Raw genomic sequence first — 142,164 nt, 5'->3', positions numbered from 1 at the left:
CAAATGTTTGCTAGGGGCATTCAGTGATTATGTTTTAAATTACCAGAAAATGTCTCGGTTGATTAATTTAAGAATGCTGATAAATGATATCCAGTGAAAGAGTACAACATTCTACAGGTTGCGCTTATTGTGAACCGATTGTGTTTTATTTATCATTTTTTCAGTATGATCATTATTAAATTAATCAAATACTTTTAAGTAGTTTTCAAGTTTTTGCTATAAAAAGTGCAAAAAAATAATATCTAGGTGTAATTACAATTTGTCTAAGTATCCATAAATCGATGAACATTATTACTTTTGTAGTTAGCTATAACCTATGACAATCCTGTGTAGATTAACAGTCTTGCTCTCTTATACATAAATCAACAAAAATGATTGACTTCGTAGTTACCTACATCCGATGATAGCCATGTGTACATGAACTGTCTTTTTTATTGCTTAAATATGCATGAACGTGCCGGGACTTAAACGAAAACAGCCATTTGATTTAAATCAAGAAAAATCTAGAAAAAGACACACTCGGACTGCTTTCCATGCTTTGGTACATCAAAAGCTACTTGAACTTTATTCGGAGTTCACCTGAACCGAACCGGACTTACACTTCACATATGCGCCGTCGTCGGATCAAGTGTTTCGCAAAAGAAGCTTTGCGAGAGGCCTACTGAAAAGTGAAAGCAACGTTGCCCTCTCGAGTTCGAGCCCAGGCCTAAAAGGCGATTGGCATCTTTTCCCTCCTTTGTTGCTGCTCGCACCGTTCGGTGCTGGTTCTTCAATCGCGCCATAAAATATTCACCAGCCTACAAAAGAAGACGAATATGCTAATTATCGCTCGAGAGCCCACTTCACCCCCGGGGAACTACTCTGCGCATCTGGGTGAATGTTGGCTGACCTACATTAAACATACTCGGCAACATATTCATCTTCATCGCACACCAACAAGCATTCGCCGTGCACTGGCTGCATTTGTTGAGGAAAAACAACATTTGATTTACTACAACCTGGCGCTCAATCACTCAACCCTGGCCCCGACAAAGAAGGTTATAAATTTAATTAGAAAATTCACATCAGCCGCTCGAGCAGTTGTCAAAAATGACGGATTTCATTGAGCGCCGACCATTAAAACGAAACCTTTCGCGGACCTCCGTCATCGTTAATGTTTTGCAATTGCTGACATTAATGAAATCAGGGAAGTCAGTCAGTTAACCAAATTACTACCTTCAGCCCGGAAAATGGTAGATTAAATTCCTCGGCATGCGGATGACCCCCGGGGAAGTTAGGGTAGAGACAACGACATCGACGAAATTAGTGTGAGCGTGTTAAGGGAACTGTTTTATGAAGCGGGGAACGTAAAGTCTCGACATTAACTTCCGGATATCATTACTTGCTACAGCTTTCCATGATGATTGAAATGGGTTGTTCATTAAACAAACATTACGGTGCTGGGAAATTAAATTAAATTCCTCGTAAATCTGTCCAAAAAAAATAGTTCAAATAAAAATCATTGTATAGTCTAAAGCAGAAAATTTCTAAAAAGTTGTTGGATCTAGCACAATATCTTTTCATGTATCCTTATCACCAAACAATTTAAATAAAATTATCGTTGAGATGTTGCATGTTTTTCTAAACCATTTTGTTCAAACACAGCAAAAGATAAGTTTTCCTTACGCATCGTGTAAAATAAATCTTTTTTCAACACATACGTATCCAGCACAAAACCATTAGCATACCCTACCGAGATCCTCCGACAGAGAAAACCCGATTATTTAACATTCGTAATCGTCCTAACAGTTTAGTTCCCGGGAAGGAAAACAAAACATCTCAACCGTAAATGGTTCCTGTTTTCCTGGGAAAACACTTACCATCGGCCCTTACTCAACAATGTTTCAGCCGAACCCATCGACCTGAAGCTACTTCAAGTGATTTTGTTATCCTCCCTTTTTTGCTGATCGATTGGAGGCACAAGTTTGTAGCCCCGGTTTTCTTATACCTTCCGTACAGTTGTGTTTCTAAGGCTCCTCTTAAGGAACAGCCGATGACGACGCGCCGTTCTTGCCACCAATCAGTCACAGCTAGCGACTGAAAAGTGAGGAAGTGGCAAAGAACGAACAAATAACAAATAAATAAATAACACAAAAACCCCCACTTTGACATTTTTGAACACCACCGTTTTCTTTTTCCCACGTGATCTGGAATAAATTCCGCCGGAGGCACGTTCATCTCGTCCATCACCGTTTGCCTCTCCTTCCGGGCGCTCCCAAGAAGGCGCAGCACGCGGGGCCCCGAGCCGGGGAAGTAAATTCAAAACTCGATGCCACCTGACCGGATGTGGATATTTTGCTTTTCACTTCCCAAACAAACCACCAGCCAGCATCGAAAACGGTAGGAAAATGGGAGGAAGAACGATGGGAAGAAAGCATAAAATATCCAACTGTGGAGACTTTCTCGCACAATCAACCGATCATGCCTTTGTGCCGGTTTCGCTCAGCTCGGGTGACACGTTTGAAGGAGCACTCAGAAACGCGAAAAGCATAACATTTGTAGCACACAGCACGAGTTGAAGTTGACCGTTTTTTTTTTATTAGAAATCCGCTACGAATGGCATATTTTGGAGCTGACTGGCAGGAGGGGGCCCTCGTGAGGTATTTCTCACGATCGATAGGGAATAGTTACACACGAGATTGTCACCGTAATAACTTATAAACTCATGGACAATTATCCAGTTTTTTTTTCATAAATTGTCGTTCATTGTATTTAGTGTTACATAAATTGGCTTCCATTTTACACAGATCTTTACATACAACAATCAAGGACGTTTATGTCAACCATAGCATTTTTTTCTCAATGATGTGGATTGAACTAAACTGAAAATGTTTGAGAAAAAGAAACAAGCTATGTACAAACTAAGTAAAACTTAAACAAAAATCCCCACTTGCATTAAAGGGAAATAATTAGTTAGCCGAAGTTGTTAAACGATTTAAACAAAAGGCAGTGCTAATGAATGTGTCCTATAATGGAACTGCTTCTGTGCTGACTCTTCCTCTCTCCCCCCCCCCCCCCTCCCCACCCCCTCCACATTTTTCTGTGTGATTTGCAAATTGTTTCAAAATTCATTTTCGGCCTTCCATCCATGCTGTTAATTTTTCCTTTTTTGCCCTTTTCCATCCAGCTGGACCACCCCGGCGTCCATGGGGGAGTGAGCGGGGAGGGGGTAATGATGGCGGTTTGCCATCAAATTCACAAATTCTAAAGTCTATTTACCCTCATCCATATTCATGCCTCCGACGTACGGGGTTGAATGGATGGAAGTTCACGCACACAAGAATTGCGCCATTCGCCGCGGAGTGAATGAAAAATCCCACCGAAAACTCCGACGCTCGAGCCCGGAGCAAGCATCGTTGGCATTAAATCGTACCATGCAGCATGTAAAAATATCACTCGTTCCCGTTCCCTACCACTCACGAATGTATCAAACTCTCATCTAGAAGAGATGAAAAATAAATTCCACTCCTTCAAGAGTATTTCAAACGGAAATACACTCGAGTGAGCTCAACAGTGCTTTTAGCAAACCTATGCACACAATTTTCGATGCGGTCTAGATGAATGTCTATTCGGTTTTTTTTTTGCCTGTGTAACTTTCCCACTTCACAGCAACTGGTTGTTGCTGTTGAATCCAATCAATCTACCCAGCAAAAAAAAGCCATCACCCGGAGAGTGCAAAGTTGAGAAATGTTCTGCTTATTTGGGCCTTGTTTTACGGTACGCTGAAAAATGTTGTCCCACTCGCTCGTTACCCATCACCGAGTTGTTGATTACACCTAACACTTGAGAAGAAGTTCTCAGATTCCGCCCCTTGGATGTGGGCTCGCGCAATGGCTCCTCACTTTCATCCCACCTCCCCGAACTTTCCACGCGATGGATTACACCAAAATCGAAAAGGATTTTTCCATCGCATCCACCCTCATTGTTGTTGGAAAAAAAACTCCGGGCTCATGTTGCAAGGACGGGAATTGTTTTAATGAACTCCATCAAAATATGCTCATTATACGGTTCAGGACTGAGCTCGGGGATTGAAAACATGAAGGCAGCAGTGGAATCAATCCAATGTGAGCATTTGTTGAAGCACATGAAATATGCACCAAAGTAAAAGTATTATTTGATACATTCATTTAATTGCAGTCACAAACAGTACTCTAGCTTAATGCAATTCGATAAGTCCTTTCCTACAGTTCTCGTATGTTTAATTTGCTACATACAGCCTGTTTCTACAGCTCTTTCTGTTTTCAAATAAATGCAGTCGGGTTTTAAGTCCTTTAGCGATTGCTTCAACATTTGATACCATCGATTCAACTTTCACCGGATTTATTGGTCCGTTGAACCTCGTAAATAAATTTGCCATGAGTCATGGGAAGCAGTCATCAAAGAGAAGGATGAAGTCAACGATGACCTCAACACTGGCAGATTCCAACGGTCGAGTCGTAAAATTAATCAATCAGGCGAGGCTATTTTTCAATCCGCAGGTCGGTTAACGAAAAATATATATATTTACACAGCATCCATGTTCTGTTGTGTCCTTTGAAAAGTCATGAATGGAATGTACCTGTAACGACAAAGGAACGATAGATTCATATTCGTGTTTATGCTTCAACATTCGCTGTTGTTTGTTGTTTCATCAAAACTAACATTTACTTTAATGCTCGCAGTGCACGTACAAACAATGCGCGAGTGTAATTAGGCTGCTAGTTAATTTCCACCTCATTGGCCATTTCCATGATAATAATAGAACGGAAAACAAAAGTAGCAACCAGTCCTGGCAGTAAAAGCCTGCACTTTTCAATTGCACCGCCAGCGAATGCTCGCTGAACAATGGAAGCATCGAAATAATCCGTCGGCGAAGGAGGGTTTTTAATTTTCCCAAAGCTTTCATTCCATCTGCAGATGGATTTTTCCCTGCCTACTCCGTGTTTGATCATGACTACATTGTTATTTGAAAAAACCTTTGCTTAGACTAGTGGTTCGGATGCGACGTACTATATGTAAGTGTACGAGGGAACTAATTAAAGTCCCATTGCGAATTCAGCTGACGACTGTTAGTGCCCTCGCTCTTGCTAGCCGGTGTTTACAATTCTACGGTAAAATGTTCGGAGGGCAATTTGAAATGTATGTGGCACAACCGACAGACAAACCCAGCCACATCCAGCCTGCACCCGAAATTGCATCCGCTCGGAAAGCACCAGCATCCTGGAGCGGCGTGCCATTGCTCGTGAAGGATGCTCGGGAAGCTGGGGAATCACAAGCCAATGCTGTTCACCGACCGTAGAGTTGCCCGGTACTTTTGTCGAAACTAGCACCAACACCACCTCGGTACCTCGGCATCGAAAACCGGTTTCACAAACTAGAGCCGATCCGGAGTCGTTGGCAGTGTAAGTAAATATTTTGTATTCCCAACAGTTTATGCATCATTTCATACGACAAACAGTAATTACTACAACGCCAACCGCAACCGGGGTGGAAAAGCCGGGTGGATGGCCGGGTTGTCGTCGAGGAAAACGGAATCGAGAAAACTCATTCCAACTTTTGCACTAGCAGCAGGGGATACTGGATTCAAAAGATGGGAAGAAATAAACCAAGATGAAACTTAGTGACAGCAGTCAGCAGGTGCCGATGGCAACATTTAATGTCGGTTCGATAAAATCCGTGTCGTGCCTGAGTGACGACTAAGGCTTGCTTAACGTTTCAGGTAAGAAGAGAAGAGGTCTTATGGGGAAACAGTTTGTGAGAGACATTGTGAAAAACCGAAGCACAATCCAACTCTTTGTGTGAAAAAGTTCATAAATTTGATTATTGCTTATTCCCTCGAGAAAATCCGAATTTCAATATACCCCAAAATATCAACAACGTCTCAATCGTTCGACTTGGGTTTTTCATTTTCAACATTCATCTATTGGAATATCAGGACTGCTATCACAAAAGAAGTTTAATTAAACCAAATCGACAATAGAAGAATAAGACTCGAAAAAGAGCGTACGCCTTATGTCTAAGAAATGACGAGTATAACGACAGTCTAGTTCCGAACGCTTTTCCACTCTTGATCTGAGAGTCGATTGGAAAAGTTTTTAATAGATTCTAGTATTTACCGAAGCTTTATGAGCTTTTGCAGACCAATTTCGGGTTGCCATGGCAGCGGGTGGAAGTGAAACTCGGGTTGCTGGGGCTATGGAAAATAATTCCGGAAAGAAAAAAACGAAGAAAAACTTGACGAATTGAGTGAGTTAATATTTATCGATCTTCAAAACATCACACGACGAGGCTTCTTAATATGTTCGTAAGTGCACAATATAAATTTATACTTAAATTAGTATGAGAATGCCACCGAATACATTTTTATGCATAAAAATAAAAATAGTTCAACTTTTCATTTAATAGAAAACTTCATATTTATCAAATTTTCCTATGTATACGTATTAAATACAATAGAAGACGGCGATTTCCAACTATAGCCAAATATGTCTTCTAACATTGATAAAAAACAAACTTCGTACTTAATATTTGTATGCAATATGTTGATTTCAAAACCATAATTTAATTTAAAAAAATTATACAAGCTTCTCGTTTATTCAAAAACCAAAAACATTCTTGTAACTTCTCAATCCGTAGGCTGGATGGTAAAACCACAACCACGCGAGTTATTTCACCAACAAGCAACAATGCATCGGACGGGGTTACTTTTTTTTCATCGGATTGGTACCATTCGCTTGTGAAGATCGAATTCCTGCTACTTCCTTTCTTCGGCTTTGTGGTTTCGATCCAACTCCGTCCACGTTCTCCGCCGCCACAACTCCAGGGTCTCGACATTGAATTCGGAGCCAGTTCGGAAAAAGGCACGCATCATCCCATCCCGCGTGCATTCACCGGCTTCAGGGATAATTACACGCGTCGATTAAACCAGCAATGCATTAAAAATGAGAATTTAAGATGTGCCCCATGCGTTCGTCGGTGGTCGTACCGCGTTCGTGTGTAAGGACGCGAGGGTAAAGAAATGCGCAAGAATAACATAGCAGCCCGGCTGCAACCTTGGAGAATGATACTCTGGCGTAGTGTGGGAAAGGGAGGAAGGTTAATTTTCTGCTATTTTTTACCAATCTAGGAAGCAGTGGGCTTCCATCCTCTACTTGTATAAAACCAACTTAAAATAAACACTAATATAAAAAGGACGATAAAAACGAAATAAAGTATTTTTCTCAAACAATTTTAAACCAAACCAGGAGCAATTGAAAAATTCCAAAAAATAATTACACAACGAAAGGACCGCGTAAAACAAACCGTGAAAAAGGAGGGCAGTTTGCAGCAAAGTCGGCAAAGTAAAAAGATATCAATTTTCCGGGATAATCACGAACCAGCCCGGGTGACAGTTCTTATCGCGAGCCCTATACTTTGCGCGCATTAATAAGATCATCATCTGTCCGGCTATGATTAATGGTCACACCAAAGCCCCAAAGGGCCGAAAAGCCGAAAACGCTGCGCGAGAAATCGTCACACAACTCGAGGCTAAATTGCGGCTCATTTACCCAAACACTTGGAAAGTCACAGCAAAAGCTAACATAGAAAAACAAAAAAAAAAACGCACGAAAGAATGGATGAGATATCAGGGCTAGTGGTTGATAAAAAAAATGCGACCTCAAGTAACACCGCCAAACCTTGGCCGAGAAGTGTATGAAATGTATTTTTTGTAAGTCCAAAGATTCACAGTTTTTCTGCGACTTCTTCGAACGGAAATGCACCTGCCGGTGGCGGTGAAACTTTTTCTCCTTCGCTACCGTTGGGCCTTCGGGCGTGTGAAGGGAAGTCGCTGAGTGAAGAACAAAACAAAAAGCGAATTAACGAAAAATCCCAGCAAGAAGCGAGCCCTGCGGCAACGATTTTCCCTCCCGGGTGAAAGGGTCTACTGAACGTTGCGGCAGGAAGATGCTCTCGTGCTCCGGTTCGAGAGATCGATCAGGGCTCTGCGACTAAGCATAAGAAAAGAAAACTATGCCGCTCCTGTTATGACGTGGCCTGCCGATATTTTCTGATAGCTGCTTCTGTCGCCGGTAGTACGCCGGCGGGTTGGCGGTGGTCTTTGGGCCGTAAAATTGATTTTCCATCCTTTCGAATCCCATCAGCGTGTTTGCGCCATGCTCAAAAGCAGCCGGTAGCGAGCGAGAAGCGTTGGCTTTCAGTTTTGACGCTGAGAACTCTTCACGCTTTTCTTCACCGTCTGCACGCGGCGAAACAGCGCTTTATCGGTGTTCAAAGTGAAGATGAAACACCATTCTGTAATGAAATAGGGTTTGCTTTCTAATTTAAGGATATGAGTTACATTAAGCGATTTTTGAAAATAGTAAACTATTTTATTAATATGAAGTTCAATCATTTTTCAAAATATTGAGTAATTTTTCTCTACATATTATTTATTCATATTTATGAAAAAAGTGGTTGCAAAAGCCGCTATTAATATAATTTTTAAAATTATCGATTTGTGGCTACGATGAACATTTTGTTTTATATGAGTTTGACTGCGAAAACTAATCGTAATCCTCACAGGAACGATAATCCTTTACGATCATGCTTCACTTCGACGCTCAACTCAATCTAAAACTAGAAGCAATTGCGGGCATCAATACCCTTCACGATCGACATGACTGCAAGCGATCGAGCCCGAGATCGATAGGTCGATAGTAGCGTGCAAAACAACCCGCGACTAGAACCAGAAGCAACGTCGTGTCGAATCGTTCCGTTCGCCGGGCGAGGGTTCGGAACCTTCTTGGGGTCGACCACGAGGGGTTTGTGATGATTTAAGCCGGGCCTCACTCGCCGACCGGTAAAGCTGACGCGCCGGATGATGAAGAAAAATGAAGCAAATCGCTTAATGGCCACTTCACCACCGGGGAAACATTAAAGACGCGTACCGCCGCGATTGAATCGATCCGTTGTCCGAATCGATCGACGAAACCTGCAGCGGCAGCCGCGGGTCGCGACCGATGCAGGGGCTTTGCCTTCTGGAGCTTAGCGATTTATGCGATGACTTGAAGGGGAACGAGACAGAGGAAGGGAGGGAGCGAGAACAGGCTTTCAGATGAATGTAGCGAAGGGCAGAAAGGCAATAAATGATGGAAGATGGTACGATTCGAAAGGTTCCTTTTTTCTCCCCGAACGATTTCGTTTGCTAATTGATAAGGGAATGAGAATCGAGGGTCGCGTGAAATGTTTACCAATATAACCGCCACCCTCAGGCAATTTAAAATTTCCTTTACAGATGAGAATCCTCGGGGTAGAATTCTTTGTGAGCCTGTTCTTGAATTTAAAACACGCAAACTGAATCATGAGTCTTCACAGTGTTGAGTCCAAAACTTGGAACGAAAGAGTAAGAGTTTTAGGAAAAGACTAAATCTATCTTTTGGAGTTCAAATATCTGTTAGGATTATAATTTTCCTTTGCTTTTTAAGCTTTTATATGCATTTTATTATGTCTCACAAATGGCTTTCCAAAACTATCTCAAATTATCTGAATTTTTCAAATCTTAAGTGAGATCCTATTCATTCATTCATTTTTTTCGTGCTTAGGACGAATTTCTGTACTTGTTATTAAAAATTACTTTGATTACTTTGGATGGATAGATATATACATTTATGTTCGATTAAAAATATTATAAATGTACTAACTCGTAATATCAATCATTTGCGAGCTTAAAATTACAAGAGATTAACAATAAACACACATGATTATTTCAGTCGCACTAATGTTTACTCAATACGTATTATATGTATTATTTTTACTCAATACGTGAATTATACAAGCTTGTAAAACTGACTTTAATTTTATTGAATACATTCATATTTATTTACTTCATGTTGAAATGATGTTATTTATTTCGAGCTAAATTGGAAAATTTTGAATTCCTTTTCACACCCATCGAGTAATTCCAAACACTGTTCAATGCGAGCAAAAACCTAATTCGTGTAAGCATTGAAAAGAAATCGACATATCTTCTCCGACAAGAGAAGAAAAAATATAAGGACATCCTAAGACATGAACGAAAAAGAATCTCACCCAGCGGACAGGAATGGAAGAATTAAAAATAGCTAATAGCATTTAGCGAGCACATTTTTCTTCATCAGCTCGGTGCATTCCAGGCGCACCGAGACGGACGGATTGTCGGAAAGCGTGCTCGCTGGAGGAACCCCAGAGGCCGCGCCGCGGCATACCTTCCCCTCCCAGGTCATCACCGAAGCCGTTCCGCGAGGCGAGAGTGCATCTGCTAATGCACCGTGTGGTTTATGCACCCATGCTGCGTCGCGAACCGCTGGGTGTGCATGGCTTGTTCATCGCTCTCTTTTCGTCATCCCGAAAACAAAAAACAAGCTGGGGGTGGTTAAGCTTTCGGCCCGACAGTCGTGAATGTCATATTTACGGGGCAGAAGCGGGGAAACAAAACTCAGGATTACTGTCCCACCGATTTGCCTACCCATTGCAGGCGCGATGCGCGCGAATGGTTGTGTAATTAGTTTGCCTCACACAAGCGCGGGTCGGCTCATGGAGCGATCGAAAACCACAACAAAAACCGGGGGGGGGGAAAGGGCGACGTACGGACGCGACGGGAAAAAAGCGGCAATAAATAAATCCAAGACGATCCAAAGGGAGGAAAAACTGAGACATGGCAATACAACCAAAAACCTAACTACCCTCCATTCCCGAACGCAGACTCTCGAAGGTAATTTAAAGTGCAACGCGAGCAAAACAGTGGATGCATACAAAAAATAAAACCAAAATCACAATATCCTCCGCATTACGGGGAGCTCGTGTGGCAAATCAAACAGGAAAAACCTTCCCCGGGGGGTAATGGGGCCCAAAAGCTCGTGGTGAACTCCCGCCCGCCCAAGATAGATGGTGGGTTGTAAATTCAATTTTCCCAAACGGTAATTACTACCCGTTCGAAGTCGCCCGGTTTGCCGGCTGGCAAGCTCCGGCGACCTCCCCATTTAGGGAATATATTTAACGTGACATAATCGATTTTGTAAAACGGCGCACGAAGCGGTCGTGATGCGGCGGTCATACTTGTAGGCCATAATTACGGACGATACAAGCAGCATTGGGAGGAGCGAAAAAAGAAAACTGAAACCTAGCGAAGGTTGCTCAACTATTTGCGCTGAAAAAGTTGAGATGAAAATGGCTGAGTGGATGATTTACGTTAGGGAAAGGTAGGTATAATTTTCTTAACTGCAAAGGAAAACCTTTTTACACACGTAATGTATTTAATACAAAAAATGCTAGGCGATAGATGTTTCATAAATACTGTAATAAAAACATATGCAATCGCTTGAGTACATGAGGAAGATACTCACCAGGCAGCGATGTTTTCCTTAAAGCGATTTTTGTTTCACGTCCTCAGCTGATGATCGAGTGAAGGGTTGTCGTTTTCCCGTTGAATTCGCTTCTGTTGACCCTTAGAATATTAGCGTTAAACTTGTTCCCCTGTTTTCGCGCACTCGCGCACAATCCATTACGTCACTAAACGATGCACCACCCAGCCGGGTTACACACACACACACTTACAGACATCGACACTAGACCCACGGTAGGCCAACGACCGACAGTCGAACCCGGGGCGAACGAATCCTCCGCTGCAACACTTGCCTGCGCATCAAACGATCAACACACACACACTCACAGTGCTCACTAATAAGAGGAAAAACCTGGAGGAAACCAGCAACACGCCAAGCAACCGGGCCGCAGCCAATTAAGCCCGCGCCGGGGTGGGATCACTCTTCTTGCACTCTTGCACTCTCTTCCTGTGTAAAGCAAAAGAAACACCTCCAGCAGAAGGAACGAGAACATTATTCGCGTGCCACGGCGCATCTGGGCCTACCGAAAGGGTGGAGTGGGGAGGCCAATCGACGGAACACGGCGCGGGACCAACCATTCCGGCCATCGGCCACTTCGACGGCCACGGATAAGAGAAAGAAAACCACGCACAACGAAACAAATGGAAAACAAAACCCCCACGGGGGGGAAGAAGCTGGAAACCTTCAACAATTCAGTGAGAATTTCGTCGGTTCCGACCGAAAAGGCAGGCAGGGGTTGAGCGGAGAGTGGGGGCGGACCCACAACGAATGCCGTTTTGCGGAATATTTGTCGCACGCAATGGCAGAATGGCAAGCACAAGTCAACTCCGGCCCTCGGTCCCAATCTTTGGCGGCACCGCAAAATCCCACCGTGGCAACCCGACATGGCGGAACGGCGTCGATCTGCGAGGGGAACCATGGAATGAAGGTTATTTATGTACTTCGACCGCTTCCGATACCGGTTCTCGGCCTGCGAGGCGCAGTCGATTCTCTCATTTCGGAGGGAGCGCAGTTTTATTTTATTTTATTTTATTTCACGTTTTGTTTTTCTATTCGATCTCCTGCTGGATTCCTATTTGTTTGTTTGCTTACCACCCCGAAACGGAGTAATGTCCAGTTTCAAACCATATTTAAAACAATCTGCATGATATTTCCAACGGTTCCGGAAGGTTTTCATCGTCCATGAATGGTGGTCGTCGAAGGAAAAATAATTTAGTACAATTTAATGAACAGACGATTCACTTCGCTTCAGCAAACCGCCGTTCATTATCATGAAATATTCTGCCCCCATTTACTATCCTCTAATCAAGTGGAGTGTAATCATTTTAGATTTAGCAAACATTTATAAGCAAACATTCTAAATCACCTCCTCGGAGTTGCGACATAAATCCGTTTTCGCTAATGATTGGAATTTTATTGCAAACGTTCCGCGATATGGGGAATGCGTGGGCACATGTTGTGGTGGTCGGTTAAAAATTCATCTTTCTCTTCAGGGACATCCACTCTGGCAGCTTTCGCTCCGGCGTGGAGGTTTATTTCTGCTTTTTTTATCCCTTCTTCTCACACCCACCGGAGCCTTGGAGACTGGAGGTGCTGCCCGGGACACAAGTGAGATATTGAAATCGATATACCCCTGGCAGGCGAAGCACGGGAGGAAAAAAACGTCCTAAAGAAACTGTCGCAAACAGGTTTGCCGAACGACATGCGGAGTTGGTCGCGAAAAAGAGGTGCTTTCAACAACTGTGACCTGCCGTGCACAGTGACTTGGAAGGTTGGATTTGAAAGGTTTTTTGAACGAAATATGCACACTCAAAGAATTTTATGATATGAAAAATAAGGTAATTTAGTTTTTAGAAAAAGTGTCTTAACAAGTTGACTTATTTCCTTTCCTGGCTAGTTACTTCCTTTTTTTCATTTTTTCAACTCTCCCTCATCAAAATTATGAGCAATAGCCGTATTTTTGAGTTATCCCTTTTCCCGCCATCTTGTCTAGACGAACCTGAAACACTTCGAACGTTTGAAGCCATATCTATCGACCGCGAAATCCTGACCTTTGCCGCTGGTAAGGGGTTGGAAAAGTGCATTAACATTCGGACGACCACGTTGTTTTGTTTGCTGCCCAATGTTCTTTCCAATTCTCTCTTGTGCGTCGACTTTCAGACGGGAAGTCTAGAAGCATGTGGTAGTTTGGAAGCCAGCTGTAAAAGTGTGCTTTGTGTACGGTGATCCTTAATTGGATTAATCGCACTTTCTCCACCCGGGTCTAGGTAAGATCTTCGGAATCTATGTTTACAGACCCTTAACATAGGAAAAATGACGACGAACAACTTCCCACAATCAAACCGGAATGCACGAACCCTCGATTAACCCTCGCACCTTTGCCTTCCCACCGTCGTCCGATGCAGCTCCAGGTATTCCAATGGCTTTCATTTTGACGACTCATTCATCCAGCCGTTCTTCAGCGCCATTTTTTCCTCTCGCTCTCTCTCTCTCTCGCCTTCTCATACGATATCGATCAGCTCGACCGAAATACACCTGATCGTCGGGATGGTTCGATTGTTAATAATAGCCAGCCGGGGCAAGATCATGCCCGGAATGATGCTGCACTATCATTCAACACTTGTTCCAATGTGTCTCCATTGAGGAAAAACTCCGGTGCCTGTGACTTGCCAGTGGCTGTTACATGGTTTGCAACTTACACGAAACGATCGACTGATCGAATGGACATTTTTTTTTTCTCAAACACAGCACCCACTTAGATCCGGGTGTTGACAAAATGGACGTCAACAATGGAACACCGGTTCGTTGTTGTTTTCCCCTCTTTGTGTGGCCTCGATTTGGCTTTCGCATGGAGCGATTGATTCGTATTTCCAACGGCGAGCAGGAAAACCACTCGGTAGCACAAAACAACATCCATCCAGCCAGCGGCTCACGAAACACAAACACGTTGGCCACTAACACGAAGGTAGACGCGCGCGCACAGCATCCCCAGCAAAACCGACTCGCGGCCGAATTGTGAACCGTTCTGCGCCGATTCTCGAATGCGACTGATCTCACTCTCTCTTGGCCCGGCCCGGTTCTGGTTCGCTGCTCTCGCGGCCAAACGATCGCTGCGAACCCGCGGACTCCAAATGCACACACACACACCTGAGCACGCACTTGAAGCTTAACGGGCTAAAACAGCCTACCGAACTGGACACCCGATACAGCGCGCGTGCAGCGAAGCTCGCCGGGAACCGCAGTTGGCCACGACGACGGCGACGACGACGACGATGATGAGCTTTTTCCCTTTGAAGAACACAACCCATCCAAGCAACCCGCACACAACCGCACGCAATGTTGTTATGCCGCGCGATTGCACCCTACCGACAGCAAAACTGACAGCATCGCGCACTCGGCCCTTTTTCTCGATGAGTCCCCGCGCGCGCACACACACCGTAAATCATCGACCGCTCGAAGACAAATGAACCCGGTTCTGGGCCAGCCGAGCCGTCGCTGCCCCATGTTCCCAAAGGCGAGAATCTTCTTCGTTGCCGTTTTTCGCCGTCGTGGCCACCGCGTCGTTGCAGCGAATGAACTTCCCTCGTCGGCCGGGCCCTCGGTGCACATGTATGGGTGTATGTTTTCGGATGTCTTTAGCTGTCCCTTCACTCACCCTCCAACCGAACGAAACCGCTTTTCCTCATCCCGGCCAATTTTTCCCCGACTCCCGACGACCAGACGCAGCACTCCCCCTCGTTCCCTCCTGCCGTTCGTTTGAAATTCTTCTGTCATTCTTCTTGCCGCTCCGAACTCCGGCGCACGGCCCCCCATTGCAAGCCCCCCTTCCCTGTCCCTGTTCCGCTCGCACACGCGCCCTGTGAAGCTTAGTTTTGCATCGTTGGTTTTTCACTTCCCTGCCGAAACTAACCTACCGCGCTTCAGCATGCCGTCAGGCATATGCTGGCCGCTGGTTTTAACCTTTTTCCCTTTTTTCTTCTTTCTTTACTTAGTTACAGGGACATCCCGTTTCCTTTCCACTATCCGCGATGTGTTGGGGATGATGTTTCGGGAGCGTCTTATGATTCTTGCTTTTCGAAGGAAAAGTCGTACGTTCGCTAATCCATACTATTTGTTGAAAAATAATACCAATAGCGTTGTAAAATTTCGAAAGAAAACTATAAAAATAACAAATTTACAAATGGATATGAAACATAAAAATTATGAAAACATATTTATGGCACAAGTATATCACACATATGAAAAAGCTATCAAAAATATAATTCTTGATTAAATCATTTTTAAATTCTTATGTAAACTTGCCCCTTTACCTCTAGAGTGCTAGCTCTTTTTTTCAGTTTCCCCCAAAATCGACTGCTCCCGTTGGTTTTATGTTAAAAAACCCATAACACGATAGGTTTTATGTTTCGAATTCCATCCCTCCATCGCTCCGGAGCTGCTACGAAGCGTATCTTCGCTTCTCTTCCGTCCTTCGGATTCTGTTTTTGGGTTTTTATTCGCTTCCCTCCACGTGCGCGCCCCGACCATCGCGGGCCTCTTAAACTCTTCGCCCTTATTTTTCCCACTTCTCCCTTCCCCCTCCTCCACCCTCCCCCGAGTCCTAGTGCGGCACATAGTTTAATCGGTGATCTTTCATTCATTCCTTCATTCGCCGGTAACCGTCACTTCCTCTCTAGCCGTGAGGTTGATGATTTCATGATACCTTCACTAATTCCCCATTTCTTACAATGTACAGTGTGTGCCCATTTTTATCGCGGCTTGCGGAATTTGAAAAACTTCGATAAATTTTAGTATTTTTAATATTTAATTTGATAATTTATTTAAGGAAATTGAGAAGATGGTCAAATGTCCATCATTTTACAACATTAAACAATTTTTTACGCCTACTTTTAAACGCGAAACCCGTGTCCACATTCGAAGATAAATCATGCCACCTTTACTGCATGCCAATTCCATGAAACTTCTCACAGACACGAGTCACGCACGGGCCCAGCGCGGTCCCTATCAGTCGCAGCTGATGGACATTAGTCAGTTTTAGGTCACCGGAGTTATCGAGGAATGTGGCAGGCGATGGCCGGCCTTCGTCAAATATTTTAAAAGGCAGAGTTTTTTTCTTTTGATCGTTGGTTTTGCTTTCTACCGCCTAATAAAACGGAGCCTAATGTGCGGGTTTCAGTTTGGACCGAAAGTGATTTGCATCATAAATGAGCATACGCAGACATTCTCCGGCTTGAAGGCGGATTGTCTATGCGTCAACAGCTCGCACGGTTTACATTAGTCGAAAGGCAAGCGATTATGAAGATTAAAAAGTTCGTTGCAAATGACAGCAATAAAAAGGCGTTATGCAGTCTTGGATGAAGTGCAAGGAAGATATAGTATCAGAAAAACTCTTCTTTTGATGGCAAGAAAGTTTTGATTTTGTATACTTACCTTTTGTGAACTCTTAATTCTGTCAATAAATACACTCTTGCAGAAAACTGTTTCCGTTACACACTTTTTACTTATTTTCTCAGAAATCTTCGTTTTATTTGTCGTAAATAACATAACACTTTCACTTATCGCCTTCACCAGGTCGCGCCATGGATCCCTTTCCCGGCACTGGCCGTCCATTAATATCAGTACTACCATCTAGAATGAATTCGATTTGGGTCTTTCCCACACGCACTGTCTTTCTTTCAATAGGGGTTTTCTCATAAACATATATCGAGTATATTTCAGTTTTTACCACCGTAAATTCCCATCCTCCTAACTCTTCGATATCGGCTTCCTTAGCTTCCTCTCTAACGGTTCGCCCCAATTTCTGCTACTCTTCAGTTTTAAGCCCTTAATAGCGAGTTCTTACACAACTCGGAGAGAAATGTGCTTTCGACGATAATCACTACGCAAGTAAGGGGTCGCAAATCTCTAGAACGCCAAACAAACTCTCACTACAGCCAACCAATGTTGGAGTAACGAAGTGCTGATTTTTTCTGAAACGTCGGTTATATCTTCCGTGTAGTTATTTTGCTTGTCATGGCGTTGATTTGGTTGAGAGTTCTGAATGGAGCAATTCATTGTCAGTTTTATCATTTCCAGCAATTTTATAAATGCTGCATATATAGATCACCTTTTAGAGATACTTCGAGTACAGGTTTGCAATTTAATAACACATTCAAACAACTTGAATTCGCATCAATACTAATGCATCGGTATTTATTTTGTTTCTTTGTGTATAAAGTGTACGCCTTATTATCGTTTTTTTTTCATCTTTTCGAACCACAATGGCATTCCAGTTCATAACACGTGTAGAGTTAAGGAAAACAAATCCCGCACAGTGTATGGTAGGAGAACGTTTTCCATCAACTGTCCTCGAGACCATTGGCTCCGCAATGTGGTTTCCGGTCTAATCTATGCTTTGTATATGAGTATCTGGTTATATGGATTAATGGGACTTAACTATGCACTGATACGTCGATCGTTTGATTCACGAAAGTTGTTCACCGCTCAACCTCGGTTTTCGCTATTCGAGAAATCATTTAAAATTTAAAGCGAGCATTATTAAAATAGAATAACTAATCAAACTACCAGACCAAACAAGGAAGCACATATGATACGATAAGTGCACCGGCAACTCATCTATCGGCAACGGTATGTTATCGGATAGGAAAACCATAGGCAAAGGATTATGCGCGTAGTGCATGATGGATAAAAATTGATGATTGAAGTCGTTCGGTTACGGTGCGTGGATATGTGCTGAAATGGGCTGTTGATAAGTGCTTTTGGAAGACTAGTAACTTTTGATTTGTTCTAATAACTTCACTACTGCATCATTTATTTGCAGCAGATAACTGTGAAGGTAGTTTTAAAACACTAACAAAATGCTTTTTATTCCATCGGACAAAGCAAACAGTAGGTTTTTTCCTATCGGCATTATAATAAATGTGTGTATGCTATTTCTGCGTCACACCTTTTTCATCGTCAAAACAAACCGTGTCGAACGTGACCGTTTGGGAATTAACCGTAGCGTGGAAATGATGGGAACATCGTGCCAGAGCTAATTCCTTCGGAGAAAAGGATCAGACGGTGCAAGCCCCGTGCACGGCTTAGTGGAAAATGGAACAGGTAATCCTGGTTTTAGTTCGAATGCTTTCTGGTACTGCCTACTGAATGGTGGAGTTCACTTGCCATAAGAAATATTTTTCTCGCTGACCATTGTGGGGTGCAAATAAAATGAGAATTTAACGTGACGTAAAACTACAATCAAATAAGCTAAAGAGCGACACAATTTTTCACCATCATAATGAGAAATGAAAAGCTTCCTTGTGAATGCAATTATCTCTCGTCAAGAAGTAAACTCTACAATTAAATGTATGAGCTACCGTTGAGCTTTGTCGACAATCTTGAAACTAGTTTTCAAGATACAGAAACATCGTCGAAGAAAAGAAGTTTCCCCAACGATCGCTTCAACAGTGCCTCCTGCGTATGTGGTTCGAGCACAAAGAAGCATTGAAACGGATGAAAATGCTCCATAACATCACACAACTACACTGATCGGTCCATCTTTACCTATTACTTTACTAGGCTAGGTTTCTAAACTACGGTTGTCTATTGTTTGTATGCTTCCCCTATGATATAGTCGACCGTCATTATCTCTCTTGTTCAAGAACATTTGGTATAGATTCCTTCCCGCGATTTTTGCGTTTGATTTTTCACCTTTTTATTGTTTCACTCGCTTACTTCCATTACGCTAAATAGTTTGTTCCGCTATGTATCTTTTCCCCTGTTTATATGTTCTAGTAGTATTAGTAGTAGAAGTTGCTGTTGTTGTTGTTGCCGTTGCATTAACTGTTGTTGATGATGCGTTATTGATGCTTCACTTACGGAATTAAGCACGTTTTCTAACGGATTTCAGGTTCCCGTACGCTCGGTCGTCAGAGAGGCAAACTTTGACATCAGGTGTAACCTGTAGAAATGTAAATAAAAATGAAGATGAAACGAAGTCACAAACTAAAAATATAGCTGCAACTATCAACTAAAACATTGGAATACTATGGGTAAATAAGCAGCAAATCGATTTGGGATTACAATTCGTACTGCATTTGACGCTTTTTGAGCTGTGCTTCAACAATGAAAATCATGTTTCTTGGAAATTGCTAAACTAACAAAAAGTTAGATAATGATCCTCGTGAAACTTTTTACAATCGGAACCCATGGCCGTGCATTATACTCTTGGATAATTTTCGACTCTCCGTCATTTTGCACGCCGACGCAAGCCGAACGCCATAATTATGCTCCGCTAAAAGTCCGTGACGCGAAAGTTCGCTGGGTGGAAACTTTTTAACAACCAAATGAAGTTTTCCGTCGGGCTGAACACGACTGATTATTATGTGTAAATATTGTATTGAGTTTCCTTGTCGGTTTCATTTTTGAATTTGTACAATGGTACAAATTTGTGAAGCGTATCTTTAGTATTTAATAAGTCTACAATGATTACTTCTAATAAGCTTTATCTGCTAAATTCACTAAACACCGAAGTACCTTAAAGTTGATTCAACTGTCAACCATAACGGTTACAGACGTACTCGTTTGATAAAACATCACCCGTATCATTTCAAAGATTCTTCTTCATGTACCAAATTTGCAAACGTGTGTTGGATTAAAGCTGGATGCTTGTCTTATCCGCTCTCAATCCCCCGAAGGCATTGTCGTGTTTCAAGAAATAATTCCTTCGTCATGGATCCCATTCTGCTTTCCAATGTAGACAACATTATCGACACAACTTCCGCTAATCCTTTCTGTCTTGTGCCTATCGGAATGTATTTAGTCTGAACATTTCGCCCATCCCAGTGACGATGCCACACCAAGGTTACGTTACCCAAAGCATGCGGGTACCCAAGACAGCGGATATTGGCAGCGTTCTAACATGGTGGTGATGCACGGTGGCAAAGTGGTGAAGAAGATTGTTGTTTCGGTTTCATTAACGTTCACCGTTTGAAAGGAACAGCCACCCTTCGGCATCATCCCATGGTAGCGCTAATGATCATGGGGTTTTGCCATCATTAGTCTTATCTTTGCACCGGAGTTCAGTCAATTTCTCCATTTAAGAGATAAGAAAACGTCTTTCTAACTTGCCCTATAGCTAGCTAAATCCATATCCACGGATAACTATGGTGATATGTAGAAGACACATATTTTATTTACCTTCATTGTTTTTAAAGGTGCTGTAAAAACCAGTTATGAGTAAAGTACTGACATATATTTAAACTAAATGTACTCTCAATTGGGTAAATTCACCTCCATCGTATGTTCGGCTCTACTGTCAGAAGGGTGGCTTTATTTGATTTCAATGCAATTTAACGAACCCAATCAGGGATGATTGAAGGCTGCAGAAAAATCACACACCCCTGGGTAAATTACCTTTTAATTATCGAACAATCAGGCACTTAAGCTATTGGAATGCATCCAATGCTTTTGCCAGAAGCCACCTATATTGCATCAGGATGGGGGGAAAAAACAGAGAATACCACGTACAGAGGGCAAGGGTGAGCTTTTAATTCATTTGCCAAGCATCCACTCGCCGGGCAATAATGGGCCCCGACACATTGACGTAAGCGAGAACTTTTCATACACGGCCGGTTTTCCCCCCTTTCGCTTCTCCTGCTTCCGCTCAAACCACACCAGGAAGGATTTACTGTTGTTCACCTTTGACGCTTACGGTCTCGACCTTACAATTACTCTTTATCAATATTCTAGTGCTCTAATTGCTAGCATAAAACATATAAAAGATTGAAAAAATCACACGCCAAAGGTAGGAAACGCGTTAGAGTAAAACTAAAATCAAACAGAGCTTTTCCCCCCCAGTTGGGTCAGAGCGGCTTTCCTTTGCGCTTTTCATTTGCAGTTACTTCTCCCCTTTTCCAGCAGTGCGGTGTACTGATTTATCTCGCACCCCACACAGCAGGAAATACTAGTTCCACATGATGCGAAGGGCCTGAGTTCTGGGCGCGGTTTGCTCGACTGCGGTTTGCTAATGAACTTATTTATTGTACAAAGTATAATTTAATTTACACCCATCTACGCTGCAATGGGGGGCTGAACTGACCACAAAATGGAGGCCCGGGCTTCCTGTCCGGGTACTCGCAAAAGGGGCCGGTCAGAAGCCAGCAACTATCAATCAGGGTGCTTTACGATTTTATAAAGCACCAAACCCAACCTCTGCGCAGGACCTTGGCTCGAGTTGAGGTTGAGACCGGCTTGCCGGGGCGGTCGGTTTGAGGTGAAATGGAAAATTAATAACTCTCCCCGAGAACAAAACCCCCCTGGGCGTGACCTCGGACCGGAGAACCGGTCATTATCCCATCGATGGGGTTGGGTGGTTGGGTCGCTCTTCGGAAACGATTTAAAATCGGGCGTCAAGCGTTTTGGGGGGTGGTGAACCCGAGCATACAGGAAACCACCATTCATTACTCTAATGGGTTAGCGCAAAATCTCCAATCGGGTTTTAATTAACGCATTTCAAAGACCGTGATAAATCCACACAGTGGAAAATTGGACGTCACAAGGAAAATACAGATTTTGTTAAGTTTGATTCAAGTGCAATTGAATTTCGAAATAAATTCATCCATAAAACTGACTGAACTTGAAAAAACTTTCTCCAGTTACATCGCTGGCTAGTATTAATTCCAACGTTCGTCCCGTTGGAAAAGTGGGTAGGTTTTTTAATTAACATTAAATTTGCCAGCAAACTTCCCCTACCCTTCGGTTGCCTTACTGTGCATAAACGGGCGGGCTCAACGAACCGACCGCGGCGGATTATCCAACGTGATTTAATGAAATTACCGAACAAAATTTCGCCTCCAACCAACGCATTCCGGGACACGTTTGAGCGTCGCGTGCCCTCGATGTGCCCGGAGCTTTTCTCTGGCCGTGTTCCGGCACGGGTTTTGCGGATCGGATTTGCATGTTGATCCGTCGATCCCGGGAACAGGAAGGATGTCAAACCGTCCTTTAGCAGGGACATGTGCCTAAACCGCTCGCTGTCCACCGGTACGTGCTATTAATCACGTTGATCGAATTAAGTGATGCCCACGGTTGCCATAATGCGTCCGCCTGACTCGTGGAGCTTGCGATGGGGTTGTTCTTGCGTGTCAGGTTTTAAACGCTTTGAAATTATTTCGTGGGTGTTGTACAACCATTTTTCAAAAGCAAACAAATATTTTACGAAAGCAAGAAATACTCCTTTCCATGCAATACCAATTCCATTATTTCCGCACACTTTAATGCATCGAAATCTTTTCTCAAATGACCACTTTGTCCACTTCGCCGGTTCCATTTACTGTCGCGAATCACTTTACCTAATTCATTAATTATGCCCCCATCCTTGTCCGTCCCGTTCAGGCCCACCACGTACCCGCTGACGTAAAAGATTGCTTTTCCCATGCGCCTCGTTGGACAGCACAATTAGGACGGACACGACAGGCGCCAGCTAAATGAGTTTCTGCATCAATTATCCAATTGCCATCCCTTTTCTCCGGGCGGCATCGGAGGCCGCTGTCGGCGTCGGTTCGGTGGGGGGACATTTCGAGCGACATGAAGCACAAAACGTGACATCCGTTCGCAGGATAATTTCATCAGTCAATTGTTGCTTCCGTGATGTTGCATTTGAATTGACGCCTTCCGCCCTGTTCGCGCCGATTTTCCCATTGCTATGCTTGCTTCGAGGGAATTTTCTACTTAGGTCCTATTCAACAATGGACAGTTGAGCAAACATTTCCTTTTAGAAATCCTGCTGACCGTTTCACAACGGAACGTAGATCCGATCGCAAGATACATTCGACAGATCTATCACAAAATGTGTGTATCTCGCCATCAGACAATTAATAGCAGCATTTTGCCATGAATCCTTGCATCTTCAGATGAGAGAGACATGAACTTCAACGCACATCGATCGTGTTTACAATTGAAAACAAAACTTTAAAGGCCCAATTATGAACGATTTGGTTTAGGAATTAAAATCAACTTTAGTGACTTTTGGTGACCATCATGGAGTCTTTTCAGGGAACATGGAACCGCATGTTGAATCTGTTTGTGACATAACGGTATGCTAATATGCCCGGGCTCCCTGTTTGCATTAGGCATGCAACATTACCATTCGCCGTAAACATTGTACTCTGCCGTTTTAGCAAACACTAAGCCAATGCTAATAGCTGCCCGGGAACGGATTTGTTTAAGTCAAAGCATGAAGTTCAGAGAAGTTAAATTTTGGTTGAAACATCAATCGAGTAAAGCTGAACATACTGAAAAAGTATATAGAACCGGACATGGTTATGGTTTATCGAAATTATGTTCAACGTTTTGTTTATCCGGAAATGAGACGTTCTATTTATAACTTTTTTTTCAAGTTAAAACGTTAAAATGCTAACAATACCAAGATAAAAGGTTTAAATGAAATGAGATGACGAACTTGCTGGGGGGTATAATTAAATATCGATTTTCGTGAATCCTATCATCGTAAAAGGAAAAACATGACAAATTTAAATATTTGTTTTGAGTTCCGGGAAAAATTCCTTTCAAATAAATTTCGAAAGAAAATATTTCAACGAAGTTTATTGAGTTCCGATCTACTTGAACCACACCGCAGATGCAAGTTACGAAGAAATAAAAGACGGGCGTCCACCAAACAAGGACCGGAAAGGAGGCGTCCACTCGACAGGTGGCAGATAAAGCGTTTTTCAAGCGATAATCCGGCCTGAAATTGACATCTGCTCCAGCGCGTACGTTTATGCCCAGTGTTGCTCCCCAAGCCGCCCGCCGCGTTTTTCCGAACCCCCCCCCCCCCCCCTTCCCCCCTCGACTACGAGTAGCAGGAAATTGAAATTTTATTGATTTAGTTGTCACAAGCAAATGCCACACGATGCTGATTCGTGGTATTTTCGATCGGCCGGGACCATCCCGCCGAGGAATCAGCAACGGAGCGAGGGTTCTAAGGATATGCCGTTTGTTGATTTGATGGCTGGAAAAGAGCATGCCGCATCTCGACCGTGGAACTTCCACAAATGGGGGACACAAAATTGTCATGCAAACCACACTTCATAATTGCTGTTCGTGTGCGAAATTGCTATCAATTTCGGGCGAGCACGGTAGCACGGGAACGCCTTCACGCGGGGGAAACTGCCAAAATGATGCAAATTTGTACTTGATTATTTGACATTACCACGGTTTTACGTGGCGTTCTTCCCTCCTTTGCTCGCTCGAGCGTGCCGGAAAATGCTACCATCTCTGGCTACGGGGAAAACAAACGTTAAGACACCTGTCAGGCGGAAATTTATCGTAAAATAAATGCGAACGATGTTGATGCTGCCAATTTGGTCCTTGTCTTCTTTTCTATTTTTTTTTTCAAAAGCGGATCGCTCTCATCATCTCCGGCATTATTCCTTTCAATTATTGCAATTATGTTTTAACCTGCTTCCTAGACGGTTGCCGAAGGATGATTTTGCATCATCGTTCCGATAGGTCGGCGCTTTCCAGTTCTAATACATTTATATCCATCGGGTAATCATTTTCGGTTGTGCGTCTTTTTGGGGCGGTTTCGTGGAAATAAATCCAAGATCAGTTATTTCCATTTTCTCACAGAAGAACGATTTGGGATCTAATGGAACCACGGGGCTTCTTGGAAAATTGTTATCAAAGCAAAATTTTGAAAATGTAGGGAAGGTAAAACAAGAATTTCATCCTAAGTTAAATGGGTATCCTTTACAATTGTTAAGACAAGGGACCTTTCAATCAGCGTCTTTGGATAAACCATGCTCAAACTTAACGAATCTAGATTAAAATAATAATTTGACGTCACAAACAACCACCATAAGTACCTTCTTTGACGTTCTACCGTGGACCAATCCTGCCCGACAACTTCTAATATCCGGCCTCGTCCAGCATGTCGGGCAGTATCAAGGGTGGACAGTTGAGGCGCGTGCAGGACACCCGCGGTGAACTGTCATAGTCCGGGCCGGCTTCACAGACGCAGTACATACAGAGGCCCACCTTCTTGACTTCGGCTCCGACCGGATACGTGACGCCTGAAAGTAGAATTTAAACATCGATAGAAGGCATATTAGAAATCGTTGTAAGTAGTTATAAAAGAGTCAAGTATATTCCATCCAGCTGCCAGCTTCTTACTCACCTAAAACAACGCAGTGTGGTTCTTCTTGCGTCACATTCTCTGCAGTGCTCTCCGTCGGTGATCTTGTCGTACTACTACTGCTGCTTATACTACCGCTACTACTTCCGGCGGTTTCTTGGGTATTTTCCGACGGAACCTCGGGGTAGATCAATTCCGAATGATTCGTTCCCTCGCCGTAATCTGTCTCCAGTGTCGTCGTGTTCAGGATGTCGATCACGGAAGACGGCGGTGCTGGCGGAATCGTCGTGCTCGACCGGACGCTGTACTTTCCCTGGGTTACGTTCGTGGTTAGCATGATCGCCGGTGCAACCGGTCCTCCGTCGTCATTCGCTTTACTCTCATCGGTCTCATCACTGTCCGTTCCACTGGAGTCCTCGCTCGCGGACTCACTGGCGGATCCGTGGTCTTGCAAAACTGGCGACGAGACGCGACCGTCGAAGCTGAGCACATCCTGGTGATCCGAGCCGATCTCAGGGCCGCCGATTGTGCCACTATCGTCAAACATCTCCACGTGTCCCGACGAGGTGATGATGTAGTGCTGCGGTACGTCCCGATCCCGGCCACGCTGTTGTGAACTGTGATCCGACTCCGGCTCGTGAATCATTCCGAACCCATAGCCACCGAACTGTTCCGGTTCCGAAACCGATGCTTCCTCACTTGTCGGCTGCTGATGCACCGGTTCTGTGGTTTCCTTCTCACGCACACTACGATCCGACTCGGTCACTCCAATGTCCTTCCGTGGAAGTGCATCACTGGCAATGGAGACGGTTGGTTTTCGCTTCACATCGAACGCATATCCCTTCGATGGCTGAGCCTTGGCTGACTTTTTGTGCTCCTTCGCTTTCTTATGACCAACGCCCTTTCCTTTGCCCTCCTTTTTCCGTCCTCCCACTTGGTCCTTGTCATCTCGGGTTGGATTGCTAGCGGTCACCGGTCCGCTCGAGATCGGCCGGTACATCATGATCGGCGGGGACTGTGGAAAGCTAAGAATGTTCTGTGGTATGCCCTCGAGGGCGTCTTGCAGATGACCGGCGGATCCGTGGCGGACACTCGGTTCCAGAATCGTAGCATCGCCATCGCGTCCATGTGAGGATGGTGTTGAAAGTGCCACCGTGCTGCTGAACGCCGTCGTGCCGCTATCGCTGAGCGTATCGGCAAGGGACAGTCGTGTCGAACCGTTGGCGGATTCATTTGTGGCGTTTGCCGCGTTTATGATGGTGGAAAGTTCTGCAGCCGTTCCGAGCGAGGGATGGTCCAGTATCGGCGAGGACTCGGCTAAGTGATCCTCTTCGTACTCATGACTCGTTTTCAGCAGTGGATCTGTGGAGAAGCAAATAAATTATTGGTAATTTGATAACATAAAATGTAAACTAAAGCGGTTAAAGTTCCATTACAGATTTATGTGTTGTGCCTTATGAATATTTAGGAGAGATTCATTCATATGAATCAGTCACCAAAGATTGATTCAGATTAATTCACGAATCTTGTGGAATTCAAATCTTAAAACATTGATGGATCTTCCAAAACTTTAACGAATTTTCATGAATCTTTCACGAATTTTTCACGCATCGTCATGATTATTTCGTTGGCGCGGACCAAAAAAAGGGAGACTCTTTTTGGGTTTTTTTCTGTTCTGTCACATAAATGAATCTATCATTAAAAGGCTCATGAAGCTCGAAAACGCAGCAAAGAGTAATTCAGACTCGTGAATCTGAATCGGAATTACACAACTCTAGATTTGTATCGTTAAAGTTTAAATTAAATTATGGAGACTAGATAGCCGGAATCTTTTGCCAATAGAGGACAACGCCATAATGTAGGTCAAAATAGGGATAGTAAACTTTTGACGCTCTTGGGAAATATTATGAACTGTTCATCTTTGATAACATACTACCATCTGCGAAACAAAAGCACTCACACTAACACATCTTCTCCTTTTTGGCGTAACGACCTTGTTGGTCATGCCTGCCCCCCGTTAAGGGCTTACAAGACTTTTACCCTATGTGTACGTGGATAGTCAGTCCTCTCGTGCAGGGGAGGGTCCGGTCTCGGCTGGGATTCGAACCCACGCCGTCGAGGAGGTGTGGCTCGGCGCTCATAGGCCGATTTTATAACCGGTGCTACTGCTCGGCTGTCGCGGACCCCCAACACATATTGGCTTCATTTCATTTTGCACTAACACATATTGGCTTCATTTTACATCTTCCTAGTTGCCATCCTAGCATTCGAACGGTCAAATCATTCGCAACAGAACTCCGCTCCCCAGAACAACAGTTTTCTCTACGATGGATTTGGAAACTTGCCAGCCAAAAGGGGCACCCAAATCGGAGCTGAAAAATTGCATTACCCCTAAGTGACACTCCACGCCGGGTGGCGGGCTCTTTCGAACATCGACTCCATCCTGTGGACACACAACAGCCCATAAATTACATTATGAATTTAGGGGCGGGTGGGCCAAAGATACCCAAAAGATATATGACGATGGTACAAAACTGAATGGCGTTCCGGTCGATTGTGCTGCGTTGGCACAAGCCGAACACTCGCGCTGGCCGGGTTGGGAATGAAAAATGGTAATCCGATTAGCGGCTGACCTAAATGCAATCGAAGGACCTTTTTGTAGATTTCATTGTGCTCCAAACTAGCCGTTTTATTGCAACGCTCGTTGATACTGGTTGAATGTCGATAAGGTGACAAGGTTTGGCAAACGTTACAGGGGTTATCGTGTGCACGTTACAATTAATTTGATTGCTCAGCAGCGCTAGGTCATTTCGAGGAGCTAAGGATAGCGTTACTAACTACTACTTACTGGCTTGGTAAGAGCTACTTACCACATTGCTTCCACCAGCAGAATATTTCACCATCAATGCAGAGGCATATCTCGCACGGATCAAGCCTTTGTAGCTGCAATGGAAGAGGCATCAAAGGACACCATGAGAACTGCGGGAAAACCCACTCCATACCTCTACCCCTCCCTCCTTCCTACCTTTTGGCCGTGGTCATATTTGAAGTTATCCACCATGCACGATTCCGCCTTCTGCAGCTCGCCACGATCGTTATCGTTAATGATGTCGGACAGCATGCCCTGATCGTACCGGGCTTCGGTCTGTTCCGCGTCCAGGTCCACGCTGTACCTGTAACGCTCCGTTTCCATGAAGTGTGTTGGCACTGTATGTGTAGGTAACAAGAAATTGGTGAAAAAAGCATCATCAGTAAGTGGTCGGCAATAAAAACAATACACATCAACGTAAATCTAGAGAGACTAAGTCGAACAGACGATTTAGATGTACAAATTTCCTGAAAACAAAATCAAATAATTTATCATTTTTCATCTGCAATTGAATGGTTCATATTGATGCCTCCAACACTCGCATCATAAGAAAAAGGATCATTGAGCAAACAATCGAGTACATTTAACTTCCCCTCAGTGGAAAAATCCCAACATGGTCAAAACCAAACGAAAACCCTCGTAAAGTATTCACGCCTTCTAAGAAATCATCCATATTGCGAGAGGGAACTCAGAATGACTATTTATTTCCATCAAAAATCTTTCTCAACTGAACGCCTACATTTTTCGAGAAAAAAACAATTGGTTTTTCCGAACTTTGAGCGCTTCTCGCTAATGGTCTCTATTTCATTGCATGAAAAACGTTACAAAGCCAGCAGCACAAATTCGTAACGACCCCGAGGAGGTTCGAACATTACACAAAAGAAAAACAAAAAACAAGTCGAAAAGCCAAACAGATATTAAATTCGGAGCTCTGGCGCAAGAAAATGGATGGTGGAAAAAGGAAGCGTATCGACTGCAAACGGGTGGTAAGCATTATTTCCGTCGGCACATTACGATGTTGTCTGTGCAGTGAGGCAGTGACCCCCGTCTTGGCGGTCGCTTCCGCTAGTATAATATTCTTTCCACTTGAAACAAAAGAAAACCCTCCTCCTAAACGCATTCGAGTCGAGTTTCGTACAATTTTAGCCAGAGATAGATGAATGTGGTGCAACCCATCCACTCGAGTTCACCGTACTGAACAATCTGCATCCATTGCAACCGTTCACTATCCGGGATGGGGAATGGACACAAAACAGCCTCCCACTTTTCCTTACCACGGACATCCTTGCTTGTCAGTTTGCTTTCCCGGCTCCTTTCTGTTTCGTTGTTTTTGTGTCAATTGTTCTCCGCTGCCGGTGGTTTTGACTCTTTTTCTCGGCTTGTCCCTTGCGCTTGTCGAAGCATCTTGACTCTAGAAAGAAAAACGACCAGCCATACCCAGCAACAACGACGACACCGACACCGACGATGACAGCCAAGACAACGAGCAAGCGATAAAGCGTAAAAGCATTCACGGCTTGCACTTTTGTGCTTGCGAACACAATCATGTCCCTTGCAGTACTCGAGTCCTTTTTGCAAGTTTCCAACTTTTTGCTCCCCATGTGCAAGTGTTGTCCTGCAGGAAAAACCCAAGAGAGACTGCCCTGCTTCGGTTCTCCATTCGTTAGTTTTCAAGTGTTTGTGTGTGAACGCCGGCGTACGAGTTCCCCTTGCGTAAACAACCGGCTGTATGATTAAGAACGAGTATTTAGATGCACGAAGACTCGAGTACAAGACACACGTGTGTGCCCGTTAACGACAGCATAAAACATCTTCGTTCCCGGACACTCGAACTCGTGTGTAACACAAAAAGGAAGCAGCCCGAAACATGAGTTTGCAGACAACCGAGGCGAGGTTATGGTCGATTCTTTAGGCTACAGTTATGGTTGTCTTCCTTCTTGTGCAAATATCATAAACATACACTCTCTCGAAGGTTTCTTTTCCTCCCACTCGGCCAAACTTTGGACCAATCAATAGGAGAAAAGAGCTGGCCTCTTAGCACGGGAAGAAAAACGACACACCGTCTTCACACGAACGAGACGATAAAAACTTCCCACCGGGCAGACAAATCCTGGAACTGGAAGTTTTCTTCGCAGGACCAGCTGAATGGAAAACCTCCCAGCCCTGTTGGTGAAATGAAGATATCAAGCTCGGTAGAAGGCTACTGCAAATTTGACGCTGGCCAATTCGGATTTGACCACTCTCGAGCAGGCACGGGGGGAAATTGTTTGCAAAGTTTAAGCAACAACTTTTTCTTCCTCTTGTCTGTGCGCTTCTTTCGTTTGTCTTTCGATCTATTTGGTGGAGGAAAGTTTTATTTTTCTATTGTGGAGCGTAAAGATAACAGAAGCAGATAGCTTCAAACGGTTCCGATTTATGGTGCCGGAGAAAAACTCGATCAGGCCAGATTGGCTTTTAAAGTGTACGATATTCATAAAACCACCCCTCCTTTCCATGTGTTTTTTTTTCATGGCGAGTAAATTGAGTACTTAAATCGATTTATGCGTTCCTTCGGTTATGTATATTTTTTTCATATCTGTTCTAATTTTAAATCAATTTCCCTCTGCAAATAACTTACATCCGCTGGATAAAATCATTCGGTGCCACAGTGGCACATTGAGTCGTACAATATTAATCCAAAATCATAAAATTATGATCTTTCCGTTCTTCCGCGGAGAACTTTTCCAACCAAGCAAAACTCTTCCATTCGCTCGCAGCTGCTTCGCTGCGCTTATTGGAGCACTTGAGAACAGTTTCAAGAACTGCATCAGCTATTGAATTTTTCAGCTCAGCTCAAGTTGCACCGGTCGAAACTTTGTACCTTCGGTACCTTTTTGCTTCGGCGCGGATCTTTTCTTGGCTTGTTCCTTGCAGATTCTGCCTGCCTGCTGAGAGTGCCTTTCGCGTCATTCACGGTAGATTTTCATTTCTATTCATTCGAGTAAGATGTTTCCGGCGAAAAACCCCGCCCTGCAGCAGCATTTCCGCTCCGCTTTCGGCCCTTCGGAACGCGACGGGAGACTGAAAAGTTATGAAAGTTTCACACCAACAGTGCCACTACCGGTTGTGTGTGACGTGGTGGTAACGTTCGTTTTGTGCGAAACTTTTCCCCGGTGATAGTCTGCACTCTAAGCCGATCATCCATCCGACGTAGGTTGGAATGTTTTTACCGAAAATACTACGAATACACTGAATGAGAAAGGAGGATGGATCTCAAAACTGAATGAAGGGACAAAGGGTTACCTTTCCACAAATGGTTGAGTTTGCAAACACTTACTGCTATACACGTGGTAGCAAATCAGCCTTCTTGTGCTACTCTTGAGAAAATGTGTAACGATGCCTTTCGGAATGGGACGTTGGAAGGCGTCAAACAGTAACCAGCTGTTCGTCGGCAAGTCGAAAACTGTCAAGAACTTGTTGAAGAAGCTCTTTAGGATCCTTACTTATAAGAGTGTATGTGTGTGTAAGTAGCTGTCATCGTGTTCGTGTACAAACAACAGACTAAAGTGTTTTTTTGTAGTGCGAGTGCTTTACATCTTGTTAATTAAAGTTATCGTTCCCCAAACAACAATTCTTGATGTTCGTTCTTCGAATGCGAATGTGGAAGACTTTATCCGATTCCCATTACAAGGCAAATCCATACGATTTTAGCAAAACTTTTTCAATCATTTGCCCGAGGCAACGTCTCATACTGAGTAAAACATAAATAAATGGATAAAAACTAGCACTTCTGGTTACACTTAAAAATGTATTAACCATCTAATATATCAAAAAGTCTGTTTGCACTACAGTAACATTTATGAAACTACAACTTGTTTGATGATCAGCAATAATGATTAAACATTTGAAGTCTCCACGATTTTACTCATACTTCCGAACGAGAAAAAGTATCATAACAAAAAAAAAATCAGAGAAAATCTACGCTTAGAATGAATCTAAGCCCAAAGAGGCTAATCAGCTGCACTGATAAGATGCAATTAAACTTTTACCAGCGATCCTCCCTTGGCCTTTGACCTTTAATCCTGTTTCGCGTTCGCTTGCCGCGGGACATGATCATCCCGACGCGAAAGCCGGCCCAATGAGAGGAAGTTTTAATATTTATGGAAACTTTTCACTGCCACACAAATCTTTCTTTTCCCGCGCCCGAAGTCTACCAATTGCAACGAACATTGTACACTCTTGATATCCTTCACCGTCACCCCGACCTGAGCCCAGTTTTCCACGACTTATCTCGACACAATTTTCCCCAAGCCCAGCACTTTCACGCGGGGATTGAAAATCATCGCTTTTCGGCTGATTGAATTAAGAGCGCTTCCGGGGACGGGAAGGTGGAAGGTCAGATTGTCGAGGTGCGATAGGGCGGATATGTCTTGAGGATCCCACGTACCGTGGAAAAGTCCTGCGAAGCTACCGTTTTGCCACCCCGATGTTGAATTTCACGCCTCCACTTCGAAAAGAATGATCAGAGTATTCGAGCTTTCCGGCCCGGCCAGGGGGCGACCCCTCTGGTGGAGGGAAAACATTTTCCTTTCGCGAACTTCTTTCGACTTTCGTCTGGTTGCCTTCCGCCCTGCGGGAGGACTTGTGACCGAAGTTTTCTGGGTTGGGAAGATATCAGCACAAAGCGGCTCGGCGGGAATTTGGACCCCACGAATTTTCCGCCGTACAGCCAGTTACACTGCTTTTCAGTGCGTCTCGGTATGCCGATTTATTTTGCGCAAAAGTTTAGCATCAGCATTAGATGCCCACCGGAAGGAAAGCATGTCGGGAAGTCAATGTTAAGAAAAAAAAAACCGGCCGCTTCCTTCCCTGCAGCTGTACCGTCCCTACCAAGCACACAATGGACAACCGACGGTGGTCTCAGCTGTGCAGGCGTCATTAAAATAATAAACCAAACTAGCGGAAAAGTTTGCGGCGGCTTCTGTGCGTAAAGTTTATCTGCTTTCTGCGAATCTTACCCAGCTCGGGGGAAAAGAGTATGCCTGCTAACAACGAAAATCGTCAAGATAATCAATTCTAAAAAAAAGAAATGTCCATTTCTTAATTGGTATAGAAGGCAGTACAATCTCCAAAGGATAAAATTGAACAGTTTTATTCCACAAATGCACCTGATTTCTAATAAAAGTTGGCTTAAAATGTTTTTTTTTATATGTATGCGCTATATAACAAAAGCCAAACAAAAACAAGGGGTGTGTTTCAATTCATATTTTAGAATTTATCTTTTGCAAACGAAACGTTAATTGACCAAATAGCAGTCAGTAAAAAGAAATTGTTTTTCTCTATGCTTTTTAAACCTTACAACTTTTGCTCTGTTATATTTAGTTCATTTTCATCGCGATTTATCAAAAACCCTACTAAGTAAAATATAATATTATAAAATATAAGAGAATCCTGTATTGATGAATATCCAAAAACTGGTTCAAAATAAATGCTTATATTGTTGAATCAATAGTTGGAGATGAAGAAGATAATTTTATATACATGTAAATAATGTGACCAAAAGAAATTCAACAAACACTAATTCAGAAGTACGTTCAAACCATGTCCAGAGTAGTAAGTACGCCATCTAGGTTGATACAGTTAAAAATTGAATGGTTCACTGTGTCGTTCGTGCAAAAAAGGTTAGAACATTCGAAGTGCTGCAACAATGTTATACAAATTCGTTCTATTGAATTTGTGCACACCTAACCCGACTGTTTGTACCAATCAAATAAATTTCTTCCGAGCGAAAGCTGAAGCAAACCAAGAGCGCAAGCAATCGGAAGAAATAAATCAACCTCATCGACGTGTGGCGAAAAGTGTCCCATCCATGTGCTACAAAATCCCGGACTGATACCAGAAGCGTACCGTGCGTTTGTCCCTTCGTTCACCGGTACGGTAACCTGACAATGCACGAGGAGTCTGGTGAGCACCGGAACCAAGAACGGATAGAATACTCGCTCTTTCCAAAAGCATTCCAGCAGCCGTGACCGTTTCGTTTTTGTTGTCGACCGTCCATAAAACTCAATACCAAACCTGTCCAGAACGGTAACGTCGGTGGAAGGTTTCCCTAAAGGCCGAAGGTTCATCGATCGCCTTCAACTTCCGCTAAAGCTTCCCATAAACACCTCGCATGGACGGGGTGTGATCGTGTGGCGCTCAGAAAAACTGTTCTTCTTCTTTGCCAGCCACTCAACCTCGGTAAAGCTTGGTCCAGAATACTCCTTCTAGCATCCTCCTTTTGGATGTCTTTTTTTTCATATACGCTTTTTGATTTTCCGTTTTACCTCCCCCATATCACCGATTGTCAAGTTTACCTTCGTGACCGTGATTTTCCACCTAATGCCACTCACATCGCCAGCACATAATCGAGCGGGATTTCGGTCGATATTCGATTTCCGGCATTGGACGGATCAACGGTTTCACGTCGTTGGGCTGACGGTTCCCGTATGGGTTGGAATTGGATAATTTTTTCCCCATATTGAGGGCACGTTTGAATGCGATTTGAAGCTCAGCATTCGCAGTGGAAACATTCGTAATATTGCATACCCTCTCGAGCATTTTCCTCCACAGCATAACCACAAGAAATCCGAGCACACCATTTCCCAGGTCCTCTTTCCCGGTGCCGAATTTTGCATCCCCTGGTCCGGTGTGGTCTGGTTACCATGCGCAACCCGTTCCACCTCGATATGGCGATGTGCCTGACGCTGCTTTGGCCCAGATGCGAGGGATTACGAGTTGTCTGGGAAACGAGCGTCCTCGCAGAAACATGTCCCTGCATCTGTTTGTCTTTGGCTGGAGGTCTATGTGTGCCATATCTCGACGACCTCGGAACCCCATGGCAGTCGGATGTAAGCTTCAAACGAAGTTTAGAGAAACAGGAAATGGCAGGACGGTCCATGGACGGGTCGTTGGTAACAGCCGGATTACTCAACGACGCGGTGTCACGAGTGATAACAGCCGGTTACGGCATGCAATCATTGTATGCATTTTGAAAGACACATTTCCCACAGGCGTCCCTTTCTCACTCTAGCTCTCTCATCCCTCGTATGACCCCATCGGCAAACAGCCGAGATGCAATTTGGGGGAGTGTTATAACATACTTCCTAATGTAGCCCAACAACCAACAACTGTATCATCACGACTGGCACGTTCCAATTTCGTCCGCCCAGTCACCTAACCCTACTTTACATGCTTGTGAGCCGAGATCGGTGAAGCAAAACAATCGATTTTTCCTCGTTCCTCGACCACCAAAACGCTCACCTCATCTTGTATTCATACTTTCTAAGCGTTATTACGAATAAAGCACAAGATTTGATGGTATTTCTTCAGGGATTGCATCCTCCAACAGGCTGAATTCTGGGGAAAGCATGCGGTTGCATTTTGTGATATTGGTTCATGTAATCTATCACGAGCTTCTGTGGGTGTTTCCAGTTCGTCCATACCAATTTGGGGTGCTTATGATAAACCAAATTCAAAGAATGATTTCTGAAACCCATTTGAAATGTTTGTATCCAATTCTCCAACAATAAATCGATGCACGTTTTGAAACTTTTTTGAAATATAAATTTTCTGTCGGTGAATAAGTAAATCTTCTCCCTAAAACAACTCCACTGATGCCTTGGCATATTTTGCATGGTGCTGCACGAACGAGACCTGACAAATGCACGCGATATTTATATGAAAACTTTCCCATGGCCCATACATGCGACAACCACAAACAATGGGCAATGGGTAAGCGTTGCTATCATCCAGCGTTGACCGAGTTTTCCATCGGCACACAAAGTGTAAACCGTCCCTCGTGCAGCATGCAAACGGATAAAGCGTAGCTAAACGGTCCACACAAAGCAATAAAAGTGTCGTTAATCAAAACTACCCGCCTTTCTGCACCTTTTGCGGAGCGTTTATCCAAATAGATTAGCTGCAAAAGTTTTGCCATTTCATGACGTTTTACTTTCCTTTCCTCACGAACGATCACTGCACCTCAAACGTTGTAGAGGTTTTGAGAATTTAAAATCTTCTACGAAATGTCTGAAGATGAAAAAAAGGAAACCGTTGGTTTAAAGAAAATGTTTAGATAGGATTGTTTAGCAAGTCAACATTTGAAGAAGATGTGGCGAATGGAAATATAGAACATTTGGAAACGTGATTCCATGATTTTCCATGAATCAAAGCAATCGATGTCTTCAGATGAAATTCTACATTAAGCTGTATTTCAATCTAAAGGAAATATTATAAAACGTGTTTCCTAGTGTATGAATAATGAGTTTAAGTTTTTAACTAATTAAATTAAAGTTGCATGACTTAAATGAACTTTTACTCGCTTCCGTTATTTATCTCATATATGACTCATTAGTCCTGACAGAGCATAAAATAAAATGACCGTAACACAAAATTCAAATGACCAAATGAACTCAAACTTCAACGTCATTAGCAACGAGCCCCCGTGCAATTCTCGAGACACAGGCAAGTAATTATGCTGCAGTGTACAAATGAAAAGATTATGCATAGACCATTGCTTGCCATCTCAAATTAAAATTGTTGAAGCGTACAATATTCGGCAGTAGTTTGCTTCCAAGAACGTTATCCTATTAAAACCGAATAGTTCCACACGAAACGTACCAGAGTCGACGAACTGGAACGAATGGAATAGAAATGTACTCCAGGAATAATTACGAACATTCCACCTGATTCATCTCACGGCAGTCCGTTCGTCATCCACGTTGCCTCATTATCAGCATCCAAGCCGGTCCTACATTCTTTACATACCGCTACATCTGCTCTCGGAAGTAAATTCCAGCAACTATCTTCCACTCGAAAAGATAGAAGATAGTTGCTTCCGACGCTTTGATCATCGACGTGCCAACCTCACGCAAGGCATCAATTCCCCTACGACAGTTTGACATGGTCGAAGATACCACCGCACGGGAACATGGCTGGCATTACACGAAAGTCCAAATGTTACCCATCCATCGCTGCGAAAGTTCAATGCAGCTCGACTTACCGATGCAGTTCTTCACTCTAACCGGAATTGGATCAATATGGTTGCTGGTTAATCCGAACGGCGGCTTTTCCTGGCCGAAGAGGAATTGTAGGAAGAAGAAATGAACCGCATGTTTCCTACTTGTGCTATTCGATGGTTGGTTGAAGGGAAAGATCAAGACAACCATGTAACATCTGCACGCGGAAACTACGGACACTGCGTAAGGCACACAAGCTTTTCGTGGACGTGTTTAACCGAAATACTTTTCCCAACTCGCTGGTTTCTAAAATATGTTTCCGTGTTCTCTCGATTCCAAGAAGTAGGTTCAAATTCATGAAAATTTACAAACGAAGTGGATCATCATACCGATGCATGCCGAGCTACAATGATTAAGAGGGCTGGTTTCGTGCCCGGAACATAAAATAGATCTCCTAAATCAAATTAATCCCCATTTTGTCTGCTAACTCTTCTTTTAATGTGTGGGTAAATTAACTTTTAAACCAATTTAGAGTGATAAAATACAAAAATTCTTAAATTATGGGAGACCTTTCAAACAGTAAACATAAACTACAGTGAAATGGTAATACATCATAACGAAACTTACCGCATAACGTTGTCCTGACTGCCAGTAAACATATAAACACAGCACACGGCGCGTAAGCCAACAGCGCGATTGGCGGCTTTCTTTCACACATTTTGGCTTTTGGACAGTGGATCAGCTCCCGCTTATCTAAAATCACCTTTTCCTGCGCACTATCGAACAACCACAAATGACCGACGGTGTTCAATCTGCTTCAATAAGTAACAACTCGCTTACAAGCTTAACTTGTCTGTTCGAAGGGAAAGAGAAACACTCTTCCAAGTTCGTACCAGTGCAATTTCTCCAACCGATTGCTGTTACGAAATACGTCAATGCTCGTTCAACCCTAAGCTGCCATTTTCTCGCACTCTGGTGCCCGCTCGAGCGTCGCACTCACTTTTCCACCACTCGTCATTCGATTTTCCACCCGCTGCAAAACCAACGACACGACCGGATGCCTTCTTTCACTTGGATGCACTTTCTGTATGTCAACTGCTCGTTTCATCATCACTACGGCTGCTGCTGAAGCACTTCATTACTTGCCAGGACGATCTCGTCGTCGTCGTCGTCGTTCCGACTTTCCTTATTTCTTTTCCACTATCTCCGCCACGCTCACATCCACACTTTCCCACGTTTTAGAAGACTCCCTTCCGATTCGTTCGGTGACTCCAGGAAAAAAACCTCGATTGTCGAGGAAAGCACCGCGCCACAGTCACGGGGTTCGATCTGTGGAATAAAAAGAGACGAATACAAAATGGACGGAATTTTTACGGCACTGTAATAGCAGGTCGGCGCTGCAATCGAATTAAGTCGGGTGGTTTTTTGCTCGTCCCCGGATTTTCCATCCCGGTCTTTGCGGGGAAGAGGATGAGCCTTTTTTCGATTTGCATTTTAATGTTTGTGCTGGTGAATTTCGCTGCAAATAATGATGATTCATTAGGAGCAGAAAATGCTCGGAGCGGAAAAGATCACATTTGAGTTTCCATTTGGGTTTACAATCAAACGAATTCTTCGTTCGTCACTCTCATTACTTTTTTTTGTTTCAGCGGAAAAAACGTTCATTGGTAAATTAAAATGTCACCGGAGCGAATCGTGTTTATTGTGGAAAAATGCCCAAATGTCAATGGTTGAATGAAATGAAAATATTTGTCCACTCTTCAAACGTGAGTCGAAAATGAAGTACAAACATTCGGCCTACTTTGTTCGTAATTGTTTCCCATGCAATTTTCAATGGGTCAGCTTTTCACTTTCGAAGAAATTAAATTCACCCCAAACACTGTTCTTTATGTGAAGTGTACAATGTATTGATTATGTCCGCGTTTAAAAAACAGTTTTACTGGTTGCAATATAAAAATAAATTTGAATCCTAATCATTTGAATAAAATGATTAACCATGCATAGTCAGCAAAACGTTCCCGTAAATGACGAAAAAATATCCCATTTGAAGCATAAAAAGAAACGAAACATCTCACTCTGATGTTAGAGTAGATGATAAAGTCTGCATCGATCAACAACAACACGAAACAACTTATCTCCACCGTTTAGTTCGACTTCCTTCCCTAACGGTCAATTGACGTTCTTACTCAATCAAACCAAATCCTCTTACAACAAGTCCACCAGAACTTCGCGATACATAAGATTCCTCCACGGCAGGATTTTTTCCCACTCCCTTTTCTTCTCGCTAAGAACCACCGTTGGACGGAAAATCACAAAAACGGCGCAAATCCTTGAACGCAGGTGATACCTTCTTGAATCGGTTCCGCCTAGTACGCTTTCAACCTTTGAGCAAAGACGTGCCGAGAAAAAGAAGAGCCGATCATTTATGTAAATTAAGCCCGAGTCCATTCTGAGCCTCTTCCTTCTTGGCCCAGCGGACCTCGTGGAATGTTACTGCTCGCTTTAGCAAATCCCATAATCCCTAGCTTTATTATGCTAAAAGCTAGTAAAAAATGTCCCCATGCTCATCGAAAAGATGGTCGTTGGTCAACAGATAAAAAAGTGAGTTATTTTGTGGCCAGCAAAAAAAGCGATGAAAAGAATCCCAATCATATCTTCGATTTCAACAAGGATACGTTTGGCTTATGCGACGCGGTTCGCTACCGGCGAAACAGATTCACAGATTACTAATCCGCATCGATCCGACCATACAATCGAAATCGGACGAGATAAACTCAGAACGCAGCGTGGCAGAAATAATCTCTCGAATTTCATGGAGGAAAATTGCACTACAAAACAGTTTTCACCCACCGAACGATGCTTCATCGGGGGTGGCACATTTTTCCATCAACATCTAGGACTTTCCCACCGCAGTGTCGGAGAATGTGAGAATGATGGAAAATTGAATGGTTTTCTTTTCTTTTGCTGCGGTGTGTTATTTTCACTTCAAATACCATGGGTATGTCCAGAGAGATCGGAAAAAATTCTTATGGTTTTCCAAAGACCACAATCCATCTCATTGGAAAGTTGGATATACTTTCCTCCTGTGGTGATTTTTACCATGGAATTCCAGGGAATTGCAATTTTCTGCACAACACAATCTCAGCCTCGGGATAAAGTGTCAGCTCAAGGGCTTACAATACTTTGTGTTTCTTATTTCGAGCTGTTATGATTTTGTTCTACAATTTTGACTTGCTTGCCACACTTCATACAACAGTTCAATCTCTTCCGAAGAATTCTAAATAGTGAATAAGTAGCGGATAGATGATTAGGTTTTGAACTGTCATATAAAAATAATAACATACGATTAATAATGTAATCCATCATGTAAGATACAATTCGTAAATTAATATTAAAAGATTTGGATCAATCAATTGGGCTTTGGACTTTTCTGAATAAGAATTACCGTTAACTTTTGACATGATAAAAATCTTCTACAAAGTAGCAGTATGAAGTAAAAATGAACATCCTTCAATTTCAAAGGAAAACTTGGAGCTTCTCTCCCGAGTGAAGTAATTCATGTCAGTATAAATTTACACACAAATTGATTCACTCAATTACTCAAAAATAAAGCATCATTCCGGCTGCGTTACAGCTTTCTTTGTGTGTGTGTGTTTCGCTTCCGATGTCTACGCTGATGAATATTTCATAAGCATAAAATAGTCCTTAGCCCTCGGCAGCGATTTATGCGCACCTTCACCGTTATTCTCCCTTTTCGGGTGGCCATAGTTGCCCGCGGTGTCGGAACGGAAAACGCATCACCCGACCTCCCATCCGGAGGGTAACACACTGTGACCCTTTTTCGTCCTGCACCACAATGATGTTAAGTGGATTAAACTCTACGCGCAAAAGAAAGAGAACAGCACCATTTCTGCTCGGAGTCAAACAAAGCGAATGCGAAGTGCGAAGACTAAAGTAAAACAATACACCAGCGATGGGAAAAAAACCAGAAAAACTGAACCGAACCATCACCTTCAGCACAACGAAAGGAAAATCAACGAACACCAAAAACAACAACCCTAAAATCAATAGTGGAACCAACTGAGCTCGAGCTTCGTAAACGATTTACACTTTTCATGCATTTATAAAGCAATTCCTACGGCACAACAAATGGTACCTCGTTCTGGCTCATTCTCCGGTGTCCTTCTGTGACCTTTGGGGGCACGGGCCGCGGAAAGAAAGTCTCCGAAGTGGTGTTACCCCCCGGCTCCCAGCGGGGTCGATGGGAATGAATTTTCCAATTGCCTAGTTTATTTTTCATGATAGAATAGAACTACGCAAACCGAAAGCAATCGTTCGTAGCAAAGTGAGAAAGGTCCTATTGTCCTTCAGCGAAGATCTGCATTCCTTAGAGGATCGGGATTGGTGCAAGCCGCCTTATGAAATACAGTTCCCTTTGGTGTGGTTCCTACACTTTCCGACGAAAATTTCCAATACGTCACGAAGTCAAGACACAAGAACATTAATATTCATTCAAAAGTGAGCCTTGTGTATTGGCGATGTCACATCCTTACCGAGGGCGGGTTGTAAAGGCTTGTTTACCTTCGTCAAATGTGGGTGAAAATCAAATTTTCTCTATGTTGACAACCGGAACCAAATAGGACGACCCATTCTTACAGCTCTCTAGAGAACGTTCATTGAATAAGGTTGGCGAATACGATCAAAGAACAATATGGTCAATGTGAATAGGCTCAAATTGCTTTCTTTTCCTGTTAAATTTTAGAATGTTTTACAACAGTTTAAATGTCGTTATAGAAATAACAAAAAAAAGTTTAAATTAAAGTGCATTTTTCTTAAGATAATAAATATATAAATAATTATATTAAAAAAGCTTGTATGAATAAGATAATTTGTGATTAACTTGATACTTGATTTTTTGTATCATTTAATTCAGAAATGATATCAACAGTTGCTTCAAAATATTACAAAAATTGTTGAAAACACTATAACTAAAAACATCACTTTATCTGTTATCAGTTCAATGTAACTTGAAATGTAAGCAGAAAATTAAAAAAATAGCAAAAATGTAAACCGTTTCTGACAACATATTTGAACAAAAGATTCCAAATTTCAACAGCGATAAACTCCGGTCATAATAAAGAAAAAAAATAAGTAAGGGCCTAAAATGGACAACCAAACTCTGGAAAAACATGCGCTGAACTCGTGCCAGCTAGCGATAAGCTTTCGGTGCAGCGATTTATAATCTAGTTGGTTCGTTGTTAAGTCTTTTGCCATATATTTCATAAAACTGCTGAGAATACACTTGTGATGTATGTGTGTTTGCATAAAAATTTTAATTCCAGTCCTGTCAGTAGATTCTAGATTTAACACAACAAAACAAAAAATGAACAACCATTATCTCCACCAAAGGATTGGTCAAGCTAGGTATTTTGCAAGGTTAACAAAACCAATAAACGAGCAACGAATCTGCCTTTTTCATTCCACTGAACTGTTAAATAAACCACTTCAACCATCTCAACTGACCTCCGTTTTGTTTTTGTTAAATGGCAAACAATTGTTTTAACTTATTTGGCTCAGTTTTGGTCAACGAATATGAAGCTGTGTTTCAGTTTCATCCTGCATATGGGATTTCCACTGTTCGGTTTTTCCTATTATTCTAGTTCATTTTTCGCTTCATTCATCGGAATTTTTATCCCGTTTTTCCCTGGAGGATGATTGGACGTTAGAGAGTACCGAACAAACTCCAACAAATTTCGTTCGCAACCGGTGCCATGCATAAGCTCTTTGCTATCGACCATCCCATGTTACCTTGTGCGGCCAAACAGCGTCACGTACGCGCATGTTCCAGGGGAAAAAGGCATGAAATTATGAACAGATTGATATAGAGTTGACCGGATGTGAAGGACATCAAATGCATTCGTGCCGAGGGTAGAGTTCCAATCACCGATCACAATCAGACGTCTTCTCGTTCCGGCTTGATGGAGACGCCTGGTTGTTCATAAAAAAACCAACGGGAAAATGTTGTGTCCGTGCCTTTTGCGCTCAGCGACTGAGACGCATCGTTGACAATCGGCAACATTTAACCGTAATGTAAATTGATTTATTACGTAATTGGATGACTTTTTTTCTGCGAATCATAGTCCAATCTCCATTATGCAGAAATGTTAAGAAGAGGTCCCTGAACCGCTTATCCAAATCCACAATCTTTCACCGAAAGTTTATGATCTTGACATCATTCTGTATCGTCGCAAATACCACGCGTTGCACAGCCTTAGGACCGTTTCTTCATAATTTATGACCACGCTGTTTCGGTAGTTTATTTACAATCGTTTGCCGTTTTTTATTATGCCACCACATGAAGCCTATGAACCACGACAACAAAAAAAAACGCTGGTTGTTTATCAAAAACAGCTTAAAGCCGCGCTCTCACTCGCGATTTCTCGACCAGCCTAAAGTGAATTGTTGCTGGCCAACCAAAAACAATTCCGTTTGCCAAAAAGCCATGCCTATGGTGGCCACGCAGTTGGCAAAAGTTCTCTAAAAAAAACGCACCCATGGCAGCTCGGTGCTAAGAGTACAATGGAACCGGCTGAAACCCAACCGAGCCGAGACTCACGAAGGGCAATAATTTTCGGCACTGCCAGGATCAACAACCGGCCATAACCGCCAGCACCAGCAGCAGCCAGCGGCCTACCACGAACGAGCCATTCGGAGTGCCACCATATTTACGTACCACCACGTTTTTGCTGGCAAAACCATCGGTTTCGGACTGTTGTACTGTTCGTAGGCCGCTTTTTTCCGATGATTTTTGGCGATTTCGCCCACGGCACGTTAAAGGCACGCCACAGTTAAAGGCCGTGGGTTTACGATCAAAAGCGGGCAAGTCCTCGATAGTTGGAACTAGGTTGCTCGGAAGCGATAAAATTAGGGGAAAAAATGATCTGCTGGTCGTTTTTTGTCCGCCCTCCCCCCCTAGCGCAAACGAGAGACATATGTTTCGTAATCATGTTTATTGGTGTAACAGGGTTGTAACGTTTTATTTATAGAACACCCCTTTTTATTGCACCGGTTTTATCACTCGGCAGAGGGTTAAACTGTTAACATGAAACGGAGGATGCTTTCGAGTTTTCCACTCGAAAAAATTGATGTTTCTATGATGTCCTCCCTAGTATCATGAAACCTTCTGTTTATGACTGATTTATGTACAAAATGTGTATCATATTCCACCGACTATTTCCACGTTCATTTTCTCCGGGAAGGATCGTTAAACTCATTATGAAAGCATTTTACTTTTTACTCTCGACGCGCTTGAGTGAGTTTTAGACTTTGGCAGCAGCAGCTCTGCCGAACCGAAAAATGTTGATGAGACTCCGGCGGTGTTGCCTTCCGGATGGTAGCAGTCATTTTTCCAACTAACGTTAAAGTTGCCTAATTATTATTTCCAGTTCAATCGTGGTGCACAGATTACGTCTCACTCGTCAAAGCAAGGGAAAGCTCGTAGATAGGAACAAAAGAAAACAAACACCCGATGCAACATCGCTAGGACGTTGTATCCCTTTCCCTCCTAAGGCGTGGAACCGAACCGTTCGCAGTGCTTTTAATGACCGGAATGGTGACGGAAATTATCCCGAACCTCATCCGAGCGGGTTGGAAACTTCGAACCCGGGGGCGGAGTTGGCTGAAGTGATTAGAAAACTTTCGCACCACCGCCATTCGTCTTCACGACGCCTTTTTCGAGGCGAGTTTCGAGGCAAATATTCCAACCGGCAACCGGCGTACGCTCCATTTCACCCGACAAAGTTGACCGAACCTTCGCACCACGCTTCACCGCTTCCCCCACCCCAACGCCATCCAATTGATCCCGGCTAGAGATCTAGGTTCGCATAATCCATTCGCTGGCAACGCGGTGCGCGGGGTGCACGTTGCAAATTGTCGAAAAGAAGGAAAGTCTTCGAGCATGGGGGAGTGCAAACAAAATAACTTAGTTCTCTGCACTCCTTCCCTCCCCCACCTTCTCCACGGGTTAGGTTTTGCCTGGACCCAAGTGCACACGGCGCAACCGATACTTTCCACCCCCGATGCCAGCGCAAAAACGGGCGAGAAGCTCGGCAGATTTATTACCCACTGCAGGGCAAATGAATTTCCGAACGACAGCTTAAGGATTTCATAACGCTGCCACCGGCCCCGACGGGTGGGACTCCAAAGTCCGTGCGAACGATGTGGCCATAAATAAACGAACCAAATCAAAACACACACACCGAAGGCTCCTTCCAAACGGTATCGTTCTTTGTGTCTGATTGTTTTTTTCTTTACAGTGAACAAAAACTACGTACACTTGGCACGTTCCTTTCTCAGTGTGGATTGAAATGCGAACCATTCGAAAATGGACCTTCGACAATTCGTTTGCGATCTCGTTGAATGCAAACAGGGAGCGAAGTAATGAAAGGCACAGCCAGGCGTTTCATTATGGTCGCCAAGTGGATGGAAGATTAATTTCTTCTCCGAAACAATACACAAAACAAATTCCGCTTCGTTTTGCAAGGATGTGGTGCACCATCGATCGAAGGAGGGCATATTTTCTTCACATCGAAAAACAGTGAACCGTCGAAAGGCAAACTAGAGGAGGCTATGATTTTCCACCACTCACCCCATAATGCCAGTCAAGCGTTCCAGTGGGATGCTTTTTTAATTATTCGTCACCCTTGGTTGCCCGATTCTTTGAACCCACTCCGAGACGGAGTATCTCATATCGCCCGGCACATTCAAACGGGGAAGGCGGAAAAACGATTAAAAATGTGTTCGTTTGGCTTAATTTAATTAAAAACTTTGCCAAACTTCCACCCCCTCCACCCTGTTTTTCCATCCGACTGTAAAATGGATAAATTTTTCACGCGCTCCCTCTAAAGCGAATGCCCTCCAAGTGCTCGCTTGACAGGTTCATCCACGGCACAAGTTGCTACAACTCTTCAAAGTGACCCCCAGCTCGTGTCAAAACTGGTGGCGTAATTGCCGATGAGCAGCAGCATTTAATTTGCTGCCGAAGGTCCGCTCGCGATGGGCGCTGGCGTGTTCAGAAAAGTGACAAACCCATCGATGGAATACTAATTCAATTCCGCTCGGCTTGCAGACGCGCTGCCAAAACCGACGGCTGCGTCAGGTAACTTTCACATGAATCGATTACCGCTAAACCTAAACAATCAAAGAGGGTCGCTTCTTTGCGTTGGAAAGCGGACTCCTTGCCAGAACCGGTGGACGAGTTTCGCTCACACAATTTTCTTTATTTTCCTCCCTTTTCGTAGCTTGGCACGAGAACGAAAACGCGTTCCAGGTGAGTTCGCTTAGGGTTGCCTTTTTCCACGACGTACTTGAGCCGATGTTCTCGGAAAGCCGCGAGACGATACGAAGGTGGCGCTGCTGGCGGAAAACACCGGTTATTGAAATTTCCACCCATAGCCAGTCTTTGCGGTAGCCGGGTTTCCATGGAAACTCTCACTCGCTCCACCCTTTGTGTGTTTGGGTCCGCGGGTCCTGCTGTCGCGGAAACATTAAACCACGAAAAGCCTTCGACGTCACACAGACGGCCTTGTGCGATTCCACCCGCCACCCAAAAGGGCGTACCTACGGGGCGCATCGATCGGGCCCGGTTTCGGTTGGTCAAGCAATAAACCTTCCGGTGGTCGTAACGCAGAACTTTATGATCTGCACAGGATCCGAAATGTGTTGCTGGCGTGTGCGGAATGCCGTCGGCGTGAGAAATAAAGTGAACACGGCCACAACAGCAAAAAAATAAAAAAAATGACCGCTGTGAGACTCACTTCATTGCAGCTAAAACCGCCCTAAAGCTCATAAGTATTCGAACAAGCATTAATTAGATACTTACTACGGACTAAATTATTAAGTTATGACTAGTCCAAACCACTCGTCATTAGGCTTTCATTTAAACCATTTATTGAGCAACCTGTTAGTTTAAATAATTTACGTTCACCCCATGAACCACTGCAACACAATATCAATCGAGTTTTCCACGAGAAAAAGTTGTTTCTAAAGTTTAAGTGCCAGTAACTTACTTTTGCTACCCCATTTTATAATCCTAGAACTTTGAACGTTGCATTCCGAGCGCTTTTTAATTCTACTTTTCCGCAAACTCAAGTACTTGATTACATCGTCTACGCTCTTCTATACCGCATCAACAAGAGTTGGTTGGAAACGCAAACACACTTGAAAGTCAATATAATGCAGGAATATTATTAAAAGCAGCTACTTACTGATTAAAAAAATACATCGGACGAGAAATTTCATGGAAAAGTCATTTCATTCATTTGCCTGACGTCCCATTCCATGCGGTACCAACTTTAAAAGACTACTAGTGAAACGACGGTTGTATGTAAAAATAAACGGGAAAACATAGAGAGCCATCGTTTCTATTTAGTTCTGCACGAAATTTAATATTGTTTAAAAAAAAAGAATCAATAAAATCTAAATAACAATAGCTCTATAATCAGGCAAGAATGAAAGAAGGCAAACTAACTTGTTTATATATTAGTACTATTTTTAGAATCCCAAAAGATAAAACGCTACAGCTAAGTTTACTTCAACCTTTTCTATCATTGATATAGAGTTCAATGTACAGTATTCATAAAATACTACCTCTACTATGGTGATGAACACAGCCGGGACAATATGTACATTCTTCTCTATTCAGAAAGACACCAATAGTTGTCCTGTACATTGTTACGTTCATGGTAATTTATTTCCTTGCAGTTCTTTTGAAAACCACTTCAAAGGACTCCAGGACTCCAGGAAACTCGGCAAAGAGTCGCTTTCATTCGATCTTTGCGTAACTTCTTCAAAGCAACTTCGCCCACCGAACTGTGAATCATCTCAGCTCGATGGATAGCTTCATTCGGTCGTTCCCATTTGATTAACTGTACGGTCCTTTGCGTCGGGTTTTCCAAGAACTAACCCCCATCCTCCGCTCAGCTGCTGCGCTTCCGTGGCGATACAATGCACATCCGATATTTGGCAACAATGTCCTGGTTGGTGTCTGTGTCTGCGATGTGGTCTGAGTGCGCACCACTCGTATCGTTTTGTGCAGGAAACTCTTAGCGGACACGCGGGACCAGGCCAATCAGTGAAGATCAGTCGCCCGGTACGGGGATCCACTCATCTTTATATCCGTTTTCCACCATCAAAAGCGCATCGTGGTACAGAAAACTGCCCGTGCCAATGGAGCAATGCCAATTTCCGAGCGATGCTGCACTCGGTACATCTCCAAAAATGCACAACCGTGGCGTGGCAGGTGCATTTGTCAGCCATCCCGGCTTGACTCCGAAATCAAGCACATCAATCTTACTCGGTTCGCGAGCATGTAAGCTAGCTGCAAAATTATATCCACCGAAGCACCGAGGTGGAGGCATAATCACCGCAACCGATCGGTATGGGTTGTACAAGCGCACTGTCCATAGCAGATGATGCCGTCGCTGATATCAAACGCAGCGTCAGGGAAATCGAACATGGTAAAGCTAGGAAAAATCACAGACACAATTCGACCACTCCAGCCCAACGCCGGATGGAAACAATTATCGCACATAACACCCCATTTCCGGCTGTCGGACGTGTGTCACTTCTCGTTCGAACTCCGATTGGGGAGTGCTTTTCCACCCGAGTGGCGCTCCATCCGGTGGAAAATGGATTGATCGATCGAATGGCGGCCGGATAAACTGTTGTGATGGTTGAAAAATTGCCAACCAAGCCAAACGGTTCGATGGCAGGAAGGAAGTTTTGTACTTTGGAAGAACCGCTCCCCACCCCACTGAATGTCGCTGCAAAATGTGGGCTCGATGTGGAAACGCACACCGCTTTTGGATTGAAAATTTCAAGCCGAACCTGAAAGCTGCCCATCATGTGCATCTGCTGCCGAAAGTGGATTCCATTTGGTCAGCTCACACAGCAACAATAAGCCACGTTATTCTTCGGTACCGTTTTCATCGATCCGGTGCGAGTGGAAAAGGGGCAGGGAAACTCCCCCAGTGGAATCGATCAAAATAGTCTCCAGCGTACTTTTCCATTCGACCAGCCGACATATTCCGCCGGGTCGGGATTTGGAGATTGAAAACAAAAAACAATTCAAATCCGTCCCTCCAATATGATTTCGGGGTTATAATTTTCCACGAACGGGCCAGGTTTGTGCTAGCGATGGACTAAACTTTCCACCCTTTCAGCCTTTCCGTAATCCGTAATGGAATGGCATTATTTTTGGTTGGTTGAACAAAGTACTCCAAGATCGGCACGAAAAATGATTGCAAAAGTGATTTTTCCGTTGCAAGAACAGTGTTTTTGTGTATTATTCTCCATTCGTCCTGTTGGGTAGCGATAACAGTAATTCCTTTATTTCCTCCAATCACAAACAACTTGTGATGAAAATCACGTTCACTGCACGTTGGCTTAACACCATCTAGCAGCATTGTTTTATTACTAACTTCAATTTTGTTTCAATGTTTATTTTCTTAGTTTAGATTTAAATATGGAATAAAACACTTTTGTGCTTCTTTTGGTGACTTTTTACTACTTAGTATCATATGGTCAAAAAGTCAATAAAAGAAGCTTTCTTCCAACCAAAATATAAATAAAGTTTTCCAATAAATAAAGTACAAACACAACCGAAGTGTTTTGTTTGTTCCAAACAACTCAACAGCGCTTTTTTATGCAATGCAGCTCTCAGAATTTCAAGCTGAAACCATCGCTCTTGCTAACGTTTGCAGCATAAAATAGTGCCATTGTATTATGCATTATTTTCCGCGTGCCAACGCTTTGCTGATGTTGTTGCACAGTTTATGCAGTTCTAAAATGTAAAGAATCAATTTCCACGCCTGACTGCACGCTTATCGCTTACAGTAATTAATATTTATGCTGCGCTCGCAACCATAGTTTGCTGATGGAGCGTGGATGAAAAAGAATGCAAGAAACAATCACAGTGAACCGCCTGCGAAAGTGTGGCGAGGGAAAGAACCATGCGGGATTGGTAAGGAGGAAAAGGAAGTGAACAATGCACATTTTAATTTAAAATTCCACTTGCCCCACCAAGTGGAGTTAGAGGGAAACATTATTGTAATTTAAACACATTATCGCTCGGTAGACCCGACGCTCGGAACGTAGGGAAGAAAGCCAAGCAAAAGGAAACTAAACGAACTACTTACAATAAACGTAGATTTCAACGGGGGCCATTTTGTTCAGTAGACCATCGAAAATCGCACATCCCAAGCAACGTGGAAGAAATAATATCAATGCAATGTCCATACCGCTTCCTTACAGACGACCTAGGCACAACTCCATCCCATCGTCTATCGGCCGAGAATGTCGCAAAAGCCGTCCTTCAAACACAGTTTACCATCGCGTTCGACGATTGCAGTTGCGCAGCCGGTTTTGCACAAATCCCGACCGGAAATCATCCATTCGGTAATTATGGTCACGCCCTTCCCTCGCGGCCACGAAAGTGACCCATTCACCGCGAACGCTCTATGGAAAATCGCGTGACGTTAAGCTTTTCCGTTTTCACATTTTCCCCCGTTAGCGCCCGAAATTGACCCGGCAATATTATTTCCGAGCTCTCCGTACTCCGATTGTTGGAGCGCTTGGAAACTGGCACAAAACAACCCGACCGATCCCGGTGACTGTTGTGTGCAGTCCGATAATGCACTCCGCATGGATGGGAAAGTTTTGGCCTCGAGTGCCGGAGGGCGATCGGAAATGACTTCTGACGGTGCACCCAGAAAAACCCCACATCCACCAGGACAAAGGGGGTGTGTTAAGCATCTAGGAGTGCAGATAATAGTCACGAAAATTTACGACCCCGAAAGGGCCGCATCATTGTCGCGAGCGCGGGGCAAAACGAGTACAGTACAGCACTTAAACTTTCAACGCCGTTAGTCAGTCGACGAAGCCAAAAAGGAACGAACCGGGAACGTTGGCTTCGATGGCTAATATTTTCTATATCGGCCCGACTAGTGGCGTCATTATTTTCCAGAACCATCATTATGGTCCGCTTCCGAGTCGACTGCTGACCGGTGGAAAGATGGATCGGGACGATGGACGATGTTTTCGCTTCGGGGTTACCCAGGGCAACCGATGCAATGGTTGCCTGATGTTGATGGTAGCGTGCAGTCCGATAGCTTGCAGTACTATGCATGTGATCGGTATGAGCTCATGATTCGGAACAGTGAGGTCGATTTTTCAACGAAATGAAATCACTGATAAGCTACGGTTCAACAGACTCCATAATGAAAGCGAGAAGTTATCTGCGCCGCGATATACACGGGACGAGTTGTGGTGCCAAACTATTCTCCCTGATTCACGAGCATTCCTAATGTTCTATGCAGCCAATCGTCAGCTAATTGGATCAATACAAAATATATTTATAGAGTAAACTCCACATCGTTCAACGTAAATCCGTGAGTTTCGGGGTTCTACCTCAATCACTTTCATACACAATTTTCGTTCAATCAGTTTCGACATATTTCAAACGATGCCTATCGAAAAGGATATCAAATCACACCAGATCAAATCTTTGCCCATCAAACGCACCAGCACACATTACTCACCGGGCTCCGGCAAGTGGAAAATTAACCTCCGACTTGGGCCTTTAACATAACGTTCGTCTAGCTGACGCACCCACCCACGCAAAGATACCCTAGGCTCGATTGCTGACCGTCCGACGGATTGGCTTGATTGAAATACTTTCGATTAACTGCAGACTTCTGTTCTTCCCCTCCGCTTCTTCGTGGCCTTCGTGTGGGAAAAATCAAATCCGCCCCCCCTTTTCTAGGGCATTATGTTGCCACTCAAAACTATTTCTGAGGGCGAAGGAAAAAACACGCAACGAGCCGGACGAGAGCTGATTGTTTGAGAAAGGAAAACAAAATACGAACAACCCACGATACCCTCATCGTATCGGCGGCTCCACGCTTATCCTGTGGCGAGGATTTTTCCCGCGTGTCTGTTGGCTTATTTTCCTTTTTTTTTTGTTATTTATTTGCCGTCTTCACTCCGCTATCTCACGGGCGGAGGTATCGATGGATTACGGTCAATTTATTATTCAGTATCGGTTGTTTACACTTGTACGCTTATCTGTTGAATAATAAAAAAACAACACAGGATTGGTGTGGGAAAAGGGCTGCAGAATATCGCACTCGGTGGTAGGATAAGAGAAAAATGCGACGGCGATGAAAAATGACAAAAAAGTGCACGAAACAAGGTTTCAAACGGGGAAATAAATGTATAGTATATTGGATACAATTCGAGAATGAGAAAAGTTTGGTTGAAATCGTTTGATGATATCATTCTGATAACGCACATTTTTTTAAATCAGGTATTAAAACAAGCCTCTACGAGTTTAAAACTACCATGAATAAAAAGAAACATTTCAATTCATGAAAAGAAGTAATGCAACTTGTTCTGATTGCAAGAACGTTGTAAAGAGCAACAAAACCGTTGGAATATTAACTTCCCTACGAACGAACGCACACACTAGATAGTGAAAGTCGGTGCAAGACCGCAGCAAAAAGTATTGACAAAAAAAAAACTCAAGTAGAAACCTCGCAACGAATAGAAGCAAAAATATGATAACATAAAATCCAGCCCACAGTTACCACTTCATACTTTATGGACCTGTGTCGATGATCCGTCCTGCTTTATGGACGCTCGCAGATGACGAGAGGACGAAAGAATCGGTGCCGCTGGGAGACGGAGACTGAAATTACTTTTTTATTACAAAACTTTCCCTCGCTGATCCCTCGCCTAAGCCGGTCGGCAGGAAGCTTTCCATCCTGCGCTCGGCACTCACGGGAGCCCCTTTCGCCGCTGTGCCGGAAGAAACTTGAAGTGATATGAAAATTTGAAAAGGATTTAATGCGCTTCAGCGCTTGTCAACACCGGTGCACCCCGAGGTGGGAATACACCCGGCGGAGACGAGTCAAAGCCGGTTCCCGGGAGGTTGGAAAGCTCGGCTGCATCTCGACTGTACAGCACTTTGGTTGCTGTTTACTATTTTCGTGCGACCGAGGATGCTTAACAAACTTGTCATATGCATACCTTTTACATCGTGTGTGTGTGTTTTTTTTTTACTATCCTACAAGCGGGGATTCCTTTTGAAACTAGCCTTACGCCCAGCGATGGTTTTATTATTGAGCCTTCGGGAGGGTTGCAGGCGAAGTTAAGGAGCTGGATGATTGATGGAAATTGTATTGCAAGCACCAACACTCACATACACACACGCGCACACACAGAACGTAAAAAGGCCAACTTTCGCTCCCTTCTAGTGAACCTTTCGAAAGGTCGGTCCTGATACAAAGAAACCTTCTTTGTCATAAGGGCTTCCAAGCTTCCAAGAAAAGGTCATCCGAGCCCGACTCGGATCGGAGTCGATATCTATTCGCCAATGCTGAATTAGGCCATTGAATATTTGCTACCCAAGCATCCCCCAGCCCTTTTAGTGGGGGGGGGGAGGGGGGGTTTAGGGCTAATAATGTAGCCAATAACTTCCTCAATCCCCCGGCGGTCGATCGAGAAACCGCAACAAAGTAGATCCCGCATAAATGTTCGGGATTCCTGTCTATCCCAGCGTTTGCGGTTTCGTAGGTAGCTACAAAATATTATCTATAGGTCTTTATCCTATCCGTCGGGGGGTTTATCGGTGCTACGGGAACTTTTCAACAACAACAACAACAACAACACGGCCATCTGGGGGGAGCCGGGGTTGCGGAAACCATCAAACCACAACACACGTTCATCCATCTTTTGGTAAGATTAAACGGTCTAGGAGTTTGTAAACTTTCTAGCTAATGAATACTGCTTCGTTCAATCCTCGGATTCGAAAATGGAAAGCTTTAGCAGAAGGGAACACCCACACAACACGAAGTCGTATTAAGTTGAAGAAATTGAATCACATATTAGTATTTTTCGAATCGGAATCGCAGTAAGCATAGACAATGTACGAGCAATGTATATTCTTTGTTCCATATGATGCCGATTAAGAATGTAATACGATTTTCTTTATGCATACGTATAGATGAACGAGCAATGTACGGCTGATGTATATCGTAAGTCGTATATGATGCCGACTTAGAAAATATACGACTAATCATATACATTTTTAAAAATGTACGGTTAGCGCCTCCACTTTTGTACGTATAGGCATTATTTTAGCATCATTTACGATTCAATCATATTGCATAGAAGTACGATTATTTCAAGTTGATATTCGATTTACATGCATATGTGTTGTGTGGGCATTTTGTTTAATCCGTGTTCGTGTCTAGTATCTAGTATCTCAAATATTCGATTGACTAAATCAATTTTAAATATTTTAAATAGGTCCTTTTACATTAACCTTTCTGCTTATTGATTTCATGCAAATGATATAACAATCTTAACCTAACCAAATGGCACCAGAAACTACTACTCCAAACCGTTGATTGAATGTAATGGGCTGCCGAGGGCACCTTTTATCACCCCATTTGCTCCATCATCAATCGTGCGGGGACGCACCCGTCGGCCCGGGCCCGAACTTTGTCGGGCTTACAAGGATATTGCTGTCACCATGCCATTCATCTCAGTTTCGCACATCATTTGGCCCCCAACCTCGAAACTCACGGCCCAAACTTTCACCAATAAACACCACCCCACCCGGATCCATTATGGGTGCTATCGCTTGCTACTTCTTCGTCTCAGACCAATTTTTAACAGAACCGACCCGTGCCGAAAAATGACCGAAAATAGATGCGCTTCCTTCCTTCGTCAACTCCGCGCCCGGGGCTAACCGTTGAAATAAAAGGAATGTCAAATCTATTCTGACAAAACAAATCGGTTCAGGATAACCCCACAAAATGTGGCTTGACACTTTTTTGCTGCAAATTTTCCCCACCAAAAAACCCATCCTGCTGACGTTGGGCTCATCAGTGTTAAAAATGTTTCACTTAAAGCCGTTGAAACGTGAGAAAAGGACCGCCGGAGGGGTGGGGCGTGGTGGGTGGGTGGGTCGGTCGGTCTCGGATGACCGTCAACCCGTGATGGCAACTTTATAACGGCCATATTTCAGCTTCCATCCATTTTGGGTTTTCGCCTCGCCGCGCGAAACCGATTCCTTCGCAGAAGGAAAGTGAGCCGACCCTTCTGGACCGAAAGGACTTTTATAGACTTGGCACGGTAAAAGATAGACACTCGGTGTGATAGCGTGTGCATGTATGTGCGCGAAGAAAAGGGAGACAAACAAAAAAGGCCCCACGCTGCCATCCAATATCTAACATTCCCCAGAGAAAGTAACAAAGTGTTATAAGAGAAGGAAAAAACATCAAACGAACACACAGACACACACACGCCACCTATAAGATGGTTAGTGTAACCCATGGAAAAGGATAATCGAGCCATTGGTGGCTGACCAATCACCACCACCCCTTCTGCTTGCTCGGGAGGCAAGATGTGCCAAGCGGGTATGCGATGCGAACATCGATAAACGGTTTTCCCAAATGCACTTTACGTGTTTCCATGTACCCGGGATGGTTTTTTTGCCCCCTCACAAAAAAAACCCCTCCAGAACTCACTTAATCATCCGTTTTTCGATGGTCTCAGGAATTTTACGGTTCATTACACGTTAAATAAGGGAACGGATGGTGGGAAAAGTATTGTTTTTCGCACTTGTTGGCACATTTTTCCACCGAATGCCGTTTCGTGCCGTACAAAAATTTCGTGGAAATGTTGCCGTTGTATGGGGAAAATGTTTCAACAAACAATAATACCACAATTTTATTTACATTCAAAGAATTTCTTTTGAACTATTTTGGCAACATAAATACAGTTTTCAGAGAATGTTTCATCACGCCGACAAAGGGAAACGTTTTCTCGCGGGACACAAAGGCCTGCGAAGGGGTTGCTTTTTTGCACCCCTTGATGTGAATTTTATTATCCCCGCAATATTTCAGAGGTGCGTCGAAGCGGGGCCGTTTTTTTTCTCGCCATTTTATGTGTCGACTTATGATGATCCCTCTGCACCCGCAAACATAATGGATGATAATGGAGTGGCCGGAACACGTCAGCCGTTTTATCCGATCCCGAGCGATCAGTATTGATGACTTTTCGGGCTGGAGGACCGTTTTTAGGGGTCCAACGATGGAACACGGATCACCGGTTTAGTTGCAAAGAAAACCACAACTTATGGGAAAGGTGAATCAAACACACACATACATACGCACTCCATTCCCCGACCGGTACTTTACAACTTCACAAGGATGGAGTGCAAAAGGTGAATCCAATAAACCTTTTTTTTTTTTGTTTTGCCGACACCGGAAATCCCACAACCGCAATGCACAACACATCACCCGCTTGGGTAGGGTTGTAAGCTCTATTTATAGTGCATCCGATTAGTCCACATTCGGGGGGCCCAAAAGGTAGGGAGCTAAATGAAACCACCACCAACGGAATGGGTTGACTTGGAGTGTTTGGAGAGCAAAACAGGCAAATCCCTCGAAAAGCTCATAACTCCCGTTGCAGGCGTCGTAAACGACAGTTCAGCCTAAATGGACGTATAAAATGGGAATTTGAAAAATAAACCGACCATCAGGAGCATCCATTTATTTCGCGATGGACCAAAGCTGCGGAAAACAATGGCCAGCAAAACTATGGGACTGAGAAGGTGCCCGAGCAAAAGCATAATCGACTCACACGACTTTACGAACTCAAAAAGATTACGCTTGACCTTATGGCTTATTGCTTGATGATCCTTTTTGTTTTTATGCAGCTTTGTTTTTGAAATGTGTAGTTCTGAAAATTCCATTTGCTTTGTCTTCCCCTTCTAACTGGAAAAGATTTACGATTACTTTCAAATTAAAGAGATTTGCTCCTATACATATAAAGTACCGATTGTTTGCCCCATTCTGCCTTACACTTGGCCATTTTCCGATAGCAGAAAGAGCTAATGAACAAGTTTGCCTCTAACCGTATCGTTATCAGCCATTGAATAAAACACTTTCATCTTTCGAAGGTTTACAGAGCTTATCAATGTTGCGGAATGGCATTGGTTAAGAGTTACCTATCTAGAAAACGCCAACGATTAGTAGAACGTTCGTCGTTACTTTTTTCGCTGTAGGATCGCCATTTTTCATTGGGTGTTTTACTTTCTCGAGCTTTGCGAAAAAAAATTCGATACCAATGCTTGATACAGTTACTCGAAATGCAGGTCGTACTATGTTGATTTTTATATTTATTTTAGGCTAATGACTCAAAACATCATCATATACTCATTTAACAAGTGTTGCATTCCGCTTCATCGTGTTCTAACAAATCCAAAGTCTTAACTTAAATTGATAAAGATACTCAGTGTCAAAAATAGCAATTGAAACTGTGCAAACACTTTTCGGTGTAGCTGTACGTCCATAACATCAAGCATTCCACGTTCGAGCCAACATCACAACCATCGAAAGCTGCCCTTTTATGCTGGACTCATGGGAATTGTTATTGATTTATAAATGAGTTCAGTAGGTAGGTTCGTGCTTTCTCCACTCTTTTTCTCTTCTATTGTGCCTCCTTTTTAGTTGATAACTTTTTATTGCGATTTTCAGTTGGATAGAACAGAAAAAAAACCTTATTTCGTCTATATTCTTTGCCCAGAACAATCGACAGGCCTAAACACCCACTACGCTCGTCTGTCGTCAATTAATAATGAATCGACCCACGATTCGCTATCTGGCAGAAAAGATAGCTGTAATCACGGAGTGGGCACAGCTGAAGTTGAAGTAAAAGTTTGTCTGGTAGATATTTCATTTCAGATTCATTGCGTTTGTAGGCGACCATCAAGAAATGATGATTGAGGCAATTGTATCACTAAGTAGGTGCAATGATGATTCATAAAATATCGTTAAGCCAAATTTAGCATCTTTTATGGTTCAAATATTATTGCATTCAAGATACGGATGCAGATAACATTAGTACTGGTAGAAGTGATATGTTTAACCAAAATATGTAAATAATTCCACTGGTGAGCTTAATTATGTAACGTTATTTAATAAACCGTTACGGATCGAACTGGACCCAACGCGGCACCACCATTTTATCCGAAGCGATTTGCTTAAGGATTCATTTGCATTTTTAATAGCCACTCGCATAATAACTTCACTAATGGTCACGCTTCCATGCCCTCAGGACATTCGGTGTGTCCCACAGGAGGAGCCGAAGCAGGTGCCGTGATTGGTGCGGTAGGAAAACAAAAGCAAAAATAATGCCACGGCTAGCAGGGCTAAAATGAAAACATAAATCCACTAAAGCTGCTCATAAACAACGTGTAACAAAAGAGAGAGGGGGAAAAGCAACAAAGTTTGTATTCCCCGTAGTAATCAATCAAAAGAAAATCGGTCAACTTTGAACCCGTGCGACTGTTCTGAGGGGAAAGCGAACGGAAAAGTAGTGAGAAGTACAAAAAACAAAATGGTTACACACTTTGGCACTTTTTCGGAGAGATTCACAAATGTTTATGATGTACAACTCAAGCTTTTTTGCGAAAATTGTATTGATCGTTAACACTCTTTTCGTAATAAAGTTTAAAGAGTACAACGTACAAAACTATCGATTTTACACCAATTCATCTGAAGCAAGCAAGCAAGCAAAACAAATAACAGGAAAAGAACGTGTAAAACCTGAGTTGTGCACATCAATTGAATATTCATACAGGAAAGCGAACGGGAATGTAAGCACACATTTTAATTGTTAATGAATCGAATGAAAAATCATTTACGAATGAATAATTCCCAATTTCCTTTCACCGCTTTGCCGGAAAACCTTGTTCGCATGCGAGAATCATGTGTAAACGGTAACGGATGAAAAATGGTATTTCGAACGGTCCCATCGATTACGCGATTTCAAGCGAATCCACCAATTTCGTCGGTTATGTGGGAAAATTTAGCCGAATCGACAAACAAAGTGAACAATTAAACGCATGTTTCTTTGCGGGTGCTTTATTCGTATCGTTGAAAAATGCGGAATTCATGCGGGGTCTATAAAACATGCATTCCATGAGCATTTGGTGATGATGAATCATACCACATCATAGGTGATTTTCAACTATATTTCCTTCATTTTACAACAAATGTTAATACTTAATCACACACTATGGACACAATAAATATAATTTATTATAACTGATAGAAGCATTACTTCATCAAAAGCGAATCTGAACGGAACTTTTTTAAACTTCGGATAGGTTGAAGACAATTTAAATTTCAGCAAAAAAATCGTCTAAATGTTTAAACCGACTAAGGTGAAAGCAAAACAGTTTCTGATGAATCAACAAAAACCTAGTACCGACGGTGAATAATACAGAACGAAAATTGAAGCCAACCCCAAAACAAACATCGTACAACGAGTTGAGATTCCACAAGGCACACGTTGGGAACAGACAAAAATAAACTTAATAATTCTCACTGTCGGCTGAAGAAAAAAAAACCATTCAAAAACTATTATGGAAGAGAGTCAGAAACGTTCACTGCAAACGGAACTTTAAGGAATAAAAAGAATCGTTAAAGGGTAGAAACGCTTATTACTTTAACCTTTGTTCCGCATTGTTACACGACTAGCCGTGGCAAGTGTTTCGTAGAGCCACAATAATGTATTTTTAACTCCCCAATTATCCTTTCCACTCTCCCCCTTCTGACCTCTTGTGCTTGTTTAATTTTTGCAACATACTCTCTCTTTGTATCGGGATATTTGGGGTCTGTTTTTCTCGGAGTCCAGTAGCTTCAACCAGAACTATCTTCCCTCCCCAATTGTAACATTACGTGCACGAATCGGTACAATCAACAACACAAAGCTAAAATTTGTTCAACACCCCGACCCCAACCTCTCTGTAGTACAAAATGTTACATAAACTTCCATTCCGGATTTTTCCGTTTCCTCCGCTCGAAATAGCAACGAAACTTTTCCGTAGCGCTGTGACCTAAGCAGCAAAAAAAAAAGGAGGTCATGATAATGGGATAAAAGCATGCAAAAGTAGAAAATCGAGACGAGGAATTTAATTCACATTCTGATTAAACTCCAATCTAATCATGATTAGAGGAGGGGAGGGTGAGATAAAACTTTTCTTTTCCCTTGCAAACGTAGAAAAACGGTGGATTTTAATAATGTTACATGCACGGTTGGCAGTCCGTTGGGAAGGATAAAAAGTAATTGAGTAAAAAAGAGCAAGTGCGGGTTGTGTGAAGCATGTCCGGAGGGAAGGAGGGTAAAAGTCGTCCTACTTTTAATTAACAACAAAACCTCTTTCGGCGAACGAGATTACCCATTTACTTTATTATTGTTAACACATACTTTATACAATTTAAAACTAGATCGAGACGCTCCCACACTGAGGTTTTTAAAATTATTTTTAATGTTAATCATTGACAAAAGGCTATTAAAAAGTGTAATTGTGTCTAATCTGACTTTTTCCATGTTTTCCCCCAAATGCTCCAAATTCCGAATTTCCCGACGACGGACGCATACCAGCAATTAGCGCAGCAATCAATCAAGCTCAGGCGAAACATTATGATTGATAATAAATCGCTCGAGCAACGAAGCGTTGGACGAAACGTAAACCATTTTACCCCGCCATCCTTCGCCGCTTGCCACTCACTCGCCAACACGGCGCCCCGAACGGTTCCAAATTGTGAAAATCTCATTATCAAAGCGGCGCATCCGCTACGTCGCACACATATGCATCCACCAACGGCACCGTCGCCACCGCCGCCGCCGGAAGCTGGCAGCATCCGGACGTACACGACCCAACCGTACCGTCCGCGGAGTGGTGGGGATTTCAAACCGGATTCGCAAGTGTTGCGCGAAGGGCGGAAGGAATCATCATTTTCTCGTCGCTTCATGACGCCCCATGGACAATTCCCCTTCGGGCCCGGTACCGATAGGGGAAGGGGACGGGTAAGGTGAACGAAGGGATCCCAACCCCAGCCCGAACCCTAAGCGGCCTAAATCGAGCCCACGAAGTAAGCCAACCATCTGACGCCATCGGAAGGGACCCTTTTTAACATGGCCGACTGGCGCACATTTTTCCACCCGTTCGCAGGACCGACCGAACGAACGATCGTAATCAAGCGAAAGGAGCGACGCAAAGGCACACGGACGCACTCCCGGTGTGAAATGCGATTGTAAATCATTACCGCAAATGCGATCTCGGAGCCTGGTAATGTCTTTTCCGGTGGCATGTGTATGTTTGTGTGGCAATGGCGAGCGCAGAAGGTGTGGCTTTGTGCGTTGGGCTTTGCCAAAAGGAAGTTTCCCGATGAACTTCTTCCGTCGAGGGTGTAACGTATCAACGAGAGGAATGAGGAATGGAAACCCATTCATGTTCCGTACTGCAAGGCGTTCCGACCGGCATCTGGGTTCCTTTAAGCGGCTTTTTCCACCGGCACGGCGTGTGATAAATTAAATTTTCAAATTGAAATCCTTGCGCGCAATGGCAGCCAGAGCAATTTTCCCTTCACACCAGCTTTCACTTTCCTCTCAGAGCGGTGGATTCGCACGTTTGTCGCCGCTTGGCATCGCACGAAGCCCGGCGAGGAGCAGGTGGCTTGCAACGCTGTGCAAGAAGAATTAAAAGTTTATTTCAACCTTAATAGACCAAAGCCATTCCAAGGGTGTAGAAAATACTCAAAGGCGGTATAAATCATAGTAATCATATAAGCTTGGGTAAGATTTACGTTAGCACTTGGCTTCAACTGCTTTAAAGTGGGACACTTTTAAGGCTGGAACATTTTCTTTAACTACCATTCTCAAGCTTACTTTAAGATCTTAACTATTTAAAACCAGTAAACAACAAAACATAAATGATTAATCCAGAATAATTTAGGCTGATGATGACTACATCATTTAATTGATAACTTCTTTTCGTGGTCGGTTTCACAATTTTCCACCAAAGCCGGAAGCCGGCTGGCCAATGCATCCATTTGCAACTGGCATACGTCACGAAGCTGGAAGCCTCTTCGCGTCCATAACACGATCCTTCCTGCACCTGAAATAAATAATTCATTACCAACGAGCCCAAAGTCAGAGGCCGCTCCCTACGACTAGCCTTCCGACTGATCCCGATGGATCACAATTAAAACAGCATCCGCTTTCCCGTGCAACGAATGGGATTTTCCGCGAACGGGATTTTCCCCCAGTGCATCGTGTGCATCGGAGAAGGGAGAAAGGAAAAACAAAATCCCTGATGCAGGGGAAACGGTGGTGTTGTTGGAAATCACTCTTCATTTATCTGTCGGTAGCAGCCGGCTTTAACCATCGGTTCAAATGTTGCGAACAAACTGTCGATGGTCGTCAAATGGCGGGGAGGGGGGAAACCCCACGGGAAAAGCTCGCAAAAGCGATGCACGGAAACTGTTTGGACCGGCAATCAAGGGGTTGATAGGTTTTTTCTTCTTTTTCCCACCCCCTCCGATCGAAGAAGGAGAACCTTTTCCGGTAGCAAGCGGGAAAAGGGGTGGTGGGAAAATCATGAAGTTGATCATCGAAACGAGTGTTACGAAGGTACCGGCGACGAGCCGAAGCCGCCCGACCCGGGACCAGGGATGGGAAATAATCCCGATGTTGTTTTCATTTAAATGTAAATTTTCCAATCATCCCACAACTTTCCTGCCTCCACACGCCCGGGATGTCGGATGTGAAAGAGAAACATTTCCCGGGTTTATTTCCACCCTTTTCTCACTCCCATTCACCACACTGCACATTGCAACCATCGGAGAGTGGAACGAGATGGAGTCAAATAAATGTCGTCTCGTCTTTGTGGCATTAAATCGTCTCGCCGGAAAAACCCCTGAACGAACGTGTTTCGACACGGCGAACGAATCATTCACACTGCCGTGTATCGGGTTTCGAGTGCCAGGATGGTGCCACAAAACATAGCAGATGACGATCGTCAAACGATCAAATCGATCGTCCAGGGAAAACCGGGTCCCTGAGTGGAAAGACTGTTCAGACGATTCAGACGACAAATTGTGAACCTGAAACACTGCTTCGTTCTGGCAACAAGAGAAACTGCCGTGCTTAAACCGGCTTAAAGAATTGTCAACCTTGTAGTGAGGCTGTCACACACAACTAACTGTATGCCATCACTCTTTTCGTGTGCTTCATTCTATATAACAATTCTTGATTGATTCCATTAATTTAAACTGATTGTTCAAGAAATCCTTTGCATAAAATAATGCCCCTTACCGAAATACATTTAATTGTTATCAAAAATTCCTCAAAATGAAAACAGTGGACTTGTTGCAAAAGTAAATTGCCTCGCGTTGTGAAAAAAAAACAGAAAATTTATACAAGAAAGGGCATTTGCTTTTCAAATATTCTCCCAGCTCCACGTGCATTGCATCGACGCTTATTTTGTTGTGCCTCTTCCTTCATTCACCACCCGCCATCTGATCACAATATTCATGCGCCTTGGTTGTTATTCATAGCTTTTCCTTCCAGCAATTTTATCAGCCGCTCATCAGCTGGCCGTTTGAAGTTTGGTTACACACTTCTTTGCCCTCTTTTCGCTGCCGTTTACCGTTTGATCCTCCCAAGAAACAGCTACCTTTGGGCCGGGGCCGTGTTTTTTGGCTAAAGGTTCCCATCAAAGACACCCGTTTTTACCCCCCCCCTCGAGAAACCCGACACTCCGACGAGGGTAGCCTAGCGACGAGCGTTTGTTTAGTCTCGCCACGGTTGATTTCTCACCATCGCCGATAAGATGCGCTCGTTGTTCGCGCTCGCTGCAAACTAAATGGCAACAAATATTTATTTTCCCACGGTTGAAGCACACGAATCGGTGTACCGGATGGTTGGCGAATGGCAAGGACCAAGGATCGGCATCCGAAAGCCAAGCGGGGTGTGGGGCAGCTTTTTGTCTAATTAATGAAGCATCGTAACAGCGCTCAGTATCATCATCATCAGCGTGTGATGCTTCTGGATAGCACTTTTATTACCCGACATTAAGCGCACTGTTTTTTTTTTTTTAGAAGAGCACACTTTTGCTGACCGTTAGGACCGTTCAAATCGAGCTTCATCAAGTGATGCCTCCTCCTTCTATCCGCCTGGCGATTTCATCTACCTCGGTACGAAACTTAACGACCGTAACGCAAAATGGAATGGACCTGGTCCGGTGATCCTGGCGTCCGATAGATTCTGTTTGCTCACAACGTGGACCCGGGTCAGCATCTTTAGTGCGGGGGGGGAAAAACAGTACGTAGTCTTCAGCGACGAAACTCGTGGATCCGCGTGGGAGATTGGATGAATTAATTTACCATCGTTAAAGCTCACGCCGAACGCTCCACTCCATCACCAAGTGGAGACGCATTTCGGCGTAAGATTTTAGGGCCCCGTTCTTAAGTGGATTGAATACCATTTCCCAAATCCCTTGTGCTTTCACCCCAAAACATGAGCATAAGGCTGATGGTTTAATGTATGCCTAACTAAGTAGCTTTAGTGAGCGGGAATAAAAGGTGAGTCCTCGGCCCTTCCACGCCAACGCGCCAAAGCATGCTCGCCCGAAGGAATCCACCACTTTATGGTTGTCTCTGAAACTTCCGGGGATTACAAGCACCCCATTATAAGCACCGTGTTACGGTTCATCGCAAGACCAGCCGCTAGTTTCCGGGCGTACCGATGAAGAAGACACTTCATCCGAATGGGCAAAGCTTATTTGTGCACCCTCCCCCCGGTGTGCTTTCCGCACGCTTTCCACTCCGGATTTGAGCGGACGAGTACCACTTGTGGCAGCAGACGAAACACATCTTATCGTAATCGTTAAGCTCACCCCTCTTTGACCGGCCCGAGACCGAGCGTACGCCGAGTTGCTGCGCAAACACCCTATCGCACATATTTGACGACCTGTGGAATGGACAGTGAGCTTCCACTTGATCGCAGGCGTACGAGCGCACCCCGGGAATGACTTTCGTAATTAAACAGATCCCAGCAACCGGTCGGTGCGGGTTGTACCTAACTCAGTCATAATCGTTCGCATACAACGTTGATTGCTTCATGTTGAACATATTCTGGCAGCTGGTGCGTCATGCTAATTTGCCATTTAGGAAGGGGGTTAGTATAAGTACACAGAAAGAGAGAGAGGGCGAGCCGGAGAGTATCGAAGAATAATCCTATAGGGTGAGTGCAGCATTTTGCTATTCCCAAATTAGCTTCACATTGACATTTTATAGTGGCACAGTTGGTGACCGGGCGGCTGTTAAAACTTTCACAGTTAAGATCCGCTCACCATGGGACTCATTGTAGCAACAGTGGGGGATCAATTTCTGGGCACATTTCCCCACTGGCGATAACGCTGCCCTACTCCAATTTTCTTATCCATGTTTCTTTTCACAAAGCACCAGGCGTCTCCATCGGCGCACGTGCTTGCTACCGGGCACCGGGCGCCTCCATTTGTATTGGACACAGACAATCCGAAACTCGTTCGAGGCGAGTCCCCTGCAGCTTAAGGAGGGATTGTTGAAGATTTTTTCTGTATCTTTCCACTGCATCGGCACGCATACCGAAAAAAACGAAGGAATCTTCCGCAACATGGTGTAACATAATGCCGCTAATAATGTCGCCTGTTTCACGGTGTATGCCTTCCACGAAACCGGAAAGGTAAAGCAACGAGCATCCATTGTCATCAAATCGGTGCCATTCGGGTTTTGTGGAGACTTCCATGCAAAAGGCACCAACAAGAAGAAATATGCTGGAAAAGAATACATCCTACCAACGATACGTGAATTGCAAACAACGGTTCATGCCAATGCTCCCAACCCTCGGAGCTCGGGAACGGTTCAAACCGATGAGACACGGGCAAAGTGAAAATCGCGCTCACAAAAACCAAACCAACCAACCAACGAACCAACCGACCCGGCAACATGGTAAACAATTGCGTAAGTGGAGACGCCTTTTTATCCCGCTTCTGTGTTTCTTCCCACCGCCATTGTTGTGGGTCTGTCTGACGAGGAGTGGGTGGAGGGGGGAGGGGGAACGGAGTTGTTAGGTGGGCTTATTTACGCTACCACCTGAAACGGTACGAGTCTCCTGTGCACGTTTCATCTTCTACCATCTTCGACCGCGATTGTCTGCCGAAATTACCAAAACCCCGCTCAACCCCAAAACGCGGTTCGAGGACAACCGCTTTCATGCGTATCCTGTTAAGCCCTCCCTAAACAAAGCCAAAGGACACAAAAAAGAGGAACGAACCATTCCATCTATCGCTATCCCTCACTTTCCTACCTACTACAGGTGTCACGTTGATTACGTGTACAAGCAAACCTAAAAGCATACACTGGAAACAAACAAAAAAATCTCACCATCGTTACTTCTCACTTTTGCTCCATCCTTTCAGCCCCCGTTTGCCGACGACTTCGCCCGTTTTTCACCCTTCCAGCAGGTGCTGGAACTAGCCATTTCTTTTCGTGTCGGTTAGAATTCCTGCCAGGGTGCTTCTGAGGTTAATCCTTCGGTCGGTCCGTCGGTCGGTCGGTCGATAATGGTTTGGTAGTGACCTTCCTTTTTTTCGTTCTCCATTGCTTGCTGACACGGAACCATTTCGTTTTGCCAATGAAAAGCAGAGTTAAAACTGTGGACTGCTTATGCTAACGGTGAAATAAATGTTACATGGTTACTATGATTCACATCTATATAGCATGTGGTTACTTTGACCAGGTCTTGTCGCTCATTAGGTTTGGAACAGAAAGTCCTGCCACTTCAAACGAACGATTTGATGAAGCATGTGTCAGTGGACATGTCAGCCATACCTGCTACGCTGTCAAAGACAAAACAAACAAATGCCACATGCCGAGCTACAACACTCCCATCCGCGGTCCAAGTGCATCACGGCAAAGGCTTCGAGCCCGGCTTACGAGTGTCCCGGGCAGGATTTGCTCGGTTAAACATGGCCGACGTGCAGCGTCCTCGCTTGGGAGTGGGCTGTTTCAAAGATGCTTTGTGCACCTCACGTGGCCCCATACGAAACCCTTAACCGGCAGTGATTTTACCGATTCCTTTTATTATTATTTTTGCCTGCAAGTCATAAGGGCGCGAACGTGCTCGAGTGGCGACAGCACGACTTTTTCCCTCCGAGTCCCTCCCGAGCGCTTGGCCGGAGGGGGGTTTCGTGAGCAGATAAAGCGTACAGAGGATGCTCGTTTGGAGGGTCGGTTAGATGATGAGCACGGGGAGATGGACACAACCCTCTCAACTAAATCCCCGTCTGAGCATGCCGTTCCGTTATGGTGTGAGGGGATCATTGCGAGCAAGAAGCATTATAATCAAGGCAGACGGCGAAAGAAAGCCCCCCCAAACGGTGTGGGTTCCCCCGGGTGGGGGACGCACTCTCAACCCGCACCAAACGCGACCGCTTTTCCAACGAACGTACAATGTCCATTATTATGATTACAGAAAACCCCGTTTTCGGCTGAGGAAGAGGGAGTAGGGGGATGCGAGAAACAAAGCAGGTGATAAAAACGGAGGGCAGAGGAAATTTGAAGCTGGCGCAAAGAATGACGGAACGCATGCACGCTGACTTGGACCTGTCTTCTCTCGGAAAAGCGCCGAGGTTACACGTATATGAAATGCGCCATCCCGTAATCAAGGATTCATCGGGATGCAGCTGTGTGTTTGTGCAGGACCGTATGCTGGATTGTAGGCTGGTGTGGCTTCTTTTATATATACTCTTCATGTCTCACACTTCGCATCAAATCTTAAGGGGGCTCTAGATAGAACCATTCCTACAGAGAGTGTTTGTTCACGTGTGTAACATCATAGGCTTGCAGGAAGGCGTATGGGAGGAAGGATGGAAGGGCGGACTAAGGGCTAAATGTTGGTGTCTTTATTGTTCCCATTTGCGCAAGGAACCGAAGTGAGCCCCACCATAGGGAGACTAGTCCATTTCCCTTTTGTAGCTTGGGGTAGAAAATATTTCTCGGTCACCTTTAGGGTTGCATTTGCATCAGGGGTTTTTCCCCATACATTTTCTTTTTGTACATTTCCCCCCCCCCCCCCTAGGTTTGGAACGCTGACTGCAAGGGGATAAGAAGCGAATGGCTCGAGTGCTCGGGAAGACGTTCGCTAGTGTCAGCACAAATGTCGAGTACCTCCTCCAAACCCAACGAAAGCCGCCATGATGGTTTTTTCTTCGACTTCGTGCACCGTACGTAGGTCCTATGTTTCCCCACCAAGTGGGAGGAAAAGCAGCGGATCCTCAACTCCCCCCTCCCCATCCCAAAATGCACCGGCATTACTAACCCAATCCGCCGCCCCTCACATATCCTCCCTCCGATGTGTGTTTGCTATTCATTCTCTATCTCTGGAAAATTCACTTACCGTCCGCTTTCCAAGCACTGGCTCGGCACCCGAGCTATCCTTCCGACGTGTTTCCGGGCCAAGCTTGCGATGGAGCACACTTTCTGACAGCACACAGCTGTGTGTTGTGGAAATGTCAGCACAAAACCCGAACCACCCGTCCAAGGAGGCTGCGACGGTGGTGCACGCTGTGTTGATGCTGTGTCTGCTTATTTAACTCTTATGCACGATTTCGTTCACTCACAAACACACATACACACACGCACCGAAGGAAACGGGCACACTATCACACTGTTCGAGGTGCATGTGCACCGAGGTACACACCGTACCTTGACCCCCCAGTCTGATGAAAGCAAAGGGATTTCCTTCGTGGCTGTGTGCTCACTCACAAATTGAGCTCGTCAAAGTGCAATGAAAGTGACTGCCGGATGGGATGGAGAGAAAAGGAAAACTAGATCATAAAAGAATCGGGACACCGAAAGATCACACTGACTATGTCTTGCGTGGAATAATGAACGGGGAAAAGAGGTTTTACTTTCCACCGTGATGGAGACGAGGAAAGTATTACATTCAAAAAATGTGTGATTACATGGATGGGCCTCACCGTACAAGCCCAAGAGTACGGTACAAAAAGAATCAGTTGGGCCGTCACACAATGGGAAAGGAAAAACAGCCCACCCTGGAAGCGGGCGCCCCAAACTGAACAAAAACGAGCTGGATAATGCATCCCCTCCTTTAGAAATATAAAATGAAAATATTGCCACAAGGATGGCAAACGTAAATGAACTCGCGTATTTTCCTCCTCCGCTTGGCATTGTCATTTCCGTTCGTACTCCCATTTCTTCTCCCTTTGACGGAAAGAAAACTCCATAATCGAGGTCATGAAAATGGAAATTTCCCGAGCGTCCCGCTGGGGGAGTTGCAGTCGAACAAAATAAACAAAAATGGGCACATCCATACACGAGAGGTCCCGCTATCGAGGGACGGTAGAGCTACCGTTTTCATTTGTCTTTCGGTTTAGTGCAGTGCAACATGTTTGCAGTTTTAATGAAGTGATGGAATGAACAACACATTTGATCGTCTCCCCTTTACACAACTCTAAAGGAAAGGAAACGTTCCCTGGGGGAGCAATGTCTTCAACGAACGATTGCACAAATAACATCGGTTATTGTAAGCTTTTAATTACACACTCGAAAACTTGTACAGCTTACAACAGTATCAAAATATATTTCCACACAATTGTAACCAAAATGTCTATTTCTCGAAATACCACAAAAAGGTCTCTTTAAACGAAAAAGCTTATTTTTACCATCAACCAGAACCGTACCAAAACACAGGCCTCCTTCTTGTTCGGTAACTCGTATTGACACTTTTCTTCTTCAAACTTCACCCCAAAACACTTGAACCAATTCACAGTATCAATGCAGGAATTCCACCAGCTTCAGCTTCCACCCAACTGAACGGTCACGACGGAACTGAACCACAGACGAGCTGAGCAAGGATCGCGTAAGGATGTTCCGGAATGTCGGGCTCGGGCGGTCCGTGAGCGACTCGACCCGAACACCGAACGCTGAGTGGCAGACGAACCATACCGACGTTTGTCTATAGGAGTTTAACCCTAAAAAAAGGGAAAAAAAGCGATTCATGTGAGAAAATGTAGGACTTTCGTTGCATTACTGAAATAGAAAGTGTGTTGATTCCTTATTGTTTGATGTTTGCAACTAATTTTAATCATGTGCCTAACTATTTGATTCGATACAAAATAATTGAATATCCCATTAAATACTGAAAAGATTCAAACATCAGACCAAGCATTTCAAAATGATTAGTTAATGAAGCAAAATATAATTTAACATTTCACTTAAGGGATTTTATCCGGTTTCGACAATCGCTATTATGGTACCGGGTTTTGCCGTGTTTGCGGGACGCATTACTTATTCACAGTCCACATTCCAACGGTTGAACGTTCACCAGATTTCACCGTACCACCATCGAGACGGATGTAATCAAAGGGAGCAAACTGTGTCCCATTAATGATTAAACAAACAAGCACGCATGACCGCCTAAACTAAAGCCCACGAACGCCTGGCGCACTGAGTTCCCCTCCGACGTTTTGGAACCAGTATCTCACATGGGGAAAACCCCAACACTAAACGTGAGAAAATAAACAGAGAGCTCCCACCGAACGATCGGAACGAAAGCTCCCTGAAAAAAGGATACGTGCAAAGTATCGTACAGGGAGTTCGTATGGCGAGAGAAATAATGTAAAAAACTACACGTAAAGGTGAGAGAAGTTGTATGAAATGGAAAGGAAAATAATAAAAAAAATCCCAAGTATGGTTTAGGAGAGCAAAGAGAAACACCATGTCACAGGCAGGATTGTTTCGTTGTTCGATTTGCCGGCCGGTGTCTCCATTAAAGCCCGCACACGAATACCACTACACAGGTGCTTTCCCAACAGTACCTGTAGCTATTTGGCCGCTGCTTTATGGCCGGGAATGCGCCAGGCTCCGTCAGCAAAGAACCAGCAGTTGAAGGAAAAAGTGGAGTGGAAAAACAAATATCCCGATTTTGCGGATCGTGATTTGGAGACCGAATTTATGGCATCAGCACCGGCATACCTGCCAGCCGTCCGTGATACGAGTGTCCGCTTTTCATTTTCCATGCAAAATAGTTAGCAACACGACATACCGCAAATCATAATCTTTATAGCCCATTAAACCGTATCATTTTAAACCTAATTCATACAGGTATCACAGCTGGTTCACCGCAATAATAAAAAATAAGCAAGAGCAAACCATACAATAAAGAAATTGCAAATACATATATAATGGAAATACAGTGAAACTTATTGAAAGTAATGTAAATTTAAGCAAAGAAAAAATTAAACAAAAAACAAAGATCATTCCTCTATGTTACATTAATGATGAACTACAAAGAAACAAGAACTGACAAATGTAACCCAGCATTAGTTATCGAAATTGCCATAATTTTTTCTGAAATATGTCAAAAGGCTTATTATTACAACACGGTTATAAAAACATAAAACCAAATGCCAAGTGCATTAGTATCGAATTGAGAAATACAAATAAATGTTTGATTTGATAACAGAAGATAGAAAATATAGCTTCATAACTGTTCTACGATATAAAATTGTAGCTGAAGGTATCTGCTTGAAATAGGAAACACTTTTTAATGGGAGAAAGTAATCAAACATTCTTTGTAAGTGTTGGCTTAGGGACTCAATATGTTGTAATGCAATAAAAAGAAATGCAAAAAAACCTTATACAAGATTAACTTCCATCAACCAACGTTTCACTAAACGTGATTAAACAAGTACCTTCACACGCGCAAAGGGTAATTAGGTAAGTTCCGCGTTTGCCATGATTGCACACCTTCCCTTACGCAACCCATCACACACTTACGAGTTGGATGCGATACACGATGGAGTTAAACCAACGCACGGTGTACAAGAGATGCCACTTTCCCGCCCGAATAAACGCCACCGCTTACGCGACTGCCTGCCATACAACTCTTGCAAGATTGTCAGTGAAACATACATTTTGCCTTATTTTTTGCTGAGGAGTAGCAAAATAACCATGTCGTGATGGTTTGTATGATCTCGTTTTGTGTCGGTGGTGGAATCTTCCGAGTCGTTTTTTTAATTAAATAACAACGTACAATTTACTTCTTTTCGACCAAGTGCAGCCTTGGCATATGGTTGTATTTATCCTTTTCAATTTTATTTCGATTTTTTTTAATTTTTATTTAAGTTAAAGAAAATATTTAAAATAGAAAACATAAACAAACCCGCAATTGTTGTAAGATGTAAAAGATTTCTAAGAACAGAAAAAAAATGCTAAATTAATTACTGACCAAAGACATAATGGAAACCGAGAGCGACGTCAAGCACACGTTCCTACCGCTTCTTCAATGTGTTTCCTTCAATTGTTTTCCACCGCCCGTAAATTGAGCACCAACTGCAGTAAATCAAGGAATGGTAAAAGCAATTAACGGCATCCACCGGGCAAACTATTTTCCTTCCCTTTCCCTCCTCCCCCCGCGTTCAAATGCCTGCGATATGGAATGCAATGGCCATCCCGTGCCCCGGCCGTGACGTAAGGGATGGAATGCCGAGTGTGAACAAAAAAAAAAGAATCGGCAGGAAAAATAGAAAAGCGGCACAAAATCAGTTCACAGCATCCATCAGCAAACCCACCCCAGTGTAGGCTACGATTCGCGAGCGGTAGTCCGTCAAATGGAATCCGCTGGAGAAACCTACTACGGGCACTACAAAAGATTCCAATTAAAAAATACCTCTCAACCGATGGCGCAACACAACCAGGGTGCGCTTCCCTTTCTTTTCGAAAAGATGGAATGTGTAGGTGTGGGTGTGTGGGTGTGAGTCTGTGTGGTATTTAAAAATGACGGTCGTCTTCGGAAGGAAAAGATCTACAAATGTGAGACTACGAGAGAAAGAGAGTGAAAAGAAAGTACTAACTTTCACGAAAGTGACAGGTGTTGAATGCGGAAGGAACGAGAAAAAACCATCCCAGTGCTGGATGCAGGCAGGTGATAATTTTTTTTTTTTTTGCTTTATCCTACGATTCTCACCTACATTTTCTGTCCGCTCGGTTGTCATATCAACGCCATTTTCACCAATCCTTGGCATTCGTCCGGCGAGGTAGGCGAGTAAAACGTCCTCCTAGTCGTCCGTTCGTGCTCCGTTTATTATCCTGACAGTTAGCAGTGAGGAAAACGAGCCGCTCGGTGCATCAAATCCCTGCCGTCACCAACCTGACGATGCTGACTATTGCGCCCTCTAGTGAGCTAGCAACGGCTCCTCCACTGCACCTTCCTTAGTTTGAAGTTTGTTTTATTCATCCCATTCTTCGACTCGATTGCTCGAAACGATGACCACTGCACTTTGGGGTGGCCATTTCCACCCCCCCCCCCCCGCCCCTCTCCCCCTTCCGTCATCCAAAGCGGCTTCCACTGGAATGAAATATTCCCGTTCAAAATTTCATTCGTCTTCAGCATATTTCCCACGACATAGATTGACCGACCGTGTGCGAATGTGAGCTAGAACAGTTAAATTCCCACCCGGTGGTACTGCCGCTTCCCAAACAATCCCGTCGTTCGTTTGCGGGAAGGTGTTCCGCACGCAGGAATGTGAGTGAGAAAATGCTCCCAACGAAAGGACCAACCTGCTCCACAAAATTGTCCACAAAACGGATGTCAACGGGAACCCCCCACTCGCCGCACTTTTCAGGCCGCACCGGAGCACCGGATCCTTTAAATCCGCTGACGGGACTTTTCACACCAGCCACCAGGGCCCCTCCTCACACCACACCTCTTTCGGTGTGACGATTTCGGACCCGCTCGGAGGCAACATATTCCCTAACGTTATCCCCGGAACGCAAGCAAACGCCACGGTGACGGGCGGGTTTTACTGTTTTCTGGCCAGTGAGAGCTTTGCCGCACGCTTCTTCGAGCTAACATTACGGCTGACAGGGAAATGATAACGAACGCCGGTTCGTTGGGTTTCAACCACCTCACTCTCGTGGCCTCACCCCGAAAGCATTGGAAAGGACACTTTTCCGACGACGTCAACGCTGGCAGAAGATTTGCTTATTTGCTGTTAGTCGAAATAATCCACGTTTGTTTCATCCAGCGTCCCCGTGTTTGCGTGGCCCGGTGTGTATGTGCGAGGTGTGGGAATAAATTGTTTTTCTTTTCTTGTTATCCATTACCCGTGTCGTTAATATTACGAAAGGATATATCTTCACGCCACACCGATGCCAGTTCACGGTGCACTTGTTTCTGTTTAGCTGATGATAATGATAAATGTTTTAAGGGCAAAACACAACCGGGGAAAACCACTCACGCTGCATGTTTGGGCCATAAACTTATTCCTGTCTATTGTTTTTTTTTTATCCCATTTTCAATAATCCATCTTAGTGTAAAAAGGTTAGTTTGATTTTTTACAGTCTTTTTGGTTCTCAAAATAGAAACAAGTCCTCCGATGTAAAGAAAACACTTAAAGCCTAATGTATAGTTGCTTAAAATAAAGCTTAGCTTAAAGTATTTGTGTTAGTTGCTTCTTTTTCAATATTATTATCCTTTTTGTTGAACGTTTTCTAAATTGTTGAACGAGTAGCTTAACTAACAAAAAAGGAAACCAACAAAAGGAAAGACTATTTAGTTTAGGAGAGAAGTAAGCGATTGCGTCAAAAAGATTGTTCTTTTAGTTGAACATCGTTGCATTTAGTAATCGCAAGGGTTTTTTCTGATACCTGACACAAAGACCTTTTCAGTGCTGCCAAATTTATCTGAAGTAGAGAAATAATTTGTTCAAGTTAACTGCATTACTTCGCCACGCACCTTTTGGTTGTGTAAAAAGTATTATCGTGTTGTAGGATCTCAGAGCTCAAATATTAGCTAACACTAACTTGCCCTGCCCATGGCGCAGCGGTTGCGCGAGGAAACACCACACCACAGGTGTGGGATCGAATCTCGAGTCTGGCACCCTCCGGTATTACGAACGGCTGACCACCGATCTATAATATACCGTCTTTCGGTCACACAAACTCTCTTCGGAGAGAGGCCTTGTCCCACTAGGGGATGTCGTGCCACATAAAAAAAAAAAACTTGCGCTTAAACGTTAACGCCCGGTTATAGCTTAAAAAAGGAAATGTATATCAAATGTTAATGTATCTAATAGTATAGTTCAAAACCTGGATCAACGAGGGTCGATGTATTTGTCTTTACCTTAAATTTTATTATTTGGATTACGAAAATTAAGCACAATGTTGAAAGAATACTTTGCTACATTGCTTCATGCTCGCTGGAAAAGAAGACATCAATGTGGAAGGGATCGGCAACACTGTACCACAATCACATCGATTTCGGACCGCACTTTTACGAAGCGTTTGAAGAGGAAGAGATCTGTTTGTAGAATTTAGGGCATTGAGGAACTAGACAGAGCGCGCAAAAAATAAAGCAACAAATTCTGCTTCTTCTTCTTTCGGTAATAGGACTTAACACCCTGAGAACCACCACCACCTCTGCCGCCGCCTGCCGGAAGTCTACGGACCATCCGTCCACAAAGCTAGGAAGCTGCGAAACCCCGTTTCCCCGAAGCTCGGAACACTCCCCCCACCGAATCCTCTCGCCGCGGCGGCCACAAGGGGATGCCGCAAATTTCCGACATTGCTCGTTACGGAAATAGTTGAAAGTTTTACTTTGGACCAAACGCCGAAGGGAACTGGCGCTGAGAGCGCGAGAATGTACCAGCACCAGGGCACTGGTTGCCAGCTACGTGTCGCCGTAACCGGTACATGCCGTACCATTCCAGTCCCGTTTTGGAACAAGGCGCCATCGACCAGTCGCTCAAATTTCCAGCGAAGTCGACTTTAGAATTTTCCCCAAATTTCCGTGGGGCCAACGGCACGACAACGCGCAACAGAACCGCCAACGCGGCGTAGTATGAATCCGTTCTTCCCTACGGCATGGGAAAGAGTTGCTCTTGTCTCTTCATCATATCCGCCTTCCTGTTTCCCTCGCTCGCTTCCACATTGTCCTGGTAGTGCAGCAAAGACACAGGTACACAGAACACAATTTTAAATTATTTCTTCTTCACGTGAGACACAGTAGCCAATAGGGGCTTCTGTTTCGAGGAAGAAAAGAAAACATACCATCAGTTTATTTGTGTTTTATTTTATTTTTGGCCATAAGTAGGAAAAGAAACATTTTGCAATGTCAAAAAATGTTGTTCAAACAGTCATCAGTGAGAATTTGTGTTGCCAAATATTTATTCCACATTTATATCTGCCCCGTGGCGGAAGGTGCTGCAGACATAAGACACACACACTGGCCACCTAGCTGTGCAACGAAACGGAAATAAAACATCACACGCTTTGCATAAATATTGCATGGTGCATAACTTTACCCGGTAAACAGATACTCCCACCCCTTTAAAGAGGGCAAATTCCAGACGAAAAATAGTTCCGGAAAAAACTCGATCCGGTTGGTAATACAGAAACCGGGAATAGTCTGGTGAGGTTTTATTTCTCCTTTCAATGCATCGCCCTTCCATGGTGCAACGGTTTCTATATTATTTAAGGAAAAATATATGGCACTGCTGAAAAGACGACGAAAGGCCACGGAGGGTACAGAAACATACGGTTTGCCCTTAAGAGAATCAAAAACGGAAAGGAAACAGATATCAAATAGTTAGTACGGCGAACGAAATGGAAAGAGGCTTGCGAAAAAATATCAACACAAGTGATGGAGAAAATGAAAACGGTCGCTACATTGCCGTTTGTTGCTTCGCGGCCAAGATTATTCTTGTTGCCAATTTGGTACAGAAATAGCATGCCGGATTTTCATCACCAGCCGGCGGCGTTTTCGGTGCCACACCAGTTGCGACTGGTTCGACGACACCGGAAAACGGAAACCAAACCAAAGGGGTTTTCCACCCCTATCCCCAGAATAGCACGTTTGATGGAGAATAGAGTGATGGGACTGGAAGAAAGAAAATGAAATGAAAATATACTGTATGATAGCAAAGGAAATGGGGGGCTCGCATTTAAAGGGAATGAATGGACAAAGTCTGCCATGCCGTGCATCCGTAGTTGGCTGTGCAAAATCACACCCTGCATTCGCGATGGAGGCGCCCAGTAGTTTTGCGTCGAAATGGCGGTGCAAACGCTAACACGTTTCCTGACGACAGGAAGCTGGTACCACACAATTTATGTGCCTACCTAGCAGTTATCCCTTGGTGGGAAGCCTGTCAGTGATGAAACCTGTGGGGGCTCGTGCGCGAAACTGTATGGCGCACTTCAACTTATTAATAATGGCTGTATTTTAATATCACGCGCGGAAAATGCAACCATCGCCTTGGCGATGCTAAACGGAAAGCTCTGTCTAATTGGCCAATGCATTAAAATAATTGAAACATACATTATGCAAAGTCTAGCGTTTGTTGTTAATGCTGTGCATTGTTTTAAATATAATTTCAATTGCTAAGTTCCAAGGAGGCTTGTAAAAGAGACATTCATTTATAATTTTATTTAAACTATTTTTAATATTTAAACCATTTAAAAATGTTGCAGAGATTCGAGGCAAAAAAATGGAAATAAGTTGCCGTCAACACAAACGAAAAGCTGAACATCCCGCGGAAAGAGCTCGTTATGCAAGTTTTACTGCCAACACACTTCCGCTTTCGCTTCACAGGAGATGAATATTGTGACGATGCTGAATATAAATGAGAAAAAACTGGCAAGACCTGGATCAAAATTAGAAAAAAAAACATTTCCTGCCACTCAGTACGAGTTGAAATGAATGAACATTTCACTGTCGAACGAAAACGAAACTTCCGACAAGCTTACTGGAAGGACGTACAAACTATCACAACAGCGACGAGACAGACCAGAACGTAATCATATTCTAGGTTCTGGGCCGTGTTGAAATGCACCAGAAACAAGTGTATCGACGTTCGTCCTGTCAGGAGAAAGCTATGTATTTTAACAACGTCATATAACTCATTCGAAAAATCATTAGCATGAGAGACATGTTGTGTTGCAAGGATTTCACTATGCTACAAAAGTTATACATTGTTGTAATAATGGTCCATAAATATAATTTTGTACTTGAGCAGCATATGCTTTAACAATTACATAAATATTTTCAAATCATCTTTCGCCGTTTCGGTTGATTGAAACATTACATATTGAAATATTTCGATGTGAAAGTAACCAGCGCCAAGGTGTATAAAACAAAGCTCTACCGTTCAAGATGGTTAAATATGACTACCGTTTAACTTTTGAACTTCTCACAAAATAACGAAATTATCGGGAGTAATTATATTTTATATTTTTTTAAAGAAACAATGACACATGGAATTAGAATCGAATTTGTTCCATGGGTTCCCGTTTCTGCTAGGAGTCCGTTTGTAAATCTAACGGTTACGAATGAGCCACTTCAACCCTTCATCCAGACCATCGCCGGTGGTGGCACAGCAAGGTTGTATGTAATAATTACGGTCGCTTAGAATCGTTAATCCCAGTTTCTCGTGGATCTCATGAGGCTTTATTGCTAAAAGGAAAAAATGTAATGAAAAAAAAAACTAAAACAATAATAATAAACAACTCTCAAACTTCGCATTATCAAAAGCAGTTCGAATGCGTTATTTTTTTTAACCAACTAATTTCTTACCATTTGGTAGATCCTGCTTATTCGCAAATATCAGTATAATCGCTTTTTGCATTTCACTGTCATTTATGATTCGGTGGAATTCTTGTCGTGCTTCGTGTATCCGATTGGCATCCGCGCAATCTACCACGAAAATTAGTCCATGCATATCTGCTGCGAAAAGTGGAAAATACTTTCCTCAACGAACCTGTTCTTCACTTCTTTCAGCATTGCTTACCAGAACAGTAGTGTTTCCACAATGGTCTAGTATCAGCATCCCCTCCAACGTCCCATATGTTGAGTTTAACGTTTTTATACGTCACGGTATCGACGTTAAACCCTACTGTAGGAGCGGCGATAATCGTTTGAGCCAATTTTAGCTTGTACAGTATAGCTGCATGGCACACAAAAACATAAAACGTTCAAGTTAGGGTTGGGTTGGAGTTCTCGATGCACAATATAAAACCTGCAATTATACACTGCTTACTAGTTTTTCCTGCCGCATCCAATCCGAGCATTAGTATTCCCAGTTCTTTTCGGAAGAAAATTTTTGACACACATTTCCCCATGATGTGCACTTGCTTTCTAACAGTTTCGTACTATTTCACTTTCAATCGTTCACAAAACTGCCAAGTCGCACCAAAGAGATTGTTTTTAAACCAGCACCACAACACAAGTCATAAACAGTTGTTGATAACTTCAGCTTATTGATAAACTCATTAGTACTTGCACAAGAACCGCGCCAAGAGTTTGGGCGACTCAATTAAATGGCATTAGAAATTATTTAAATTAAGCGTTTTGACCGGCCTCTTAGCAGGCAGATTTCACAAAACAAAACAAAAACACAACAACTATAAACGATAAGCATTGTATGGTTTGCTTTCGTGGAGAAAGTTTTACTCACTTCTTTAAAATAATATTGTGATTGAGAGTCCAAAATTAACGCGAAATGTAATACATGTTTTCAACTGGCATGTGCCGTTCGAATTGCCAAACCAAATAACATAAAATCCTTCCATCAGCTGTTTTCCCATTCGTTTATTTCATTATTCTTACATAGTATCAATTAGTTGCTTTGTTTTTTTCTTTTTAATTTCTCTTTTACCATACAATAATATGTACAACGTTCTCATTTCGCAGGCAGACAGAAAAAAAACCTACTCCTGCCAATCACGCCGAATCTATATGTATATGTAATGCGAAAATCTTGCTACAGTGTTATTTGTTTTAATTTCTTTACCATTCTCCACCATACTTCGGTTGCGCTAAGCTTTGTTGTTCCAATTGATTTTAGAGGTTTCCTTTTTTGTAGCTTTCCACAGATTATGAAATTTGCTCGAAACTTACAATCGATATCGGAGATGCTACAGCAGAAACCCGGATGATGATTGCAGTGCTTCCTTTCGCATACAGCCGTGGAACGTTCTAAAATCTGGCGATTTTACTTAATTTTCTGTTCGTGGTGGTATTGCAAGGCGCACCCTTTGTTTTTCTTTTTGTTTATTGAAACATGGCGCAAGGTTTTGATAAGCTGTTTTTCTTTTGCTCCAAGAATAAGAGTGGCTGGAGAGTTTCTATAACGGTTCACTAACGCATACCATTTACTTTCAGTATGTATGTACAGCGTGAACGATCGTTGAACAGAAAAAGGGACTATCGAGGCTTCCCTCCACCTGACACATCTCGTTTCCACATCGTCATTCTTCATTGCGTTCCCGTTGTCCCATTCTCTTACGGTTCTCTAAGATGTTATTAATTCATGTTTGATTTCGAAAGTGCAATATTTAACTTCAAAGGTGCATTCCTGGCCGCTTATCTTCTCGATATCACCTATTGTCACCATAGACCTTCCGACAAATGTCACATAACATTAATTCGTTTGTATTTTGTGTTGTGATTTCCGCGATAAAGATATTATTTAAGGTTCGTCTTCATAGCCCCATCTCAAAGCAATCACGTTATTAGAATTTTCAGCAGCGATTCGGGAGAAAGCTAATCCAGTTGTGTGTTAACTACTGTTCTGAGGGCTACTAAGGGCTGTTTCACTAGCAGATTTTGCATCAGTCTACGTCTATTTCGTACGGCCACCGGAATGGTTTGTTCTCTGAAACGCTTTGAAGAACGATTCCCCAGGGAAGAGAGGCTACAGAGAGGAGGATCAATCGAGGGAGTTTCCATTGAGCTTGCTTTTTCCTATTGTCCCTGTGGGAATGGGGGTGGGTAGAGTATGTAAGCCCTCATCATTTTAACATTCCTAAGTCCAGAAGATAAACAGCATTGCACTTTACAAAACGAAACAATACATTCCATGTTGCGAGATGACCAATTGAAGAATCTACTACGGATAGGCAGCAACGGGCAGAAAAGACGGTTCAATATGTATTTGTTTATCGAAAGAGCAAATAGTAATCACTACGTAAGGGCAACGGTTTTGTTGTGTTGTTTTTCTTAACTTTGTCAACGTTCTTCAACCCCGCATCGGTGTTCCGGGGTTATTTCCTGCCGTACACCCTTACCGTCTGCGCTTCACGCACATCTATTTCCAAGCCTTAACAAGATGGAAATGTCCCAACAAGAATTATATACTACCTTTATTCATAAATACATACATTCGTTTATGTATATATCTATAAATATGTATATATTTATAGACATAGCAATATTTCGGTATGCGATTGGTCGCTGTCAGGACGCTGTTTAATTTGACGTCCCCTATTTCTTTTCTTTTTTTCATTCGCGACTGCACTTCGATCGCATTCGCCCGCCACATCCGGCTGCCCATTCTTATTTGCCAATTTGACAGATTATAGAATGAGATAATTTCTAAACTCTCTATACTTCCATATGATCCTCTGCACTCGATCATACACACGCATTAGGCATAACGTTACACTATGCACACAGAAAAGTGAGACCCTCACCCACCGGAGAACGGAAAGCTTCGCTTTCAGACTCTTTCCATTCATCCGCCACTGCTTTCCGAGCACGTTTGATGAGCGCATTTTGTACTCTCCACACTTTCTTCCTACTCTTATGCATTTTCTTCCCGCTAGCACTATTTTGATCTACTTATTATGATTGGATATTGTTGAACACGCTCGGCCGGTGTTTATCAACGGAGGAGCCTGCAAAGGGAGGCGCGAAAGGATATGCAACCTACCTTTCGTATATATTTAAATATGCGGATGCTCTTTTACGGGTGTGCCCGCCAGCGTGTGTATCTACGTGTTTAATGTGTATCGTGTGTTTTCCCCTTCGACTGCGGTTGGGCTAATGGTGGTGTTTACAATTACTCTCATAACTTGTGGTTGGAGGTGAGCCACGTCAGACCTTCGTACAGACCGTCGCCGGTGGTGGCACAGGAGGGTTGCACGTACCAGTTCCGGTCGCGTATCCTCGTCAGCCCTAGTTTTTCCTGGATTTCGTGAGGTTTCATTGCTAAAAAGAAAAGAAAAAACAGGTTAGGTTAAATCGGAAAAAAATTCATGACGAAAATATAAAGAGGTATATTTATTACTTTGATATACTTCTCTAATTTTTTACAGTATTATATTACGCAACTAACTGATGTCTTAAGTATTCCAATTATTGATCGGGATGATCAAAAGCTAGAGAAAAAAGTTAAACCTCATCACAACCAAATGTATTTGAATCACCGTACATGGGTCGTCGTACACATAAGCGCCAGTCATCGTAAATTTGCCAAATCACAAAACCCCATGACTTATCTCGTCATCCAATATTTCGGGGGCTAATAAAGGGATTCCAATAAGAAAAACGAAGCAGGGCTAGATAAAAGGTGCATGATAACGCAATCTAATCTCCCTGTGGTACGTGTCTATTATATGGAGGAGCATTATTGTTCCCGGGTACAACTTCCTGTTGCTTCACGTTTGCCTATCTATATGGCATATGTAACAGGTTTTTGGTTTCGCTCGGGTTGGTATGTTTACGCCAGACAATGCTTCCACCTCCTGCTCACCTTCTGGTAGGTCCTGCTTGTTCGCAAATATCAATATGATTGCGTCCCGCATCTCACGATCGTTTATTATCCGGTGCAGTTCCTGCCGCGCTTCGTCTATCCGATCGCGATCCGCGCAATCTATTACGAAAATTAATCCTTGCGTACCTGTAAGATGGGAAAGATGGAAGAAGAAGTTAAAAATAGGAAAACTGAAGCAAACATCTTCGCGTGTGCGCTTACCAGTATAGTAGTGCCTCCATAGGGGTCTAATTTTGTCCTGCCCTCCAACGTCCCACACGTTGAATTTGACGTTCTTATACGTTACGGTTTCGACGTTGAACCCGACCGTTGGAATTGTGGTTACCGATTGACCTAATTTTAGCTTGTAGAGTATAGCTGCGGGGAAACAATGGAGAAGCGAGAAAATATACGTTGAACAATTTGATCGATACACAATAGAGCACCACCACACAGTCACGCCATGATGGTAGTGTGGCACACTACTCACTTGTTTTTCCCGCCGCGTCCAGTCCGAGCATCAGGATTCGCATCTCCTTGTTGCCGAAAATTTTCGATAGCAGCTTCCCCATGGTGGCGGCGGCCGGCGGTTGCTGCTGACGTGAGGGTTGATTTTCGTGCTTTGTTGAGGTGTTTGTAGCGGCTGCTGCAACGATGATGATGATGATGGTGATGATGACGGGGGGCGCCTCTGGGGTTACGGGTAGATTTTCCTCTCCTGTGGGACCACCTCCTGTTCCACGGTTTCAATCGTTCTCGCAGCTGCTACTACTGTACCGATGTTTCCGTTTGCAATCCCGCATTTAACAGACCTAAGGAATCCAAGTACTGTGTTGAAAGAAAATAACAATAAAAACAAGAGTCAGTAATTGAGAGAGAAAAAAACACAGATTTAACTAATTGATAAGCGTAGTAGCAGCAGCAACAACAACAACAACCGATCCTTCAATCAATAAAACTTATAAACATTGCAGAACAATTTGGTGGTTTAGTTTCAATTTGCTCGATAATGTTGAACAAACACTTTGAATAATTTTTCAAAGCATTATATACTAATTGTACACACCTCATAAAGGTATGTTGAGCAAACTCTCCTCACAAAGAAAAGGCATACGGTTTCTTCACACCCGCCCCTTTAAGGTGTAAGCTAGTTTATGGTATTTACTTCCGTTAACAACTTCTACCGGCAACGCGATTTTCGCGAACACCATCCCCTGGGGAGGGCCCGAATTCCCCACCCCGCAGTGGGGCGGGCTGGCTGGGTGTTACACAACATACTTGTCAGAATATTTTATACCAGGGCCCATGGTCATGAGAGGCGACTATGCGAATCGCTCTCCGTCATCCACAACACGCAGCGAAACAAAGGTAAAAGAAAAATACATAAACTCTTCCTAAGGCGGCGGCAGAAAGGAAGGAAAGGAGTTAATCAAAGCCAAAGGAATGTGTGTAGATAGGGTGAGCGAAAATCACAAACATTTTTCCTTCTTTTTATTCCAGCATAGTATGTGCGGAAATACATAGTTTATCAACCTGATTCATGGCCTCATATGACCAGCAATTATGTGGTACGCTGCCATGAGGCTATTGATAACGGGAAGTTGGCAAAGCTTAGCGAAAGCGAAACACAAGCAGCGCCTTTACGCGATTTTCCTTTCCACATCCAGAGGTTTTTTTGAGCTATTAGCAAGCATTTTCCAAGCATAAAAAAAATTTCGTTCGACAAATCGGTGCAATAGTTTCAAGGGGAAAAATACTAAAATTCATTCATAAGCTCGTAATGGTCCGCCGCGAACGATGTGAACCGGGAGAAGAGATTTACTATTGTTCCCAAGCCCACATTTTTTGCATCGCTCCCAATCAGCTTCCGGCTGAAGAGAGGCAAGGCAAAAATAGCGGAAGCAAAAGCATGCGACGCTCGTCAATAAACGTCAATAACTTATGCTTTCCACGTAGCCTTCACTGAAGTAGTAGTAGCGCGGTAGTCGGGGAGCGGGTTCATCATTCCGTCCGGATAGTTTTGGCTCACGTACATGATGTAATGATGGCTGAATTATGGCGATCATGTCGCGTCCGAGCCGCACACATATACCGGCGATTGCGGAATAACCGCGATGATGTTGATGATGATGTAAGTGATGGACTCTCGTTGAGGGAAAAAACGCCCCGTCAAACTAGTCCGTGGCACAAATAGTTTTATCGTGCAGATATATAGTAGTGTCGAAGTGATGTGGTGTAAGTAAGCATCAGAATGTCGCTGGATGACGGAGAAGATTAGGCATTTGCTACCAGCAAGCGCCACCCGCTTCCTGGCTTATTAATTAAGCCGACGCGATAAGCGGGGGGGAAAAATACATCAAATGCCCTTGGTGAGGATGATGCGTGCGTTTACGCGAGGGAAGCAGTGTTATTAACCTGACACTTCAATTCCAATGACACGCATGATGCAAGAGGAGAGAGATTACGGCACGCACATGACAGCAAACCGCGAGGATGAAGTCTCGGGAAACACTTAAGGTAGCAGATCACACTCACGACTGAAATGTACCGAGAATCTTAGCAAAAATGACTGTACTTCCCACCGGTACATAATACTGTGTGTTATGGCAGTCGTAATCGGAAACTTCCGAGAAAAGAATTGTTGGAAATCCCATATGATTGATCCGATGAAATAACATGTAGATACTTGTAAACAATACAGGAAGCTTATACAATAACCATGAATGAATTTCTCAAATCAATTTAAAATCAACCCTCATACACTTAGGAGATGCTTTGAGGGATGAACAAATTCAGAAGTTACACCCAACAGTACCGAACTAAAACCAGTCGTCTTCATACCCGCACAAAAATTGTAAACTTTTTCAGCTAACTAATTATGTTTAACCACAGTCGCTTTTCGACCACCTTAATGATGACAGTATTGGTCCCATTCCCGGAGAATTTTCCATCAAAATAAACCAACCATACCGATTAGATAGACAGAAAAAAAGAAGAGACCAATTCGAAGACGAACTTAATGACCGATTAGAAAATAACACCAGCATCGTGACGATCGAGACACAGAAACTAATTGAGTGTTTCTGTTCAGCGCTGAAACAAATCGTTTGATGATGGCAGACAATCGTTCAAACAAAAGATCCCAACAATTACTAATTGGAGTGGGTCGCATTTTTGTCGCAAGAGTTTCCTGTTTAAGCCCGAACAAGTTTCGTTGGTGTCTAGAATTTGGTGTCGATTATGAAACAACGATTTGGAAACTGGTCAACTGTTGGAAAGCCCCATCGTTGTGAAACCCTGACAAACCCGTAACACACATTTCGCTAAATAAGGGAAACTACAAACACTTTATTCCATCATTTAAAACGTAAACAATTCGTGAATGTGCCAGAAATAACATGTAAAATATTCACCATCGGCACAAACGTCCTGTTTGTGTCTGTCGGATGAGAGGAAAATTGGCATAAAACAACCGAACAGGATAACCTCACATAAATATTCTCCCACGATGGCATGCGCTCGAAACTGTCACACCACTGTCAGACAGTGGCACACCATCGTTTCGTTCGTTCCCATTTTCGACCACACCCCCTCCCTCCCTCCTCTCTGCTCCTCCCACCCTTCGTTGACCAGATCCAACCATTTTTAGCGGCCTTCGCAAACCCAAGGCGCCCACGAATAAGATCCAAAAACGAGCAAGCGTGCAATATTTGAGGGTGTATATATTTCTCAGGAACGACTCGCGTTCGCGAACTTGAATTTATGGAGGACTCTGTCCGGGATGAGAACAAAACGTGCCGATTGCAAGCCGGTCACTTTGAAGTTGCAAGGCATGCATCGGGAATGTATGCCGATATTTTATGCATCTTTATCAAATTAGTTTGTCCTTCTTTTCATGGTCCTTAGCTTATTTCCATAAAATTTGAAAGTAGGGCACAAACTTTCTGCACTCCTTGTAAAGCAGCATAACGCTTGAAGCATAATATTCTCTACACATTCTACACTTCTGCTGATGGTGTGTGCTTGTTCTGTTTTGGTTGCCCGTGGTTGTTGGTCGTCTCTGAGGCGGGCCTTTTGTGCTGCCAATCAATTCGAATAATCTAATTTCCGGCACCCATTCTCTGGCTTTTGCTATTATTCACGCGATCGTCTCAGATCGAGCCGTCATGGGGAATCGTGTCTGACATGCTGGAACACCCCGGGGCCCTCCCCCTCGGTCGGGGGATGCTTACACACCCCTTACACCCCTTAGAGGAATCCTATGAACGTGAACACGTGATAAAGCATAATAATATGGATGCTACGGCTCGTCTCATCTTGCCATATTCGCTTGACGGGAGTGTGATTCGTGACAATTCAATCCATCCCTTACTGAGCACATTATGTCATATCCAATTCCGACGTACAATAATGAGCAAAAAAAAGGAGAATACTTTACGAACATACAGAGAGAAGTTCAACTGGATACTAGGGCACGAGACAGCATGCATTTTCTAGAAATGTTTTCCGCTGTTAACACGAACAATGGTAGGCTTGTTGCTGGCTGGATTGAGCAGCATTACGCCATGTTTGCGTCCAAGCTAATCTAGCTCAGGTTTAATTGGACGATTACGATACGGTAAACGGATAGAATAAAGTACCGAGATGAAATATGTTATCGATTCTAACTAGGTCAGACATTGTGCGAATTTATAAGATTTGTTAGATCACTACATGATTTTCACAGAAATGGAGAAATATTTAATTCAAGAAAAGCTCGTAGCGCGCGAAAGCTTTGATCAAATTCAAAAACCATACAATTTCTCCTGCTTGCAGGATTTCAGCATAATAATTCTGGAAAGGGTTTATCGTTATTTCTGGCCTCGATATTTCGAAAGCACCTACCTAATCCACATCTGTTACCTTTTGAGCCTAGTCGAACTAGAGAACGGCAGCTATGACTTTTCCGAGAACATCGCAAATAGCTAGCCTAGCTATTTCTTACCTCTTATCATAAACCTTCCCGAAACACGAACAAGACTCTTCTAGAAACTAGAAGCAAAACTGAAACGACGTTCTCCTCCCGGGTGAAAGCCCGTAATCATACTCCGAAAAGGGTTGGGGATGGAGCAAAAATCGTTAGAAAACGAGTGCTATCTCAGAAAAGAGGCTTCTCTTGCCCACATTTGACAAGAGCCTCTTCGGTTTGCCGTGAACCGGGCAAACGTTTACCATATTTTCACGATTGATGCTCGAAACGCTTGAAAGGAACGAAACCGTTTTTGGTGCTAGAAAGAATATCCGGTGAATAAGGAAATCATCCGTAACTGGTTGGGTGTGGCTAGAATGTAAAATATCCACAAACAGAATTTTTCAACATGGTTTGTGTGAAGATTCTTTGTTTATCTTGCAACATTTGTTAAATTGTTCGATTTCGAAATACGCACTTTATTTGATTCACCATAATTTGACCTTAGTGTATGTGTGTGTTTTACATACGCTTCGTATACATATAGCATGCGAAACAATTTCATTTTCAATTATGTTACGGAAGTCTCCCAAAACCAGAAACAGACCACGACAAACGAGTCGGTGGTTTTTCCTACCAATATTCTAAAAGGTTCCTCTGTGTGGTTTGCGGTTTGGTTTGATTCCATACTCCAGAGAATCCGTTTTCCCGTCCCATGCTACAAAAATTAAACAACGGACCCTGGATATCAATATAAAAAAAGGAAATTTAATTGATTAACAAGGCAGAAGAATGAAATTAATTTCAAACAATGTTATATTGCTATTGATTTTTGATCAAGCCCCTTTTCTCTTAAACATGATTGGTTCACTGTTCCTTTTTGATCAAAGATATGTTATACACATTTTGTCAGAAATGATTACAGACAAAAAATTGTACAGCAAAGATTTAATATACATAACTAATAATAAGACACAAAATTAAACTGAAAATTACTGAATTCAAAAGAATAGAACAAAGCTAAACGAGAGCTAGCGAGTCTTCAAAAATGCATGTCCATTATGTTTACCAATTTGCTTTACAGGAAACCTGTACCACTTTGCACAACGAATTGTTCTTCCGCCGGCGTTTACCGAAGTTTACAACATTCATAATTTCTTTAATTTCGCATTCATTTTTGCGCGGCGTTACGATAAGCTACTTTTCGGCACTTGATGATTAACTGATAGGCACCACGTTTATTACCTTGCGGTATCATCTTGTCGGGGCGCACCCGGAGTTTATTACTTTACCATTAGCTGAAACGAGTCTCGGGCTGGGGCGTCGTCGTGGCCCTTCCGCCGTACCTCGCACACGTTTGCCCGCAAAGGGTGCTAATTTATTCATAATGAAATCTACAGAAATAAACGAATACCGGCCGCAGTTAGAGCTATGGCGCCCTTCGGGGGGACACCCAAAAACCGTTCCCAAACAAGCGGCCAGTGTGCGGGGTCCGGATGAAACCGAGCTTCGCGGAAAATGGTACAAATTTCATCCAATTTAAAGGCAAATAAAGTAAAGCTGGTGGATTTTTGACACAAGAGATGATTTAATTTTTTATTTGCATATATGCTTCAAGTAAACGAATAATAAATTCTCTAATCGAAAGTAGGATATTATTTCATCCAAATTTTTTTAGACCCGTTTAAATGCGAGACTTACTAAATAGATCTAACTTGATTGCTAAGCCGATGATGGCTTAAACTCAGGTTAAACGATAATGTGAAACCATTTTTCCGAGTTAGCATCCTCATATCAACAGCTAATTAACAACAGGCGAAAACCAGGAGAGAGAAAGAGAGGGACTTGGTGCGAAATCCATGCAATGTTTCATTGCGTTTTCCCCTCACACTTGGCGTAAGCCAACATCAAACATGACACGAGCATCCGTCCGCGAGAAGCATGTTGTGGGAGAAGCGCTGGTATTTGATGGAAATAAGTGGTAGATGAATGGACCTGAACTGAGCCTGCTGATAAAGTGGTAACGGTCCAGTAACGCCCACACGGCAGCAAACCGATTCCGGATGTGTAACGGAATGATAAGTGCCGGATGTGTGCCGAAGAAGAAATGTAAGCAAAAATGATCCTCGTAGTCCTTGGAAAAACATTTAAATAACCCCTTCTCTCTTCTTTCCAGTAAATTAAATCGTTCTAAATATATGTCCATCGTAGAAGTTTCATTTAATATAACAAATGCAGAAAGCTTTAAACAGTAACATTACAAGGAACTTATCAACCGAATAAAGACTATTTTTATCCAACATAATGGAACTTTCCCGTCTTCTCTATGCGTGTGCGCGCTCCAAACACGCCAACACGTTTGTCGTTCACTGTAGCAAAAAAAAAAAAAGCAACAAACTCCAACAGCACTTAGCGATCTCGCTCGAGCAACGATCGGAGCAGCACATTATCGCCAACGATTCGCGCCACGGTTGATTAATCAGCTCAACGCAAACGACATTTGGCAGCACAGCAGAAAGCATCGGATCCACGCATGGAAGCCCCCCTCCCTCTATCTCTCACCCTCAAAGGAACAAAAAAGGCAAACATAGCGCAACATACAAACACGCTAGATAAACTGGGGGAGGAAAAAAAACGCAAGCATATTGCCGAAACATAAGTGCTGGCGATAAAGCCGATTCCGTTGCCAAACAATTTCATATTCACTTAGTTCACCACTGGTGCGGAACAAAAAATGATCGGAGGCCAGGGGCCACAGGAGAAACCGGGAGGAGATAGCAATACCAACAACACCCACACCACCACACGATTCGTTTCCGGTTACAGAGAGGGAAAGGCCAGCGAAGTTCAGCATCTGGTAATTCGATGCGTCCGAAAAGCTCGATTACCAAAGTAAGTTCTAGCGAAGAATGGGAGATCGCGTCTGCAACAAGTTGTACTTTGATCGGTTTGAGCATCGGTTTCTTTATTAAATTCATCACATTTTCGACAGTTATACATACCCATCATTTCGATTAGTGGATATGAAATCGATCATATTTTGTTCAAAATATTTTTAAGTTAACAAAAATATAATACTATTGATCGGAGGCTACAAAATATTCTAACCCATACCTTGACCAAAAACCGCAACCGAATGAACAACATGAGATGCAGAAAGATAGCGATCGATGGAAGAGATCAAAAATAATCCTTCGAAGGTTAATAGCACTATCCATCATTACTGGCATAAATACATATATTTTCTCTACCCTTCTTGTGTTCCGGTACGCAGGAATCGAAAAACAAAACGAACGACAGTTGAAGAACCAAACGAAACGTTCTCGGGGTTTAGAGTTGAATTTTGGAAACGGAAGGAAGGGGTTGAAAATAGAAAAATGCGCCAGTTCAATGCCGGTACGGGGTTGGAATGTGTAAAACAGCCTGCACCACTTTTTTGGCCGATGAACCAAGATTGAGATTGAATAAATTGCCAGCAATTCTACCAGCACCTAGGAAATATACACGGAAAAGCGTTTAAAAGAAGGAGTTTAAAAGGAGGGAAAAAGCTCACCTAAAGAAAAAAGGAACTGAAAGTGATTCTCTGGTCCAGGGGATTTTAGAAAAAGGAACTGATGTCAAAAGAACAAAACTAAATCACACACGCTTGTTTGTTCTCCAATATGATCCTCTTGTGACGCCAGTTGTAAGTCGTCTAGTTTCCCGAACGAAACAAAATACCATTCATGTTATAGGGAAAAACGGTAGCTACGTAACACCATAGCATACACATGTACATCCCCGATATGGCTCCCTCATGAGCATGCCAGAAAGCTTCGCACCATTCATGTCGCAGGTGATCGTACATACACACACAGCCGCCTTCCGTTGTTTACACCCTTCTCTCCTACGAAGTGAACCGGTTTGAGCCCGTGACATACACATCTTCCGGGGGGCTGGAAAAAGGGTCACCACAAGCAAATGGGAAGGGTGGTCGCGTCAAAGAAAGCCACATTCCACCGGGGGGACCTCCTCTTTGGGGGAGAAAAATTGAGCGCAGCACATGAGCGAAAAAGATACAACTCGAGGGAACGCTGGTGGAAGGAAGACTGTAGTGTCCTCTACCAGGGTTGAGGCCCGAAGTGTCTGCAATCTCCAGACACAATAAACTACTTCTTCGGAATGGTTCTCCTCGGCCCCCAAAGACACAGTAGTGGGGGGAGAAGAGCATAGAAGGCAAAAACCTGTTCCTTTTCGCGAGCCATGTGCCGCTTCTCGACCGGTAAAAACCTATTCCTACCTTCTCTGGATACCATATCCCGAGATTACCTTCGAACCACTCAGCCGATCGACCGGGGTTCCGAAAGTTACCTCTCCACCGTCGTCCGGTTTCAACAAGACGAAAATCTTTTACCAAACAACAACTCCCAAAAGCGATCGGTAAGATAAAACACTTAAAGCGGAAGAGAGGTAAACATAAACGAAACAAACAGAGAGCGATAACGGTTTTATTTGCATTTAAAAAAGGAACACAAAAATACCATTGATCGTCTTCTCAAATGAGCCGATGAGAAGTACGGCCCAAGCGAAGTTGAAATTGCACGAACGCGACAGATTTGATCGGCAAAGATTGACGGGTTTCTTCTACTACCTCTCGAACGAATTGAAATTTCCAAAAAACACGGATCCAACTGCAGCATCAGTGGCCATCGCCATTTCACTCCACTCTTTGTTTACTTTCCTCCTGGAATGCTTGGTTGGTCACTCTTGACCCAAAAATGAACCCTTCGGCGGCATTCGAGCAGGAGAACGGGAGAGATTGGATGAAATAATTCAAACGACTTCAAGGTGGAGACGGTCATTGGGAGCCCTTCCCGCCAAAATAAAAAAAACAACCCCTCACAGAAAACCCCCGGAGCAATGACAAAATGGGACAAACTAGAAAGAAATGTTTTCTTCCCCGCAAAGTTCTCCCCGATTCCCTTCGAAACCAGGCGAGGAAAGTGGTCAAGCGAAGTGAAAAGGTCGACTCTCTTTCGGAGCTACGGACGGCAAAATCTAGTCCGACTAGATTTTTTGGATTACATTTTTCTTTGCTCGTAGCCCTAAGAAAGGAACCGGTTTTCTTGGTTGGGCTGGGTTTGTTTTTGGTTCGGATCATGCCACACACAGACGTTAGTCTCGAAAGCCAAAAATGCGATGTTTCGTTCCGCAGCCCGCGAGTAAAGAGTGAAAAATCCCCTAATATTTGTGTTATCTCAAATCAAAAGCAGTGAGAGCATCATAATTATTAATAAGCTGTATATTTAGTTGATATTTTTCTACTTATATTACCTTCGTAACATTTGAATGAACTCCATTTAATCGAGAAAGCAATTTCAAATTGGCGACACATGTTTGTCTCATGGAAAACTGGGTCACAAGCGATGGGAGCGCCATCAATTATGCAAATGGATAACAAATGTCAATTAAACTGAATATTTCATTCACTGAGAACAATCATGCAAACGTAATTTCACGTTAATGATAAATTGCATCCAACAAGGGTAGAGTGGTATTGATGAATTAAAAACGTCCGCTGGGTGTTAATAAAATCATGTTCTTATCACCCACAAAACGGATGGGGTTGGTGAAGGTTTTGCCAATTCTATCTAGAGAGGATTAAAGAGGGATTTCTAAAGTTTCTCTTTAACTGGATTTGGAGCTAAATCTAGCTGAGACGGACACATACATTTCGTTCACTCCATGATGTTTGGCCCTCGCGTGTCCTTTGCGCGGTGATTGAGTGATTTCTCTGGACACCGAACTCACTTACCCAGTTAAGCCAATTGAACGCAAGTGGTTACACAAATCTTGCCGCACTCGAGAAATCGTTGGTGGCGAAGAGTTGGGATAAAAATAAACCTTGCAGATGACCGTTGGGCGGTGATAAACAAGGTTAAAAATACCCTCGCAATTGTCAAACGGTTCAAATGCACACGATGGAAGCTGAGGCGCAAAAATTTCCCACCCGGTCATAATTCGACCAAAAGGCAACTTATAACGGGGAATCTAAAAACAAAAGGGAAGAAAGCAATGAACGCAACAGATTGGCGGCGCGGATGCGGTCATGATATGCATATTTTCCTATAGCGGATCCTCTCATCGGTCCAAGTGAGATATACTCGAGGAGATTACGGGAGAATCCGAAACAAACAGATGTTTCTCGGGTATCCCCTTGAAACATTCAATGGCTCGTATTTATTCTTGCAAGCGTTATGTATTACCGCTTCCGTAAGTAACCTCAACATCTCGAATAAAAATAACAATATTTAATTTTCCAAATAGTGAACATTTAAAACATATGTTCAGCTAATGAGGTATAAACAGTTTGTTCTGAAACAATTTGTTATGTTATCCCTCCTACGAAGTAAATTCCATCCACAGTCACAACGTTTTTCTTAAACGTTTCGTAACACTTCAGGCACGTGAGTTTAAACACGCGGTTTTACCAGTCATCGGTCGATGACATCAAATACGCATACTTCGAAGATTTTACCCAGCAGCTCTCTTGATGAATCATCATCATCTACAAGGCCTTCAGCATGATGAATCGGGGGGAATTCACGCGACTCCAAGCACAAAAACAAACCCAAATGAAGAATGTTTGCTCGGCAGCTTGCAAGAAAACATCCCGCACAGTTAATGAACCTACTAATGGCTTAGCTTGGCTTACATATTTTGCGTTCGTCCGTTTAGGGCTCCGTTAGGTTAAAATATTTAGAAAGAAAGCCGGGTATCTTGTTGGAGGTAAAACCCGGCGGTCTCGAAGACGTCGGGACACAAACAAATCGCCCGATCGTCGTTAGTTAGTTAGTTTAATATATGCACGTTGGTCGCTATCGAGTTCACGATCAAGTTCGAATCGCCGGTCGCTCGCACGCACGCAATGTCATCATATGGACGTCGCTCGTGGCTTTAGGCGACAACAACGCTACCTCCTAACGCGCGGTGTGTAGTGTTCATTGACCGTGAAGAAACGGACGGCTTCGTGCCGACTAGTTTGGAGGTGCACGTGTGCAACGAGGGGGTTGGCCATTCGGTCGTTGACATCTATAAGAGACTGCCACACCCCACCCAACGAATCGAGACGGAAGGAAAAATCAATAATGCTACCACCGACACTGGATACGTCATCCTTCTGTTTAAAATAAAATTATTTGAATAATTTACTCTTTTTAACACTAGAACCACCGGACCAGTCAAAATGCCTTCTTTGGTACTTTTTCAATCACACTTATTTCTTAACGCTATAGATATCAGAGCAATATATCTTACCCAAATGCTTTTTAGGGTTCATTTTTACTCCTATTTTAAAACGATATAACTTCACTGTTTTTGAAGATTTTTAATGCGTTTTGGAAACAGGAGTCAAAATCACCCAAAAGCATTCTAAGGATAGTCAAGCTGGTTCTAGGAACTGGTAGAACAGAAAAATCTGAAATTTTTTTTGTTTTAGATGTAGCTATAGATTTTTTTTTATAATTTTTTTAAAAGCCTTTTTTTTGTAAAAATATTCAGCCGTTTTCGAGATATTAAAATAGAAAATTGCGTTGTGGTCAAAATGGATTTTGGATTCTAGTGTTAAGGTTAAACAATTCAACCAAAATCTAATGGAATATTTATTTTTATGTATTTAAAAATAAAATTTTCTTTTTATTTTTGAAGATAAATCGCGGTTAAGTTTAAGTGTCAAATTCGGGGTAGTTCTAGTGTTCAATTAAATTGAAATTTTTTTCTTATAACATCCCATTCGATCATCCTAGCAGGGAAACTATATTGTAACGAATATAAACAGGATATGAGTCGTAGCTAATTTTCAAACACATTCCACCGTCCAAACGGTGCGTAAACATGCGTTCCGCAGAAATTCCACGCAGTGACGCAGGTTAGTCAACAAGTTTCCACCCATTCTGTGGCACGCATCAAAATTCGACTGTGAAAATGCGCATTGTGAACAGTCATAAACGACAAACGACCATAAATTTAGTGCTTCGGCGTGCTGATGTGAGCTTACTTCCCGTCAGGATCGTTTTCTTCCCGCAATCAATTGAAACCTTTTATACACATTCCCAGCATAGCACCGCAATTAGAACCGAATCGTTACCAATAACAAACGATTTCCAAGGCAACGGTCGAACCAACACCGTGTGCCGGTGGCCCCTCACCGAGAAAATATCGCTAAATATCAACAACAACAAAAAAGGTGTACAGATTTTCCGACCACAGCTCGATGTTTAGACAACAAAACATAAATAAAGGAAAAGGGAAACCCTCGGCCCTTCGACGCTCCTCCGGTGGTCCAGAAGGGCAGAAGGGAATAAATTAACATTATGCGCTGCTCGTTTACACGTTTGCGTTACTTTTTCCTAATCTCTTCCTCCAGATCGCGTGGTGCTACGCTACAAACGGGCCTGAAGTAAACGGAAGATTTTGCATTGACCCTGACCCTGAGTTGGGTGTGTAAAATTACATATTGCCCTTGATCTGGAAAGGCTGTGTTCCAGGGGAAGACCCATGTGTTCTGAACAATTTATATTGATTTACCAAAAAAGAAATGAGGTTGATATACAGGCAAACTTAGTCAAATTAGTGTCAAATATTTTCCCAAGTCGGCTCAAAGCGTCTTCTAACCTGCATCGTATCATTCATGCTCTCAGTGGCACACCGCACACAATTTGCGACGTTTAACACCCTTTCCTCCCCTCAACTCACCACCCCCCGTTGGCATGGGAACGGGTGCAGAGATATTATGAGGCGATTATATTGCTAGAAAGGGTTTTTATCACTGTTGTACCCACTATGGTTAATCAAATTCACTTGATTGGTTTCTTTATTTATCTTTACTTCTTTACTACTCGTCTGTTCGTTCCGCACGTGGTTCAGTCCGTACCGGTACTGCATCTGTCGCTCTTCGATCTGTCAAGCCCTATTGTCTGTGGAGCCTTTGTTTCATCCAGCATCCGTTATCGCTATCGTAGGATTATCGCACCTTCATTTGCACCGGGTGCCACATCTCCCTTTTTCTCGAGACGTGCTGTCTCTCCTTCTGCCCCGCTGTTAGACGTAATCGTCTAGTTTGGAAGGACGGCGAGTTGATCGTTTCGGTCTAGCCGAATCGGTACTGCCATTCATCCCGGGCCTCTCGGTAGATGAATCCTCTGATGTGTGTCTCTGTGTGGGTAATGAGACTTGGGGTTCGATAACTGGTCCATTAACCGGCGGGTGATCACCCGGGTGGTCGATACGCTTAAGATGCGCTGAATTTCGCTGAAAAACACTTCCAGTTTCGTCGTTCTGGACTGTCACTCGTGTCCCCTCCTTGCTTAAGACTGTGAATTGCTTGGGGATGTATGTTGTGCATAATTTGTTTTCAGGTTGTAGGTTTTGCATCAGAACTTTATCTCCGGTTTCAATCAGCGATTCCTTGGCGTGTCGCCTGGAGTTCTCCCGATCGATGGATTGATATTTTTGAACCCAATCACGATCACGAAACTCTTCGTTCGGTGGGGCCGATTGGATGTCTTTCAGTGAGGGTATCTTGGTTCGTATGGTGCGACCTAATAGGAGTTCCGTTGGAGTCTTACCGGTGGCTGAATGTGGTGTAGAATAGTACATTGTAAGATAGTCGTCCAGGTCCTGCCGCCAATTCCGTTTCAACGCACAGCTGATTTGAAGGCGCTTCAATAACGAACGGTTTTGTCGCTCGACTTCTCCATTCTGTTGAGGCCAGTATGGGGTGCTGTGGTTCAAGAAGATCCCTTTTTGTTTACAGTAGTCTCCAAACTCCCGACTAACAAATTGTTTCCCGTTGTCGAGGGTAATCGTTCTTGGAAATCCTAACCGCCTAAAAATTTTATGTAGACGGTCGACTGTCTCACTTGCTGTAATTCTTGTCATGATTTCGATCTCCTTATACTTGCTGAAGTAGTCAATGATGACAAGGATATATTCTCCGGAGGGTAACGGACCAAGAAAATCAATCGCCACATCTGTCCATGCTTCTTCCGGTAAAGGTCGTCTGCGCAGAGGTTCGGGTTTTTGGGGTAGACCTACTAATCGGCATCCTTCGCACCCTGCTACCCACTTGATAGTCTCTTTGTCCATTCCTGGCCACCATACTCTTTCGCGAAGTCTCCGTTTCATCGCCGATTCCCCTGGGTGTCCTTCATGTGCCAGCTGAAGGAAGCGCTTCCGCAGGCTTTTTGGAATTACCATTTTATTCCCACGTACTACTAAGTCTTCGACGACACCGAGTTCTCCCTGAAATGGTTCATACAGTTTAGTTTCGATGTTCGTCCACGTTCCGCTGCGTAAACTATCTCTGACTAATGTGAGCTCGATGTCCTTCCTTGACTCTTCTTCGATTTCGCTGATGTCGATAGCAGCTGATTCCAAAATTGCCAATACCAAAAACTTCTCGTGGTGATTCTTGTTATCGGGTTCGGCTGGTAGATGATCAGTTAACCGAGACAGCGGGTCGGCAATATTGCTTGAACCCTTCCGATATTTTACCTCATAGTTGAAGGATTGTAAGCGCAGAACCCAGCGTTCTATCCTCGGACATGGTCTTGATGTCGAGGAGAAAATCTTCTCTAATGGTTTGTGGTCTGTTTCCAATTCAAACTTGCGACCGATCAAATATGTAGCAAATCTTTCTACGGCCCACACGAGAGCCAAAGCTTCCTTTTCTGTTTGGCAGTAGCGCTGTTCCGTGGCAGAAAGACTCTTGCTAGCATATGAAATTACCCGTGGATCTTCGTCACTGTTTTGATTCTTGAATTGGATCAGCACTGCTCCCATCGCAATCGGAGAAGCATCGGCGATGACTCTTGTTCGTAATGTGTTATCAAAAAATTTCAGATGCTTCGCGGCGGTGATCATGCTTTTAAGTCTCTCGAAGCATTCATTGTGGACCTTATTCCATTGAAATGGTGTTCCCTGTCGGGTTAGTTCACGGAGTGGTGCCGATACTGTTCCCAAATTTGGCAGAAATCTTCCTACGTACGTAACCATGCCCAGAAAACTCCTTAGCTCTTCGGCATCTTTGGGTGGTCTAAAAGCTTTCAGGGCCGAGATCTTATCGTCCGCTGGACAAATTCCTTGATCCGAAATTTGGTGTCCTAAAAACTTCACCTCAGTGACTCTAAAAAGACATTTATCCGTATTAAGAAGAACGTTCCGGTTTTTCAAAACGGCTAGCACTTTCTGCAGGCAACGGTTGTGCTCTTCTTCGTTCTCCCCAAAAACGAAAATGTCGTCGATAAAATTTATCACGTTCTCACAAGTCGCCAATAACTGCTCCATGATCTTCTGAAACATTTCCGGCGCACAGCTAATTCCGAACATTAGCCTTTTATAGCGATACATTCCTCGGTGCGTAATAAAGGTGGTAATATGTCGGCTCGACTCGTCCAATTCTATCTGATGAAACGCATCCTTGATATCTAGTCTCGAAAAAATTTTGGCAGACTTGAGCCTTGGTAAGAAATCGTCAATCGTTGGCATTAAGTGGTGTTCCCGTTTGACGGCCTTGTTCGCCATCCGCATATCCACACATAGTCTCAGGTCTCCGTTGTCTTTAATTATAACCACTAGTGGGGATACCCAGTCACTATAACTCTCGACCTTCTCTATGATTCCTGTTTTCTCCAGGTGGTCGAGTTTCTCGGCTATGCGGTTCAGCAATGCTAGAGGAGGCCTCCTAGCGTGTTGGGCGATTGGGGTTATCGACTTGTCGATGGGGATACACAGTTTGATTCCTTTAATTTTGGGAAATGTTCTTCTAGCCGCAATTTGGAGCGTTCGTTCCTCAGCTTCCTTCGGAGGTCCCAATCGGAGCACGTTTAGTAGCCTAGCGGTTTCCTTCCCAAGGAGTGCCTGGCTACCATTTTTAACCACGTAGAATCGTGCTCCCTCACTAGTACGGTGGTTGTCGTTCTCGATTTCGATTGTTGAGTCGAACATACCGAGGACTTCCAATGGTAGGGCTTGGTTCCCATATGCACGGAACTGGTGATCTACTTCCGTTGTGGGATTCCTAATGCTGGCTCCTTGGGCTTTCAAGCGCTCCCACGTCTTGTCGTCTATGATGTTTTTGTTACAACCCGAGTCTATTAATACTTGGGTCATTACTCCTCCGATTTTCACCCAAATAAACTCATCTCCATCTCCGATTGCAAATATAAAACTTTGCTGAGGTTCTTGTTCTTGTTTGCCTCCTGTCTCTTCTTCTTCGATCCTCCGGACTTTGTATGGACGTTGAGGAGGTTTCTTTGTTCTATCGGAAAGCAAACTCCGAGTGAAAGGAGACCCCTTTGCACCAGCCGTTTTGCATTTCGTTGCGAAATGACCTTTCCGCTTACATAATTTACATTCTTTGTCTCTGGCCGGGCATTTTGGATCGTATGAAACATGGCCATGGTATCCACAACGACTGCATTCGACTCGCGGTCGAGACGAGTTTTGAAGCTGGTTTACTTCGGTCCCCTGTCTATTTAGCCCACTTGGTCCTGGGGCTGCTGCGTATTCCGTTGCCGTCATGTGGCTGGCCTGAAATTTAACAGCCTGATGAGCCGCAACCATCTTAAATACCTCGTCCAGTTCTAAGGATCCCTTTTGGAGCAGTCTCTCTTTCAGATCTGTCGGGGCCAACAATATAATCTTGTCGATTACGCTGATGTCCCGACTCTCCTGTAATGACCTTCCGAAGTTGCATTTATATGCTTGTTCTCGCGCCCTAAGCATGAACTTTTCCAAATTCTCGTTTGATTCCGGTCTCAAGGTCCAAAAAATATGTCGCTCCATTGACTCATGATGCTTCGGTGCAAAATATTGGTCCAGTTTATCCAACGCCACCTGGAATGGATCTACTGTGCCATCCTCATTCTCTTGCACGTCCGCCTCTGGAATCGACTGGAAAACATCCTGCACATCTGGTCCAGCCCTCGCCAATAACACGTACTTCAGCCGTGTTTTATTGGTCTCTCCGCTCGCAGCAACCACGTACTCGAGATTCCTCTTCCATTTCGTCCATTGTCCGCGGACCTCGTTCTGCGGCAACGATTTGAACGCGAATGGTGGGATCTCGAACTTCTCCATCTTCCTGAAATGATTTATCATATTTTTCATCCCCCATACATCTATACTCGGCTTCCCTACGCCTTTTTCCCGGCTTGCATACACCTTTGGCTCTGCATACGCCTTTTTTTCCGGCTTGCATACACCTTTGGTTTTGCATACGCCTTTCTTCGGCTTGCAAACGCCTTTGGCTTTGCATACGCCTTTCTTCGGCTTGCATACGCCTTTGGCTTTGCATACGCCTTTCTTCGGCTTGCATACGCCTTTGGCTTTGCATACGCCTTTCTTCGGCTTGCAAACGCCTTTGGCTTTGCATACGCCTTTCTTCGGCTTGCATACGCCTTTGGCTTTGCATACGCCTTTCCTCGGCTTGCATACCTTTCGGCTTTGCATACGCCTTTCTTTACTTACTTCCTTACTCGGTTTCTTAACTAAACTTAGCTTTCCCGTGTCTGATTTTGGGTTTTTCACGTCGCCCTTCTCGTCGCCACTGTTGTACCCACTATGGTTAATCAAATTCACTTGATTGGTTTCTTTATTTATCTTTACTTCTTTACTACTCGTCTGTTCGTTCCGCACGTGGTTCAGTCCGTACCGGTACTGCATCTGTCGCTCTTCGATCTGTCAAGCCCTATTGTCTGTGGAGCCTTTGTTTCATCCAGCATCCGTTATCGCTATCGTAGGATTATCGCACCTTCATTTGCACCGGGTGCCACAATCACGAAATTCCCGCCACCAACGGGCCGGCGTCGGAAAACGCGGCGACTCACACAGAACACGTTGTTGTTGCAGCGTGCGATGATGGTGGGTGGGAATGAGAGCACAACATGCCAAGGAAAAACAAAATATATCATATACCCTCTCCAGCACACAATATTGCACTCGCAAACAAACAGTGCGCCCTGTTTATTTGACCCAGTTCGGTGGAAAATTTCGTTTGATGTTGCCTTCTAGTTTGCAAAACCCGTGCCCCTTCGCGGGGAACCGGACAGCTGAGAACACATCATCAATCCAAAGCCACCCACCAAACCACCACCACCACCCATGCACACGAAAGCTTTTCCGCTGCATGGGGCGGAAGCCTTGCGCCTCTAGCCATTACGCCCTTCACAAACGATGTTGTGGTGGGGGGAAAACGCGGCGATCACTATCAGCCACGAACCGACCAGAGCATTATTTATGTCCTCCTCGGGGTTGTTGTCGTTGTTTCCCACCCAACACAGCCGTCGCTGCGTTTTCCCAGGTGATTTTCTGTTCGCCTACCTCCCGCAAGCTTGGTGGAAAATCGATTTTCCACGGGCACGTTTCTTAACGGCACATGCAAACCACTCCCCGCAGCAAATGCAATGTCAAACCAGTTAGTCAATTGAGTTTACTACAACCAACCTCGAAGGATCCACGAAAGGGAAATAGTGGGATGGATTTTACAACGCATAACTAACAAGAATACTACCGGATGGCAAATTGCAGGTTCGAATGACCTTACAACGATTCTGGCGGACATTGAACATGAAATCGATCGCATCCCAGCATTTATGTGCATGCATGGAGTTGACTTTTATTGATGCTTCTGGTTCAGCACAGCCGAGTAGTTTAGCCAGCAACAAAATAGAGTTCGAAACCCAACTAAGAACAGAACCAAAGGGACAATGTCTTGTAAGCTTCTAAAAAAGACTAGGCATGTTCCGAAGACAGTACAAGAAAAGATCAAAACCACGTCGGAAGAAAAAGTAACAAACTTTCATTCAATAATGGCCGCCGCCAAGTTTAATCTGCTGTTTGCCACGTTTTTTTTCGACAAACCAAAATAGAACCAGGGTGTTGTGATTAATGCCATCCTATTCGGTGCCTTCTTTTCCCGCCAGCAAGCAAAGATGCCCCCTTGTTATGACAGCAGTAAAGAAGGTGCAATAAAGCATCCATCACTCATCGAACACATATCGCGAGAAATTGATGCGTTCCAATCTGCGGGAAGGGAAAAACAAGCCACTCGTCGATCGTCGAGGGTGCGCTCCAATTGAAAGCGGCGATAATCGACCCAGACGAAGGTTTTTCAAATAAAGATCGAATAGCGAAAACATAGTGTCAGTAGCGTGGAACTCATAAAAATAAATCGAAACAAAACAATTTACTGAATAAACGAACATAGATCGTTCTAGGGATGCGGAGGAAAACTAGTTCGCTAAACATTCTCTTCTGACCTACACGATCATTCATTTCTTTAGTTTTTCTTCCATTTCTTATCATTCCATTCAAAGCCAAGGGTCCTCCTCTTGCCGACATTCAATTAAATGTAGAAAAATGTTAGACGAATGAACTTGTTATCAGGAGGCGGAGGTTCGGACGGAGGGAATCTACAAAAAATAACAAACATTTCCTCCATCGTGGTGATCAACGCCTTCTTCACGTATGCCGCCGAAGGTAAGAAAGGTGGAGTCGGTGGACGTGCTAGTTTGGGGTTGCGGCGGGGTTGAATCATGCTGATAATGACCACCACACGAAGTCACAGGAGGATGAGGGGAAGGTTGGCGAGGACGGTCCAAAATGGAACGAGGTATTACGAAAGCCCAGTAGTGGGACAATATTCGAGAGAGGGACGGAAGGTTTTGATAGTCGACCTTTGGAATGATAGCTGGCGCCGGAAGAAACCATCTTTAACAAGGCGAAGATTCGATCGTCTTACAAGCTCACTACCGATGTCACGTACGAGATTGCGGTCCATTTGAAACAAGCGTCGCAAGAGAGAAATGATTTGGCTAGTGTCCATCATACAATGTTTCTGGCAAAACAACAAAATTAGTTTCCACATTGAAATAATTACTTTGCTTCTGCGAGAATCCTTTTGAGGTGTTCAAATAAAAAAAAAATACCGCAAAGTAAAGTGGAAAATAGATAAAATGATAAGCGAGTTCAATATGAATGAATTCGTAAAAATCGATGCCATTCATTTTGATTTTCATAAACGATAACAGCTTCAACATCTGTGCTTGCGAGAGTTTCAACATCTTCGCGGCGGCGGAAAAAGTAAAAGTTCCGTCATAAAAATCAACAAACTACTCTACCTTACCTTTTTCGGAGTGCGGCATAAAAATCTCAGATGAAAGTATCGAGGGGCCCATCCCACGATTCCCCTTCCTCACACCACCCAACCACCACCCTCACCGAGGGTGACGACGAGGAGAGTGACCGAGGAGACGACGGCCAGAATAATGACGTCAAAAGGCAACCACCATAAGCAAAAGCACAGCCTTGAGAAGAGATAAGAAGCCCAATGGTCGCCAGGGAAGATAAAACCGACAAACAATCGGTCGGGTTCGTTCGACAGTGTGTGTGTGTGTTTTACACTGCGTCTACGGCAATCGGCACGTCCGGTCCGGGAAAAAATGGAGCAGGAGGACGTGATACGATTACATGATGATAGCGGGGAGTTATGTTTATTCAGTTTGTATCGGTTGCTGATTGTGCGCTAGTTTTCATCGCCGAGCATGAGAGCTTGAAGCGATATATTTGAACATATCATTATTGATAATCATAACAAAATGTGTTGAACTTTCACCTTGTATAGCAAATTTATAAAATTAAATTTAAAATCTATTGGGTTAGATTAAAGTCCCATGTCGGATGTAGGAAGCAAAGTTTTTTGCCAATATCTCGGCAAAAGAAAACCCCCAATCGCAGCGAGAAAGTATCCATAAGATATAACAAAATATGTATGACTAAATGCCCTTGATTGCAGACGATAACAGTGAAGAAGAAATAAGCTTCGTAAGGGTACAAAACACACCATCTGGTGAGCGGCTTTTTCCCAATTTTCCGTTCTTTACCATCCCACCACCCTCTTCTTGAACGGTTTCGTTCCCCTCACAGACGAAGCCGACTTTCCAAATTAAAATGAAGAAAATTTCCCATCCAGCAAAAGATGAGAGAGAGAGGGCCGACGATCAAGATGAAGGGGAGAAGAGTGTTTGATTTTTCCACCGCGATTGCGACCCTGACCCTCAACCTTTTTTTTACATCCATGTTTTCAGCCAAGGTAAAACAAACCGACAACCCGCTTTTCGCTCTTTTTTCGCTTCCTGTAGTACACAACCAATTTCGTCCGCAAATAATGATATTCAATTTATTTTCCTTTCCGCAAAGAAGTGAAGCCCAAAATGCCCCCACAAGTAAAGTTTTCTTTTTCACGCGCCGTACCATTATCTTTAGCCTTTGGCTTTTCTCTCTTTACCGGCAGTGCACCAGCTTCCTTTCGTCCCCCCCTAAGGGGTTGGAAAATAAAACCCGCCGTCAACTTTCGCTCTTAATTTTGTACCAACAATTTATTTCGCCGATTTTACAAACAAAACTCGCACACGCTTCATTTTGCAGGCCGACTGGGGTGGATGAAAAGTGAAAATTACAGCGAGTATAATTATGACCCACGCTTGCATACGCAACACTGTAGTAAAGCGGCCGAGAAATGGATTCAAAAGTTGTACAATAAAGGCATTTCTCAACAGTGACCACAGGAAAAGGGTTCTCAGTTTGTTTCTACGTGTTCGGTTCCGAAACAATCCCCGAGGTAAGCGAGTGCAAGTTCATCATCACAATTATCAGCACCATCTTGATCAATATGATCACCCCATAAAAGCCTCCTTTCCTTCGACGGTTCCTTTCTCTTCTTCATATGATCGTGCTTTAAAATGCACCGAGACTTTTCTCCAGCACCGACCTCAAATCATCGACAACCGTACGCATTAAAACAACGTTTTCCACGCGTTCCACCTCCTTCTCGTCGAGCGAGCGAGAGTGTTGTGTGCTTTCCCTTGTTCGTTCGTTGTGTTGTATCCTTGCTGTTGGTACAAGAAGCAGCCAAGAAGCATTGCGGTCATGCTCACACACACACTCATTAACTGCTCGATCATTTCGCTCTGCCTCACATCATTCACCTTCTTCTCCGCAAGGCGCTAATTATTCCACCAAAAGAAGAGAAAACAATTCCTCCCTCCGTCCCTCCCTCTCACTCTCTTTGGTAGCACATCTGCCGGCGTAGGTCACGTCCACGGAAGCTGGTAATCAACCGAACGAAGGGGAGAGGTGGCGAGAGCAGCGTCGATCATCAGCGACGATCAGTTATTTACGACAAACTTTTCCTTTCGATCCCCGGGAGGAAGGCAAGCACGGGAGGGGGAAGGGAGTAGCTGTGGATGCGTCCTAGAGCATATCCTGTGCGTAAGAAAACGGAGGGCGTCCATTCGTTTGGGTTGGGGATGCTGCGATATCACTCATAGCCTCGAACAAACCAATTATGCATCCATTTAACGGAAGTGACAGTGCGACCTGATTAGGTGTAATTTTATGAATATAGCACAGGTGATGATCTGGACCGGTTTATACTAACTCTAATGAAATGGATAGTGCAACATGTTTGCGATGCGAAGATTTTTCATAACATTTCTGTGACATTAAGCATGCTAAACAATGGCAAACTTTTCAAACAACAAGTCAAATTTTCGGGGACCCAAACAAAATCATACAAAAAAAGGTTAAAAAGTACCAGATTTTCCCTCCCCCTCCTTCTGGCGCCGTGTGCACACATTCCAAGCTTTCACCACAAGTGACCTTTAACACCGACCTTCCTTCCCTCCCTGTCGACGCAGGAGAAGTGGGTGAAAGTTTCCCGCTTGTCGTAAAGTCGGATAAGTAAGTAGTAGTCATACACTGCAGCGCAGTCGAGGCGGCAAACAAAAGTGACCACAAACTCACGGGTTGTTGCTTCGTAGGTGGTATTTTCCGTCGGAAGTGGCAAAGGGGGCAAGAATGGCACATTTTTTATCGGGAAAACGGAAACAATGGTAGTAGTGTGGTGTGGTGTGGTGAAAGGAACCCTTTTTTGTTGCCGCCGGAACGAAACATTTACGAACAACGGTAGCAAAACAATGCTTCAACGACATTATTGTTGCGGTGGGATTCCCGCTGTTACGTTTTATCTTAAAAATGAAACGAAAATCACATTTAACTTACTTTCCTGTTGGGATGGATGGGTTTGTTTACGTCTCGTTATCATAATTTAAATGTTATATTGTTCAAATGTTAAAAATCTGCACCTTTCAATGGAAACTGGTCCACCATGTTACCCTATTTTCAACGACAAGTTCCACAGTGCAGTTTTTTACCCCACACTGAACATCCAAATAATGCAGTGCCGTGGCGCAGAATCAAGGAAACTGTCACCGTAGTAAAAAACAATCGCACAATCACACGGTGGTCTCGAGGTTGGCGTCAAGATGTGTGCCGCCACCCGGAGGGGAAGCATAAAACAAAAAGCCGGCGCCGTCAGTTGCTTTCAGGAGGGGGGTTTGCGAAAATCGGTTTCGTCTATCTCCCCCTTGCGGCACTTCCGGCGTTCTACCCCCCGTCCTTTTCGATGTTTGCACTCTTGAAATCCTGCCCTCATCCTCTTAGAAAGGCATTGCACCAGAACGGAAATCAACCGCGCTTCCCTCTCCTCCGCCGGTGACCTTTTCCGGGGCGCCTAAAAGAAAGAAGGACAGCAATTAAAGCAGTTCTACAACAAAACCTTACTCATTTTCAGTTTCGAGAGTTGCGTCGTTCGTTCCGTGACGCGCTACATACGTCATCCAGTCATTAATGTGCATATACACACATACGAAAGGAGGGGGCTCAAGGAGCATAAATCCTTCCTGCTACAGGATCTGTTCCAGGATTTCGCCATGGCCTCATTTTTTGACCCAACGGAGCAGAAGCCAACTGCAAACCACGGAAGGCTTTACTTGATAATGAGATTAAAATAATAAGGAATAATCGAAGCGATGAAAAGTACGTCGTGCATCATATGAAAATCTTTCAAATTCTTACTCATACGTGCTGTTCTTCAAAACTTCATTTAAAAAGACGTCCTTTCTTTAAAACAAGATAACTCCGGTATTAACTATGCTTGAGTGTTTTGTGACTTTTTCGTAGCTTTTTATATTTTCTTCTTCCTCAACAGTTGAAGCCGAAGCTAAAAGAAAAAAGGCAACATAAAGTTTCGTTATCATAGAACCAACACTGAACCACAGAAGCAACATCCGCAACATCCGCAACGAGACAGCGGAAGCAGAAAGAACCTTGGATAAGGCAAACGTAAGTATGTGCATTGGCTTCCTCTGCCTTTTATCTGTTCAAGCTTAAACAACTACAAGAACTCCCATGCGTTCGGCAAGTAGCATAAAACAATTAATCAACTGTATAAACTGTCATTTACACCCTCCTCCTTTTTTTAATCGCAATCGCAATACCATTTGGCTTTCAATTACCGTTGACGAAGCATTGTTATGACATTCTATGTAGCCGTAATGTTTTGACAATTGAATGGTCAATTGATAAAGCGACGCTTAGAGCTATCGATTGCTAAATTATCCACCTCGAACTTCGTTCCCAGCCGTCTGCAGATCTCGTCCCACTTCTAATGCTCTGAACGAAAATACACACCTCTGTGTGCGCCAAAACGATACGGTTTCGTGTTCCAATAACGTCTGCTCGCGGTCGTCGTCGCCAATTTCGACCTCCTGCTTCGTCCTCCTTTGGTGGCCTCATATCTTCCCCCCCCTGGACTAGGGGGGAGGACTGACATTGCATGAGACGATGAGAAACTCAATTAGGTTCCAGCCATGTTTAACCCTCGCAAGAACTGGGGTGCCCATCGTCCGTCGGACGCATTTGCCGGGCAATAGACTAGATACTAGATTGGGATAAATTTTCCCAACCCTAACCCCCGGCGTCGGGGGGCCACAATAAAGTCGATTCTTAAAAAGCGATAGTTGGGGTACATGCATTTGGCAGAGGAGTGTGTGTATTTCTCGATGCTAAATCGATTCGATGCCAATCCATTTGGCCATTTAAACTGGATCGTGCACTCGAAATGGCCCGTATATTGAAGAACGCTTTTACTCGTTTCTGGTCGTTTTTCGATCACGTGATCGAAAAGAAATCCCTCCTTTTGCCATCAGCTATACCTGTCGAGCTTTTCCACCGAACCGAGACCCTTTGTAGATCCTTGCGAAGAAATATGATGTCCTATTAATCTTATTCCATTCCTTTTTTTTCATTTTTAAATACATATTACCCATCATCTTGAGTGAGGGACGTGATTGTTTTAACAAAGGTCTTCGTTCTTTTTTTTCTTAGCCCACAGCAAAACAACGTAAAAAAGGGTCCCGGGTTCATGAATTTCCTCTCACCTCTAGACAGAAGTAGAAATAAAGTGGTAGAATGATCCTTTCTTGAGTAACCCCCCCTAAGGCGCGGATCGCTAAAAACCAGATTTACCGCTCCGGCAGGCATAGGATTGTCCAATGAAACTATTAACATTGATAAACATGCGTTCACTTCAGCAGCGACACACACCTTGAGTAACATGATATGCAAGTTCTCAGATATCACCACAGCACAATGCCACAGCTCTAACGCTTTCTGGGGGGTGAGAAGATTGAGACGTTCGTGCGTTTGAAAGGGGATTGGAGGAATAAAAATAAGAAAATAATATACAGATAGTACTCAATGTTTATAATTACACGGGGTAATGGTGTACACGGCCCTGTTTCCAGTCAAAACCAAAACAACGAAAACCAGCAGCATAGCAACATCAAAGCAATCAAAGTTCCCGTTGTCGCGCACCGCGATGGATTGTGAAAGAAATCGATACAAAGGAAATAACCGACAATTCGCTAAATTCAGCGTAAAGAAAAATCACACCAAACGAAGGATGCACACAAAACGGAACCAACAAATTCTGGGAAGTGATGCAATGCTCCCAGTCGAGCGCTTGCCGGACGCCATCGAAAAAAGGTTGGTTGTTTGCGATGGCCTCATTCTCTGGCCGTGAGAGCAGCAAAAGGGTTAACTTACCACTGGAAAGATGATCGTGTGTCCTATGGTGCAGTTACGGTGTCGAGATTTCCTGCTGCAGAACGGTGTAAGTTTTCTTCTTCAAACACTTTCCACACTACCGCCACCCGAAGGGACGCACATACGTTTAGCTACACGATTCAAACACACAAAGTACTCCTGGAACAACACTGGCTCGCTGCAGATAGAAACAAGATTAGTAAAAAAGAACTTACGGATGTGCCACTAGAAAGTGAAACATCGGAACGCACTGCACACTGTGGGCCCACTGCAGAGCTGCACCAGCATTTCGTGGCACTTCACACACAATGATGCTGATGCCAGTCTGCTGCATCGAAACGAAACCCGTGTTGTTTTGGGGGCAAAGCCATCAAGCACAAGCTCGCCGAGAGCTGTTTCACGAAGCAACTGAAATACTTATGCACGCACGGGAAGCATAATTTCTTCACTCTAAACCGGAAAACAACACACAACAATGCCCATTTGCGAGCGACTCGATGCCATCATGACCCGTCAACGACGTTGCTGATCGAAACTAAAATTTTTCAAGTCGTCACCAACACCCTGCCCAAAAGCAGACACGGACAAACGCACACACCCTCTCGTACATCATTCACTATCTCGCTCGTGCTCCTCGAACGTTTCACTCACTCTCTTGCATACGCGCATGTCTAGCTCAAATGGAAAAGAAATCACGAATCATAAATGTTGAAGAGGATGAAATTGACTAATTGATTCGGTCGCTTTTCACCGGAAATCACATCGCCCGGGACCCCTTAGAATGCGCAGGGATCCTTGCGGAAAAAGCGTAAATCCGCAGTCTCACTCGTTAATGCTGGAAGCGATATTAGCTCAATCACATATCAACACGGCGTTCCTGTCATGCTAGACAAACCATTGCTCCTTTTCGCCACTTTCACGCAAACGCAACACCGCACAATTATGCTTTACGTTTGACTGATGCTAGGATGCTCCACGGTTTAAAGAAAACCACCCGATCTAAGCAGCGGCCGACATGGACGTGCGCTACGATTGAAATCAAACCGACAACTGAATCATTTCCCTTCCCCTGCTGTCACCTGGGCAGCTCAACACAAGCTATTTGACAGATAGTCATAGCGCCATCTTGGAATCCAATTATATTCGACAATTATTGAATGGCTTGTGTTTAATATGATTCTAAAACTATGCAATAATTGCACAGTGATTTAAAACACATCAAGTTTGACTCACGAGTGAAGCAGCAGGTTACAGTAGCTAAAGTATTTCTGCTTTATTCTAGTAACCATGTCACTGACAGATCACAACAACTGACAGTCTGCCTCCTTTCCTCCTTCCCTCCTTCTTCCATGCCATTAGGCAAAACAGTCTAGTACCGCCATCTCTGACGATAGCCGAAGGATAAGCATTCTTTGCAAAACAGTTCAGCTAGAAAAGTGTACAATAATATAGGATAGTGTAAATCCCGACAGTAGCCAAGTAGTGTCTGTAATGTATTCCGATGGTAGTGAAGACAGCAGTGAACTAGACGACACTGGCCGCGATAAAAAGGCCCAAAAACGGTCGGGTGGCGGCAAGTCCGTGGAGAAGAAAAAGAAACACGAAAAGCACAAGAAACACAAGAAATCCAAGAAGCACAAGAAACATCGGCACCAGTCAGAGGAAGTGGAGAGTGAGGAGAAAAGTGACGACGAGTCGGAACATTCATCCCGAAGGAATCGAAAACAACCGCAGCAGTCGGAGGAGCGAGCCACCGGAAAGGAAGCAAAAGATGACCGTGGTTTTCCGAGGGGACGACAGCTGTCGCCGGAAGTACCGCCGCGGCATGATAGGGAAGAGAGGCTGTTGAAACAACATGGTCCCTCATCACGATGGGACAGTCCGGGTGTAGGCGATGGACGTCATGTTCACGGTAGTCATAACTACGATCATTCCAAGAGGTAGGATCGATAAGCAAGGACATCGGGAAAATTTCGTGCTAACGATTGTGGTTCCATTTTCAGCCAGCGAACCGGTAGAATGGAAAGCCGGGATGATAACAGCCAGCAGCGAGACGAGAGATATCAACGAGAAAACAATCGTCGCAGGTCTTCTCCTGGGGCGCGTTCTAGATCACCATCACCGTCTGGCCGTGGACGAGCCGAGTATCGGGACCGACGTCGTCACTCAGATGAAAATAGTAAACGTGGGGGTGAAAGTGTGGGCCACCACCATCCTGTTTCAGCTCGCAATGACGAGCAGTACAACAGAGGTAACAACAATGGTCGGGAGCATCGAGCTGCCTCCCCAACGCATCAGCACCATGAGGGACGGTTTGATGACAGGAGATTCAACCAGCGAAATGATAATTATGATAAGTACAACACGGGTAGAGGAGTAGCGCAGAGAACAAACGATGACGGACATCAAAGACGCAACCAATCTCCGAATCACGCTTACCGTGGACAGCAACAACGTGGCCGCGATCGACCGTACCAATCCGACGAGCGGGAAGAACGTCCATATAACAGAAGCGACAATCGTGGCGAATTTCGGGATCAACAGCGTGGTAATCGGGACTGGAGGGGTCCACCGGATGAGCGAGATCGTAACCGTCGCGATCGGAATGAGGACCGAGAACGAGATGCACCTAGAGGCAGACCAGTTGAGGTTAAAGTTGAAAGAACTTCTTCGAGTCCACGTGGTCACAACCGAAGCCACCAACCAGGGAACCAGTCCGAGTCCGCTGTAGGGCAACGTCGCGGCAGGGATCGTTCACCGATGGGAAGGGGACCAAGAAGAGCACCTTTCCGACCGGGGCAAGATAATGAAGAAGATCAGTTCGAATGGGGTGGCGGTCGACGAAACGCGGATTCCCAACAATCCTCCGGGAAACCACACGTTCCCCGGATTATCAAAGGGGAAGATCGGGCAGTCGTCAAGAAGGAAGAACCCGGCTCGGACTCGGAGTCGGCGCCACCTCCAAAGCAAAAGCCCAACTTTGAACTGTCCGGAAAGCTGACGGAAGAAACGAACAAAGTCAACGGTACAGTTATAGCGTACGCCGAGCCACCGGGAGCTCGAAAACCGAAGCGTCGCTGGCGCCTTTATCCATTCAAAGGCGAGCAGGCCCTGCCGACGCTTTACATCCACCGGCAAAGTGCGTATCTGATCGGGCGGGATCGGAAAGTGTGTGACCTGCCGGTCGATCATCCCTCCTGCTCGAAGCAGCACGCGGTGTTTCAGTACCGCCTGGTACCGTACCAGAAGGAGGATGGAAGCACTAGCCAGCGTGTCCGACCGTACATCATCGATCTCGAGTCGGCCAACGGGACGTTTGTTAACAATAAGAAAATCGAACCGAAGCGATATCTCGAGCTGTTCGAGAAGGATGTGCTCAAGTTTGGTTTCAGCACCCGCGAGTATGTTTTGCTGCACGAAAACAGCAAGGATGATAACGAGGACGAGGGTTACGAGGTGTCCCCAACGTCGAAGCCTTTCGCCGGTGCCAACAGCAATGTTGGACCGAACTGAAGCTCCTTCGTTTCAGATATTAGATGAAAGGTGAGGAGCGGGTGATCGAAAGGAAAACCGAATAAAGAATACTTCAGTAGAACGCCGTAGATGGTGTTCTGCTTAAAACACTTAGTTTAACACCATTGCTTTAGGTATTTATTTTATTCCGCCAATATTGTGATCTTATGTTTAACTACATTCTTACAATTCTATACTGTAAATACGAACCAACCCATCATCACCGCAGCTCGCCAGTTGATGATCGTCAACATGTGGCCGAAATGATAAACGTTGAACGGTCTGATGGTGAGCGTATCTGAAATGAAACGAGAATAGGATGAATATCGTTCCGAACGAACCACACGCCATGAACAATGAAGGTATGCTTACGACTGATCAATGTTGAGCAGCAGATTCCACTGGCCCAACGCGTACAGCTTGATGAAACCCTTCTCCAACCCAACCGCCACCAGGTAACGCTCATCAGATAGCTTCTTGCGGCCGAAAGCAACCGCCGTTATTGATTCATTCTTGAGTTCAAGCACCCGGTTCGACGTGAAACACCCTCGACCATCGGTTCCTTCTGCATGCTGGCGGCTCCAGGCCACAGCTTTGCCATCACGAGAGCCAGTAACGAACGTTTCCGAATCGTGCGACCAGTCGCAACACCAGATGATACGCGTATGAACTCCATTCGTTTTATCCGAACGCATCACCTGCTTAAAATCGACCGCGTCTTGTTGCCGTTCGTACACGGAAAACGTACGGTCACGCGAGACGGCCAACAGGAGCCGATTGTTGGGTGCAAAGGAAAGCTGCGTGACCGTTAGCTGATGGGCTGCCAGCTGTTGCACGATGCGCCACGTTTGTGTGTCCCTTTATCGAGAAGAACACGAAAACAATTAGGCAAAGCCTCGTTTTGGTGAATTTACGGTTTCTCTTACCAGAGTAAAATTTGCGCATGGTCTGAGGAAGTCGCTCGACACGCAGACGCTATAAGACTACCGTCGGATGAGGCAGCAATCGAGTACAGTTCGTTGCCATGTCCGTAGAGCTTCTGAATTTCTGGCCAGAGTGTGTTTTGCATCAACGTTTCTTCCGCTGGCGGTGCATCCATTGAAACGGGGTTGAAGTAATGTTCCGGATACATATCCTTGATGTGTCTGCTGTCCGCTTCCGGTTGCTCTACTTCGAACACCGCCTTGTTGGACAGCCCGAGTGAGGGCACCGACGCTCCCATTGGATGACCTGCAAAATTAGGGGAAAGAATGCTTTGTATTAATTCCTTACGGAACAAATTGTTGTTCATTGAACGTACCTTCCACAATCGAGTCACCTTCCGGATCTTCCGTTACACGGCACAAAGCTCGAAAGTTCTGTACAAAATTGGACGGTGCCTGAAAGACTCGAATTATTTTTTCTTCCGCCGCACTCGCGAGACGATAGCGGGACAAAAGGGTCAAACATTGCATATCGTAACCATGCACTTGCGGGCGTCCTATTTCGTGCCACGTTTCAATCTGGTCCTGTGCCGCCCTTCGCCAGGGAGCGTGAATTCGTGTGGTTTGATCCATCGAAACGGTCATAAGGAACATGCCCCCGGTGGGATCCCACGACAGATCGCGTACACCACCAAAGTGTCCCCCGATGATGATTCCCGGTTTCCACAAGCCCGGCTGCTCCGTATCTTCGTGCCACAGATGAAAACTACCTTGGAAACCGTGCCCGATAATGGATCGTCCGTCGGGAGAAAACTTTCCACCATAAAACCCGAGCGAAGACCCACCGACCTCACCGACGCGGACACTCTCCATCCAAACGCCACTCTCCGACGGTGTCCAGACGATGAGGCTTTTGTCGATGGAACTAGACAGCAGCTGCAGCTGGTTGTCTCGCGTGCAAAAGTGAACTCCGTACACCCACCCCTCGTGGCCTTGTAGAACCGATTCCAGCGATAAGGCGTAATGGTACTTCCCGCCGTCTTTTCCTACCACCGTGAAAGTTCGCTCTTCGAGCGTTATATCTTCATCGAACTGAATTTCTTCGATGGGTTTCTGTGCTGTCAGGGTTTTTCTTGGCGAAATGCGCCACAGTCGTACGAATGTATCTTGCGACGAACTGGCCAACAGGTAATCATCACTGTCCGGCAGCCGGGTACAAGTTAGCCCACGTACCCAATCCACGTGTCCGCGCAGTTGCTCAACTTGCACAAATTTGGCCCCGGACTCCGGTTGGGCTGTGTCCGGTTGCGAAACGCATAGATTCACCATGTCTGTGTCGGTGGTGTACGCCAGCATGGTTGCATTCGATGCGACCAAAGCGAACAATTTGAGGCCAAACGTAAGTCCCGTCTGTAAGTCGATGGTTTGGGAGCAGACAAACTCATTATCATTCCCGGCGACGTGCCATAATCTAATTGTGCTATCCACGGATCCGGTTGCTACGATTAAGTTGTTCGATGCATCAACGAAAGCATCGACCGATGTCACCCCTCCTTTGTGGCCGCTCAACGTAAAACGAGCGGGCGAAGATGAATGCTCATCGCTCGTATTCCACAGGATGCATGTCCCATCGTCGGAACCGGAGGCGAGATGAATTCCACCGTTGCAATCGCTAGCATTCCGAATCGCACAAATTGCGTTAATCCTCGCTTTGTGACCAAACAGTGTTCCCACGATTTTCACCGATCCATGGAACTGCAAAAACATGGGTTAAATGTTGTGGCCAACATCATTCGTATCAAAGTGCACCGTCTACGTACCTGCGGGTTAAACACGGCAACAACGTTATTTGCGGCAAAGTATATCAGTCCATCGTCACCCCAATCGAGCGATTCCGGGGTTCGATTGCACGCGATGGAAGTGTAAAGTGTTTTCAGAGACATTTTGCTAAACTACGGCAATGATCACAATCCAAAATCGCCGACAACAACATGTGCCGCGAAGGCCGGTGATGTTTACAAAATTAAAAACCACCAACTGTCAACTTCATCCAGGGCAGGGTTGTAGTGCGCTTTGTGAATTTGCTTATGAAAGTTCAATGAAATTAATTAATTAAGAGCTAGTCTTCGAAATGGGTTTAAAAATATGAAAATCTTCTGAACGTAAAACATTCCATCGAAAATGTCCACCCACATCAGGCTTGAATTTTGCTAATTTGCCGTCGTTCATATCCAACCCTGCCCATGTTTGTGGACCAAGAAAGGGCCGGAAGAAGTGCGGGGCGGCTTCGGCATCGAGAATATGTCAAATGATTTTCAGTCTTTTTCCCTGCTTCTAAACATAGAACAGTGATGAAAAAGGAAGCAAAGCAATAGCTTGAAATATGGCGACCTCTGTTGCGGTAGATGAATCGCCCTCCTCTGTCTAGAATCACGGTTGCTCCAGTTGGCTTGGGCGTGCGTGGGTGCAATAGTGTGCCGTTGTAATTGGTGATCGTTCTAATTGTTGGGCCAGTGAACTGGAAAAGTGTACCAATTTACGTTACTAATGCCGTTCGCTGCTCCTGGCTTCATCATTTCTGCCGTTCCTCCCGTTGCCTCATCTTCACGGGCAACCTGTTTTCCACGAGAGCGATTTTCACCCAAATCCGGTTCATGGAGGACGCATTGGTCTAGGCATAGAAACGGGTTTATCGGAAAAAGTTGTTTTGAACTATGATCTAGTAACCTTCGCCTATCTTCGTCGCTCAAAGTTTAGCGTACCCTTTCCGGACGATCCGACCAGCTAATATTAAACGAAATAGTTCATTCAGCAGTATTATCCAAAAACGGCATAGATTTTTTAAACAAAAATAATGTCACGTGCCAAATCGCGCATCCAAACGGACGTCTGTGGTGACTGTGGCGGTGCAGGTAAGTGATGTTCATCGCTTGCAATCGCATAGTGCACCGGATTTAATCGTGACTCACATCATCTCTTCTCGCCAGATCCATCGTGGGCGTCGATCAACCGTGGCATTCTGCTGTGCGCCGACTGTTGCTCGATCCATCGCAGCCTCGGGCGGCACATTTCCCAGGTGAAATCGCTCCGCCAGGGCAGCTGGCAGGTGTCGGTGCTGAATTTCGTCAACCAACTGAATGCTCACGGTGCCAACAGTGTGTGGGAGCACTTGCTGCTAGACTCGGTGTCGCCGAAGAACCTGAAGCGTAAACCAACACCCAAAGATGCCGTGCACCCGACGAAGGCGGACTTTATCCGCGCCAAGCACGTCAACCTGGCGTACGTGCTGAAGCCCAGCTTTCAGGTCGAGGAGGGTAGCAGTTTGGAGCTGGAGCTGAGTAAACAGCTGCACGCCAGCGTGCGGGCGGGAAACTTGGAAACTTCCCTGCGGTTGCTGGTGCAAGGGGCAGACCCGAACTTTTTCCACGAGGATAAAGGTTCTACGCCATTGCATGTGGCCGTAAAGTCTGGCCAACTGTCGCAGATTGAGCTGTTGCTGGTGTACGGTGCCGACGTTACCGCACACGATGCCCAGGGCAACAGTCCGCTGGAGTTGGCGCGACAGGCGAAGAACAGCGTCATCGCCGAACGGCTGCTGGAGGCCATGTATGAGGTGACCGATCGGTTGACGTTCTTTTTGATCGGTAAAAAACCGAACCATGCGGTACGTATCTATATTAAAAAAACAAAACCAACGATATACTAAGTATTTCTTGTAACGTCTTTCCAGGCTGGCCAGCATCTTCTTATTCCCGATCAGTCAAAAAAGGAAATGAGTGAACAGTTGAAAATTGCACGCGGGAAACTACAGCTCGTCCCGAACCGGATGTTCGAAGAGCTGGTCATGGACTTGTACGACGAGGTAGATCGCCGGGAGACGGAGGCCATTTGGGCAACCAGTGCACTGAATCCCGAATCCGGTGCCGTTCCGTTCCTCCCAACAAATCCACACCTCAGTGCCACCCGAAATCAGGTACGTCTATCAGTTCTGAGTAGTAAGCGTTTAACAATTTATTTGAATGATTCTAATTCCCATCCCTTATTTCCCCATTTGCGGTGCAGGGTCGTCAAAAACTGGCCCGCTTCAGTCAGCCAGAATTCGCTGGATTGTTGATGGACGTTCTGCTTGATGCGCACCGGCGTCAGAATATGGCCAATCTACGCCCAATCGATGGTCCGCTTCCGGCGGGTTTGGCGCAGCTGAAGATTTCCGCCATGCCGGGTGCCCGCGATTCGAACCTCTCCGACGACGAACCGCTCTACGATGCCGTCGCGTCCGACGATGACTATGCCGCGCTGGCACCGGTCGCGCAACAGGTAAAGTTTCTCATGCGCCAGAAGAAATCCGTACTCAATCATAACAACAGCTTCGGGTGAATTGGCGCCAATTGTGGTGGTGTTGGCGATGGTGGTGGTGGTGGAGGTGGTGGTGATGGCCAATTTATGTTGCTTGCAATGTTTCTCATCGTGTGCCGTGACGTTTTGAATCCAATCATCGATGGTTTCGACTTTTGGGCATACAATGGTTGCTCCAGTACGAACAACTTCGTAGTCTCAGCGAAGCGGCCATTTCATGGCCGGAAAGAGAAGAAATCGACACTTAGATCAAACGAAGCGGAAAAGGTCTCGAACGTTGCACTACTAACACGCGTTAACAAGTATAATAGAATAAAACCAGCAAAGATGGACTGGGAAAAAGTGGACGAAAAGTGCTTGATATTTAAACGACATTTTAAAGTAGCGAATACATTAACGTTTGTTAAGTAGTTTAGTTATTTTGCCTTAACCTTATATACTGTGCTTTGTTTCAAATAGTTCTACATATTTAAAAAGAAATGTTTTTACTTTGTATGCTGTATGACGAACTAACAATTGCAAACAGCTACAAACTGTAGTCTGCTCTTTAAACGTATATTATTCATACATTCAATTATTTTAGTACGTGTTGTTTATGTTTCTTTATCATTTCATTCACTACAAATTAAACTGTGAAAGTAATTAAATTTAAAAAAAAACCCGTTTGCCAACATCTCAATACCAAACCGTCCGTTTAGTAATGAAAGTTAATAAAGAATCAGAGAAAAAAATGAAAGATGACTAGTTTGCAGAACTGGTTGGTACTAGTTTGTTATCTAGGGATGGTTACACACGATAGGTTACACAGAATTTCGATGCCAAAAGTCTGCTGATTCATCAACACGGTTTTCGTAGTTAATAAACGTAACATCGCCCGCTAACATGAACCATCGACCTTCTTTTCTTCTTCTTTTCCTTCTTTTCTACCAAAATAACCAATAATGTTACGTGTATATAACACCTTGTTCTCATCATATGCATGTGGGTGTGGTGTTCCGTCTTCTGCATCATCTTGTTGCCTCTTGTACGCAAAGTAAGTTTGCTTCTCATTAATTGTGTTTTTCCTAAACTCTAATACATTCCGGAATCTCCGTCTTGTAAGAAAAAACAAGAGGTTGAAAGTGCGACACGGTGTTACTCGAAGGTAAATGATTATGATATTTCTTTTCAATTCATGTAATAAAAAAAAGGCCCTAGTGAACAAATCGTCTCCCGCGGCCGTCTCGAACGTGGAGGTCGAAACGTTGCGTCAGCGAATACAGGATCAGGAATTGACCATCAACGAGCTGCGCAGCATGATACACAGGCTGGCGTCGGAAAACAGTCAGCTCAAGTCGCACTTCGATACACAGGACCACGAGGTGCAATTGTAAGTGGAAAAGTTCATCTCCTGCTCGATCAGGTTGTTATTAAGGCATCCTTCTTATTACAGACGGAACGACCCCACACTCTTAAATGGCGCAACGGGAGTGGTTGAAAGTTCTCCGGATGCTGCGGTCGGATCCCGGCAAACGACACCGTCGGCAGCGGCAGTGGCAGCAGCGGCAGCGGCAGCTGCGGCCTACGCAAAACGACCAGTCAGCATGTACGAAACGCGGCAAGCGCCACGATCGGACGAGAGTCGACCGCCCATCACCCAGAGTCTTTACTCGATGGCGCCGGCCCCGAACCCAGGTGCAGCGGATACAATGATGTCGCACAATCTCGGACCGGAGGGAAGTTCCTCCGGCGGCGGCCAGATGCCTCCGTTCGAGGAGGTAAAACATCGGACGGATGCGGTGGCTCGCCGCATCAAGGAACTGTTCGCCGCCATGAAGGATCTCGCGCAACGGGAAGCGTTCATTCCGTGTGCGGAACGGATACGACTTGCCGTGGTCGACCTGATGAGTCTCTTTCCCGGTTCGCTGATCGCGAATGAGTCCATCCGCGGTGCACTGCAACAGCTAAACTACCACGCGAACCTCATTCAGGCCGAGTGCGCCCGGTTGCAGCAGTGTCTGGCGGCTGAAAATGGGCAGCTTAACGGTGGCGGATCACCGGGTGGTGCTAGCCAGGGGGTTGGCAAGGGGTTGGGCGAAAGCATCCAGCAGAGCATGGAGCAGGTACGCGGCTGTGCGTACGAGCTGGCGATGTCAACGAAAATACTCATCACCCACGTGCAGCAGTCCTAAGGGACGAAACAATCATGATGCATCGAAAGCCTCGAGGCTTACCAGTAGCAGGATGGAACACCACACTAATGTATTTACACTATTCAAGCCCAGATCTTAGGACCCTGCATTGGTTTTTGTGTACTCCAACCTTTAATGGATGAAAAGTTTGAAGATTCTTTTCCAGGTTTGCCTTAATGGAATATAGCAGCATTTTAATTTCCTATTTTAATTTTCATTTATGTTCCACATCCTATTAAATCAGTTTAACTTGTCATATTCAACCCAGAGTCGTAACCCGTACAGTATTTATCCGCCGACTTTCAGAAGCCTTTGGCTCGAACGCAATTAATGTTATTAAAAACCACGTGGGACCGGAGCAATCGTTTGCAATATGATTTTAGCAGACACAAAATATACACGTAACAAAATATATTCATATATACATATATACATATACAAAAATATATACATAAAAAAGTGCCAAAATAACAGAGGAATAATATTGCCCCTAGGTTTTACTGACACAATTAATGCGAGCACCAAACCCAATCGCTCAACAAACGACAAATAAACTCATTGTTGGCTACAGCGGGACGCGACAGTAGATCGTTTACTTAACGATCGTCCTTCCCTAACGATTCTAAGGTTGATAGAGTTCTCTCGTTTGTATAATCGTGGACCATTTTTTATGAAATTTTACATTAAACTAAAACCTAACGAGGTTGCAATAACCGATCGGCAGTGAGTGATGTGAAGTGTTTCGTGTTCGTTTTTATCCAGTACTAAAAACAATCAGAACAAAGTGTACTCTAACAAGGAGTTTGATACAGTTAGAGGAACTAGGAATGTTTGTATGTGCCCACCCTGATGTGCAAGTTCATAGAGATTTTTTTAAAAAGTATATAACGTTCCCCAGTTTGGGTCGTCAGTATATTGCAGCTATTTATCGGCTATTCGAAACACGCGGATGCTGAAACCATAACGATGTTAATAAAACTAAACATAAAAATGACAAAAATTGTTCCACTTGGCGGTTTGATACATTGAGCTGATATGATAGAATCGTTTCGGTTTATTGAGAAAAATACGTTGGAAATTCTGTTACATACAATGCTCTATGAATGAAAATCTTTATTACTGTACTATTCGTGCATTTCAGATATTTACTGGGTAATTACGGTGCTGCTTATTATAAGAGTGTGCTGGGCAAGAACTCTCATTGTCTATCAATCGGTGCTATGTTAAGAAAAATGGAATTTAAAAAGTGGCGATATTGAAAAGGCGTTTAAAGAAGTATCACTCTACGCAAAGCGAACGAATGCACGAAGGCAGTGTTCAGATAAGAGAGCTCACAGGCAGCATTTCGTTCGCTGTGATCTTTCATCGTTTCATCGGTCCTTTAAACAACAATGACGCTGTTAGGCGCAGATTAGAGTAGAATGGCATTGCAGAACGTGAGAAATCAAGCCTCCAGGAAGCGCTGCACCGGGTGGACCGGTTCCCGGGTGGGGAATTCCCGGGAGATCTTCATCGGATTATTATCATCGGGTCGACCGTGGAAGCATTTCCTGCAGACTTCCTTTTCATCGTGTGACGCCCTTTCCTGCTTATTGCTGTACATGTTTTTTGGAATGTTCGGTTGGATTGGCTTTTGGTTGGATAGAAAACATTTATCTTACAGTACGGAAACCAATGGGAACGGTTAAACAATAAAATCCCTCCCCCGGGGGGATCTGTACATCTATACACAGCGTATGTACAGATGGTAAGAAATTTTGGTACATTTTTTTTTAGTTGTAGGTGCAAATAAGAAGGTTTTGTACAAGGTTAACAATTTTATACATTTTCGTCTCTGGGAATGATGGGGGCCGATGGTTGGGAGACGATTTTTCGTTAGGAATATTTTTACAAGATTGACTGGGGCGGAGGAAAGGAAAGTTGGTGTTTGTAGGAAAAGCGAAGAACACAAAAAACGATTACATTTAATTTTTTAAATTTTCACCTAAGCGTCCATTAACAAATGTATTTGCCTCCTATTTAACTAAACATCCTGCTATTGCTAAAAACAAAATTCTAAACCGAAATATTTCGTCAAATTTCCTTTTGATCAAACTTAGGAACATTTCCACAGTACGATCGCCAGGTTGCCGCCGAAGAAGAGATAGAGAATGTTTTTCGTTTCGTACGATACCTCGTACCCGAAGCCTTCGCCGACGACCACGTGCCAAAAGGTGCCGAACTTTTTGTCCATCAGCTCCTTGATCGTTTTCGCTGCAATCTGTGGCGGTGGAACCGTTTTTGGAAACAAACGACAGAACGAGTTGGTTTCAAATTTTATACTTTAACCTTTTCTTTAATGTATAATTTTTCATCGTGTACTTAATTCCGTTTAATCTTGCAGGGGTCAGCGCACGATCAAATCACCAAGAATAGGTGAAATAGAATTGTAAAAAAGAATATCGCTAAACATCTATACTTTTCTTTTAAAGTAGTGAACATTGAGTCGTTTTGAGAAGTACTAAAATTTTATCTTGTAATATCGTAGGAGATTAAACAATAATTTCTCGTTTAAAAAAAGACCTGCCGACCCCTGATTGGAATCACAAATATTAGATAGAAGAAGGAAATATAGAAGGAAAAGGATTTTAGGAAGGATTTCGTTCGGGTATCTTCTCACAGGGATAGTGAAAAAAGGTGGACGAATAATTTGTGCTGAACAATTGCTTTTACCTCGTAGTTTTGTGCGTATTTCTCACACGCTGTAATGCTCAATTCTATCGCCTCGGCTCGGACATCGTCATTCATATCGGAAAACTGGCCCCGTCGGAATAGGTGGCGTTGTTGGCGGTGATAGTGATGGTATTTGTGGTGCAGGTTGTGGTAGATTCGGGATGAGGAACATTTTCATTTGGTGTGTATCAGAAAGGGAGAGTGCGAAGAAAGATTGCACAAACAAGCGATAATGGAAAAAGTTAAACAAAATTACTGGTGGTGCGGAATATTTTAAAAAGGGTCTTTTCTTATGTTTGTGACGAATCTAGTAAGCTTACAATCGAGTGCACCGACACTAACGTACGTACCTTTACCAACGGGTACACATGGACAATCTTTTTGTCCGCCTCACCTTCCGCTTTCGGTTGGTCCTCCATCCTCCCCGTCACTCAGATGGCTTCGATGGGGGATAGTTCGAAAATTGCTACTGGATGAGAAATGAAAACTGATTTGGGTTTTAAAATAGCCTTTCGAACAGCGATTCCATAGGGCGGTACTTGAAATCGATATTTTTGTTAGCAGCGATCACGGCGGTTTAGAACAAAGTTCGCTAACAAACCTGCAACAAAGATCAAGCACAATTTCACTTTCGCGATTTAGCACACACTAAGTAAACGATTTTTTATTGTAGCCTTTATTTCTACATTACCTTTTCCTATCAGCACAACTAAACGAAAACAGTGAACAAAGTGGATCCTGTCGGTTGGAAAATCTTCTAGCCTTCTATTTATCCCGTTGCTATGGTGAATCATCCAACCTTCGTACCGAGAATACACCGAAGGATTTCGAATGCATCCCGATGGCGGCATCCTAGCCATATTCCCGTTGCTATAGAAGCCGGCAGGGAATGTTTACTGAGAAAACGCATGCGCATTGGGACGGAGGGTGCGAAAAAAGGATATAATCACCCACCGTTTCGTCTGCGAATGCAAAAAAATACAGTGGACTCCCAATCATCCGAGATTCTTCTATTTTTTTCCTATCAAACACTTGTAAAGAAAATTAACCACAGAAGAGAAGGTTCCCTCAATAGGTGCCTGATTTAGTTAAAAAATACTAACGAAGATCGATGTGAATTGTTTGTTTGATTTGTTCAACATTTTCTTACTGTGTATAACTGGGAGTTGACTGTAGTTTTCAAACGTTTTACAATTCCTAGCACGTGGTGCGGGTCAGTTTTTGGTCTGAAGGGGGGTTTGAATGTCCCTGACTGGGGTGACGATTCCTAACAGAATCTTCTTGTGTAGGGGGAAGGATAGTACAACCCTCCTTTGTTTTCCTCCCCGATAGCGAAATGTGATAAACACCGCATTAATCATGTTTATTGGATTATTTTATAATTTTGAAACCATATTTGTGACATAAGCTAAATACGAACATTATAGTGTTTAAAGTAGTCTTTATTGCGATAGAGATATGATCTACAGTACAGCAATTAAAATACATAAAAGATAACGGAAATCATCTACCATCTCCGTACAGAGAGAAAAAGGACTTAATATATTTACGTCTTCGTCCCTTCGTCCATTCCTTATTGTTACTAAAACATCAGTGTGTTACCATCGAAAACAAAAAATGCCATCCTTTTCGTTACATGTAAGTTAGCTCCTCCATTAACCGAACATATCCTCCCGATCGGCCCCATTGCCATCGCCCGCCTCCTCCAGGCTCGAAAACAGCAGGAAATGGGACGGACGATGAATCTCGTGGTAGAACTCCTTCGGGTTGGCCAGCTGCAGCTCGTACTTCATGTTCGGATCGTGCCGCACGCCCATGAAGTTGTAGTTCCAGCTGCCCTGCGCCGGTACCATGAAGAAACCGAGGAACTTGTTCGACAGCAGCATCTGGACGCGCTCGTAGTGCGACGGCAGGTATCCCTTCGGGTTGTTGCCCTTGTCCGTGTTCTTGTGACCCCACTCGTACCCGGACGGGGTCAGTTTGTAGGCCGTGAGCGAACACGAGCCGGGCGTGAAGGAGCAGGTGATGACGATCGTCTTCTCCCCGTCCCAGGCGGGGTTCTCCGACATGATGCGGGCGTGCGTCGTAATGTCCTGCGGGGAAAGCTGCGGCAGTTCATTAGGTTGCGTGTGGATCCATCCGAGCGGTTCCATGTCTTTCAGATACTGATGGGCGGGAAGTGTGTTCGGTAGGTTGATCTGCTGGTGGGTGCCCCACTGTGGAGGCATCACGATGCAGCGGATTTCCTTCACCTGCGGGTTGTCCGGTGGGCTGACGCCGTACAGGTAGCCCGCTATTTGCGCCCGCAGATCCGAGATGGTGACGAACTTCTTCAGCACATTCTTCGGCAGGATGTACGTGTAGCCCGTCTCCTTGATGTCGTCCGAGCTGACGTAGATGTGGTTCGTACGCAGGTGCAAGTTGGTCGCCGAGATCGCTCGCACGCGCCACTCGGTCTTCGAGCTGAACGTGGTCGTCTCGTAGTTGCTCGTGGTCGAGGTGATGATCTCGTCACCGTGCTTGTTCGTCGTGCGCGTCGTCGTGGCCGTCAGCTGCGACTGTTCCTTCGTTTGCTTCTCGATCTCCGCAATCTGTTGGCGCTGGGCGGAGGGGGCGGAAATTTCCATACCGAGGATGATGTCACGAATTTCCGACTGCGTCAGCGACGCCACATTCACGTTGTTCTTCTTGCCATAGTCGGCCAGAATGAGGTCCTTCAGCTGAACCTCCACCTTGATCCACTCTTCGTCGGACAGCGTCGGCCAAATGTGGTGCGCCTCGGTGATTGTCGTCTTGTCCGGCTTGAGGATCACCTTGGTGCGCTCCGTGTTGACGTGCAGGGCGCGCAGGATGAGGATCAGACGCGAAAACGCCGTGTAGGACGAGATCGTCTTCAGCCAATCGTCGTACAGGTTGAACAGTACCATCTGCGGTTCGGTCGCCTTCAGGATCAGATCGCCAAACTTTTCCACCTTCAGGCAGGCTTGGAACGGCAGCTGCAGCTCCGAGCCCTTGATGACGATGTTCGGGAAATCGAGCAGATGCACCTCGAGCGGATCCAACATACCCTTGCGCGTCACGATGATCTGCTTCGGCTGCTCCTCGACCGGCAGCGAACGAATGAGGGCCGCCACCTCCTCGGCCGTCTTCCACTTGGCCAGCTGACCGAGACGCTTCTGGCCCGCCCACACGGACGTGTGGATGATCTTCAGGAACAGTTGGCCGGTGCGCGGGTTAAAGATGAAGATCGCCCCGTTGATCGGCTTCGTCGTCAGATTTCCCTCGAACGTCTTGTGGATCGTCACGCGGTACACGTTCGTGTCGTCCACAAACCAGATGATCTGGTTCGAGAACAACTCACCGTAGTTCTGCGAGCTCAGGTACGGCTCGGTCGGTTCCGAGCTGTACAACTGCAGCGCCTTTCGGATGCGCTCGCGCAACACATACAACGCCGGGTTGGCCTTCATAATCTTGGCCATCGCTTGCTGGATCAGCGGCTTGCAGCCCGGGAACCAGTTGCCGTAGGCGCTGTGCAGATTGTACGCCAGATCGATCGCGATAAGCACACCGGTCGGCGACGGATAGATCGACATGTTGTCCGTCGTGTAGTCGAGGAACTTGGCGCGCGCGTAACGCTCGATGTCGTGCGAATCGTAATCACCCCAGCGCAGCTGCACGTCGACCCAAAACTTTTGCGTCGTCGTGTTGTCCATCGTGTCCTTGGTGTCGGCCAGCAGCGACGGTCGCGACACGTTCCACTTGTACGCCGGGAACAGTAGAATGTCCGCGCACGACGAGTTCATCTTGTACGACTTGCGCGGATGGATAGTTTCCTTCTGCACCGTCTCGATTTCCAGCGCATCCAGCTCCTGATCGAACACCTGGCACAGATCCATCACGATCGACTCGTGGATCTTCTGCCACAAATGGGCACGGAAGATCTGAATGAGCGAAATCTTGAGCGTCGGAATTTTGCCGTGCATGAAGATACCGGTCAGATCGAGCTGCACCTGGAAACCGACGTACACGTTCGCACGGTTGATCGTCGGTGACCACCAGAGCGTGAAGCGACGGTTCGGGATCTGGTTTAAACCGGACCGCTGGGCGTTGGTGAGCTTCTTGTACTTCATCGACTCCTCGAACCCGGACGCCTTCTCCCAGAACAAACCCTCCCAGGTGGGGAAGTAGGTGCCCTTGAACAGGGTGTGCTCCAGGATGCCCTCCACACCACCGAGCGCCTGAATCATGTCCGTGCGGTAGTTGTTCAGGTTCCACAGCTTACCGTCGTGCCGCTGATGGGTCCACCAGAACGGATTCTGTTTCAACACCTGGTACTGCTTGAACTCCGTCCGGATTCGCCATCCCTTGTCGTACGCCAGCGTGTGCCGATCCTTCTGGAAGAGCGTGTTGATACGCGGAATACCACGATCCCAGCTGTCCTCCAGATCCTCCAGCGTCAGACGGCGGTTCTGCGCGTTCGCTTCTTGCCGCTTGAGGGCATACTCTGCCCATACACGCTGCGAATCGATAAACTCGCTCTCCCACGGCTGAATGTAGCGGTACAAGTTCGGAATCAGCTGATCCTCGTCGTGCGACATGCCGGACCGGAAGTGTGTAATGCCGACGTCCGTCTGCTTCGACCAGCGCAGATCCGACTGGGGAATCAGTACGTGGCCCATACTCAGCATGCCCAGGCCACCCAACTCCTTCGGCGTGTAGAACACGACCGGCGGGAAACGGGAGGGCATTTTCGAGTTCAGTCCGATCTTGATACGCGTCTGAATCTTGTTCTCGCACTTGACCAGCAGATCGAGCAGTTCCTGCGTGTTAACGACCGCCTCGCGGAAGTACGTCATCAACCCGATCAGTGCCGTGTTCCACTTGTTGACGATCTTCGTGAACGTGGTCGATCCGGATGCCATCAGGATCTGTCGGACGCGGTTGTGGAAGCGGCTGAGCGACTCATCGTCCACGCGCAGGAAACATTGGGCCGTGCGTTCCTTGGTGACCTCGTTCTGCAGGTTCCACACGCCATCCCGGTGCGTAAACTCTTCGTTCTGCGTGCGACACTTGGGCAGGATGCGACACTCGAAGCCGCACATGTTGAACAGTAGGTTCGGGTTGTCCTTCGAGTAGACGGACACGAACGTGTTGTCCCACTGCACCGTCGTCACCGATCGCGGCAACCGGTTCTTGATGTCCCAAAACACGGCCCGACCAAGATTCACATCGTGCTTCATCAGACGCATCCGGGCGTCACGCGGCCAACACTTTTTGTTGTTGTAACCGACAATGTTCTCGTTGTTCGGATCCGGATGCTCCGTCAGGTAGCGCTGGATCAAATCGCGCGCTTCCTCCGCCGTGAAGCGGAAGAAAATGTGTATACGATCGACATAGCGGCAGTACAGTCGAATCGGGTGGCACGACTCCGTCGCCACGTCCTGGAAGGTGAGGAAGTCGTTGGGCATCTGCGGCGGACCGGCCATCTCGCTGGCGCGCTGCAAACCGAGCACCAGCAGATCCAACACCAGCCCGTAGTACTGCGCGACAAACGAGGCAAACTGGAGACCGCGGATGATGCCGTAGCTGTTCGTGTGGTTCATGTCCTTGTAGTTGATGACCACGTTGTTCTTGGCCGTCATGTAATCGGCGATGTTGTGGTCAACGATCAACCGGAGCAGACGGTTCAGCAAGGTCAAATCGATCTTTTCGTACAGCTTTTCGAACTTTGACTCGAGTAGGACGTTACACTCACCCTCCGACACGTCCCACACATCCTGCAGGTTGTTAATACCTAGGGGGGAAGAAAAAGCCGGAAACCAATCAAATGATAGTAAGAAGATGCTAACAAAATTCTTTTGAAATTTCTAACTAAATAAACAATAAACACCATTGTATCTCTCTTCTTTGATTCTAGGTTGATTTTCTTAGCCTAGTAGTCCATGACTGGTCACAGCACGATGTCCATCGGAAGCACCGCCAGCGTGAGGTTTGCAACAAGGGGATGAACTTCAACTGTAAAATCTCATTGTCACAAAGCACACACCGGCATGTGTCCAACTAGTTTTCAATGGGGAACTTGAAACGTTTCACATAAATTACTCGTAAAAACAGAACCTAAAGAAGGGACCCACCTTGGCACCATTTATACACGAGCAATGGTGGCGGTTCCGTGTCGCTTGGTTTGATCCATGGCGGGAACAGGCGACGCTTGTCAGCCTCGTACCAAAGATACTGATCGAGGTAGGCATCGGTAATCTTTTCCAGCGGTTCCACGTCATACACCGGAATGAGATGGCTGTAAAGATCCATAAATTCAATGCCGGTCTAAAGGAAAAGAAAAGAGAGAGGGAGAGAGAGAGAGAGAATAAAGTGTAAATAACCAAAGCAACCCGTGATGATGCCCCCTTTCTGCCTTTTTACCTCCTTGAATGCTCGCTGCGTCAGCAAGTGACGCTTAATTCTCGACAGAGCCTCGTGCGGATTGTCGTACGCCTGCTCGATCAGTCCAAGCTCCTCGCGCTGGCTCTGGTTCAGGCGCGACTTTACACTGTACGCCTCTTTGAGACGTTCCAGCGCCAGAATGAGCAGCTTCGTGTCGTGCTTGTACGACAACGGTGGGAAAGGAATCGGTGCGAAACGGCGCGACTCCAGCCAGTGCACGGTGGTCGTGTAGATGGCGACCGCTTCCTCGGGCGAAATGTACGGCCCATCCTTCAGGTAGTTGTGCTGGCGCTCCTGTTCCGCCTTCAGGTAGAGTCGAGTCAGGCGTCCCAGATTCTTCTTGCACACCGTCTTATCAACGGTGGCACCGCGACGGATACGCTCCCGGTTGTAGTGCGCCGTGTTGGTCCACCAGTCCGCCTTCATCTTCACGTAGCGTAGAATCATGTTTTCGATCGGAATCGGCAGCCCGGGCACCTTCCACGGAATGTTCGCCTTCCAGCAGCGCCACGCCTCGGACAAATGCTGCAGGATGGTACGGGCCTTGTTCTGCTTGATGCCCTCTGGCATCATGTCCACGATGTCGTGCATTACCGACGCGCGCAGCTCCAGATCGAAGTGCGATTCGACGCGCTGCTTCGTGACCGTCTTTGCGACGCCCTTCGAATGGCGACCCTCGAACTGACGGGACAGCAAATTGCCCAACCAACGCTCCAACAGCGGCGTGATACCACGCATGAAGAACAACCACACGCGCCATCCCGGAGCCCAGAAACCACATCCGGGGCCTTTTCCTACCGGTCCCTGTGTGACAAAACAAGCCAAACGTATTAATAAATCTCTAGCAACCGATGCATATCCCTCTTGGCAACCGCCCGCCTATTTGGATCTTCCCTCCTCTTACCGTATTGAATCGATAGTAAATCAAATGCTTTAAATCCTTGCACATTCGAATCTGTCGCATCAGCTTGTACTTGTACCGATACATGCCGGTTAGCTGACCGACGTGGGCAAAGATGTACTGCAGCCCGTCGGCCAACTGGAACGCATCGACGTTGTTCAGCCGGTACTGCACGTGCGAATCGATAATCAGCTTCGTCAGACGCAGGATTTCGCGGCACAAATGGAACGCGTTACCGAAACGCGACTTCTTACGCTCCTTTGTGGTGAGCGTTTTCACTGGCTTCAAGTTGAAGTTATAATCCAGATGGAGGTAGTTCAAGTTCTTACGGTGAATCAAAAGGTTCAGCATGTTATACCCCTGGCGGCAAACCTGCAGCCCAGCCTCGACCCAATCGAGCGTGGTGGTTTGGAAGAACTTGGTCGCCTTGAACGAGCGGAACAGATAGCGCTTCTTCTGCGGTTTCGGTTTGCGGTGCTTTAGCGCGTTCAGCACGTAGTATTTCAGCAGCTTCTGATAGCTGACGCGTACCTTCACCGGGTGACCGGGTGGGCAGTGCTCCTTGTACCAGGTCTTAACCAGCGGAATATCGATCGCACGACGGCATCGACCAGAGCGCATATTGAAGGGACGCGGTGCCCATAGCAGTGAGATCCCGTTGGCCGTGTTGTCCGTGTACAGGGGAGTATCTTGCAGGAACGGCTGGACCTCCTCCGAAAGGATGAACTCTTCATCGTCGTCCACTAGAATTTCGACCGCCTTGACCGCATGCCGATGAGCGATTGGGTTGATCAGCGGATCGAAGTAGAAGGCCGGCAGATCCGGATCTTCCGTTTTGATAAAGACCACGTTCGGTGTGTGGTACCTGTAGCAAAAAAGCGATAAAGGGCGAGACTTTTCTTAACCGAACGTCGATCATGAACGATAGATTCCGAGACAAGTGTATTTTTAAAACATAAATCAAATCACAACTTGAACAAATTGTTATAACTAAGGAAATGGAATGTTTGTGGTTTTGAGCAATCGTTTCCCATGACTTCAGTGTAAACAATCAACATTAATCCCACAATATACGTACGATAGAAAAATCCCTTGTTTTAAAATTAGTAGTAAGACAAATTCTAGAGACTAATTATTCTACCATCGTTGTAATACAAAAGTCGTGTAAACGTCTACCACGACCGTGAACAAATCAAAACGATGGAAACAGGGAACGTTATAGAATAATGTCGGATATGCTTAACTCACCATGATAGATGTACGAAGTGTGGCATATTGTTGTACAGATAGGGGAATGCAATACGATACTCCGTACGGATGGGCTGCCGGATGATGATTTTGTTGATATCGTTGAATTCGTTCCAATCCTCATCACTGCAATAGAATGTTTTAGAATAAACATCTCCTTCATTCGACACCTTTCTTAACATTCGTTCACTTACCCAACGTTGTGATCCTTAATCAACGGTTCAAACTTAGGCCCTCCGGGAATGGCCATGTTGAGGGCTTTCGCCGTAAAGAAACTCTTCGGATCGAACAGGTAGAAGAAGTTATCATCCACCAAATCGGTAAGCAGCTGATTACCCAACCGGTACAGTGTGGCCATCTGGGGCAGGGTGAGGTTCCACTTGCGGTAGGTGGAGCCGTTCACGTGCGGCGTACCGATCAGCGGACGGTGCTCGTAGAACCAATCGTGCACGCTGCCATCCTCCTCCGAGTCCAGATCGATCTGGATGGCTTCGAGCGGTTCCACGTCGAGCACGTTATCCGCGTAATCGAGCGGAGGTTCCTCGTCGTCGAAGGGCGGAAAGCGCATCCGCTTGAAGTGCCGACGATCGCGCTTTTCACGACGCATCATGATCCACATCGTGCCCCACTGGGCAATGTAGAGCGGCTCGATGACCCACGGGATCTCGTTTACAAAAGTAATCGCACCGGTGATGTGATACAGGACCGGCACGTCACGGATCTGCTCCCAAGGCATGGGCATGTTTTCCAGCAGCTTCATCACTGCGTGTGGCATGTACTTTAGCGCTCCCAGGTACACGCGCTTATCGTGCCGGTACTTGCGACTCGTCATGTCACCGTGATCACGGATGATCTTCCGGATGTGCTCGGGTGGCATGTCCTCCTTCTGCGCGTCCACGAACCCAAACTTACGCTTTTCGGCAAACCGTTTCGTCTGTAACTGCTGCCATTTTTGAGCTACAAGAGAACACCGAAAAAGAGGACATTTTCTTTATTCCGCCCTCGATACAAATCATTTCGGTTAGGAACCTTTCTCCTGCAGCTTTTCCTCCGTCAGCACCACATCCACAGGCTTAGGGGGACCAGGCGGAATGTGTCCCATCGGCGGAAGTTGCATCTGGGTCGCTGCCATCTGCTGGGCATGTAGATGGGCCGCTTGCTGTTGTTGTTGCTGCTGCTGTGCTTGAGCCTGTGCTTGTGCGTGCTGCACGGCGTACACTTGCTGCTGGGCCATCATATGCGCCGCCCATTGGTTGGGCGGTATCATATATGGCGGAATGGACATGGTTGATAAACTGCAGAGAACCAATCACACACAACATAATTAATCGAGTGTTATTTCCCATGGGGGACAAAACAATCGTCAAATCTTCTGCAGGATAAACTTTTCAAGCACACGTAGTTGCGAAATTGTCCGCCATGATACACCGTGCGATGCGCATTGTGCGTACGGCTCCGCACCCGGCGGTGCAAACAAGCCTCATTTTCATTCCAAATTTAAGGCGTCATTTCCACATTTCACTACCAGATACCATACTTACTTTGAAGTTTACCACCTAAGCAACACTTTTAATGTATTTTTCACCAGTTTCAAGAAGATTTTGCAGAATAAATTCGCATTAAAACTTTCCACACGACGCTAGCAAGGCCGTTTTCACGAAGCGATGCGAAGTGTAAAACAGTGGTGGGCGTTCTGACCAGTACCCAGCAGGTGCGTACGATTCCATCTTATGGATCATAGGACCTAGCTCCTGAAAGTGTAATTCATCAAAAAGATTTCTTTTGTCAAACTTGAGTGATTTAACCAGCAGAAGTACCTTTTCCTTACAAAAAAGATGCTATTATAGATATAATTTAACGATTGCTCCCGATATGACGCCATAAATTGTGAATAATCTTATCTTTTCTTTTACTCTCGAACCCAGTTCCTTGTTGTTCCTCATACAGACTTCCCATCACTATACGAAATGTTTTGGCCTACCCGGTTTTGACATCCGCCAGGTAGGCTTAGATATGTAGGGATGTGCACCACCCAGTCAATGAATATGATTTCTGTTTTCTTCTATCATAAAAAACATTAGCCTATCTAATCAATGATGGTTTTAACACGGAAACATAACTATTATTTTCATAACGCTTATTACAGCTGCTTCGAAGACAAATTTGTTGTGTTATAGTTTCGACCGATTAGAAAAACAACTTTAATTGGGATCGGAGCGGATTAAAACAATCGCTCCAGCTCCGACCTCACATCTCAACGACCGAGGAGTGGAAAGTGAGACATTTTCTTACCACCACGTAGTTTTATCTTCCCTCGGCCAAAATTGGACGTCCGAGTAAAACTGCACTGAAAATATACGCTGATTTTTACGTGACTCGGGCGTATGGTTTTCAGTGGGTCGTCCAGTGTTTGTGGGTTTCGTGCGTGTCACGGGGTGGTATGATTTGGGTGTTGTGTCGAATGTAGTGCAATGTAATCAGAGCTGAACGAAAACGCATTCCGTAGTGTTTGATACGCGAATCACGGTCACTTAATAGTACTGCACCCCACAATACTATCCTTTATCGAAGGGGACAGTGGGTGCACTAGCAGCATCCCTTGGATTAGATACAGTGATAGTGTATTGGCCAACTAGGCCACAAAGTGACGATTGCCGTAGGAAAGCAATTTGCCCTTGGCCGATATGTTTAAAAAGCTGAAAGAAAAAATCACCGAAGAGGTAAAACAGTCGCCTCAAAGGTTCGAGCAAATCTCCAAGGGACTGCAGGTACGATTCGCGCCTCCATTCGATGGCTCTTTCGCAATCCAGCTTTCGTAATCGTTTTCCATTCCACTCGCAACGCATCTAACGATGGTCATGATTGTCGCTGCTTTCGTTAGTTTTTCCTCCCTTCCCCTGTGTACGGTGTTAATTATTGTAATAATCTGGCTGTCGTCTTCTCTTCCCGACCTAATTTGTGTGGGATTATGTTCCTCCGCCAAGCCATCTTAACAGCGATTCTCTTCTCTATGCCATGGGCGGCATTAGTAATGGACCGCTTACACGTAGTAACATCTTTGGTTTTAGTTTACGTCGTCTCCTAAGAGATGGTCTGAAGACTCTGCTGACACGGCAGTATCCACTTAAGCTCATTCGGGAAGATGACGAATGTTGTTTACAAATGCTCCTCAGCCTTTTTTGCACCAGCTTTGGGGTGGAGTCTTCGCCTACTTCGTTAGGAAAAAGGGTCATTGCGCTGCAAAGGTATGTGATTAGCATACTTCGCATGTTCGTCTCGTCAGTTGACGTGGAACTGATGATGACCGCAAGATATGTTGGACGATAAATGGGTGGAAATGGTTATTTCTCAGGTTGAATAGTAACTCACCCTTCCTTGTTAGTGTATTTGCCTTTACTCTTGAGTTTGTTTGCAGTAGAAAAACAAGAGTTGATAATTCTGTTTTCATTATCTGTTTATAGGCCGCTGTTAGTTCGGCATCTTCAACTACCTCCGAAGTCTCAGGAAGTGAGAACTTTTTCAGCATCACTGAAGATGGTAAGTACACTTCGCTCAGCACCCCAAACGGGAACGGTTCGTGTTGCATGACTTACTCGATTTTCTTTTTTAGATACACCTCAAAATTCACCACAGCGGGCAAACTCTAGCACCATCAATACTCCCGCGTCCCATCAGCAGACTGAAAACAATGTGGCCAATACCTCCGGTAACAGTTCCGTGCTATCGAACGTGAGCCTCAACAATGGCATTTCCCCAAACACTACGGTTTCTTCGGCGGTCGGGTCTTCCGGTGGCGGTTCGACGTATCAATCGCGTGCCCGCCGCCTGTCGAACTCTTCGATGGCGAGCGACGTTTCGTTCCGGCTGCCGGCGTACGACTCACCGGCGATATATCACCTCGAAACGGACGTGGACGTATCGGCGAGTGAAACAGAATCCGTCGCCGGGTCGGTCGCCACCAACGGACCGAATCAGCTCGATCTGGTCAGCAAGGACAAGCTGTTCCAGGCGTACAAGAAAGCACTCGATCGGTATCAAAAGTACCGGGAACGGTACACCGAGCTGGCCCGGCGCTACCGCGAGCTGGAGAAGGACAACACGAAGGCCCGCGCGGTGCTGGTGGAAACGCAAGATAAGGCGCTTCGGAGGATGAGTGAATTGCGCGAGCAATGCGTGCTCGAGCAGCAAGCCAAGGCACATCTCGATTCGGCCCTGCGGATGGAAATCGACGAGCTGCAGTGCGTGGTCAAAACGCTCCGCTCGAAGTTGGAGTTGGTGGGCGAGAATGGCAACTTGAGTGGAGGCGAAAAGGATCTAATCTCGCTCACCGGGGAGGATGGAGGAACGAATGGCAACAGGGGGTCACCGGTGCGTGATACGGGGCCACTCGAGGAACGAATAAAAGCCCTCGAATCGAAGCTGAACGAAGAGCTACGCCAGAAGGCCGTTCTTAGCCTCGAGGTGAGCGAGCTGAAGAAGCGCGAGGAAGAGCACACGATCACGATCGCGGAGAACAAAATGGCCATCCATTCGGAGCTGGAGGCGAAGGAGGCTGAGGTGCGCAAGCTGAAGGAACAGCTCGGCAGCTTGGAGAAGAACATGAAGCAGACGCTGCTCGAGAAGGACGGCCTAGGGAAGGAGCTGTCAGAGGTGCGCAAGGTTGCCGCCAAAACGAAGGAGCTCGAGAGCACACTGAACACGTGCAACGAGCAAAAGAACAAGCTCGAATCGAAGTTTATCGACTTCGAGCGGACGATTATGGAGCTGGAAAAGGAACGGCAGCAGCTGAAGGCGACTAATCTGACGCTCGACTACGAGAAGAACGAGCTGAACAAGAAAGCAACCGAAGTGGAGGGAAAACTCGCCGCAATGGTGCAAGATAAGGACAGGCTTGCCGGGCAGGTGAAGGAACTGGAGCAGGCGGCAAAATCCTTGGACAGATCAGCCGAGATGGAGAGTTTGAAAAAGGAACTCGAGCAATCCACCCAACGTGCAGATACAACCGTCGAAAAGCTCGTAACGGTCGAAAAACTATTGAAGGAAAAAGAACAACATTTGTCCACGATTGAATCGGCCCAAAAGGCGGTGGAAGAAAAGGTCCAACAAACGGAGCAGCGTTTGGCGGATCGTGATAAAGAAATCGAACGATTACAGCAACAGCAACTCGAAAAGGATGACAAGGAGCTCGCAGAAAGCAGACAAAAGTTGCAGCAGGCGGAAGAAGAATTGGCCACTAGTCGTAAGTCTCATTCGTTCGACCAGGAGAAGCTCGCGGAGAGCAGGAAAAAATTGCAGCAAGCCGAAGAAGAATTGGCCGCGAGCCGTAAATCTCAAGCGCTCGACCAAGAGAAACTCGTCGAGCTTACGAAGGCCCTCGATGCGGCCAAAGAATTGCACGATCGCGATCGGAAGAGCAACGAGGCGAGCGTGAAGGAAGTGTTTGATCGCAATGGCGAACTCTCCAAGCAGGTGGACCAGTTCAAGGAGAAGCTCGAGAAGGTGAATGGAAAGTTCAAGAAGCTTTCGGAGGAAAAGGCCAACCTACGCGCGGCCAACGATGAGCTGACGCAGGAGTTGAAACAATCCAAAGCGGACCTGAAACAGCTGACCGCGCAAAAGCAAACACTTTCCGAGGAGGTACGAAATTTGAAAATAATTAATGAAAATTCCGAATCCGAGGCACTCCGGTCGCTGCAGGAATCGATGCGTGCCTCGATGGCGGCCGCCGAAGAGAAACTGCTCGAAACGACACGCGATCTGAACCACGTGCTCGAGCTGAAATCGGAGGAAAACCGGCGGCTGAGCGAAGAGCGGGAAGAGCTGGCCGAAAAGCTCGAGGTGGCCCACCGCGAGAAGACGGATCTCGAGACGGAGGGTGTAAACTTGCGCACCAAAATAGACACCATCCGGGGGGAAAAGAAGGACCTGGAGAAAACGCTCGAACGGGAGATCCGCGAGAAGACGGAACTGAAGGCCCAGGTTACGAACATCCTGCAAGAGATCGGTCGACTGGAGGAGCAACTGAAGGACGTAAAGGATGCACATTCCAAGATACTGGAGGAGAAGCAAACGCTTGAGGAGAAGATCGAGCGATTGCAGCGTGAACACTGTGAGGCGCGAGTGAAGCTTGAAAAGGACACCCTCGGCAAGCTGCAGGGTAAGGTGCGGGAGCAGGAAACGAAACTGCAGGAGGTGGAGTGCGAAAATTCCCAGCTGGCGGAGAAAAACTGTCTCCTGGAGGAAAGCAGCCGAAGGACCGCGGAAGAGCTGAGGAAGTTAAACGTGGCGCTCAAGGAAGCGGACAATCGGCTGCAGGAACAGGAGGACCAGCTACGGAAGGAAATCGAACGGTGCGAGCGGCTCGAGGCGCAGGTAAAGACGGTGACCGACCAGCTCAGCCAGTGTACCGGGGATCACGCGAAGCTGTTCAACGAGAAGGAACTGCTCGACCACCAGCATCGCTCGCTGCAGGACGCGATGGAGGCAAAGGAGAAGGAAAAGCTGTGCGTTCTCGATACAAACAAATGCCTCGAGGAGGACCTTGCGAAGCTGCGCACCGAGAGTGAGTACCTCAAGGGGAAGCACAACGAGCTGAAGGCGCTGCTGGAAAGTGACAAGCGAAGACTGATGGATCAAAACGATGCGCTCCAGCGGCAGATGGAGGAGCTGGCGAAGGAGAAGCAATCGCTCGGCCGGAATGCGACGGACTTGGAGAAACGGCTGGCCAGCTACGAGGAGGTGAAGATAGAAAATGAATACCTAAACACCCTCACCAAGCAGCTGCAGGGGGAGTTGCAGGAGACGAAGGGTAAGCTGGCGGCCAAGGACACCGAGCTGGGAACGGTACGCACCAAGCAGAGCCAAACGGAAGCGATGCTGGAGGAACGCGACCAGGAGATTACGAAGCTGATCAACGAATTTGTGGCCAAGGAGAAAAAGCAGGAAGCGGAGCAGCGGCAAAAGGTGGAGGAGTTGGCGGACCGGCACCGGACTGAGCTTGAAAGCTTAAGCGAAACCGTACGGCAAGAATGTGAACGAAAGTTCGCGGGGGAAAAACAATCGCTGGAAACAACCGCCCGGGAAACGTGGGAATCGCAGCTGAAGGAAGCAAACGCCGGAAAGACACAATTGCAGGAGGAAGTAAACAAACTGCGTTCGGAGATTGAGGAGCGTTCCAAGGAACTCGATCGACTGAGGAGTGAGCTGTCAACGGTGGCTGAACTAAAACTTGAAAATGAAAACTACGTGCGTGATTTGGACGAACTGAAGAGTGAGTTGAATGGAGCGATTGCGGACAAACTGCGCCAGGTGGAGGACGCCGAGCGACAGCAGAAGTCCCTCCGGGAGGAGCTTCGAGCCGAGGTCGAGAAGGTTGAGCAGGAAAAGACGCGTCTAGAAACGGAAAACGGTGAATTGCGATCCCGGTTGGAAGCAATCAAAGCCGAAACGGAAGAAGCCGTACGACGGTTTGAGTCGGAAATTGAACAACTCAAACGGGAACCACCGGTCGTGAAGGAGGTCAAGGCGCTGCAGGAAACGGATGGCGGGCAGCGTGTTGGGTCCAGCGAGCAGCAATCGTACGACGAACTGCGGAATAAGAAGGAAGAGCTAGAGAACAAGCTGAAGAAGATCATGCACGAGGTGCAGGATGTTTCGAACCGGAATCTGTTTCTGGAGCAGAAGTGCGAGAACTATCTCATACTGGAGCAATCGAACGAGCGGTTAAAGCTGGCCAACGATAAACTGTCCCGGCAGTTGGATGAAACTTTGGTAAGGAAAAGTTACCAAAGCATGCTTTGCTGTTATATTTTGGTCCGGTTCTGTCAAAGTTCACTATGGTAACATGGTTCCTCCGTCTGCTTATTCCGCAGGTATCCATGCATCACAATGAAGGAATTGCCGCCAACACCGAGTTCGAGTACTTAAGAAACATTCTATTTCAGGTACGGTGAGCCTTTAAAGCATAGATTCGAACGGATTTTAAAACCTTCAATTGTGATGTCTTTACAGTATCTCAGTGGTAGTGTAACCGGTAACAACAGTACGCTCGTCAAGGTTATAGCGGCCGTATTAAAGTTTTCCCCACAGCAGACGCAGGTGGTGATCGAAAAGGAGGCACATCGAAGATCACTGGTAAGATGCTACCCAGGAAGAGGGCACTCATTGTTTTGCACTGAGGCGACCTCATTTACTAATTGTTTTGTTTTTCATCTTTCACGTTTTCAGATGGGCCAGATAAACAACTTACTATAGCAGGAAAAGACGATGGCGATGCAAAAGCAGCATCAGAAGGGAGGAGGATATGGCTTTCAATTTTTCTAATACGCTCCGTTGAATGAGGACACAATGGACACCGAATTATACTTTTCGACGGAGGACCGTTTATATATCTACTTTGATCGGTTGTATCGTGAGCGGTTTTTCAAAAGCATTTTATTTTTGTTTCCGGATAGGACTTTTGTCCTATCATTTAGTACTTCATAGTTATTTCATAGACGGATGTGAGGTCGTTTTTCCATACACTATAATGTTTTCGTAGTAAAAACATGGAAGACCATTTTAAAATTTATGCAAAAGTTCCCAAACTAGACCAATGTAGGTAATTGCGAAGAACGGAAACGAGTGTTCATGCCGTTTGAAAACAGGTTACTTTTTAAAGGAAAACTCTCGCATTAGCCAACATCTTTCTTATTTTTAACCAACTAAAAAATGTTTTATATACGAGGAATTACTGTAATTAATTGAATTGACCGATCAAAATAATGTCCTTAAAAATAGTAGACTGGATTGCGCCACTACGTTACACGTGAGATAACGATTCGAGACAGTGTATGCGATAACTTTGAATGGCATCGATATGGCAATGCCACAATGCGGTAGATTAAATCTGGATCATGGCGTGATTTTAATCGATATAGTTTCTTCGAACCCAAGTTTGTTGTCAATTTAATATCAATGTTACTGTGCATTTCAATCAATTTCAAGTCCATTTCATTCACCACAAACCAATCTCCATCCATGCTGTTGCCTCGTAATGATGTCCGCTAAAAGCAATTATATATTATTTTTATCTGTTGCAATTGTTCGGTTAGGCAGAGAAGTGCATTATGTTAATTTGTGTTTAGTTTATTTTATTTTTTAATTTTTGGTGTACATTTTTGTGTCTCTAGTGCGTTCTTTAATTGATAGTAAAGATATACGAAAACTGTTGATAACATTGAATAATGAATGAAGCAATGCAGCTTTAGCTGATAGAAACCGACAGCGGGCGGTAATTAAACCAACCTTTACTCGAAGAGGGACGGACTTAGGTTAGATTAATTGATTTGTTCATTTCTACCACAGTTCATAGACCATTAAAGAATTCCTAACTGAATGTCTCCGTCTGTGCCTCGGGAGGGGAAAAGAAATTGGGAACCTTAAGCCTAGTGCGCGCTGGGAAAACCAACCAACCAAACTGCAAATGACCCCATACTTTACGGTGCTGATTGTTATGATGCTAAATTTTACATAACGGTAGAACTGAGTTTCGCTATGTTCGCTACGATCGTTGCAAAATTCCCACGCTAGCTTGTTTAGCTGACGGTTCTTTTGCGTCCCGGAATAGGATTTTCAATTTTCCTTTTATACTCCGCAAGATTTGTTTTCCTTGAGGCCGGAAGCAATACCCTTGTGACCGAATCAAGCGATATTGTAAAGCCACATGACGTCCCGATTGAACTTTGATCCATTTCCCACGCTCGCACGCAATGATCGCGATCGCGATCGAGATGCTATACTTACCTTTACCATTTTTGCACATCCCCGATCAACAATATAAAAGTGAAACTATTCAACGTTAAAGACTTGTAATGGCACCATTTTTCTCTGGGCAACATTTTTCATACACATCCACACTACTCGGACACGGTTCAACACACTGTCAATCATGAAATTTAACCTACTCGTAACGATGTCTCCTACTCATTAACCACGAAAGATGAGCTTCTACCGCATGGATCCTTCGGTTGTTGAAAATAATTGTAATTAAGGTATCGCTAGGACAGTAGAAAATAATGAAGGAGTATATATATAATAAACTCATTACAACTAATAGACAATGCGCC

General features: G+C 44.8%; 9 protein-coding genes across 14 annotated transcripts; 3 read left to right on the top strand and 6 right to left on the bottom strand.

Annotated features, from left to right (window-relative positions):
• Positions 1-25,268: 25,268 nt before the first annotated feature.
• LOC131294402 (uncharacterized) lies at positions 25,269-38,059 on the bottom strand. Its single transcript, XM_058322450.1, has 5 exons — positions 37,969-38,059; positions 28,520-28,701; positions 28,365-28,437; positions 25,537-26,856; positions 25,269-25,432 (listed from the first exon to the last, which is right to left on the bottom strand). Exons 1-5 carry the CDS (start codon positions 38,057-38,059, stop codon positions 25,269-25,271), a joined length of 1,830 nt encoding a protein of 609 aa, XP_058178433.1.
• A 32,038-nt stretch (positions 38,060-70,097) lies between these two features.
• LOC131294401 (ADP-ribosylation factor 6-like) lies at positions 70,098-79,442 on the bottom strand. The gene is made up of 5 exons (XM_058322449.1): positions 79,361-79,442; positions 79,112-79,267; positions 78,898-79,044; positions 78,652-78,777; positions 70,098-70,297 (listed from the first exon to the last, which is right to left on the bottom strand). Exons 1-5 carry the CDS (start codon positions 79,440-79,442, stop codon positions 70,098-70,100), a joined length of 711 nt encoding a protein of 236 aa, XP_058178432.1.
• Positions 79,443-81,914: 2,472 nt separating this feature from the next.
• On the bottom strand, positions 81,915-110,834 carry LOC131281205 (ADP-ribosylation factor 6). Of its 6 annotated transcripts, none has more exons than XM_058310465.1 (6): positions 110,742-110,834; positions 109,791-109,968; positions 83,346-83,683; positions 83,078-83,233; positions 82,856-83,002; positions 81,915-82,311 (listed from the first exon to the last, which is right to left on the bottom strand). In XM_058310465.1, the coding sequence occupies exons 3-6, from the start codon at positions 83,425-83,427 to the stop codon at positions 82,169-82,171; spliced, it is 528 nt and encodes a 175-aa protein (XP_058166448.1). In that variant the 5' UTR covers positions 83,428-83,683; positions 109,791-109,968; positions 110,742-110,834; the 3' UTR covers positions 81,915-82,168. The 6 variants fall into 6 exon arrangements, with proteins under 6 accessions (XP_058166448.1, XP_058166449.1, XP_058166451.1 ...); XM_058310466.1 differs by having other exon boundaries at positions 110,686-110,822; XM_058310468.1 differs by lacking the exon at positions 110,742-110,834 and adding an exon at positions 110,399-110,524.
• A 330-nt stretch (positions 110,835-111,164) lies between these two features.
• On the top strand, positions 111,165-113,353 carry LOC131294400 (smad nuclear-interacting protein 1). Its single transcript, XM_058322448.1, has 2 exons — positions 111,165-111,730; positions 111,794-113,353. Exons 1-2 carry the CDS (start codon positions 111,282-111,284, stop codon positions 113,301-113,303), a joined length of 1,959 nt encoding a protein of 652 aa, XP_058178431.1. The 5' UTR covers positions 111,165-111,281; the 3' UTR covers positions 113,304-113,353.
• Positions 113,354-113,440: 87 nt separating this feature from the next.
• Positions 113,441-116,211, bottom strand: LOC131288471 (elongator complex protein 2). The gene is made up of 5 exons (XM_058317611.1): positions 116,047-116,211; positions 114,604-115,981; positions 114,230-114,533; positions 113,676-114,161; positions 113,441-113,601 (listed from the first exon to the last, which is right to left on the bottom strand). Exons 1-5 carry the CDS (start codon positions 116,167-116,169, stop codon positions 113,487-113,489), a joined length of 2,406 nt encoding a protein of 801 aa, XP_058173594.1. The 5' UTR covers positions 116,170-116,211; the 3' UTR covers positions 113,441-113,486.
• A 428-nt stretch (positions 116,212-116,639) lies between these two features.
• Positions 116,640-120,802, top strand: LOC131290377 (ARF GTPase-activating protein Git). Its single transcript, XM_058319532.1, has 6 exons — positions 116,640-117,138; positions 117,214-117,890; positions 117,957-118,199; positions 118,289-118,543; positions 119,773-119,951; positions 120,015-120,802. The coding sequence occupies exons 1-6, from the start codon at positions 117,081-117,083 to the stop codon at positions 120,751-120,753; spliced, it is 2,151 nt and encodes a 716-aa protein (XP_058175515.1). The 5' UTR covers positions 116,640-117,080; the 3' UTR covers positions 120,754-120,802.
• A 2,046-nt stretch (positions 120,803-122,848) lies between these two features.
• Positions 122,849-123,884, bottom strand: LOC131281945 (dynein axonemal light chain 4). The gene is made up of 3 exons (XM_058311320.1): positions 123,816-123,884; positions 123,466-123,549; positions 122,849-123,013 (listed from the first exon to the last, which is right to left on the bottom strand). The coding sequence occupies exons 1-3, from the start codon at positions 123,882-123,884 to the stop codon at positions 122,849-122,851; spliced, it is 318 nt and encodes a 105-aa protein (XP_058167303.1).
• Positions 123,885-125,093: 1,209 nt separating this feature from the next.
• LOC131281116 (pre-mRNA-processing-splicing factor 8) lies at positions 125,094-133,688 on the bottom strand. Its single transcript, XM_058310368.1, has 8 exons — positions 133,600-133,688; positions 133,088-133,353; positions 132,253-133,015; positions 132,059-132,184; positions 130,814-131,675; positions 129,889-130,713; positions 129,600-129,792; positions 125,094-129,259 (listed from the first exon to the last, which is right to left on the bottom strand). Exons 2-8 carry the CDS (start codon positions 133,341-133,343, stop codon positions 125,121-125,123), a joined length of 7,164 nt encoding a protein of 2,387 aa, XP_058166351.1. The 5' UTR covers positions 133,344-133,353; positions 133,600-133,688; the 3' UTR covers positions 125,094-125,120.
• Positions 133,689-134,495: 807 nt separating this feature from the next.
• LOC131281512 (golgin subfamily A member 4) lies at positions 134,496-140,468 on the top strand. Its single transcript, XM_058310846.1, has 7 exons — positions 134,496-134,826; positions 135,520-135,595; positions 135,669-137,262; positions 137,341-139,828; positions 139,930-140,001; positions 140,069-140,191; positions 140,285-140,468. Exons 1-7 carry the CDS (start codon positions 134,743-134,745, stop codon positions 140,309-140,311), a joined length of 4,464 nt encoding a protein of 1,487 aa, XP_058166829.1. The 5' UTR covers positions 134,496-134,742; the 3' UTR covers positions 140,312-140,468.
• The last annotated feature ends 1,696 nt before the right edge of the window (positions 140,469-142,164 follow it).

The sequence above is a fragment of the Anopheles ziemanni genome, chromosome 2 (assembly GCF_943734765.1).
Source record: "Anopheles ziemanni chromosome 2, idAnoZiCoDA_A2_x.2, whole genome shotgun sequence".
NCBI classification, from domain to species: domain Eukaryota; kingdom Metazoa; phylum Arthropoda; class Insecta; order Diptera; family Culicidae; genus Anopheles; species Anopheles ziemanni.
The sequence above is the reverse complement of the archived record's forward strand: the minus strand, read 5'-3'. Positions and strand labels throughout refer to the sequence as shown.

What these genes read in the sequence shown, in the direction of transcription:
- LOC131294402 (XM_058322450.1), bottom strand. Translation starts at nt 38,059, where the DNA reads ATGTGTGAAAGAAAGCCGCCAATCGCGCTGTTGGCTTACGCGCCGTGT. An exon ending in AGTCAGGACAACGTTATGCG is followed by an intron (nt 28,702 to 37,968) that starts GTAAGTTTCGTT and finishes CTACACATACAG; the next exon opens with TGCCAACACACTTCATGGAA. An exon ending in ACCACACTGCGTTGTTTTAG is followed by an intron (nt 25,433 to 25,536) that starts GTGAGTAAGAAG and finishes TTCTACTTTCAG; the next exon opens with GCGTCACGTATCCGGTCGGA.
- LOC131294401 (XM_058322449.1), bottom strand. Translation starts at nt 79,442, where the DNA reads ATGGGGAAATGTGTGTCAAAAATTTTCTTCCGAAAAGAACTGGGAATA. An exon ending in GTGGAAACACTACTGTTCTG is followed by an intron (nt 79,045 to 79,111) that starts GTAAGCAATGCT and finishes TTTTCGCAGCAG; the next exon opens with ATATGCATGGACTAATTTTC. An exon ending in TAAGCAGGATCTACCAAATG is followed by an intron (nt 78,778 to 78,897) that starts GTAAGAAATTAG and finishes TTTTCCTTTTAG; the next exon opens with CAATAAAGCCTCATGAGATC.
- LOC131281205 (XM_058310465.1), bottom strand. Translation starts at nt 83,427, where the DNA reads ATGGGGAAGCTGCTATCGAAAATTTTCGGCAACAAGGAGATGCGAATC. An exon ending in GGACGCGGCGGGAAAAACAA is followed by an intron (nt 83,234 to 83,345) that starts GTGAGTAGTGTG and finishes GTTTCCCCGCAG; the next exon opens with CTATACTCTACAAGCTAAAA. An exon ending in CAAGCAGGACCTACCAGAAG is followed by an intron (nt 82,312 to 82,855) that starts GTGAGCAGGAGG and finishes TTTTCTTTTTAG; the next exon opens with CAATGAAACCTCACGAAATC.
- LOC131294400 (XM_058322448.1), top strand. Translation starts at nt 111,282, where the DNA reads ATGTATTCCGATGGTAGTGAAGACAGCAGTGAACTAGACGACACTGGC. An exon ending in AACTACGATCATTCCAAGAG is followed by an intron (nt 111,731 to 111,793) that starts GTAGGATCGATA and finishes TTCCATTTTCAG; the next exon opens with CCAGCGAACCGGTAGAATGG.
- LOC131288471 (XM_058317611.1), bottom strand. Translation starts at nt 116,169, where the DNA reads ATGTCTCTGAAAACACTTTACACTTCCATCGCGTGCAATCGAACCCCG. An exon ending in CATGCGCAAATTTTACTCTG is followed by an intron (nt 114,162 to 114,229) that starts GTAAGAGAAACC and finishes TTCTCGATAAAG; the next exon opens with GGACACACAAACGTGGCGCA. An exon ending in CTGCTCAACATTGATCAGTC is followed by an intron (nt 113,602 to 113,675) that starts GTAAGCATACCT and finishes GTTTCATTTCAG; the next exon opens with ATACGCTCACCATCAGACCG.
- LOC131290377 (XM_058319532.1), top strand. Translation starts at nt 117,081, where the DNA reads ATGTCACGTGCCAAATCGCGCATCCAAACGGACGTCTGTGGTGACTGT. An exon ending in TGGTGACTGTGGCGGTGCAG is followed by an intron (nt 117,139 to 117,213) that starts GTAAGTGATGTT and finishes TCTTCTCGCCAG; the next exon opens with ATCCATCGTGGGCGTCGATC. An exon ending in TCAGTGCCACCCGAAATCAG is followed by an intron (nt 118,200 to 118,288) that starts GTACGTCTATCA and finishes TTTGCGGTGCAG; the next exon opens with GGTCGTCAAAAACTGGCCCG.
- LOC131281945 (XM_058311320.1), bottom strand. Translation starts at nt 123,884, where the DNA reads ATGGAGGACCAACCGAAAGCGGAAGGTGAGGCGGACAAAAAGATTGTC. An exon ending in ATGTGTACCCGTTGGTAAAG is followed by an intron (nt 123,550 to 123,815) that starts GTACGTACGTTA and finishes CGACGGGGCCAG; the next exon opens with TTTTCCGATATGAATGACGA. An exon ending in AATACGCACAAAACTACGAG is followed by an intron (nt 123,014 to 123,465) that starts GTAAAAGCAATT and finishes CCACCGCCACAG; the next exon opens with ATTGCAGCGAAAACGATCAA.
- LOC131281116 (XM_058310368.1), bottom strand. Translation starts at nt 133,343, where the DNA reads ATGTCCATTCCGCCATATATGATACCGCCCAACCAATGGGCGGCGCAT. An exon ending in ATTAAGGATCACAACGTTGG is followed by an intron (nt 132,185 to 132,252) that starts GTAAGTGAACGA and finishes ATTCTATTGCAG; the next exon opens with TGATGAGGATTGGAACGAAT. An exon ending in CGCAGCGAGCATTCAAGGAG is followed by an intron (nt 129,793 to 129,888) that starts GTAAAAAGGCAG and finishes CTTTTCCTTTAG; the next exon opens with ACCGGCATTGAATTTATGGA.
- LOC131281512 (XM_058310846.1), top strand. Translation starts at nt 134,743, where the DNA reads ATGTTTAAAAAGCTGAAAGAAAAAATCACCGAAGAGGTAAAACAGTCG. An exon ending in AAATCTCCAAGGGACTGCAG is followed by an intron (nt 134,827 to 135,519) that starts GTACGATTCGCG and finishes ATCTGTTTATAG; the next exon opens with GCCGCTGTTAGTTCGGCATC. An exon ending in TAAGAAACATTCTATTTCAG is followed by an intron (nt 140,002 to 140,068) that starts GTACGGTGAGCC and finishes ATGTCTTTACAG; the next exon opens with TATCTCAGTGGTAGTGTAAC.